This window comes from Sus scrofa, chromosome 18 (genome assembly GCF_000003025.6).
Source record: "Sus scrofa isolate TJ Tabasco breed Duroc chromosome 18, Sscrofa11.1, whole genome shotgun sequence".
Lineage (NCBI taxonomy): Eukaryota > Metazoa > Chordata > Mammalia > Artiodactyla > Suidae > Sus > Sus scrofa.
The window spans coordinates 19678054-19789222 of record NC_010460.4 but is presented as its reverse complement, the minus strand read 5'-3'; the positions used below and the strand labels follow the sequence as shown (position 1 = coordinate 19789222).

Here is a 111169-nt window from a genome sequence, read left to right as displayed (position 1 = left end):
GAACATGAGCCGCTGGGGCCCAAGCTATTTATATCCTGCCTGTCACTATCAGGGCCCCCAGAGCTCCCCCCCGCAACAAGCCACGCACAGCAGGTCCTTTTTCTGTTTCTGGTCCCTTCTCTACCCCTCCCCCCCCCAACTAATGAGGAGGGAAAGAAATCATTCAGGAACCTCTTTTGCCAGAAACACTGCCCCCTACAAAGCTCCCGAATTGCTTCCCGAGAGCTCCAGAACAGGGATTGCCCTCGTCCTGCCCTCAGAGATGCCTACTTCTCTTTTCCTTGTCACCAGGCCTGGTGGGAGAAGAGGAATAAGGTGGAAGGATTCACCAGACACCTCCCAAATTTCCGTTATCACACAACTTGAGTCGGGGCCCAAACTTATGGGACCAGAAGGATGGGAAAGAGGAGAAAGTCTGACCTAAAGGGGACACCAGGAGGTGTGGGACACACACATCCTACAGAATTGCAGGATACGTATTCTCTTTACACAAGTATGTCCTTCTGCTTTTCCAACTCACCCCAGGCCAGCTGCTCTCTTTAAGTGTCTCCGTTGCCCTGCTGTCACCACTCCCTAGGCCTCCAGCTGCCTTGGTTTACCCCGAGCCCAGTCCTGCCCAGGCCTCCTGGCAGGCTCCCTGGGGCTCTCCCTGCCCACCAGCCCCAAAGTGTCTCCCCTTGGCTGCTCTAGGCCGGGCTCTCCTGTCTCTGTCTGGCTAACCTGCCCTTTGACTTGAAGGATCTGCCCTGTGGCCCAAATGGGCACACTGCCCAGGGGGCTTCCGGGTACTACTGTACCGAGGCCCTCCCTCCCCTCTCATCACCTTGGTTGAGTCAGAACTGGGGGTGGGGGGGCACCGTGTGACTCACTGGGTACCCTTCTCCTGAGCTCAGCTTCATTCTGAGAGGATGAGGACAAACAGGCTGGTGACAGGGACACTGAGTCAGGGGTAGCCGCCGTCTTTCCCCTGGGACCCTGGGTTTGGGCTTCAGGTGAGACTTTTTACCCATCAAGGGGAGCACCCCTACTCTAAGGCTTCTCGGGTTGGGCAGCGTCTGTCTATCTGCACACAAGCACACACACTTCCCTTCCCTGTCCGCAGGTGGACAATACCCTGGGCTAGACGCCAGGACTCCCAGGCCCTGTCAACAGCCCTGCCACCAACCAATCCAGAAAGTTCTGTCAACACCCGATCAGCGTGTTTTGCCCTAACCACTGGACTTAGTTTCCCCAGGAGCCTCTCATCTCGCCGGTGGCGGGGTATATGCCCGACCGGCGATGTTCAGCTTTGGGGTGTTGGCGGCCCTCACCCCTCACTTTCCAGCTCTGCTCTCCACCTTTCCCGCGCGGCGGCGGCGGCGGCGCCCGGCCCCGAGCCTCCCCGGGGCCGCGCCCCGGGCCGGGGGCGGTAGACCCCCTCCCGCGGGCGGCCGGGTGGGGGAGGGGGAGGGAGGCGGGGCCGGCGGGCTCGGCGCGGCCCCCACCCGCGGGCCGGGCGGCATTCCTGGGAGGCCGGCGCTCTGACGTGGACCCGGGGGCCGCGGGCGCGGCGGGGGGGACGCGGCCCGGGGGCTTCTTAAACCCCCCGCCCCAGCCCAGCCCGCACTTCCCGAGCACCGCTCCGCCCCCGGAGGGAGAGAGACCGAGAGAGCGCCCGCGGCCGAGGAGCCGAGGAGGCCCGCCGAGTCCCGCCAGCCAGAGGCGCGAGAGAAGTTGAGAGCAGCGCACCGCGCAGCGCAGAGCCGCGAGTCCCGCGATCGCGCCCCGACAGCGCCTCCAGCCCGAGCCCAGCCCGCCGCCCCCAGCCAGACCCCAGCCGGCAGCGCAGCCCCCGCCCCAGCCGGCGCCGGAATGATGAACAACAGCGGTTACTCCGAGGCCGCGGGCCTCGGCCTGGGCGACGAGGTGGACGACATGCCCTCTACAGAGAAGGACCTGGCCGAGGACGCGCCGTGGAAGAAGATCCAGCAGAACACGTTCACTCGCTGGTGCAATGAGCACCTCAAGTGCGTGGGCAAGCGCCTGACCGACCTGCAGCGAGACCTCAGCGACGGGCTGCGCCTCATCGCGCTGCTCGAGGTGCTCAGCCAGAAGCGCATGTACCGCAAGTTTCACCCGCGCCCCAACTTCCGCCAGATGAAGCTGGAGAACGTGTCCGTGGCCCTCGAGTTCCTCGAGCGCGAGCATATCAAGCTCGTGTCCATCGGTCAGTGCGGGCAGGGAGGGGGACATACCCCGAGGAGGGGCTGGCCGGTGGGGCCAGGGGACGCAGGTGCCGGGTGGGCGCGCGGAGAGCCGAGACAGGGCGGGGAGCGCCCCGGCTCCGGGAGGGGACCCTGGCTCGGCTCTCCCGCCCGCCGACACAGGCGCGCCGGGCCCGGCCCTCACATCCCTCTCTGGACGGCTGGCATCCCGAGGGGGCCCAGGGGAGTCCAGACCCGACTGTTCTGAGTCCTCCAGCTTCAGCCTCCCTCGCACGCTCCCAGCGACCCGCCTCCACTCATCGTCCCCTTTCCTGCCCTCCGCAACCCAGGCCAGGCTTGAGAGGACAGGGCCAGGGACCAACACGGATTCCCGGGGGCACCTCCCCCCAAACAAAGCAAATGGCTTCTCAGTCTCCTAGCACCTCCACCGCGGAGGAGCGGCTGAAGACAGGTCCCGAGCGCTGCCCGATCTCAGCGCTCAGAGGGAGAGCTGGGGGCCGGGCGGGCGCGGGGCCCGGGCCCCCCGCAGGCATGTGCTCGGCAGCTGGGTTCGGGCGCAGGGGCCTGGGCGGGCAGGGCCCAGCCTCGGAAACCTAAAAAGGCTCTGAGCGACCGCGGGGATCCTTAACCCCTGCCTGTCCTCCACCGGCTCCAACCAGCCGGGGAAGGGGCTCCCTCCCGTCCACGCCCGGCCCCAACCCACCCCCTAGCCCCTGATTGGCTGCGGCTAATAGTCTGGGCTGAGGGGTGGGAGGGAAGGCCTGGAGAAGGGAGGAAGTCTTTGAGTGTAACCAGATTTGGAAGGTGTGTCACTGCTGGGTGGGGGTGGGGAGGCACTCCAGCGTTGGGAGTGGGGAGCCAAGGGTGGGCTCTGAGAAGAGAGGGGCAGGCCCTGCAGTCATCCTCGCAAGCTGGGGGCCTAGCGAACCCCCTCCTCCTGTGGTGAGCTCTCCAGAGCCTTGCCTTGATTTGCAGGAAAGGGCCCCTTGGCGGGGTGCACCCCCAGGCACCAGGAAGGGAGATTCACAGGGGGTCTGATACCCCCCAGGCTACCCCAGAGACTTATTTAGATAATTGAAGGTCTGTCCACACCCCAGCCCCCTCAGGGCATCTCTGGGCCGCCTGAATTAGCAGCTGAGGTCAGTCTGGGGCCCTTTGCCCTGTCCGGCCCCCTCTCTAGGCCTTACCCCCTCCTGCCCCAATTCTGCCCCCCCACCCCACCCTCACTGGCCTGGAAATAGCCCTGCCTCCGTGACACAGCAGATGTCTCTGAGCTTTCCAGAAGGACAAGCCTGAGGACAGGGGGTGGGGGAGGGGGTCCTGGTATATGTATTAGAGCTGAGGGCTGCTTGAGAGCTTCTGTGGTGGGGGGGGCAGGGGTCAGAGAGGAGTCAGGCCAGGGGGCGGCCATCCCCCAGCAGCTGGAATTTGACCGACTGGACTGATTGTCCCAGGTGGGGTCTCAGGGGGACAGCCTGGGGCCTCACCAGGACTTTATAGGAAATGGCTCAGCCTTGCCCTCCCCTCACCGCTGTGGGGGCGCTCGGCCCCTCTCCAGGCCTCATCCTTCCTGAGCACACCTCGCCCCTCCCCCACGGCGGTGCCTGGCTCCGGCCCCCTTGGCTCAACTGTGTGTGGAGAGGCCGGCTCAGAATAGAGGGGGAAGAAGCAAAAGTTGGTTTGGGGGGCGGGAGGGAACCCTCCATTCCCCTTCCTGCAGAGGGGTAGGGGAACCGGCCCCATTTGGGCCAAGTGGCTCATTCCCTCCGCCACCGATGAGATAAGCTGTCAGCAATTCAGCTGCTAGACCTGAGGCTGAGGCTGGAGGGGAAGGGGCACAGCCGGCAGGGGCTGCCCAACCCCGGGGAGATGTAGCGGGTTCCCCACCAGGCAGGCATCCTGCTTCCTCTAGTTCCTTCTGGCCTGGGGGTGGGAAGGGGTTGGCGTGGGGCCTCCTGGGCATCATGTCAGGACTGAAATTGGCTATCTGGGCACCTGGGAGGAGGTCAAAAAGATCCCCCACTTCCTTTTCTAGGCGCAGGGTGGGAGCGGGTAGCTGAGCAGCGCCCCTGAAGGAGGTAGGGGTACTCAGCCTGGGTTGAAGGAGCCGAGTGCCCTTCTTACCCCCGCCACCCCCTCGGCCCCTCCGAACAAAGAGGCCTGTGAGGCGGCTCTGTCCCGCAGCTGTTCCCCAGTTGCTATTCCTTCTCCGTGAGCCAAGCAAGCGCCAAGGGAGGGGCTGGAGGGGGCAGCAGCTGTCCCGGCACCTCCCTCCCTGGGCCCTCTCTCCTCCCCCTCCACTCAAAGCCTGGGGTGGCCTCAGGGACTGGCTCCTCCCACCCCTTTGGTGGTATCCCCAGTGGGGTCCGAAGGAGGAAGCCTGGCTTGTACAGAGCGCTCCCCCTCCGCCTGGCCTCCGAGGGGGCGGAGAGAGAGGAAGGTCACTGCTCCCAGAGGGGGACGCTAGACCCACCCCTCTCCTGCCGACCTGGACCACTTGCTGTCTGGCCCAGGGCCCGTTGCTGGGGAGAAGCTTCTCCCTGATGCAAATATGAATGAGTCCCCCCACCCCAAACAACACCCCACCACCACCCATTCCCCAACCCCAGCAGCCTCAAGGCCTCCCTTCCAGGGATCTGGCTTCAGTTTGCAAAAAGCACTTCTGGGTGTACAAGCACCAGCTTTGGAGGCTGGGTTGTGAGAGGCTGTGAGGCTCTGGGTGTCAAGACTGTGAAAGTGTCCTAGGCCTCTGTGTGTGTGTGTGTGTGTGTGTGTGTGTGTGTGTGTGTGTGTGTTTGAGAGAGAAAGTGCTAAAGCACCAGGAGGCTGGGAGTGAGTGTGTCATGGAATCTGCACGCTGCCAAACCATTGTGCTGCAGTGGAGCCAGGGGGAGAGGGGCGGGCCTGGGGAGCTGCTGGGGAAGGAAAGATGAATCAGTGAAAGGGTGGGGGAGCCAAGGGGACCAGAGCCCCGGGCCAGAGAGGCTGAGATAACGTCCTGGGGGCAGGTGGGGGGGGGCAGTGCTGGGGTTCCCCAGGCCTTCACCCTCCTAAGGTCATCCTCCAAGCTCTAGAGGAGGAGGTCAGGAAAAGATGTGTAAGGGCTACCTCCAGCCCCACCCTTTCCCATCTCCCCGGCAACGCTAGTAAACAAGGCTTGTCTTCTGCCCCCTCCCAACCTCATTAGCTCAGGGAAGCTAATGGCTTTCAGGCCTGTACAGTCCTTGACAAGTAAGCTGGTTCCCAAGCCTCTACACTCCAGGCCACCCTCGGCCCCTGGATGTTTCTCTCTGGCTCTTAAAGGGAACTAGGCCCCCCCAGTCTTGGGGTTCAAATTCTGGTCCATAGTATTCCTTAAAGGAGGGGATGGGTCGAGAATGTCAGCTCCTGAGACTTGAGTCCACATGGGTAACATTCCCCGGGCTCTTGCGAAATCTCACTGTCCCCTATCACTTAAGAACACGGACTTTTTAGCCTTAACGGAATGTGCCCGGCACCCTCTTCCTCCACCCAGACCTTCGTGCCAAAAGCCTTTTTATAGCATTCAGAGTAGAATTTGGCTGGAACCAAGTTGGTGCTGCTCCTCTCCAACTTCAGGTTTTAAAAAATTCATTCATTCAACCAGTATTTAGTGAGATTCTACTGCGTCCTAAGCTCCGGGTATAGAGAGATAAATTACAGTGAAGGAAAGAAGCCAGACCAATTAAAAGAAGACTGTATGATTCTATTCATATGAAACTCTAGAAAATGCAGACTAATCTATAGTGACCAAGAGCAGATCCGCTGATGCCCGGGAAGGGCGGCCGGGGAAGGGCAGGACTGACGGATCACGAAGGAAAGGAAAGTTTGCGGAAGGGTGGCTGTGTTGACTTGTCTTGATCTGTGGTGTTGGCTTTGTCAGTATAAACATACCGTGAAAAGTTATCCAGTAATACTTTCTCCTATATCCAGATCGTTGTACATCAGGCATCCCTCAGTGAAACTGTTTAAAAAAGAAAGGAAACAGTGAAAAGTGTCTGTCCCCGAGTGGCCCACCATCTTGCACAACTGCACCCATGTCTGTAGCACATAGGGGGCCCCCCAAGCACCGTGGTAGAGGTGAAAGTAGCCGCCACCGCTGCTGCTGCCGCCGCTGCCGTAGGGACACTTTGGGAAGCAGCTTCATTCTTTTTTTTTTCTTTTTAGGGCCGCACTCTCGGCATATGGAGGTTCCCAGGCTGGGGGTCCAAGCGGAGCTATAGCTGCCGGCCTACACCACAGCCACAGCAACGCCGGATCCTTAACCCACTGAGCAAGGCCCGGGTTCGAACCCTCAACCTCATGGTTCTTAGTCGGATTCGTTTCCACTGCACCATGATGGGAACTCCTGGGAAGGAGCCTCATCCTAAAGGGAGAGGAAGAATCATCAACCCGGGCCTCTGGGGCTGAGCCTCGCAGGAGGGAGGGATTTTGGTTGGCAGAGAAGGGGTAAGTTCCAGAAGGAGGAGGCCTGACCCCAGCGCTGGAGCAGCAGCCTCTGGAGCTGGGCAGGGGAGGGAGGGCGCTGTGCCCGAAGAAAGTCTGGGCGGCAGAGGGTGGGGCCCTTCTGAGCCCAGCTTGTCCCCTCGCTCTGCAGACAGCAAGGCCATCGTGGATGGGAACCTGAAGCTGATCCTGGGCCTGATCTGGACCCTGATCCTGCACTACTCCATCTCCATGCCCATGTGGGAGGATGAGGACGACGAGGATGCTCGCAAGCAGACGCCCAAGCAGAGGCTGCTCGGCTGGATCCAGAACAAGGTGCCCCAGCTGCCCATCACCAACTTCAACCGTGACTGGCAGGACGGCAAAGCTCTGGGCGCCCTGGTGGACAACTGCGCCCCTGGTGAGTGGGCCCGCGGCACACGGCGGACCCCTGAGCCCAGAAGGAGGGCTGGGATAAGCTGGTGACGCCCAGGCTTCCATCTGTCAGAATGAAGGTCTCAGGGCTGGGGGATCAGGAGCCCTGCTCCAGCTGAGAAGCACGGCTGGAGTGAGGTCCTTCCGGATGCGTTGCCAGATCCCGCAGTGGCGGGATTAGGTATTACAGACAAGGACACTGAGGGCCAGAGAAGGCCAGTGGCTTGTCCAGGATCACACAGCTTATCTGTGGCAGGACCGAACCAGAGCCCAGGACCTTGACTCCCTGCACCATGAACTTCCCACTTTGCTGCATGGGTGCCACGTCCCCTCAGCCGGGAGAAAGCTAATGTGATGGCACTTACAGAAGGAAGGCCAGGACTTAGACCCAGGACGGAGACCCTGGGACAGTTTTGAGAAAGGGTTGAAGCCCAGGATGATGTGGGCTGAGGCTGGTGTGATACCGCTCTGTGGCAGGCGATCGAGCCCTGCCCTCGCTCCATGTAGGCCCTGGCCTGGTCAGGTGGGGGCAGCTCAGGGCCCAGGCATCACAGGCTAGAGCCGTGTCCCGGGCACAGCTCCCTTTCTGTCCTCTGGAAAGATAGGTGTGGGTGACGCCTCCTGAAAAGATAAGTCTCCTCGTCTAGGCTGGCCTCTGGGGAGCCATGTCCCCTAGGGGTCAGCCGGGGAGCAGGGGGTGGGAGGCGGGGGCACCGGCCGCCTGGGAAGCATTCCCAGCTGCTGAGCCATTGCCCTCAGCTGGTGGGGCTGCCAGCAGTGAGCTCAGCTGTTCTGGCCAGTCATGGATTCCGGCCTGTGAGCTGGCCCCCTCCCCGCCAGCGAGCATCGCCCTCCTCCTGCAGCTCTGGCTTGGACCAGGCACCCCCTCACCCCTTGCACCCCTTCCCAAGGGTGACTTGCGGCTGCCTCAGCATTCCTGGGTAACCAGGGAGAAGAACCTATCCTCTCTCAACAGGCCCTTCATTGCCTCTGTTTCCCCAAGTGGGTAATTAGGCAGGAGAGAGGCTAATGCTCTAAAGCTGCTGGGGGAGGTGCTTGGGGATCTAGGGCTTCAGGGCAGCGGTGAGACTTTCAAGGAGCGGGGTCAGCGGGTGTGTGGGGCAGGGACTGCCCGCCCGAGGTGGGAGAGGCCTGTGAGGGGTGCCCCCACTGGAGTTTGGAGTTCGGCGCTGGGGGTCTGTGCCGGGGCCTGGCCAGGCAGGAGGCCGGCTGGCAGGGCTGGTGCCAGGCCGCGTCAGCCGCGGCAGAAAGGCCTCATTGTTGGTGCTAGGGAGGGCTGCTGGGCCTCTAAGCAGCAATGGGCATCCCAGCTGAGGGGCTGTAACGTCGGGGGTCAGAGGAACCTGGCCGGTCAGCGGCCTAGAGCTGCGTGGGACGGAGGGGGAGCCCACAGCTGGCGAGGGAGTTGGATGAGCAGGTGCTCTGCATCCTGGCTGACTGCTTCCCCCTAATCATCACCTCCCTCCGCCATCCCACCAGGCCTCTGCCCCGACTGGGAGGCCTGGGACCCCAACCAGCCTGTGGAGAACGCCCGGGAGGCCATGCAGCAGGCAGACGACTGGCTCGGGGTGCCCCAGGTACACTGGCAGGCGGACAGGGTGGCGGGAGCGTCCAGGTGCCAGCGGGCCAAGCGTGGAGTTGGGTCTCCGAGGATACCTGGTCAGGATGTGGGCGAGAACCGGGCTTGCAGGGGAAGGTGGGCCCCCTGGAACTCCGTTTGTCTCTGCGCAGGTGATCGCGCCCGAGGAGATTGTGGACCCCAATGTGGATGAGCACTCTGTCATGACCTACCTGTCCCAGTTCCCCAAGGCCAAACTCAAACCCGGTGCCCCTGTTCGCTCCAAGCAGCTGAACCCCAAGAAGGCCATCGCCTACGGGCCTGGTATGTGCTGAGCCCTGCCAGCCCTCCCCGGGCAGCGGGCACAGGCCAGGCTGGACCTCCCTAAGCGCTCTGCCTCTGCCCCGCAGGCATCGAGCCCCAGGGCAACACCGTGCTACAGCCGGCGCACTTCACCGTGCAGACCGTGGATGCCGGCGTGGGCGAGGTGCTGGTCTACATCGAGGATCCCGAGGGCCACACCGAGGAGGTTTGGAGAGGCCACTGGGCACAGGAGGGATTCGCAGGGGGTGAGACAGAGGCCATAGGCCCGCAGCTGGAATGGCCTGGAGATGGCTGCCAGAGCCACCCACTGTGCCCGAGACGGGGGAGGCCCCCCGAAGCAGGAGCTGTGGGTCAGGAGAGGCCGCAGCCACTGTTGAGTGCCAGTCCTTTCCCTTCCCAATAGGCCAAGGTGGTTCCCAACAACGACAAGGACCGCACCTACGCTGTCTCCTACGTGCCCAAGGTCGCGGGCTTGCACAAGGTATCTCTCTCCAGGACCCCACCCCCGCTCCGCCCCACCCTCTTGGTTCTGCTCACATCCTTGGCTCTGGTGGAGCAGACCCCTCTCTCAGCTTGCACCGCACCCATCTCCCACCCTCCTTGGCTCTGCCCTGCCCCTCCACCCCCTCTCGCCGCCGCTCTCCTCTAGAAGCTAACCTTTGGCCCTTGACCCCCAGGTGACCGTGCTCTTTGCTGGCCAGAACATCGAACGCAGCCCCTTTGAGGTGAACGTGGGCATGGCGCTGGGGGATGCCAACAAGGTGTCAGCCCGTGGTCCTGGCCTAGAGCCTGTGGGCAACGTGGCCAACAAACCCACCTACTTTGACATCTACACTGCGGGTGAGAACAAGCCCCTGACACCCCCCCGACCTCGCCCCCAACTGTGCCTGGGTGTTCTGCAGAGGGGGCTGGGGCAGGGTCCCCGCTGGAGGCAGTGGTCTTGGGGGGAGGGAGCCCTGAGCAGCTGCGCGTGTCCTGAATGGGGGCTGATGGCGGTTGTCATGACAGGGGCCGGCACTGGTGATGTTGCCGTGGTGATCGTGGACCCGCAGGGCCGGCGGGACACAGTGGAGGTGGCCCTGGAGGACAAGGGCGACAGCACGTTCCGTTGCACATACAGGCCTGTGATGGAGGGGCCCCACACAGTGCATGTGGCCTTCGCTGGCGCCCCCATCACCCGCAGCCCTTTCCCCGTCCACGTGGCAGAAGGTAAAGACCCTTCCCCCATTCCCATGATCCCCCGGGCCAAGGCCAGGACACAGCATTGCCACCAAATTCCAAGGCTGAGGATTTATGTGGGAAATGAGGCACTAAATCCAGGGGTGGGTAGGGAGCCCTCTTAGGGCTTAAAATGCGCAGAAGGAAGAGCCAAGGGCTGGGGCTCTCGAGGTCGGCTCTCCATCCTCTGCCCCCAAGGAGGGTCAGGAGGCTACCGTGAAGGATACCAGACAGTGCCACCGTGGAAGGGCTGGGGGGGAGGTGACAGAGCCTCATGGGGGGGGCTGTGTATAGGAAGCGCCTGTACCCCAGGCCCTCAGGTGGTGACTCTCCACTCGATTCTCTCTCTGCCACTCAGAGCCCTTGCCGCCGCTCGCCCCCTCCGTGCCCATCGTCCACCAGGCCAAGAGAGTGGTGCCACGTTAGTACACTCCAGCGGAGGCGGGGCCGGGCATGGCCATAGCTGACTGGCCTCACCTGTGCTGTGTGGCATGGCCCAAGCGGTGTGGAATCGCCCCCTTCCGTGGCATTCTGTGACAGGCCCCAGGTTCCATGCCTTTGCCTATGTTCTGTGGCACATCTAGTTTATTTGCCACTTGCCTGATGGAGTCTGTGACAAAGATCTCGGTTCTGTGCCATCGCCTGTGTTCCGTGGCAGGCTCCGGGTTCCGTGTCATTGCCTGTTCTGTGGCAGTACCCAGGTTCTGTGCCATCGCCTGTGTTCCATGGCAGTACCCAGGTTCCGTGCCATTGTCTGTGTTCTGTGGCAGGCCTGGATTATATGCTGCTGCCTGTTTGGTGGCACCTTGTGGGCTCTATGCCATTTTATGTGTTCCGTGGCAGCCTGAGATCACTGTTTTTGGCCTGTGTTCAGTAGCAAAGTCTGGGTTCCTTGCCACTGGCAGTGTTCTGTGGCAGGCTGACGTCCATGCATTGCCTGTGATCTGCAGCAGGCTTCTTGTTCTATGAATATCTCTTGTTCCACAGTGTTGCGGCGTGTTTTGTGGCATGATTTAGTTCCTAAAGCTGCTCCGGCGGCTCTGAGAGGGCTCAGATGGCTCTAGGTGGAAGGCCTTGGCGGACAGTGAAGCGCTCTTCCTTGTCTCTTTGCTCCACTCTCCGTCCAGGCTCCGCCCTGCCTTTGTCCCAGACGAGGAGCCCATTGGGAAGGGTTTCTTGTAACCAGCCTGATGAGGGGGGCCGGGGGCGCTGAGGCAGGCTGCCTGCCCAGCCTGGCTCCCGACAGCCCTCGTTGTGTCAGAGACACCAGGGAGCACGGGGAAGGCTTGCATGAGTCCATGGCCTGTGCCTGCGGGGGGTCAGGAGGATTGTGCAATGACACGGGGGATGAGGACGGAGGGGCCGAGGCTCTGTCTAGGGCCCCTCAGCACCCCCAACCTCCCCCCTCTTCTCTCCCTCCCAGCCTGTAACCCCAATGCCTGCCGCGCCTCTGGGCGGGGCTTGCAGCCCAAGGGCGTGCGCGTCAAAGAGGTGGCTGACTTCAAGGTGTTCACCAAGGGTGCTGGCAGCGGAGAGCTCAAGGTCACCGTCAAGGGACCGAGTGAGTGCCAGGGCCTAGGGCTGGTGCTGGGGGGGTAGGGGTGCAGGGAGGAAATATGGCCAGTGGTTCTGACGCTCTGAGGGCAGGGACTGCCCGCACCATGCTCTCCGGTGGGGGCTCCGAAGAGATGCTGGGACTTCAGCCACCTTGTGTTATTTCTGCCTCTTCTCCCCGTCTGCACGCGGGGAACGGTCCTCTCCCGGTGAATGCCACCGGGCTGCTGTGCACAAGGAGGACACAGGGTCCCCGCCTGGAGTTTCCACACTGCCTGACAGCACTGCCCGCGGGCTGGGCCTGGGTCTCAAGCCTCCTCATGGGGATTGAGTTGCTGGCACTCTCAGACCAGTGATCCCTCCACTTTCCGCATCTCCTCAGAGGGCACAGAGGAGCCGGTGAAGGTGCGCGACGCTGGGGATGGTGTGTTCGAGTGTGAGTACTACCCCGTGGTGCCTGGCAAGTACGTGGTGACCATCACGTGGGGCGGCTATGCCATCCCCCGCAGGTAAGCCCCAGGCAACCCCCGTGCCTTCCTATCTGGGCCCTCATAGGGCAGGAGGAGGGGGTGGGCTGCCTGGCACTCGAGGGAAGTGGAGAGGGGTACCTCTGGTGGGGGCACCTTGTGGCATTGACACTAGCTCCCTGTCTGCCCAGCCCCTTTGAGGTACAGGTGAGCCCCGAGGCAGGAATGCAGAAGGTGCGGGCCTGGGGTCCCGGTTTGGAAACCGGGCAGGTGGGCAAGTCGGCCGACTTCGTGGTGGAGGCCATTGGCACGGAGGTGGGGACCCTGGGTAAGTGGCTGGCTGGCAGCAGGTGGGAATGCTGGGGCGTGGTGTGATAGAGGGACCCTGTGGAGTGACTGGGGGACGACAGGAGGCAGGAATGCTGGTGAGCGTTGAGGTGAGCCAGGGAGATGGGACCTGGGGATGACCAGGCTGGCGATGCTGGGACAGTGATGGGGAGCATGCCTGGGGGTTCGAGTTGCCATCCGACCCTCCCCATCTTGCACCTAGGCTTCTCCATTGAGGGGCCTTCCCAGGCCAAGATCGAGTGTGACGACAAGGGCGATGGCTCCTGTGATGTGCGGTACTGGCCCACAGAGCCCGGAGAGTACGCCGTGCACGTCATCTGCGATGACGAGGACATCCGCGACTCGCCCTTCATTGCCCACATCCAGCCAGCGCCACCCGACTGCTTCCCGGACAAGGTGGGGTCCCAGCTCCAGCACACGGGCCTGGGATGGGGTGAATGCAGCCTCCTCCAGCCCCCAACCCAGCGCTCTGCTCTTGCCCCTGCACAGGTGAAGGCCTTTGGGCCCGGCCTGGAGCCCACTGGCTGCATCGTGGACAAGCCTGCCGAGTTCACCATTGATGCCCGTGCAGCTGGCAAGGGAGACCTGAAGCTTTATGCCCAGGTGGGATGTTGCTTGATCTCGCTGCCCCTCACTGCTGGGGCCCTAGGAAGGTGGGGCGGGTTAGGAAAGGGGCCTCCGGGCATCACAGGACTGAGTCTTGTGGACCCTTAAGAACTATGGAAAATTGAAAGTTTGGCTTTCTCTTATGAATGATAATCTTAAAAACATATTTTACCAAAAATAATTTTTTGTATTGGTAATTTGCCATTAAAAGATGATTTCAGTAAGACCTTAGCTTCTCAAGTGAGTTTCTCAAAATAGTGTCCACTGACTCCTAGAGCTTAATGAATATATTCTTGGGTCCAAGAGAATGAGTCTTCTTTACCAGGTTCATGGTTCAATTTGAGGAACATTGATTTAGCTGAGCTTCTCCCCTGACAACATATTTCAGAGACCTAGGCTGGGTGATCAGGCCACACAGGTAGCCTAGAACTTGGTCTCCTGGACACCCGTGTGGCCCTTGGCTCTGGCCTGGCAGGGGCCGGGCCTGTGTGTGTGCCGGGGGCTGGGTGAGCAGGAGGGCCCACAGCCAGCAGAGGGCGCGGGTGGGCAGAGGAGGGGGGAGCACTCTAAAACGTGCTTTGGTTGATGCCCATAGGACGCTGACGGCTGCCCCATCGACATCAAGGTCATCCCCAACGGCGACGGCACCTTCCGCTGCTCCTACGTGCCCACCAAGCCCATTAAGCACACCATCATCATCTCCTGGGGAGGCGTCAATGTGCCTAAGAGCCCCTTCCGGGTGCGTCTTCTGTGCCCTCCCCCGTGCCCACTGCCAAGGGCCCCAGAGGGAGGGCGAAGCCCCACATGGGAGATGTTGGCTGTCCCAGGGCCTGGGCATCACTGCCCACCCCGAGGACCCCGGGAAGAGGCCTAAGACTGGTCCTGTGAGGGCTGGGACCCAGTTGTGCTGGGGAAGGGGGTGGGCTTAGCGGGAGGGGCGCTGGGCTGAGCATGGATTCCCCCCCACAGGTGAACGTGGGAGAGGGCAGTCATCCCGAGCGGGTGAAGGTGTACGGTCCAGGCGTGGAGAAGACGGGCCTCAAGGCTAATGAACCCACCTACTTCACGGTGGACTGCAGCGAGGCGGGGCAAGGTGCACAGGGAGGGGCTGGGCAGGAGGGCTCCCTCCGCCTGCTTCCTGGCTGAGCTGAAGCGGGGGCTGGTCCCTGCAGGAGGCTGTTGAGCCTCCCACTCAGGGCCTCCTGCCTGCCTCTCCCCAGGCGACGTGAGCATTGGTATCAAGTGCGCCCCTGGCGTAGTGGGCCCCGCAGAGGCTGATATCGACTTTGACATCATCAAGAATGACAATGACACCTTCACAGTCAAGTACACACCCCCAGGGGCTGGCCGCTACACCATCATGGTGCTGTTTGCCAACCAGGTACTCTATGCTTGGCTTTGGGTTGTCACGGGCGGCTGCACCTTCGCCAAGTCTCAGCCGGCAGCTTGCAAGGCTGTCGTTTGGGGACAATTCCGCAGCCACTGAGTATCTCCTGTGTGCAGGCGGCATGTCTCAGAGGAAACAAAGGGGACTCTTTCGGAGACTGCCCATGTCCTCCCTGACCAAGGCTTTTCTTCCTCCAGGAGATCCCGGCCAGCCCCTTCCATATCAAGGTGGACCCATCCCATGATGCCAGCAAGGTCAAGGCTGAGGGTCCTGGGCTGAACCGCACAGGTCGGTGTCTGGGCAGGGATGGGGCTGGGTTGGGGGTGGGGCTGGGTGGCCGCCAGTCCCTCACCACCGACTCGGCCTGGGCTCCGCAGGTGTGGAGGTTGGAAAGCCCACTCACTTCACGGTGCTGACCAAGGGAGCCGGCAAGGCCAAGCTGGACGTGCACTTTGCTGGGGCCGCCAAGGGCGAAGCTGTGCGAGACTTTGAGATCATCGACAACCATGACTACTCCTACACCGTCAAGTACACGGCCGTGCAGCAGGTGTGCCCGCCCCTCCCATGTCCCGCCTGCCCTGGCTGCCCAAGGTCCTGGGTCTCCTCCAGTCTCACAGGGCCACTTCCGGATCTTGGCCCCTTTCCCGCATCCCATCCTTTCTTGCCGTGGATCCCTGAGCCTCTGGTCCACGTCGACCATGGGCATGCTGCCAGGCCATGTCTAAGCCACCAGGTCCAACCTCCCGTTGTACCCCACAGGGCAACATGGCAGTGACAGTGACCTATGGTGGAGACCCTGTCCCCAAGAGCCCCTTTGTGGTGAATGTGGCCCCCCCGCTGGACCTCAGCAAAGTCAAAGTTCAAGGGCTCAACAGCAGTAAGTAGGGCGAGAGCTGCCCTGGGATGGAGAGGAGGTGAGGGGGACAGTGGGCTGGAGTCTCTGCTCACGGGGTCCCTTGCCTTCTCCGCAGAGGTGGCCGTGGGGCAAGAACAGGCGTTCTCCGTGAACACACGAGGGGCTGGTGGTCAGGGCCAGCTGGACGTGCGGATGACCTCTCCCTCCCGACGACCCATCCCCTGCAAGCTGGAACCCGGGGGTGGCGCTGACGCGCAGGCTGTGCGCTACATGCCCCCCGAGGAGGGGCCCTACAAGGTGGACATCACCTACGACGGCCACCCGGTACCTGGCAGTCCCTTTGCCGTGGAGGGTGTCCTGCCTCCCGACCCCTCCAAGGTGAGGAAGTGGGGGCTGCTGGGGGCTTGTGGGGAAGACGGGTAAGTCGTAGGTGCAGAGGCCAGAGGGATTTAGGTCGTGGACTGAGCACAGCCGAGGACCTGGGCCAAGGCTGTCCCCAGCCTCAGGACCTGCCTTCCAAACAGCTTAGTGATTAAGAGCCTGTCCTTGGATGGGACCTGGGTTTCAATCCCAGCTCCATCAACTGGGCCAAATTCGTCTCTCTGCCTGCGTTTCCTCACGTGGGGTTGATAGAAGGACTCGGTCTGTGGCAGCTGCTACACTTGCAAGTGCTTAGCTGATTCGGGAGCCATGAAGGCGGGCGTGGGCGTGGCCAGGTGCAGTCACTTCACACACCTGCTCCTTCCTCTAGGTTTGCGCTTACGGCCCTGGCCTTAAGGGCGGGCTGGTAGGCACGCCAGCGCCCTTCTCCATCGACACCAAGGGGGCGGGCACAGGAGGCCTGGGGCTGACTGTGGAGGGCCCCTGCGAGGCCAAGATCGAGTGCCAGGACAACGGTGATGGCTCGTGTGCTGTCAGCTACCTGCCCACGGAGCCGGGCGAGTACACCATCAACATCCTGTTCGCCGAAGCCCATATCCCCGGCTCTCCCTTCAAGGCTACCATCCGGCCTGTGTTCGACCCGAGCAAGGTGCGGGCCAGCGGGCCGGGCCTGGAGCGAGGCAAGGCTGGCGAGGCAGCCACCTTCACTGTGGACTGCTCAGAGGCGGGCGAGGCTGAGCTGACCATCGAGATCCTGTCGGACGCCGGGGTCAAGGCCGAGGTGCTGATCCACAACAATGCCGACGGCACCTACCACATCACCTACAGCCCCGCCTTCCCTGGCACCTACACCATCACCATCAAGTACGGCGGGCACCCCGTACCCAAGTTTCCCACCCGTGTCCATGTGCAGCCTGCTGTCGACACCAGCGGCGTCAAGGTCTCGGGGCCCGGGGTGGAGCCGCATGGTGAGTGAGAGAGAGGAGCCTGGAGCCGTTCTTGTCGCTAATCAGGGAGGGAGGAGAGCAGGCCTGAGGGCTCGGCGGGCCAGCATGGGGGAAGGGAGGGCTTTGGGGCAGCCCTGGCGTCTTTAGGGCCCCGGTACCCCAGAGAAGGCATCAAAGCCAAGGACAGGACATGGAGCTTTGCCTCTGGTCTTGTGGCAAAATTGCATCTGCCCCCGGGCATTTTTCTGGGAAGATCCTCAACATGCATCAACTTAAGGGGTCCCTGATCTGAAAGGCTCAGGAGCTTGCTCTCGGTAGTAGAGAGGGAAAGCTTTGAACTTGAGCTTTCCTCAAAAGGAGACGGTTTAGGGAGTTCCCGTCGTGGCTCAGTGGTTAATGAATCCGATCAGAAACCATGAGGTTGAGGGTTCGATCCCTGGCCTCGCTTAGTGGGTTAAGGATCCAGCATTGCCGTGAGTTGTGGTGTGGATCGCACATGAGGCTCAGATCCTGTGTTGCTGTGGCTCTGGCGTAGGCCGGCGGCTACAGCTCCAATTAGACCCCTAGCCTGGGAACCTCCATATGCCGTGGGAATGGCCCTAGAAAAGAGAAAAAAAAAGAAGAAAAAAAAAAAAGAGAGATGGTTTGCAGAGGTCTGTGAGCACCAGTTACCATCTGCTGGGTGCCAGACCCTGAGCGGGGCATGGGGGTGGGGGTGCAGAGGGAGGTAAGACCCAGGCCTGCCCTCCAGGGGCCCGCAGCCGGCTGAGGAGTCGCTGAATGATGAAGGGCGTGAGGCGGGCAGGGCCTGGAGCTCGCAGGGCTGAGGAGGTGCTGAGGGGTGGTGGGGCGGGGGGGGGGGTGGGAGGAGGAGCGGCCTCGGAGCTGAGGAGGGAGGGCAAGGGCGGGCAGCTGGGTGAAGGCCGCCCCCTGCCCATGCTGAGCGCTCATCTCCTGGGCCCAGGTGTCCTGCGTGAGGTGACCACCGAGTTCACTGTGGACGCAAGATCCCTAACAGCCACGGGTGGCAACCACGTGACGGCGCGCGTGCTCAACCCCTCAGGCGCTAAGACAGACACCTACGTGACTGACAACGGGGACGGCACCTACCGGGTGCAGTACACAGCCTACGAAGAGGGTGAGGGGCTGGGCTGAGTGGGGCTGGCGGGGCTCTGATCCCGGCATTTCCCGGGGTGGTGGGCTGGTGGGGGCCGTGCACACCCTGACTTGCACCGCGGGGCTGCCTTCCAGGCGTGCATTTGGTGGAGGTGCTCTACGATGACGTAGCTGTGCCCAAGAGCCCCTTCCGAGTGGGTGTGACGGAGGGCTGTGACCCCACCCGCGTCCGGGCCTTTGGGCCAGGCCTGGAGGGTGGCTTGGTTAACAAGGCCAACCGCTTCACTGTGGAAACCAGGTAACCCCCCTTTCCTCATCTTGATTGACTCTGATGCTGTCGGCCCCCTTCATCCTTCTGTGTGTGCCTGAGCTCCATCCCGTCCCGTCCAGGGAGCAGACCTCCCCTCGTGTTCCAGCCCCTGTAGCTGGTCCCTTCTCAGCTGGGCCCCCAGCCCCATTCAGCGGCTCCCCCACCCCCAACTTGCTGTGTTCTGGTGTAGCTGCTAAAGGGTGTCATCTTGCAGGGGAGCTGGAACCGGGGGCCTAGGTCTGGCCATTGAGGGCCCCTCAGAAGCCAAGATGTCCTGCAAGGACAACAAGGACGGAAGCTGCACGGTGGAGTACATCCCCTTCACCCCTGGAGACTACGACGTCAACATCACCTTCGGGGGCCGGCCCATCCCAGGTGTGCACGGAGGGGCTGGGGCTGGGGCTGGGGAGGCAGCGGGAGGCCTGCCCAGTGAGACGGAGACTGGAAGGAAGTCGGATGTGAGACTTGTCCCTAGAGCAGGATGGCCACGAGCCCCGCCAGCAGGCAGGGAGCAGAGCTGGCAGGCACGGGTGCTGTGGTCATGGTCAAGGGGCAGGGTGGTGGGTACCGTTTATTCCCAGAGGCCCAGTGTTGGCATCCTGGCCCTTTGAGTTCTATCACTCAGACACAGTCCAAGCCACTGTGGCTGGCTTGGCAAGGACAACCTCTCACACCCTCTCACTCTCAGTGTCAGCAGAACAAGGGCCCCACCCTGCCCTCTTGCAGGGCCAAGCAGCTCGGGCAGGGCGGGAGCCAGGGGGGTCATGCCTAACTAATATTACATAACTCAGGACTGCTGAAATTGAACTCCCCCCCATCTAATTTCATGCTGCCAAAAACGCATTTTCTTTTATAATATATTCCATTTTTAATATTTTATTAATTTAGGAAGGCCTTCTTTCCAGCCTCTGTCCTAAATAAGTGGGTTTGCCAAGGCCTTGGTCCGCAGTCAGTTTATTTCTCCTTGTTTGTGATTTCTTACCAATTTCCTGAGCACTTGAACATTTGGCCTGGCCTCCCTGGGGCATTGCAAACACAGGGAAGGCCTCCTTCTCTTGGCTCCTCGGTGTCAGGGAGACCCTCCCGGGCAGGCAGATAGATGTCCTTCTCCTCGCAGGAAGCCCCTTCCGGGTGCCGGTGAAGGATGTGGTGGACCCTGGGAAGGTGAAGTGCTCGGGCCCAGGGCTGGGAGCTGGTGTCAGAGCCCGGGTACCCCAGACCTTCACAGTGGACTGCAGCCAGGCCGGCCGGGCCCCCCTGCAGGTGGCCGTGCTCAGCCCCACAGGTATGGACTGTCTGGGGCAGGGTGGAGGGAGGCGGGACAGGGTGCCAGGAGGCTCTGCTGACCCTGCTCCCCTTGTCCAGGAGTGGCTGAGCCTGTGGAGGTGCGTGACAATGGAGATGGCACCCACACTGTCCACTACACCCCGGCCACTGATGGGCCCTACACGGTAGCTGTCAAGTATGCCGACCAGGAGGTGCCACGCAGGTGAGGCCCGGCTTTCGGCTCCTGTGTTGTGCTGCGCTCTGGGGGCACCCCTCCCACTTGAATTGACCTCATCCGATCTCTGCTGCCCCCTCCCACTCTTCCTCTGCAGGGGGGGGGCCCTGCCTGTCTTCACCACCCTGGAGGCAGCACGGCCCCAGGGGCTCTCCTCCGCCTGGGCTGTGCCCCCAGGTAGCCATTAAATTAGCAATTTAGGAAGAGGCATCAGAGAGCTACAAAGAGGTGGGAATGGGACTTACACCCTCCCCTTGAAACAAACCATAGCATCTTCCCAGCTAATGGAGGAGGAATGCTCAGGCCTTGTCAGGGGCACACCCGAGTGGCCCTCCCCTGAGACTCTGGCTGTGACCTGGTCCCTCCTCCCTCCTCCGCTCAGGAAGTGGGGAGGACTCCAGGCCCCAAATGAGATGGGACTCCACCCTCCCCCTGACCTTCAACCAACTGTCCGTCTCTTCCGCCCTTCCAGCCCCTTCAAGATCAAGGTACTTCCGGCCCATGATGCCAGCAAGGTGCGGGCCAGTGGCCCCGGCCTCAATGCCTCCGGCATCCCTGCCAGCCTGCCTGTGGAGTTCACCATTGATGCCCGGGACGCTGGCGAGGGCTTGCTCACTGTCCAGATCCTGGTGAGTCCACGCACTGCCCAGGTCCCCCAGGTCAGGGGCGGGGCACAGGCAGGCCTTGACCTCCGCTTCTCCCCCAGGATCCTGAGGGTAAGCCCAAGAAGGCCAACATCCGAGACAACGGGGATGGCACCTACACCGTGTCCTACCTGCCAGACATGAGCGGCCGGTACACCATCACCATCAAGTACGGCGGCGATGAGATCCCCTACTCGCCCTTCCGCATCCACGCCCTGCCCACGGGGGACGCCAGCAAGTGCCTCGTCACAGGTGGGCTCTCCCCCCACCTCCCCCTGCCCTCCCCCAGCACCCTCCCCACCCCCCGCCCGAGAGCAGATGGCCTCACACTCTTCTTTCTTCGCAGTGTCTATTGGTGGCCACGGCCTGGGTGAGTGGCCTTCCTCTTCCCTCTGGGCGGTGGGCTGAGGTGGCGGGGGCAGTGGGTACCTGAGGGGGGCTGGGCACAGACCCGACGGCCTCCTGACCAGGCGCGTCTGTGCTGCGGCAGGTGCCTGCCTGGGCCCCCGCATCCAGATTGGGGAAGAGACGGTGATCACAGTGGACGCCAAGGCAGCCGGCAAGGGGAAGGTGACGTGCACGGTGTCCACACCCGACGGGGCCGAGCTTGACGTGGACGTGGTCGAGAACCACGACGGGACCTTTGACATTTACTACACGGCGCCCGAGCCGGGCAAATACGTCATCACCATCCGCTTCGGAGGCGAGCACATCCCCAACAGCCCCTTCCACGTGCTGGTAAGCTCCGCGGCGGGACGGGGGTGGCGGGAAGGTGGGCCCGGCCCTTTCAGCCACAGGAAGAAACCCCCGAACCTGTGCCCAGGTCTGATGGATTCCGGGCCCAGAGGGCTCGGGAACCGAGCAGCCGCCCAGGCTGGGAGCGAGCACCTCCCTGCCTCCGGCCCCTCTGGTGGTTGGTCAGCTCTCTCTGGGGGAACATGCCATGTCCCTCTCTGACCCTCAGGCTCGCTGTCCCCATACACCTCCCCAAGGTGGCCCTGCAGGATGGTGAAGCCCCCCGCGGGCAAGCAGAGATTCCTGGTCCCTGGGCCATGTGGAGTCAGCTCCCGGTCCCTCGGGCTGGCGTGTGCTGGCCTGCCACATCCCATGCTCTCCCGTGCCTTGCCCCCCAGGCGTGTGACCCCATGCCCCACGTGGAAGAGCCCTCTGAAGTGCTGCAGCTGCACCGGCCCAGCGCCTACCCCACACACTGGGTACTGCCACCTCCCACCTGGGCCAGGCCTCGCTCTCTTCCTCCTCTTCCTTCGTTTCTTCCTTCTGTTCTTTAGTAGCCAGGGCTGGGGCACGGTTTGGGGGCCATCTCGGGGAGCAGGCGGGAGTCAGGCTGGGCAGACAGACCCCCCAGGTTGGGCATGGCACCTCTTCTCTTGCAGCTGACGCGCCTCTCCTGCCCTCTGATGTCACCATTAACCATCTTGTTCATTCCTCACTTTCTCTGATGTCAATCATGGCTCAGGCCAAGCTCCACAGCCAAGGACTGTTCTCTCTCCCCTGCTGCAGGCCACAGAGGAGCCAGTGGTACCTGTGGAGTCGATGGAGTCCATGCTGAGACCCTTCAACCTGGTCATTCCCTTCACTGTGCAGAAAGGGGAGCTCACAGGTACCGTCCTGGGGCCCTGAGGCTTGAGGGCTCAGAGGGAGCCCACCTGAGTCCAGGCTTAGCTCCCCTAGAGAGGGGCCAGAGAGGGGAAGTGAGCTACGCAAGGTCACGCAGCACGTTGAGCAGAGCTGGAATTCAGCCCTTTGCGTCCCAGCTCAGGGTTCATCCTGATGCTCCAGGTTGTCTCCTGGTGCCTGGCCTCTGAGGTGGAGGCAGAACCACATAGGAGGGGGGGCCCAGGACAGTGAGGGGATTGAGGTAGGAGTAATGAGTCTCCCACGTAACTGTGTCTGCCTGGCAGGGGAGGTACGGATGCCCTCTGGGAAGACCGCCCGGCCTAACATCACTGACAACAAAGACGGCACGATCACGGTGAGGTACGCGCCCACCGAGAAAGGCCTGCACCAGATGGGGATCAAGTATGACGGCAACCACATCCCTGGTGAGTCAGGGGCCCGGCTGGCCTGGGTTGGGCTGGGAGGAGCCCACTGTGGCTTCCTCTTTGCCTGCCTTCTTTCAACAACTATTTATTGAGCACCTGCTCTATACAGATACCATCTGAGGTCCTGGGAAGGCTGGAATCCTGCTGGGAGGCCCCTCTGGCCATGGGAAGGTGCAGGGGGTGCCGAGATAAGCTCAGGCAGCCGCTGTCCCAAGCTCACTGCTGACCCAACCCCTTTCCCCCCCCCCCACACAGGGAGCCCCCTGCAGTTCTACGTGGATGCCATCAACAGCCGCCATGTCAGTGCCTACGGGCCAGGCCTGAGCCATGGCATGGTCAACAAGCCAGCCACCTTCACCATCGTCACCAAGGATGCTGGGGAAGGTGAGGGGAGCTACAGGCAAGGGCTGGGAAGGTGGTCAGCCAGTGCAGGGGTGGGGGCAGGACCTCTGATCTCAGCCCCATCTCCACCCCCAGGGGGGCTGTCCCTGGCCGTGGAAGGCCCATCCAAGGCGGAGATCACCTGCAAGGACAACAAGGATGGCACCTGCACTGTGTCCTACCTCCCCACCGCACCTGGTGACTACAGCATCATTGTGCGCTTTGACGACAAGCACATCCCAGGGAGCCCCTTCACGGCCAAGATCACAGGTGGGTGGACGTGTGGGCACACACAGCCAGCAACAGCCTCCCCAGCACACAACAGATGGGCAAGCCTGGCATGGTCAAGTCACCAGAGCCTTAGGGTAGGGCCCCCTAGAGGTGGAAGAGGTCATTTTTGGATAAATGACCTCTTCTCTACAGCACGTGAGAAACATCCAGCCATGTGCGCCTCCTTGCTTTGAAATACATCATCTTGTTCAGTTTCTTAAATCAGGATATTGATAATCCCTTTTGATAGATAAGGAAACCAATAGGCGAGAGGGGCTAAGCTGCTTGATCAGAGCCACACAGTGAATAAGGGGTCAGGGTCTAGTTTGCTGGTTCCTCAGAATCATGCAAGTCAGGATTAAAGCTTGTGTGAACCAGGAGTTTAACCCGTTCAGGCCTGGGGCATCTAGCGGATGCCAGGAGTCACACTGCCTGACACTTCAATTCTCCCAGGTGATGACTCAATGAGGACATCACAGCTGAATGTGGGCACGTCCACGGATGTGTCGCTGAAGATCACTGAGAGTGACCTGAGCCAGCTGACCGCCAGCATCCGTGCCCCCTCGGGCAACGAGGAGCCCTGCCTGCTGAAGCGCCTGCCCAACCGGCACATTGGTGAGTGTGGGGCCACGGGAGGGGCCTGGGGAGAGGAGGGGGGCTGGAAAGGGTCGCTGCCAGCCCCAGGGCTCCATTCATGTCTGATCCCCCTGCCTCCCCCCCAGGTATCTCCTTCACCCCCAAGGAGGTTGGGGAGCACGTGGTGAGCGTGCGCAAGAGCGGCAAGCACGTCACCAACAGCCCCTTCAAGATCCTGGTGGGGCCGTCTGAGATTGGGGACGCTAGCAAGGTCCGGGTCTGGGGCAAGGGTCTGTCCGAGGGACAGACGTTCCAGGTGGCGGAGTTCATCGTGGACACTCGGAACGCAGGTGCGTTTAAGAGACAGCTCAGCTGTCCCCGAGTTTCTGTCTCCCCCTTGCTCCCTGGACCCAAGAGGCCTGCCTCAGGGACTCTTCCAGACTCGCTACCCCTGACCCTCTGGGTCATGCCTGGCTCACCCTCTCCTCCTGCTGAGCCATTTGTGTCAGTGGTTATGACACAGTTTGGGTGCCTGTGGTGGAGGGAGCCTGCAGTTTGAGGAGAGGAAAGCCGAACAGCCGTGGGGCTGAAGGCGCTGTGTCCCCATTTCCCGCTAGGCTACGGGGGCCTGGGGCTGAGCATTGAAGGCCCAAGCAAGGTGGACATCAACTGTGAGGATATGGAGGATGGCACCTGCAAAGTCACCTACTGCCCCACCGAACCCGGCACCTACATCATCAACATCAAGTTTGCCGACAAGCACGTACCTGGTAAGGCTCTGGGCCGTGGCTGGGATGGGCCGGAGGCCGGAGACGAGCCATCTGAGATGCCTGGCCCTCTCCCCCCGACAGGAAGCCCCTTCACGGTGAAGGTGACGGGCGAGGGCCGCATGAAGGAGAGCATCACGCGGCGCAGGCAGGCGCCTTCCATCGCCACCATCGGCAGCACCTGCGACCTCAACCTCAAGATCCCAGGTGGGCGCCCACAAGGGCCTGGAGGTGGCGGGGAGCCTGCCCCTCGGTGTCTGTCCTGCAGGCTCCTTTCTCACTTCCTTTCCCTCCTCCCACTCCCTGTGCCCCGCAGGGAACTGGTTCCAGATGGTGTCTGCCCAGGAGCGCCTGACACGTACCTTCACCCGCAGCAGCCACACGTACACCCGTACGGAGCGCACGGAGATCAGCAAGACGCGGGGTGGGGAGACCAAGCGCGAGGTGCGGGTGGAGGAGTCCACTCAGGTTGGCGGAGACCCCTTCCCCGCCGTCTTCGGGGACTTCCTGGGCCGGGAACGTCTGGGCTCTTTCGGCAGCATCACTCGGCAGCAAGAGGGTGAGCAGGGCCCGGCCGGGGTCCTCACAGGGAGGTCGGGTGTTCTGTCCCTTGGGACGGGGAGGGGGAGGCTGTTGGTCTGAGGGGAAGAGGGGTTTATGCGGAGGGAGGGGAGGGAAGGGCCAGGTCAGGAGCAGCCCCCGTCATCCCCCGTCACTCCCCACCTCCTGCAGGTGAGGCCAGCTCTCAGGACATGACCGCACAGGTGACCAGCCCCTCAGGCAAGACGGAGGCCGCGGAGATCGTGGAGGGGGAGGACAGCGCGTACAGCGTGCGCTTCGTGCCCCAGGAGATGGGGCCCCACACGGTCACCGTCAAGTACCGCGGCCAGCACGTGCCAGGCAGCCCCTTTCAGTTCACCGTGGGGCCACTGGGTGAAGGTGGTGCCCACAAGGTGCGGGCTGGAGGCACAGGGCTAGAGCGAGGGGTGGCCGGTGTGCCAGGTAAGGGCCAGGACAGGGGATGCGGGCAAGGTAGCCGGCAGGCTGGGCGAGGGTGCTGAAGAGCCGCCCCTGTCCCGCTTCCCTTTCTCCAGCCGAGTTCAGCATCTGGACCCGAGAAGCTGGTGCCGGGGGCCTGTCTATTGCTGTGGAGGGCCCCAGCAAGGCAGAGATTGCATTTGAGGACCGCAAAGATGGCTCCTGCGGGGTCTCCTATGTCGTCCAGGAACCAGGTGGGTGTCCACACTGGGTCTGGGCCTGCCTCGCCTTCCAGACTGGGTTTCTGTTCACCCAGGCAGGAGGCGGGGCTACCGCATTAATTCGTCACCTGGGTCCCTGCTTTCTCTGCTCTGTCTCCCTTCACCCCACCCCTCTGGGAACGTGCCTCTCTCTCCAGAGCTGAGCACTGACCCAGGGGCCTCTGCTGGGAGGAGGCGGTTCTGCCCTGCCATCTCATCCTGGGGGCTTGCTGACGGGCCTTCCCTCCCCAGGTGACTATGAGGTCTCCATCAAGTTCAATGATGAGCACATCCCGGACAGCCCCTTTGTGGTGCCCGTGGCCTCCCTCTCGGATGATGCTCGCCGTCTTACTGTCACCAGCCTCCAGGTGAGTGCCTGGGGATGGGGCCCCTCTGCCACCCTGAGAGATGGGCAGGAGAGGGGGGTGGACCCGTGTGGCCAGGGACTTAGCAGTGACCTTGCAAGGTCCAGACAGACAGATGTCCTCTCTCCCAGTGTTCGTGCAGCAGGGGCTCCATGCCCCCTTCCAGCTGCCCCTCAGGGTAATCTTAGCTTCAGGAGCCCCAGTGCCATTCCTCCTCCACTGCTACTGCTGCTCTAGAACTGGGCTCTGTGCCCCCCACCCCCGGCTTGTCCTCACTCCCCCAGGAGCCTCCCTCCCCATCGGTCCACCTCCCCCATCGAGCGCTTCCAGGCCAGTCCAGGCCACGCTCCCCTTTCCTCACCGGAGCTGGGTGCTCGCAGGCCACACAGCACTGTCCTAGCACTGGCTTCTCTGCCATCGGGCTGGCTTTACGTATGGTGTCTGGGTCTCACCTCTTCAGCCAGGACAGGGCACATCATCTCATCTCCACCATGTCCAGCGCAGCCAGGTGGCCTCATCTCTTAGCGGTCTTGTTGAGGACCTTCCTGAGCTGGGCCTGGCAGCAGCAGGGACCAGGCTGGGGTGGGAGGAGGGAGCCTCTGGGCTGGACGTGCAGTGAGAGCAGTGCGGGGCTGCAGGGAGGAGCCCTCGAGACCCTCCCAGGAGTCTGAGCACCCTCTATGGCCTCTGCAGGAGACAGGGCTCAAGGTGAACCAGCCGGCGTCCTTTGCGGTGCAGCTGAACGGTGCTCGGGGTGTGATCGATGCCCGGGTGCACACGCCCTCGGGTGCCGTGGAGGAGTGCTACGTGTCCGAGCTGGACAGTGGTGAGGTGGCCCTGTCCCTGCCACGCTAGGACCTTCTGGGAAGGGGAGGGGGAAGGACAGAGGCTCACCCGCAACCTCTGCCCCCAGACAAGCACACCATCCGCTTCATCCCTCATGAGAACGGCGTCCACTCCATCGATGTCAAGTTCAACGGTGCCCACATCCCCGGCAGTCCCTTCAAGATCCGCGTCGGGGAGCAGAGCCAGGCTGGGGACCCAGGCTTGGTGTCAGCGTATGGTCCTGGGCTCGAGGGAGGCACTACAGGTGAGGGCCTGGGGCCGGAGAGGAGAGACGAGGCCTGGGCCCAGGCCCATCCCAGCTGAGCACCCCAAGCCCTGCCCGCCCACACTTTTGCTACCTTTGGTCCCCAGGAGTGTCATCCGAGTTCATCGTCAACACCTTGAATGCGGGCTCAGGGGCCTTATCTGTCACCATCGACGGCCCCTCCAAGGTGCAGCTAGACTGTCGGGAGTGTCCTGAGGGGCACGTGGTTACCTATACTCCCATGGCTCCTGGCAACTACCTCATTGCCATCAAGTATGGTGGCCCCCAGCACATTGTGGGCAGCCCCTTCAAGGCCAAAGTCACAGGTGAGTGTCCTGGGTGGGAGGCGGTCCCTCCAGCCCAGCCCATCCTGGCTGGCTCCAGTGGCCATTCCCATCCGGGTCCCAGTCTGCCCCAAACAGCAGACTCGGGGTACCGAGAACGAAGCAGGCCTGACTTTACACAGGGCGCTGTTCTCTACACTCTGCATAAGGACTCATGGAGCTCACTTAAAAAAAAAAATCAAATCCTGGAGTTTTCCTTGGGGCTCCGTGGGTCACGAACCTGACTAGTATCCATGAGGACGCGGGTCTGATCCCAGGCACCGCTTGGTGGGTTAAGGGTCCAGCGTTGCTGTGAGCTGTGGTGTGGGTCGCAGACATGGCTCGGATCCCACGTTGCTGTGGCTCCAATTCGACCCCTAGTGTGGGAACTTTCGTATGCCGCAGTTGTGGCCCTAAAAAGCATACCCCCAAGAAAAAAAAAAAATCAAATCTTTCCTCTTTGTCACTGTCCATCACTAGGGTGACTCTCCCCTATGGCGGCTGCCCAAGATTTTTCTTAACGGCCCTCCTTCCCACACTTCTGGGTTCCAGAAAGACAGATAATCAGTAAACATTTAACCAGTTCTCCTTTGGAAGCTGCATTAAGGACTAGTTGGATGTGTTTCTTTTTAAGAGAAGACTCTACCCTGGGACCTGGGTTCCCAGACAAAGCCTGAGGGTGGGGGGCGGAGGCATCAGAGGCCCCAGACCTGGGGATCAGCTGGCCCTGGAGCCCGCAGGCCGGGCTCGGCTGGAACGGGCTGCTGTAGCCGAGGCGGCAACCGTGAGGCTGTCGGTGCCGGCACAGGGCCCACCGTCCAGGGAAGGGCGGGCTTCTGACCCGGCTCGTGGCCACGCCACCCTGCCCTCAGGTCCCCGGCTGTCAGGAGGCCACAGCCTTCACGAGACCTCCACGGTTCTGGTGGAGACTGTGACCAAGTCGTCCTCAAGCCGGGGCTCCAGCTACAGCTCCATCCCCAAGTTCTCCTCGGATGCCAGCAAGGTGGTGACGCGGGGCCCCGGGCTGTCCCAGGCCTTTGTGGGCCAGAAGAACTCCTTCACCGTGGACTGCAGCAAAGCAGGTAGGCTGCGGGGAGAGGGGGCGGTCTCCCCCGGGGGGCGAGGGCGCGGGAACAAGGGGCCGGTGGCCGCGCGCAGCGTGAGCCCGACCCTTGCCACCTCCCTTCCAGGCACCAACATGATGATGGTGGGCGTGCACGGGCCCAAGACCCCCTGTGAGGAGGTGTACGTGAAGCACGTGGGGAACCGGGTCTACAACGTCACCTACACCGTCAAGGAGAAAGGGGACTACATCCTCATTGTCAAGTGGGGCGACGAAAGTGTCCCCGGAAGCCCCTTCAAAGTCAACGTGCCCTGAATCCCAGACGTGCCTCCCCCAGCCTCGGCCCCCACCTCCAGCCAAACACACTCACTCACCCACACACACACACACACAAATGGGCCACACCCAGATGCACACGCGCAGAATCAGACACCACAACCACCTGCCCTGGGGCGAGGAAGGTGTGGCCCTGTCCCCCTTCCTGCCAGGTCCCTGGCTTGACGGGCCTCGTCTGTCTCAGGGCAGTGTCCCTTGCCTCAAAGGTGACATGAGGATGGACTGGGGGTTGGGGGGCCAGGGAAGCCCTGAGTTTTCTGGTGGGGCTGAGGCCAGTGGGGGAGCACATGTTTGGGGGTATCTGCGTGTGTGACACCCTCAAACTGCACTGCCGGCCCGGCCTCCTTGCCACTGAGGACTGCGCCCAGTCCCTCTGGTGGCACAAGCCCAGAGTGGTAAGGACTTGGAAAAGAAAGCACAGTCGGAGGGGAAAATGGACCCGGGGGTGGCGGCAGCAGCAGCCTTGGCACCGGGCCTGGCCCTAGGTGACTGCGATCCCAGCCAGGCTTCCTGGGGGACTGATCTCTCTCTCTCCTTTTTTTTTTTTTTTATGATTGCACAGCTCTGCCCCACGGGGGGGCCTTTTTTACACACTGCGAGGCCCAGCTTTCTGGGGGGACTTTTGCACATGTCATGCGGCTCAGCTGGGAGCCGCTTAGGTGGAAAGCTCCAAATAAAGTGCGGCCTGTCGCAGAGGCTTGGCTGTGTCTTGTGTGTGTGCTCCCTATGGCTGGCCACCTCTGGCCACTGACACTGCACCTGGCCCTGGGAGGCAGAGGCCAGCTGCCTGTCCCCTGGAGGACTGACTCAGGCCAAAGGGAAGGCCACCCCTCTGGGACATCTATTTGAGAAGGTCTAGATAGAATCTTGGCAGGGCTTGCTCCTCAGATTCCTGGAAAGCTGATGGGTGGGAGAGAGGGGTGGACGCGAGGTTCTAGAAGACGGCCCTAGGACCACCGGGACGCCAATTTCTGTTCAGCCTCATCTCAAGGATGTTCTCAAAATTAGGACCTTAAAACGGCACTGACTCAAGCAGGCAGGGCCTCACCCCGCAGGCAGGCGGAACCACATGCACACCCAGGACCCTTTCGCTCCAGCCAGGGCCTGGGTCAGAACTGGGCCGGCTCCCTCTCCACCTCCAGCCCTGACCTCACTTAAGGCCTCCTTCCTGCCCTGCACCTTCCTGACCCACCAGCCAGCTTCCTCTGACCTGCCCTCCGCACTGCAGTGGGGGGTCACATTAAAGGGACCATGGCTCCCTTCTGCTCCTGGCTGGTCTACGCATCTTAACAAGGTCTCTAGGTTCAGCCCCCCTACCCACTCATTCCAGAAGCCTCCGAGTCGGGCAGTGTGTCCATTCCCCACCGCACCCTCCACCTCGGACCCTCTTCATAACCTAGTTTCCCAGGCACCTGTGCTGCGGTTTGGGCCCCTGCCCAGGAACACCCTTGCCTCTCCACCCCATCCTCCTGGCCAACAGGAAGCTTTCCCGAAGCCCTCCCTGTCCTCCCAGGTCAGCCCCGCAGCTCTCATCCTGCCCTGGGGCACGCCTGGCTGCATATCCCACCCTCAGCTGGGACCAAGTGTCTGAGGCTCGGCCGCCCCGCCAGAACCCTGGGAGGTCTAACACCGATAGGCATGAGGAATGAATAAATGACGCGCCAGTAGCCTGAGCAGGGCAAGGCAGCATTTCACGCATCCCCCAACTCTAGACTCACGGCCGATGTTTCAGCACGTGGTGCTGCGTCGCCGGAGAAAACCCGCACCCATGGCCTGGCTCCGATTCTCAGCCCTACCCCCACGCACCTCTTCACTCAGTAGCTGTCTGCCTCCTGGCTCCTCTAAGTTTCCTTCCCTTCCCCCTCCTGAATCCTGCCCTCAAGACCCCTCCAGGGCCTCTCTTTCTGTATGTCTACCTCCTCCCCCGTGATATTTTTCACTCTCCCCCTCAATCCCAAGGGAGCTCCTTGAGGACAGAAGTCATATTTTATCAGTCTGTGTCCTAAACCTCTTCTTGGCCCCCTCTGATAAATGCTGGTTGAATGAAATCACGAGTGATATATGTGGCACTGTCCCAGCTCCCTACTTGACCTGAAAGACCCTTTGAAGCAGGATCCATTGTCAAGTATTCAACTACTTATGGTCATTAAGGGCCGGCTCTGTCCAGGCTTCTACACCCACCCTCCCTCCCTGCCTTCCCGCCCACTTCTCCCCCAGATGTGAGCGTTTTCCTGCAAGGTTAGCTGGCTCCTGCCTCAGCTTCAGCTGCCCTCCCCGGACTGCAGGATGGCCTCAGGTGCCGAGCATTTAGGGACTTCATCTCACTTAATTCTAACCGCCCTATGAGGCAGTTATCAGTTAACCGCCCTATGAGGCGGTTATCTGAAAAGACCAAGGTCCCGAACATTTCAGGGATGAGTCCCAAATCACAGCTCTGAGCAGCAGGGCTGAGATTCAAACCAGGTGTGCCCAAATCCCCAGCCTACCACACAGTGAACCCCTATCTGCATGTCTCAAGTGCTCTAAACTTGCAAATCACATGCCAGACGCCAGGATGCCTGCTCTTTAAAAGGGCGGGGGAGCAAGCGGACCTTTCTTCAACATGTTCACCGCATAGCGTTCAGGAATGTTACTCCTGACCACCCCAGCCGCATAGGCCAGAAACCTGGAAGCACCCTATCACTCCCCAAACTAGTTCCGTCCATGCTGTCTCTAAACCCCTCTTGACTCCACCTGCTTCTCCACATTCGCCATCACCACCACTACATGGGTTCTGGCCACCACTCTCTCTCCACAATGGTTTCTCCTCTTTTAGTCTGGCCTCGGCACACGGCATGGTCTCCATGCTATCTCTAAAACTTGAACCTGGCCGTTTCATTCTCTTCAACTAAATCCTTCAGGGGTTTCAGCGTAACTTCAGTCGTCCTCAGGGTAACTTCCAGATTCTTTAGCTTTTCTTGAAGGCACTGATGCTCTCTAGCCCTAAGTCTTTGCACGTGCTGTTCCTCTTCCCCAGAACACCCTCTTGCCCTCATTTTTTTTTTCTTTCCTTACAGCTGCACCTGTGGCTTATGGAAGTTCCCAAGCTAGGGGTCAAATCAGAGCCGCAGCTGCCAGCCTACATCACAGCTACACCGGATCCGACCTGCACCTGCGACCTACGCCGCAGTTTGCGGCAACGCCTGATCCTTAACCCTGAGTGAGGTCAGGGATGGAACCCCTATCCTCCCAGAGATTAGTCAGGTTCTTACCCGCTAAGCCACGATGGGTACTCCTTCGTCCTCATTTCTATCCCCTTCATCCTGCTAGCGACCTTCTCTGTGCGCTCCCTCTCCCACAGATTAGTTACACCTGATGTGGGCTTCCACATACTTCTCACGTTTCAGCAAATAACACACTGCTTTGTGAATCCTCTATCGCACTAGAGAGTATCATCAACTTATCCATCCTCTTATTAACTGAATATGTACTAGTTGTTAACCGTCTGCCATAGTTACATAAACAGTCGGTACAAGACTCGGACCTTACCCTCGAGAACGGGAACTGTCTTGTCGGCGTCTCGGCATCTTAACACAGCAAAAGGCTCGACACGTTTGTAGAAGAAGGATCGAACTTGCCTGCGAAACCCGGGGAGGCCGCTCGGACTTCTGGGAACCGTAGGCCTGGGGAACGGCCCTCCCTTTATAGCGCAGGCGTATGCAGATTCGGGCGCCTTTGCTGTTGTTGCGCATGTCCCAGGAGGCGGAGTGGTGGAACTGCGCATGTCTAAAGAGCCGGGGGTGGGGCCGAAGAGGCGGGGCACTGCGAACCCGGAGCTCGGTGACACCCGGCGGTCGCGGCTGGCTGTCTGACTCTGAGGATGGCGGGGAGGGGGAAGCTAATTGCGGTGATCGGAGACGAAGACACGGTGACTGGCTTCCTGCTGGGCGGCATAGGGGAGCTTAACAAAAACCGCCACCCTAATTTCCTGGTGGTGGAGAAGGATACAACCATCAATGAGATCGAAGACACTTTCCGGTACGGTTGCCCGCAAGGCCTGAACGCGACCTTCTGGGGTCTGGTGGGAGTGCGGGGAGAAGGCGGGGGTGTCGCTGGGCGTCCAGACGTTGGCCGAAGTGTCAGATCCCGTCCTCGACGGTCTGGAAAGTCGGTCCACCCACCTATCCGGAGCGAAGGCCTACGCGCCCCAAGTTCCCTTTAGGGGCTTGGTGGGGCCGAGGCTATGTCGGGTCCACAAACTCCCTTCTCACATGACCGTGTGTCAGGAAAGAAGGGGAACAGAGCTCGTGACGGGCGGGCACCACCCTTTGGCCCAACCTGGCCCGCGAGAGCTGGGCGTCCAGTGCACCCAAGCCCCACAAAGGGTCAGTCTCAGATCCTCTGCAGGGGTTCCCCCAGTTCACCCGTAGAGCAGGCTCCGGTCACTGCAAGCAGTCGACTCTTTTGCGAGTTGGCTTCTAAAGGAACCACACATTCAGTGAGTGGACTCGAGCTTTTCTTTGTGTTTTCATCTCCCTTAGAGGCTCTCACAATCGTGATGTAAGGCCATGGTTATTCCCACGTATAAGCGAGAAGACTGAAGCTCAGAGAGGTCAAGGCACATTCTAAAGTCATACGATTCACAAGAGACCTAGTGGGGATTTGAACCCTGTCCCTCCCTTTCTGCCTTTCTTAAGCCAGGTCTACTCTCTGCTTGTGCAGCTCTCCTTGGTCTGCTTTGGAATTTCCCATTGTCCTGAGCCCAGCGGACAGAATATCAGGACTTCTGCTAAGACCTTACACTTCAAATCTTCGTTTCCTGGCCTGGCTTAAGAGCAGTAGCTTTAAAATGTGGGTGCAGGCATGTCCCTTAATCCAGGAGGCATCCTGGTGACTAGAGTGGAGGATGCTTGCCCCCTGTTCTTTCCCACACCCTTTCTTCTAGGGCCCCGGTGCCAAGTCTCTCAGGAACAAACCACTCTTGCCTGTTTCCCCCTAAACAGCCCAGCCCTGAGCCGCTGGCTGAGACTGGTTCCTGTTGCCTGGGGTATGTTAGGCCCTGCGCAGAGAAGCTCATCTCTGCTGATCAGTCCAGTAAAGTGATCCAAGTTGTCATGAGAGAAGGGCAAATTTTACTTCAAGAACTTTCCAACCAAAGGGACTTCAGAAAATCATCAGGTCTATGGAGTTCCTGTCATGGCTCAGCAGAAACGAATCTGATTACATCCATGAGGATGCAGGTTCGATCCCTGGCCTTGCTCAGTGGCTTGAGGATCTGGTGTTGCGTGACCTGTGGTGTGGCTCGCAGACGTGGCTTGGATCTGGCGTGGCTGTGGCTGTGGCTTAGGCCAGTGCTGCAGCTCCAGATTAACACATAAGTAAATTAATGAATGAGTAGATGATCACAAGAAAGAGCCCAGTGCCTGGTTCTCTCTGTGAGGAAAGTGCGATTCCTTCGTTTACTGATTTTTCCTCTCCCTGTTGTGTTCTTGGCTCAGGCCAGACCTCCCCTCTGAACCACCTCCTGCCCTCATCAGGGTAGACCTTGAGTTGTCTCAACAATGCCTCCCCCTTTAAAAACGTATCCTATCAGTGTCGCCATGAGCTGTGGTGCAGACGCGGCTCGGATCCCACGTTGCTGTGGCTCTGGCGTAGGCCAGCAGCTACAGCTCGGATTCCACCCCTAGCCTGGGAACCTCCATATGCCCCGGAAGTGGCCCTAGAAAAGGCAAAAGAAAAGAAAACAAAAAAAAGTATCCTATTTCCTTTTGAAATGTTAATGTGTTCATAGGGTTTACAAATTAATGTTTAAGGGGTATACACACTGAGAAGTCACCCCTGACCTCTTTGCTGTATTACCACCTTCCTGAATTCCCTAGATAACCACATCGGTTCTTCCTTATCTTTCCGCCCTTTAAAATTCGGATACAAAGGGACAGATCTCTTTAATCTTATCCTCTCGCTTTCTTTCCCAAAGGCAGCCTATAGAATACACCAGCACGCACCCTTATCTTCATTAGCAGTTGAGTTAGGAGCCCTCCTAGCAGGGGAAGTAGAAGCCGCGGCCCTTAGCTTTGGAATGAAATTGATGCTGAATAGAATGGAGAATTTAGCTAGAGCGACCTTTTCCTTTGTCCATCGCGCTCTGCGCACCCAGCCCGCTCCCCTCTGCAGCCCAGCCCACCACCTCAGCGTGGGTCACCCTGGCCTCCCGGCTCATCTCTCCCTACAGGCAGTTCCTCAACCGGGAGGACATCGGCATCATCCTCATCAACCAGTACATCGCAGAGATGGTGCGGCACGCGCTCGACGCCCACCAGCGCTCCATCCCAGCCGTCCTGGAGATCCCGTCCAAGGAGCACCCCTATGATGCTGCCAAGGACTCCATCCTGCGCAGGGCCAAGGGCATGTTCACGGCTGAAGACCTACGCTAGGGGGACTCCCCGCAGCCCTGCAGCCTCTCCCCAGGCTTGCGACCAGCCCTTCTCTGAGATTTGAGCCTCCGAGTTCCAATTCCCCTGCCCCTTCCCACTCCACTGAGAGGCTAGGTGAGGTGTTTCCAGGTTGCTGGGGCTCTGCCATTAAATCAAGGCCGGTTAGGGAACAGGAAGCCTGAGTCTTCACTCCACTACCTCTTCCCTGTGCTGTTACAGTGTCATTGTCGATGTTAAATTAAAATAATGTTCTTGGAGTTCCTGTCGTGGCTCAGTGGTTAACAAATCTGACTAGGAACCATGAGGTTGCCGGTTCGAACCCTAGCCTTGCTCAGTGGGTTAAGGGTCCGGCGTTGCTGTGAGCTGTGGTGTAGGTCTCAGACGTGGCTCAGATCCCACATTGCTGTGGCTCTGGCATAGGCTGGCAGCTACAGCTCTGATTAGACCCCTAGCCTGGAAACCTCCATATGCCGCGGGAGAAGCCCAAGAAATGGCAAAAAGACCAAAAAAAAAAAATAATAATAATAATAATTAAAACAATGTTCTTGCTTCTCTCTGATCCAAAGCCAGGTGCTAGGAAGGACTCGATGAGGCTACGGGGGGGATTAGGCTGGCAGGCCTGGAAAGGGTTCTGCCAGAGACCCCGGCACAGAAGCGTTCGACCAGGAAGATGTGCCGGGAGGCCATAACTCAAGGACCAGCCCTCTGAATGAAAGATGACCAGCTCTGGCAGGGAGGGATGGAAAGAGGCTTGTGTCCAGACCCCCGAGGCCCCCACTCGAGTCTCTATTAGCTGGGAGGGGACCTGACCTCAAGGAATGGAAGCAGAAATCACAGAAAACCTGGAAGCCGGTGGTACCAGCCTGGGTCCTACAGAAGGTTTGGGAATCAAGGCTCTTACCTCGTGGACCCTGGCCTGAGGCCACCTCAGCAAGCAAGGCACGTGAGGTGTGCCAAGGGCATGGCCCTGTGTGATGTGGGGCTTGGTTGCCGAGTGACTGTCCCTGGGCAGCCACCTGCTGTCAGAGGACTCTGCTTGCTCTGCTCACCCCTCAGCTGCAGTCACCCTGGTCCCGCTTCTTCCGTTGCCACCATGTCACGGCACCTCAACATGGACACGGTGCTGCAGAACTTCTGGAAGGAGGAATATCTGAGGGAGAAGATGTTGGGCTGCGAATGGCACCGCAAGTACGGGTCGATGGTGAAGGCCAAGCAGAAGGCTAAGGCTGCAGCCCACCTACCCCTCAAGCTGCCCACACTGCCCCACAAAGCCCCGCCGTCCCCCCCGCCTGTCCTCAAAGCCCTTCCTTCCAGAGCCCCCAGCCCTGCCCCGGAAGCTCCTATCCAGTCAGACATGCGCCCAGCACCGCCTGCCACCCGGGCCCTGCTGTATGAAGGCATCTCCCACGACTTCCAGGGCCGCTACCGCTACCTCAACACCCGCAAACTGGACATGCCAGAGACGCGCTACCACTTCCCCATCACCAGCAACTTCACGTATGGCTGGCAGCTGGGTGAGCCCCAACCTCCCGGAACTTACCTCACAAACACAGGGCACCTGCCGCAAGCCAGGCAGTGATCTTGCCACTAGGCATACGTGGACGCTATTCTGGGGCGGGGGGCATTCCAGTGGGGGATCTGAGCCGTGAACATAAGAGCAAAAGAGCCAAGTCCCATGATGAAAGTAGGCGCGATGGGGTGGGGCGTGTGCTGCTTTAGGCGGCATCGTCAGGAAAGGCCTCTCTGGGGACCTAAAGGCAGAGTGAGCTCAATGAGGAGTTGGGGTTTTATTCTAAGTGAGAGGGGAAGCCACAGAGAGTCTTAAACAGGTGAATGATACTGATTTACTTTAAAAAACAAAAAATCACCCGGAGTTCCTGTCGTGGTACAGCGAAAACAAATCCAACTAAGAGGCATGAGGTCTCGGGTTCAATCCCTGCCTTCGTTCAGTGGATTAAGGATCCGGCATTGCCTTGAGCTGTGGTGTGGGTCACAGATGCAGCTTGGATTTTGCATTGCTGTGGCTGTGGCGTAAGCTGGCAGCTGTAGCTCTGATTCAACCACTAGGCTGGGAACCTCTATATGCCGTGGGTGCAGCCCTAAAAAGCAAAAAAAAAAAAATCACCCTGACTACTCTGTAGTTAATGGCCTTTTCAGGGACAGGTGTTACCCTAGCAAGAGATGATGACGGCTTGGGCTAGGGTGATGAGCAGTAGACCTGAAATAGCTTCCAGCTATGTTTTGGAGAAAGAATCAATGAAATTTATTGATATGGGAAAAGGAATGAGAGTGCAGTGGCTTTGCCCATGGGTTTGGCTTGGTCTCCCAGGGGTGACTGGGAAGGGAGCAGGACTGGGGGCGGGGTAGTGTGAAGTCAGGTCAGGGCTGGCCGAGTCCGATGTGCATGGGGGTTGCCCTCTGTAGTGAGGTCTGAGCTGAAGATGTACATTTGGGGGTCGTCCGGATACAAGCGCTCTTTAAAACCCTGAGACTGGGTGAGCTCACCCAGGGAGCCCTGGAGGCTGGATTAACTAGGAGAAGGCAGGGCACACAGTGAGGAGTAGGGAGGTGGCATTGGCGCGAAGGCTGTCAGCTGGACCAGTGACATTGATCAGCTGGGAGGGAGAGGCGTGGAGGCAATGGTGGTGTTTGAAGAGAAAGTCAAGGTGTGGGAAAAAAGAATATTCCAGGGAGTGCCAGTGAGATTGCTGGGTGATGCAGAGTGTGCCTTTGCTGTCTGTGGTCAGGAATCTCAGGTGAGACTACTCAGTCCTGCATTTTCTCCAGCTCCTGGAGGGCCTGTGCGGAAGACGGTTGGGGATGGTTGGGGATAAACGCAGTTGAAGTTTTGCCTAAAAAAGGGTCCCCACTTTCCCCAGGGCCCTAAAGGGGGAGGAAAGGGAACAATTTCAGAACAAAAGCAGGAAGGGAGCCCCAAAAGGGGAGCAGGAAGTAGAAGGAAGCCCTATCTGCCCCGGAGAAGTCTAGCTCTGCCCGTCCCTGTGACAAGCTGGCACACAGCTGACTGGCATTTGGCCATCACTGCTGATCCCAACAGCCAACCAGCTCCCTGTTTTCGCACAGCCCCCACTCTTCAGAAGCACTTCTTTTTATTTCTTCACACAAAGTGGATACAAGATAAGCAGGTTCCTAGGGTAACGCAGGCAGGGCCGTGGTGCGCTCTGGGTTCCTTTCTCAGAAACCCATTCCTGGCTTCTGACATCTTTTTCCAGGCCCCCCAGTGAAGCAAGAACAGGTCTCCTGCAAGATGTGCCGCATGGAATCTTTCTTCCGCAAGAATGGGGCCTTCGCACTGCTTGACCCCCGGGACCTGGCCCTCTGACCCTGGGCCAGGCAGTGGGCCTAGGGGAGGGCAGAAGAAATCGCACACCTCCAAGTGGGGTGAAGCTGCGGTGTACGTCTGTTTGGCTCTCCCAAGCCGTGACGCTGCGTTCTGGGCCTTTTTGAAACTACCTCTGAACTGCATGCAGGCTGCCGTCTTTATCCTTCAAGAACCCTCATCTCTTTAACCATCCCTGTGAGGATTGGAAGGGGCTGGGAAGGGCGAGCGATGCTGTCCAGACGCAGGCTCCTCAGCGCCAGGGGGCCACAGTAACTGCTGGAAGTTCTGGGTGTTCCTGGGGAGAGTGGCCTGTCATCTCAGGTGCCAGGGTAAAGGGTACCGCTACCACCCCACGAGCCACCCCCCGCCCCACCGCGCCCGCCCCCTCACCTGGCTCCGAGGGCTCGCAGCCACCCGGTTCTCTCCCGGTGCATTTGCTCCAGCTGCTCCCGCAGGGCCCGCCGCCGCCCCGCCGCGTCCTCCTGGCGGGGGAGGGGGGCGCCAAGCGCTGAGCCCCCCGCCTCCCAGCCCCCGGGCTCGCTGCGGCCAGCAGGGGGCAGCACCCGGCAGAGCCGCCTCCCGCTCTCCGCAGGTGTCATCCCAAGCGCGCGGGGCACGCACTTCAGAGGCACCCGGGTTGCGCCCAGCTCCGCCGCCCACCGCCTTCTCCTGGGCCTCTTGCCTGTGGCGGGAGCTGGGCTGGACTCGGTGGGGGTCCCAGGGGGTGCACCCGGCAGTGGCGGTTCCTGGCGAGGCGGAGGCGTTCCAGGACCTGAAGGAGGCCTCTGTCAGCGGCCAACCCGCGGCCGCTCCGTGCCCTGCCCGCTCGCAGGCCCGCCCGGCCCCGCCGCGCACCCGGAGCCGCTGCTGCTCGCGATCCTGCTGCCGCCGGCGCCGGGCCTCCCGGTGCAACTCCAGCAGCTGCTGCAGAGCCGTCTCCTGCTGCGCAGCGCTCACGCCCGCCGACGCCCTGTGCCTGCCCGGGGCCTCGGGCCACGCGGCCTTCGAGGCCTTGGGGGCCTCAGAGCCGCCCCTCCGCTCTCCGAGGGCGCCTGGGAGCCCTGTGGAGCCGCCCACTTCCTGCTTCGCGGGGCTGGGGCTTCTTCCCGGGCCCTGGAGCGCGTGCGGATCGCGCACCAGGGCCAGGTGCCCCGGGAGAGCTTCTAGGCGCTCCGACTGGCCGGAGCCCCTAGTGCGTGGGGCCGCTAGCATCCCGGCTCCCGCGCCTGCGAGCGGAGACCTGGTCGCGGACGGAAGGCGAGCTCGCGCTCCCTCCCCGGCGGGCCCCTGCTCTCCCGCGGCCGGTGTGGTCTCTGCTTTCTGGTCATCGGTCTTAACCGGCATCAGCTGAGCGGTCTTTCCCCCGGGCCGGGGCATCTGTTCTCCCAGAGACCTGCAGAAGTGCCCCCCAATTCTCAGGGAGCCGCCTTCCTCCCCTTCTCCCCCAGCCACCTCCCAGGCTTGGGGGACACGGCCTCGGCCCTCGAAAGACGGAAGGCCCTTGGGAGAATCCTCCTGGGCCTCCTGCAGGGCGTCCTTTCTCCGGCACTTAGCGCGACTTCCGCTTTGACCTTGAGGCGCCTCTGTCCTTGGACCTTCAGGGACCTCTTCCCTCGGGGCCGGAATGGCCTCCCATCTCTGATCCTGGTGTGTCTTCTCTCTCTTCCTCTGAGGAACTTCGTCCTCCCCCTGGAGGGCCTCCCCTCTCTGACCCTGAGGAATCTCAGTCCTTAGCACTTTCTGAAGTTCTGCTCTCTCCGGACTCAGGCTCCAGCCCTGTGCCTCTGGGGAATCCTGGGGTTCCAGCAGGCCCTGGGAGGGGAGGGCTGAAGGCCCTGGGGCTCCCTGAGCAAGCTGTTCCTCCTGTGGGCTTCTGGGTGATGGTGGATGGGGCCTCTGGGGCATGGGCTCTGCCTGCCCCCTCTCTTCCCTCTGGGCCAGGTCCTGGGAAGGAAGAGCACTGTGTACCAGGTTTGCGAGGGAACCCTGTGCCGGGGCCACTTCTCCCAGGGGAGCCCAGAGACCCCAGTGGCTGCCCCAGGGGACGTTACTTCCATTAGGCCCTTGCCTGATTCCTCAATTTGTAAAACCCCTGTTATGTAGTTAAAAGGTGCTTCAGTGAGGGACCCTTCTTCCACCCGGCTGTGGGCTGCTCATCCCAGCAGCTTCCTCCCATGCAGACCCCACCCCTGCTATCTCCTATCTGAGAGGGGTCGTGCCCGGGACCCTTCAGCCTTTCACCTTGAACTCTGCATTTCCTGGTTCCCCAAAGCAACTGCTGGTGGTGAGGTTCAGCTCTTGTAAGCAACCTGAGGAAGAAAGACAGATGTTGCGAGCCTTCCGCTCATGTGTGACCCTCGCACACACATTCCACTGAGCCAGAACCAAGACGCCTAGGGAGTCCCCAGTGCAGCAGGGGCGAGGGGGACCCCCGAGGGCTGGGGCTGGAACTTCAAGGCCATCACAGTTCATCATTCCACCTTTGTTTCCTCAGCCTGCTCTGTGCCTGCCTGTCTGGTTTGCTTGCCAACAGCCAAGCCCATCTTCATCCTCCCGGCCAAGCACCACCTCAGAGGAACCTGCACACCCTCTGCCTCAAAACTGCCAGGGGTGGCCCAGGAGCAGGAAGGGACTGTTTGCCAGGCTCCTCAGTTCCTCATAAGGATTTTCTCACTTTGCTCTTGTGTTCCCATCCAGCTCCATCATAGGCACATAACTTCCCTATTTTTGTTTGTCTTTTTGTCTTTTTAGGGCCGCACCCGTGGCATATGGAGGTTCCCAGGCTAGGGGTCTAATCGGAGCTGTAGCTGCCTGCCTACACCACAGCCACAGCCATACCAGATCCAAGCCGCATCTGCAACCTACACCACAGCTCACGGCAATGCCAGAGCCTCAACCCACTGAGTGAAGCCAGGGATGGAACCCGCAACCTCAAGGTTCCTAGTTGGATTCGTTTCTGCTGAGCCACGACAGGAACTCCTTAACTTTCCTATTATTAAGGATAAAACCTTCTTTAGCTCATTCTTGGTTTCTGACCGCAAAATCAAATGAAACTCAAGAAGTGGAATTTTAGGCCAGAATAGCCTAAAAACTGCAAGTCTTTATAATTAACAAAAGGGATCTAAAAAAGGAGATGAAATGTTGCTGCTCCTTTGCAGCTGTGGAGGATGGAGCATCATTTTACATCCATAAAACTACGTAAAAGAACCTGATTTTCTAAGGTCTTAAATTGAGAGCTCTCACAAGAAATGCTATCTTTATGCAATACGGATGTGTGAATATTCATAACACTTACCAAGTGGGAATGCACTCGGTGAAAACAAATCTGTCTTTTGAAGCGTTTTGAACAAAGGAGTCTGATAAGACCCAAGCCTTTACAAATTACTGCCATGAACTGTTAAAATAACCTCCAACCCCTGTCCCCCTGCAATTCTGATCTGTTGCCTTACCAAATCATTTATTTCACTGGTTATAAAGTTGTAATTGATGTCTTCCATTCGTGCATTCCCAAGAGAGAATATACTTGTAAAAATTTCTCTGTCAATTAGAAAATACTCATTGCCCCTGTCCTCTTCTCTCCTGTGCATGGTGGCACAGACAAAAGCTTATGACTTTTCTAGGCTGATTATTTAACAAATCATTTGAAAGCTCATTTCATTTAGGGCTCACAGCCTCCATCCCATTGAATTCTAGGGCCGTACCCGCAGCATATGGAGCTTCCCAGGGTAGGGGTGGAATCAGACCTACAGCTGCTGGCCTACGCCGCAGCCACAGCAACACCAGATCTGAGCCGTGTCTGTGACCTATGCCACAGCTCATGGCAACGACAGATCCTTAACCCACTGAGCGGGGCCAGGGATGGAACCTGCAACCTCATTGTTACTAAGTGGATTCATTTCCCCTGCGCCACAATGGGAACTCCATCCCACTGAATTGTAGTCACCTATTCACTGTCATACTCTTCACTAGGCTGTGATGTCCTCGGAGATGAGGATAAGTGATGGGCCCAGTCTTTCTTGTGCTTGGTATCTTCCCAGCACCTGGCATGAGGGTGGCAACTAGGCAGCTTGGAGCTGCCACGCCACTCCCTCCTCCCTGGGCAACCACAGACAGTCATTCCCAGAACCCTCTCCTCTGAGCCCCGCCTTAGCTTCAGAATCTTCCTGGACCACGGTACCTGAGCCCTCTGGCTCCAATCAGGTGGAACCGCCATATAAAGGAAAACCTGCTGGCTGTCCCCTGCATCCCCAAAGAAGGTATGAGATGAAGAGTAGGTGAGGATGGACTGGAATCCTGGGACTTGGGGTGAGGGGTCCCCCACTCCTCCCAGTCTCTGCTGGCCCCTCCAGCCCAGGGTCTCCTGTTCTGCCAACCCCGCTGGTCAACGTACCTGGTGTGGGCTCTTCTGCAGGCATGCTGGGGCTCTCAGGCCTTGCATCCGTATCACTCCTGGCTTCACCCAGATCCAGGGCTGATGATGGGGCCACTACTTTCCCCCTGCAGGGGTACAAAGACCGCCTCAGATGCACCCCTTGCATCTGGGCTGGGGATGCGGATGGGGGCACAGCTGGTGTGCCAGCCTCTCTGCCCCCAGCAGGCTGCTCAGCGTTCCCACTCTGTCACCCAACCCAACTCAGTACAGGGCAGCCTTCCCCACCCCTGTACCCACCACTGGCTCCCAGGAGCTGGAACACACAGTTACCCTTTCCAGGGGCTCCAGGGGAACACATGGGTACAACTGAGAGGCCCAGGAGGAGCTGGGGGCACTAGGAGGGGTCACTGGGCAGGGCTGTGGAGGGAGACAGGGCCAAGGGTCCAGTGTTGGGTGGCTTTCAGTGGCAACAGGGAGTGGATAAAATTCCCTGGGATACTTACCCCCCCAGGAGCTGATGGCTCTGGCTCAGGGAGTCCTCAGCCTGGGATGATGGGCACTGCCTGGAATTCTGGAAGGGTTGGGGGGTTGCCCAGGTCCATAGGGCACTATCCCCAAGATGAGAGGCAGCTTCTAAGAGCCCCCAGTGACTCCTCCTCCCATCATCTGTGCCCTGTGCGACCACCTCCTCCTCTCCCCCAAGTGAAGGAGCCTACACATGGATCCCTCCTGTCACTCGAGCCTTCAGATGAGACTGCGTCCCCTGCCAAAAGTGCTGGCTGGGCACCTCCTTAGCGATCATCACTAACACTCCTCCCTCTACAGCCGCTAACCTGCCCAAAGGGCCTCAGGCAGTGGGTGGCTGAGCCAGGACTGGGAGACACATCCCAGCGGCCACGGCATCCTCCTTCCTAAAGGGGTGGGCCCAGCCACCAGCCCTGGGCGCCAGAGCCTCTGCCCTCTGGGCCCCGCCAGGCCTGCTTTCCCTCCTTGCTGCAGCCATATCTGACTCTACGTGTCGCTGTGCGGTTGATTTGACCACGAGTTCATTATGGGATGGTAACGGGCCTGAACTGTCCTGCGTGCCAGGTGCCGTGCTAAACCCTTTACGCACAGATGAGTTCAAATCCACCCTGCAGCCCTCTGAGAAAGAGCCATTATCTTCCCCGTTTTGTAGCTGAGGAAACAGGCTTGCAGTCCACAGGGGGTATCGGAGCAGAGATTCGAACTCAGATCCACCTGTCTCCAAAGCCCATACTCCTACTTCTGGACTCCGTGTGTCACTGGGCCCCCGCCCTCAGCCACGCTCCAGCTCACCTCTCTCATCAGCCGCTCAGCGCTTTCCATCCTCCCGCAGAGCTTGCTGCGCTGGCTCCCTGCACCCTGGGCCTGGCCTCTCAGACCGCAGAACTGGGCCCAGGGGGGCCAGAAGAGGCCCAGCCCCGCCCCAGTCAGCAGCTCCAAGTCCCACAGGAGCTGTAGGAAGATAGGGTGCCAGGGTGTCAAGGGTCACCCACGCTACCCTTGCCACCACCACCCCGGCCCCTACCTGCTCCTGGGCCCGCCGCCTCCGCTCCATCTGCAGCAGGGCAGTGGGTAGTTCCAAGCCTGAGCAGCAGGCCTGGCCCTCTTGTACCTGGGGAGGCAAAGTAGAGTCAGACCCCACGGAGACCCTGCCCCTCAGAGACGGAGCCCTGCTGCTCTCACCTGCTGCAGGGCAACCTGGAGCTGGCCCAGGTCTGCGGGGCACCTGAAGAGGTGCTGGTACAGCACCAAGGCCTGCTGGGGGCTGCAAGGGAGCCCTAGGCCCCCGGGTGTAGCTGCCTGCTCCATGGGGTAGGGGGCCAGGGCTGACGTTTCCCCTCCTCTCCTGCTGCTCCTGGAGAGAAAAGGAGGGCCAGGAGCTGGGAACAGAGCAAGGAGGAGCCAGAGGCTCCTGAGATCAATAATGTAGGGCGTCCATAATGCAATAATGACATCTGAGCCAGGGCCTGGGCTTCAGCCAAGTGTCACAGAGACGCTGGCCGACTCTGATGCAGGTGTCTTGGCCACATGGGCGGCAGTGTCAGGTGAAGGCCCTGACAGGGAGAGAGGGGTGTGCCTGTGCTCGCTGGCAGTTCCCAGTGAGCCTTGGCAGTTTTGTTTGTCTTTTTGAGGCTGCACCCGAAGCACATGGAAGTTCCCAGGCTAGGGGTCGAATTGGAGCTCCAGCTGGCAGCCTACACCACAGCCACAGCGATGTGGGATCCAACCATAGCTCAGGCAACACCAGATCCTTAACCCACTTAGCAAAGCCAGGGATCGAATCTGTGTCCTTATGGATACTAGTCAGGCTCTTAATCCAATGAGCCACAATGGGAACTCCCAAGCATATGTTTTATATACACAGGTGAACCTTAAAAAATTCGGGGGTTGGGGGCCCCACCCCAATCAAAAATCCACATGTAGGAGTGGTGCGGCAGAAACGAATCCGACTAGGAACCATGAGGTTGAGGGTTCAATCCCAGGCCTCACTCAGTGGGTTAAGGATCTGGCGTTGCCATGAGCTGTGGTGTAGGTCAAAGACACAGCTCAGATCTGGCGTTGCTGTGGCTGTGGCTGTGGTGTAGAGCAGCAGCTGTAGCTCCGATTCGACCCCTACCCTGGGAACCTCCATATGCCATGGGTGCGGCCCTAAAAAGCAAAAAAAAAAAAAAAAAAAAAAAAAAAATCCGCATACAGCTTATAGTTGGTCCTCCATATCTGAGATTCACCCTACCTCAGATGGTGTTGTACTGCAGTGCTTACTATGAGAAAAGTCCGGGTATAAGCAGACCCGTGCAGTTCAAACCCGTGTTGCTCAAATGTCGACTGTTCCTAAGACGCCCGCTGCTGCGTTGTATCGATGTGCACTACGCCCGATGCAGACAGCAGCTCCCAACAGCTCACGCCCTGCCAGGTCACGAAAGGCTGCATACACCTAATCCTTCCTTGAAGCAACTCTATGAAGTAGGCGGTATCATTTTTGTCCCCATGTTATAGATAAGAAAACTGGGCCCCAAAGACTGCGTTGCCCTAAATAACACGCGCCACCGTCACTCTCACCCAGAGACAGAGAGCCGCGAGCTCCCCCAGCACCGGCTCCAAGCTGTCCATCAGTCACTGCGTGTATTCCCTGCAACACGTGAGACACAACAGAAGAGGGCGCAGTTGGAACGTGTTACGACAAGGGGACGGGCTGGGTATGTGAAGTGTCTGTGATCTTCACATTCCCTGCTGTCATGAGCAGCCTGGCCCGCCTGCCACTTTGTAACCGCTCCATGAAAGGGGCCCCAGCCGAAGCAGGCTGAGCATGCAGGCAGGGGTCTCGGTTCAGCCCACTGCCCTCTCTTCATTCCCTGTTGGAATACCAGGGTCCCCTCCAAAAGACTCAAGTCCCCTGAACCCTCATCTTTTAGTTAAGCTCCCTGAAATACCAAGGTCACATAGCCTTGAAAAGAGATTTTTCTTGGCAAAGAAATAGATGGTTTTTCTATTTCAAAACCCACGTGCTTCCCACTCTAAGGATATCTTCGAGGAAGTTCCCACTGTGGTGCAGTGGGTTACAAACCCGACTAGTATCCATGAGGTTGAGGTTCCATCCCTGGCCTCGCTCAGTGGGTTAAGGATCCAGCATTGCCGTGAGCTGTGTGTGGTGTAGGTCACAGACGCGGCTCGGTTCCCGCATTGCTGTGGCTGTGGCGTAGGCCAGCAGCTATAGCTCCGATTCCACCCCTAGCCTGGGAACCTCCATGTGCCACGGGTGCAGCCCTAAAAAAGACCAAAAAAGAGAGTTCCTGTTGTGGCGCAGGGAAACGAATCCAACTAGTGTCCATGAGGATGGGGGTTCAATCCCTGGCCTTGCTCAGTGGGTTAAGGATCTGGCATTGCTGTGACCTGTGGTGTAGGTCACAGATGTGGCTCGGATCCCATGTTGCTGTGGCTGTGGCTGTGGCTGGCAGCCATAGCTCCAATTCAACCCCTAGCCTGGGAACCTCCATATGCCACAGGTGCAGCCCTAAAAAAGGAAAAGAAAAAAGAAAAAAAAGAGCATGTCTTTGAAAGCTGCATGTGTGTCCCCTGCCCACATGTCCACCAAGGGAGCTGCAAAACACAACCGGCACATGCATGTGTTTATCTGGGTTTATGAACGTGTGTGTGTGTGTGTGTGTGTGTGTGTGTTTCATCACATGTGTCTATATTTCACCATAGACACACTGTCTCTCCCGTTTCCCATCCCAGGTGTGGGGTCTCTGTGTCTCCAGCTCTTAAAGTGGCCCAGGAGGTGCCGGAGCACCCAGCAGCCCCCAGACCAAGAGGAAAGGGGAGGGTATGTGGGGACAGAGCCCCTTCCCCACACAGCTCAGCCCTTGCATGGTTCCCCCTGGATCCACAGAGGGCCCCACAACCCTCTACGTATAAACGCAGGGCTGGGACCAGGACACTGGGTCCTCCTGCTGCTCACTGCAGGACTTCCCAGGCAGCCCTGGGATACAGGTGCGGAAAGTGAGTGAGGTCCAGTCTGAGCCACCACCCTGCCACCATCCTGCCTCTGGGGACACTCACCTCTGGACCCCATGTTCCAAGCAGCCCCCACCCCCACCCAAACCCCCACACCGGGAGGAAACACACAAACACACAAGGAAATCTCAGGGCAGGCCCTCATTTACTGCTTCTGACTCAACATGGCCAGGGTCTCTGTGGGACCCCTCCCCAGTGCCCAGGCAGGGTGACAGCTGCTCTTGGAGGTAAGACTTCTGGCCTGATGCGTCCTGGTCAGTGTTGTCTTGGCTCAGGGTGGCCCCTGGGGCTCCCGGCTGGGGCTGGGTAGAGTGCTGGGTAGCTGGTCCCCAGTGAGGAGGACTTGGGGGCAGGCCTCCGGTGGGATGCAGTGGGCCTCGTGCTCCACCAGGCCCGCAGGGCACTGGCAGCCAGGCACGCAGGGCCTCACGCAGTGTGCCGCCAGCTCCCCCAGGGGCACGTGCTGGTTGAAGCAGGTGCGGGGACAAGGCGGGCCACACTCATCGAACATGAAGCCACGGTCCAGGGGGCAGCCCACCACTGCAGGCGGAGGGCAAGGCATGGTCACTGTTCCAGTCCCCAGGCTCACCCCATGTGACCCTCCCTGTACCTACCCTGGGCCATCCCTTCCCCAACTTGCACTGGGCATATCCCCTCACCACAGAGCGTGGGGCCCCGCCAGGCAGGCGTCACCCCTGCTTGGCGACAGTGGCTGGCATACGCTTCCAGGACATCACAGAGGCAGGTGTCAGCCGCGGAGCCAAGGCCACAGGCACAGAGGTCATACACGCAGGCGGCGAAGAAGGGCTCCGGTGGCACCACAGCGTGGCAGCGACTGAACGTGGAGGACTTGAGCACCCCACACCGGGCATTGGCCTCCCGCCTGGCACGGTACCCTGCTGCCCGGCACGGATCCACTTCTCGGCCCTTGGAACAGGGCCGACCAGGTCCGGGCCCCTCTGGGACCTAAGTGGAGAGAGCAACCCTGACATAACAGCACCCGCTGGCAGCTGACCTTTGTGTGCTGTGCCTTCAAAGCAGTTTTCACAAAATGCATTTGTTTTAGCCTCAAAAACCTCTCACAAGAATGACAAAGGAAGCATCAGCACCTTTTCCTTTGTGCCCATTTTACAGATGGACAATGTAAGGCCCAGAGCAGCAAAGTGACTTGTCCAAGATCAGACAGCCAGTGAGTGGCAAAGCAGGGTTGGGGATTCAGATGATGAGATCCCTTTCAACAGGCCATCCTGCCTCCTCCAGCACCATGACAGGTGAGAAGCCCCCAAACCTCCCTGAAAGGCCCCAAGCCCATCTTGTGTCCAACCCTTCTTTCCATAGCAGAGAGAGGGCAGTTCTGAGACTCATACTCAACTGAGCCTCCCCAGCCCCCCAACTCCTGTGCCACTCACCTGCCAGCTATTCCCGAAGGCAGCCTCAGTGGACAGGAGCATCCCCTCAGGGCCGCGCAGATCATCCTGGGCAAAGCCATTGAAGTTGCCACAGAGCCCACAAACCTGGCCCCGGTAGGAGCCGGGCACTCTCACCTCCACCTGGGACTGCCCATCCCACAGCACCTGCACAGAGAGGCTGGGAGTGGCGAGTGGGGAAATGCAGGGCCCGCTCGAAGCCCAGGGCCACGATGAGATCCTGCTGTACTGCGCTGGGGACTAGGTCTAGTCACTTGTGATGGGACATGATGGAGAAGGATGTGAGAAAATGTGTGTATATGTGTATATATATCTATATGACTGGGTCACTTTGCTGTACAGCAGAAATTGACAGAACATTGTAAATCAACTATAATAGAAAAAATAAAAATCTAAAAAAAAAAAACCAAAACAAAAGCCCAGGGCCTATCCTGCCTGGCTGTAGGCACTGAGTCAGCGCGCCCCCTGCTGTAGGGGAGGAGAATGGACAGATGGAGGCACTTTCTGGAAGGGAGGCTGTGCAGGCCAAGGTCAGGCAAGGCACCTGCTGTGTCAGTCCTGGGCAAACATAGAAGATGCCAAGAGCTACCCACAGCTCTCTCAGGAGGGGACCTTCTCCCGTCACCATTCCTGAACTGTGCCCCCAAAGCCTAATTAGTCTGTATCATAAGTTTTGTATCATAAGTTTTTGTGTACGTGTGTGCATGTTTAGGGCCGCATCTACACAATATGGAAGTTCCCAGGCTAGGCGTCAAATCGGAGCTGCAAATGCCAGCCTAAGCCATAGCCACAGCAATGCAGGATCCAAGCCAAGTCTGCAACCTACACCACAGCTCACAGCAATGCTGGATCCTTAACCCACTAAGGCCAGGGATTGAACCCAAATTCTCATGGATACTAGTCATATTCACTTCCACTGAGCCACAAGGGGACCTCCTGGAGTCTGTGTCATAAGTTTAGACAAGTCTTATTTTATAAATTTACAAATGTGCTTGTTGCTGGAGGCAGGGGAGTGAATTACTCTTCGACATGCGAACTGGAAGGAATCCCTGAAACCACCTAAGAGACCTTAGTTGACACCTTCCCTCAACTAACCCTTTCCCCATTTGACAGACAGGAAAGCTGAGGCCCAGAGAGGACTGGCCTAAGGTAATGGCTTAAGAACCCTGGTGTGGAATTCCCATCGCGGCTCAGTGGTTAACGAATCTGACTAGCATCCATGAGAATGCAGGTTCAAACCCGGCCTCGCTCTGTGGGGTACAGGATCTGGCATTGCCGTGAGCTGCCACAGATGAGGCTCAGATCCTGCATTGCTATGGCTATGGCTATGGTGTAGGCCAGCAGCTACAGCTCCAATTTGACCCCTATCCTGGGAACTTATATATGCCACTGGTGTGCCCCCCCCCCAAAAAAAAAGAGAAAGAGAGAGAGAGTACCCTGGTGTTTTGTGACTGAGTCAAGATTAGAAACCAGGCTCAGAACTCCTTTCATTGCACCTGGAGGTGTCTAACCCTGATTGCTCCCCTCCCCTCCGAATCCAGCAGAACGAAATCACCTCCTTGGCCTCATACGGCCTGGAAGGTAGCTGGTATCCCCACTCCCTCTACAGATGACAGACGCTTGAACAGGCCTGAGGCTCCCCTGCCCTCCGCTCGACCGGGTGGCACCTGGAGCCCTGACTGGGCATGCAGGATCACCGTGCGTCCCCGCAGCTCCGCGTACAGAAGAGGCTCCCGCAGGGAGGGCAAGGCCACTGGGCGTCCATCCACCTGGAGGAGAAGCAACGTCAGCAGGCACGAGTCAACAGCCCGACCGACCTTCCCTGGGTCCTCAGCTCTGCTCACCGTGACCACCCTGCCCTGCAGTAGCTGCACGGTCACGTCACCCAGCAACACCGCCACCTCCTGGGTCCAGGACACGCCACTCCGGCCCCTGTCATCGTTGGTCACGTGCACGCTGCGGTGTGGAAGGCCCGGGCGCAGTGGTCAGCCGGGACAGGAGTAGCGGGATCAGGGAGAAGGCAGAGGGAGTTGCGCACCTGAAGTTCCCTCCACGGCAGTCCTTGGCCAGCACATAGCTGCAGCTGCCCTGGAAGTGCAGCAGGCGGCCGTCGAAGGTGCGGTAATGAGGATCTCCGAAGGCCATGCAGGAAGCGGGCCGGGGCAGACAGTGCGGGCAGCAGCTGCCGGGATTCAGGGCCGGGGCCTCGTCCTGGCCTCCGCCCCAGTCACTGTCAGACAAACAAGCCGCCTTCCCGGCGGCCCCCAAAGCAGAGCCTCCCGGAGGGGAGAGGATCGCCCAGGAATCACCAGGGCTCCCGGGCTCCCTGCTGGCGGGGTCAGGACGCCACCTCGTGGCCACATCGGGAACTGCAGGACCTGGACAAGCCCAGCCTCCTCTCTTGCAGCTGACCGAGAGGGCGATGCCTCCCTGCTTCCTCCCCTCAGATCCTACCAGGTCCAGACCTCGGCACTCACCGGATTGCAGAAGAGCAGAGGGCAGCGCTGGCTGTGGCAGCGCACGGTGCCCGCCACGCAGGAACAGCTGGTGCAGGCATCCACGGCCCAGTGCTCCCCAGAGGCCACCTGCTGGCCCTGGTGCAAGCAGGACTGGGCGGGGGCTGAGGGGACAGGAAGGGGTGGCCGTCTTCTTCTCGTCCCTCACCATGGGTCTTGCCTCCACTTCCCCCCATCTCCCTGGCCCGCACCTTGGCATCTCTCACAGCACCTGCCAGCCTCCCGTACCTTCGCCCAGCCATGGGGGCAGGAGAGGGCCTGGCACTCCTCGAGGTGGCAATCCACGTGGCCCCGCTGAAGACAGATGTCATTGCTCTAGGGATTTTCAGCAGGGTCTGGAGTCTCTGGCCTCACACTTCTGGGGATCTTCTGGATCAGGGGCTAGGGCAGCAGCCCCTTCTCTTTCTGCCCCTGCCCCAGGAGAGCACCCACTTCAAGTTCAAGTGGGGATGCCTCTGCCCCCTTGCCCAGAGGGGGCGCCTTTTTCTAATTACTTTGGAGACCCCATATTATCTTGTCCTGAGACTCCTCCCTTTATCCACCTCTCTGTCTTCCACCTCCCACCCTCCCACCCGCAGCTCACACGGCAGGTGCAAGTGATACAGGCGTTGCTGGGGTCCTGCCAGCTTTCTCCATCCGCCACTCTCCGGCCATCAACGTCCACCACACATTCTGAGGAGGAAGAAATGGGGGTAGGGGAGCACCGTTATTCCAGCTGCGTGAGCTCACCCTCAATGCCCAGGGCGGGGCCCACCCCATCCAGTTAGCACCCCGAGGCTGTGGATTTCTTCAACCAGCACCATGGGCCCTCCTGGATGGCAGACCCTGCACCAGTGCTCAGGATGCCCAGGGTGTCCCGTAAGCCAGGAGAGCCAGAGGCTGGAACCTTCTCTGGGCTGGCTGCCAGCTCAGCAGTATAATGTCTTAGAGTGGACCTGGGGCCTCTGAGCCCCCTGACAAGGCGCAGGCCAGGCCTTGAGCATCCAGGCTTCATTCCCTGCCTCCCTCGACCTCACAGGTCCCTCCTCCACCCCCATTGCCTAGCGCTCCATTTCTGCAGAGGAGGGAACCTGCGCCTGGAGCCTGCACTGCATGTGGCCCACTAGGCCCAAGGACACCACCCTTCCCATCTCCCCTGAGCTCCAGCTCTGAGCGTGTAGCACAAAATTGGGCACAAACCTTGGCACACAGGGCAGCAGCTCCCAGAGGGGGTGTGACGCTCCAACAGGGGACAGCTGAGCTCAGGACAAGCCCGCTGAATGCAGAGCCAAGTCAGGTCCTGTGGAAGGACACAGGAATGCCACAGGTAGGGAACAGGAGGGAGGGATCAGGACCTAAGTAGGGCCATTCTGGACAAGTGGGCAAACGTTGTCCAGGGCAAGTGGGAAGCCCGGAGCTGCTGCGGGAGAGGAGTCGCAACCACAGCCCACAGAGGAGGAAGGAGAAGGGGCTTGGGGAGTCCCCAAGGCAGGAGCCTCACCTGGCACTGGCAGGTGTAGCAGGGGCCTGGTAGGGCCAGCTCAGACCCCAGCAGACCCTCTGTGCAGTGACTCAGCGCCTCTGTGAAGATAAGAAGGCAATGTGGGAGATGCGGGGGTGGGGGTGCAGGGAAAAAAGCCCAGTTGACCCCCCCTCCCACTGTGTCCCCAGAATCCTCGGCCCAGGGCATACCCATGCCCCTAACACCTTGACTCCAGGAAAAATACATCTTTTTTCTTTTCTTTCAGCAAAGAAAGTTCAGATGTTTGAAAGGGAACTTTGCTAGGCTGCTAGGATGGGGAGCCTGGAAGCACACCAAATGTGGCTTCCTTAGCCCCAGGTCACTAAGGACCATCAGGCCGCCCAGCTTACTCCCCTTCCCACGTGCTTTCATATTGTCTGGAAGGAGGCACAATGAGCCAGGTACCTGGCTCCAGCACTCCCACGCCTGTGCCATTTTAGGCAAATTAGTCAACCTCTCTGAACCTCAATTTCTTCAACTGTAAAGAGGGAATAATACGTACTCCACTGGGTACTGTAGGAATTAAATGAGATCCTGTTTATTAAAGGTGTCAGCTACAGTGCATGGCATGTAGCAGGTGCTTAGTAAATACTATTCTTTTTCTCTTTCCCTGTAGCACATCCTAACAAGTGTTAAGAATAGTTCTCCTGGGAGTTCCCATCATGGCTCGCTGGAAAACAATCTGACTAGTATCCATGAGGATGCAGGTTCAATCCCTGGTCTCGCTCAGTGGGTTAAGGATCTGGCATTGCCGTGAACTGTGGTGTAGGTTGCAGACGCAGCTCAGATCTGGCATTGCTGTGGCTGTGGCGAAGGCCAGCAGCTACAGCTCCAATTTGACCTCTGGTGTGGAAATCTCCATGTGCCTCGGATGCGGCCCTAAAACAACTGGGGAAAAAAAAAAAAGAAGAAGAAGAAGGAGAAGAATAGCTTTCCCCACATCTGCATCTGGGCCACTCACTGCCCCTCTGGTCTTAACATCACTGCCCTCAAGAAGCCAGCAGCCAGGGAACCCCCCTCCACTGTTGGTAGGAAAGTAAATTGGCACAACTACTATGGCAAACATTGTGGAGGTTTCTCAGAAAACCAAACATAAAACTACCCTATGATCCAGCAATCCCACTCCTGGGCATATAGCCAGACAAAACGACGATTCCCAAAGATACATGCACCACTATGTTCGCTGCAGCACTATTCCCACAATAGCCAAGTCATCAGCAGACGAAGGGATTAAGAAGATGTGTACATATCTGCAATGGAATACTACTCGGCCATAAAAAGAATGAAATAAGGCCTCTGTAGCAATATGGATGCAGCTAGAGATTATCATACTAAATTGAGGAAGTCAGAAAGAGATAGACGAATATCATATATCACATATATGTGGAATCTAAAATATGGTACAAATGAACCCATCTACAGAACAGAAACAGACTCACAGACACAGAGAACAGATTTGTGGTTGCCAAGAGGGAGAGGGGAGGGATTAGGATGGACTGGGAGTTTAGGGTTAGTATGTACAATCAATTACGCTTAGAATGGATAAGCAATGAGGCGCTACTCTATGGCACAGGGAACTATATCCAGTCTCCTGGGAGAGATCATGATGGAAAATAATATTAAAAAAAAAAAAAAGAATTTAGGAGTTCCCGTATTGGCTCAGCGTTTAATGAACCCGACTAGCATTCATGAGGACGTGGGTTTGATCCCTGGCCTCGCTCAGTGGGTTAAGGATCCAGTGTTGCTGTGAGCTGAGGTGTAGGTCGCAGACGCGGCTCGGATCGCGCGTTGCTGTGGCTGTGGTGTAGGCCGGTGGCTACAGCTCTGATTGGACCCCTAGCCTGGGAACCTCCATATGCCATGGTGTGGCCCTAAAAAGGTAAATAAATAAATAATTTTTACATATGTATGGCTGAGTCACTTTGCTTTACAGCAGAAATTAGCACAGCATTGTAAATTAACTATACTAAAAAAAAAAAAAAAAAAAAAAAAAAGCCAGCAGCCAGCCCTATTGCCATTCTAGTAGCGCCACCTGCTGGAAAGGATGTATCAGACGTCAGAGTCAAGAGATGCTGCTAGCTTCCCATCTCATCCTCCGGGGTATGGACTCCCAGAACAATCTATGGGACACAGGAAAGGGTTGGGACTGTGGAGGAGAGCTAACTAGCTCTTCCAGTGTCACTCTGGGGGTGGAAGCCCTGCCCTCTTTAACTACCCCCCAGTCTGGAGACTCACGGGCACAGGTGGGGCAGCAGTGCTGGGGCCCAGGGGGCAGGAGCTGGCTGGCGGGGCAGCCCACCAGGCTGGGACATTGCCGCCGGTGACAGCGAACGCTGGGAGGCCCTTCAGGCTGCAGCTGAATGAGTGAGCAGAGGGTGGGTCCCAGGCAATGGAAGCCAAGAGCCACCCTTCCAACCCCAGACCCCGCGCTCCTCCATCTGCCTTGGGCAGGCCAGACTCTAGTGGGCAGAGACTCAGTGTCTTCCTTAGACTTGCTCCTCACCCCATGTCCCAACCCCCAGCGATGACAGTGCCTGCTCACTTGGGCCTCAATCTTCATGTGACTTTTTACCCTTCTTTACTCTCATGCCACCCTCCTCCCTAATCCCACTAATCTCCTGATCTGGGATTTCATTTGCCTGCTGAAAACCCTTCCTCTGGCTCTTACCTTCTTTTTTTCCTTTCCTTTTTGCTTTTTAGGGCCGCACTCAAGGCATATGGAAGATCCCAGGCTAGGGGTCTAATCAGAGCTGTAGCTGCCGGTCTACACCACAGCCACAGCAACATGGGATCCAAGCTGCGTCTGAAGCCTACACCACATCTCCCGGCAACACCTGATCCTTAACCCACCGAGCGATGTCAGGGACTGAACCCACATCCTCATGGATGCTAGTCAGATTCATTAACCACTGAACCACGACAGGAACTCCTGGCTGTTACTTTTCAAATATAATTTCCCCAATTGGGCCCCCAAGCACTTCCCAGGCATCTCCTCCCAAACTTCTACCTACACTCCAGCCAGGAAGGCCTGCCCACTGCCTGCCCCACACTCGGCCCCTGTGGCCCGGGTCCAGCTCCAGACTTCCTGGCCCTGCTGGCTCTTCGCCCAAGCCCCTGCCTCACCCCCTGGCCACAGAGACACACCCTCCCGCAATGTCCAGGCTGCCCCTCCTCAGTGGCCCGCCCCCAGCCTGGCCCTCACCTACCTCACAGATGCACACTTCACAGGGGTCGGCCCCAGGCTGGAAGCTCTCCCCAGGCTCATACTTCCGACCCTTGTGTTCACAGTCTTGGGGGGCGGGGTAAGAGCAGAACAGACCGGGGAGCTTTCAGGCCAGGTTAATGCCAGGGGTGGGGTTCTCTGCCCCTCAGGTCCCTAGCCTCAGAGACTGGGATATGTACAGTGGGGGCCACTTCTCCTGAAACAGCCACCTCTGCCACCCAGCCCAGGACAGTGGCAGGGAGAGGCTGACCAGCCGCTGCCTCCCTGCAGCTCCCTCTCCCCTCCCCCAGGCTCCCAGTACCAGAGCATCGAGGGCAGCAGTCACTGGGCCCCTGGCGGGGCTGGGCACAGGAGGTGACGCACTGGATGCGGGCGCAGGTGATGACTCCCTCGTGACACATGCAGGAGGAGCAGGGGCTGTCGGGGGGCTCCCAGCTACTGCCTTCAGGGTGCTCCTCCCCGCGAACCAAGCAGCCTGCGGCCCAGGTGGAGGGATGAGCTCTGAGTGGGTTCTGCGCATCTGCCCCAACCCCCACCCCGGGAGGTCAGCAGGACACGTGGGTGCCAGAGCGGGTTCTGCAGGCGGAGAGGTGGCCTGGGGCAGAACTCCTGTCTGTGGTGGAGGGGAAAGACACTGGGTTGAGGGGTCTAATCTCGTCCTTTGTCTGCTTGCTTGCTGGACCCAGTGCCTGTGCCAGACCCTGGCATGCAGTGGCCGTGTAATGGATGCCCGTGGGATGAATGAAAGGCTCCCTCATGAACCATGTGCCCAAGGAAACTCAGTCTCTCTGAGCCTCAGTCTTCCTCTTCTGTTAAATAGGGATTTTACACCTGTCCTGCCTACCTCCCAGGGCAAGGAGAGGCTGAAGGTTCTTATACCATGCTGGGCAGTGTATGCAGCAAGGGCCCACAGAGGTTAAGAAAGTTCCCTATTCTAGGATTTCCCAGCGTGGCTCGGCGGTTAGTGAACCCAACTAGTACCCATGAGGATGCAGGTTCGATCCCTGGCTTTGCTCAGTGGGCTAAGGATCTGGCGTTGCCATGAGTTGTGGTGTAGGTTGCAGACCCCGCTTAGGTCCCATGTTGCTGTGGCTGTGGCGTGGGCTGGCAGATGTAGCTCTGATTGGAACCCTAGCCTGGGAACCTCCATATGCCACGGGTGAGGCCCTAAAAAGACAAAAAAAAAAAAAAAAAAAAAAAAGAGAGAGAGATAGAGAGAAGAAAGACCTCTATTCTGAAAGCAAATGGCCTAGATGCAAATCTTGACTCCGCCACCTGCTGGCTAAGTGATTATAGGTAAGTTATGTTATCTCTCTGTACCTTGTTCTCTTATCTGTAAAATGGGAATAAGAACAGTGCCAATCTGATGAGATCACTGTGTGGATTAAATGACATATGATGTCACTTATATGTGGCACAAATGGAGTTCCCACTGTGGCTCAACAGTTAGCGAACCCTGACTGGCATCTATGAAGACACAGGTTCGATCCCTGGCCTTGCTCAGTGGGTTCCAGATCCAGCCATGAACTGTGGTAGAGCTCACAGAAGCAGCTCAGATCCTGTGTTGCTGTGGCTGTGGTGTAGGATGGTGGCTACAGCTCCGATTGGACCCCTAGCCTGGAAACCTCCATATGCCATGGGTGCAGCCCTAAAAAGACGAAAAAGATAAAATACGGCACATACGAACCTATCTATAGAACAGAAACAAATTCATAGACATGGAGAACAGACTTGTGGTGGCCAAGGGGGAGCGGGAGGGAGTGGGACGGACTGGGAGTTGGGGCTTAGTAGAGGCAAACTATTGCATTTGGAGTGGATAAGCCGTGAGATCCTGCTGTTACACACAGGGAGCTCTGTCTATCACTTGTGATGGAACTCGATGGACGATCTTAGGAGAAGAAGAATGTACGTGTATGTGTAACTGGGTCACTTTGCTATACAGCAGAAATTGTCAGAACATTGTAAAGCAACTATAGTAAAAATGACGTATGTGTAAGGTGCCTAGCGGGGTCTGGCACAGACGCTACATGCTCAATAAAAGTTAGTTATCGGCATTACCGTTATGAATGGGGTTTGGTTAGGAACAGGGCAGCTTTGAGGCGATTCCAAGAAGCATCTAGAAGGGGAGATGGTGTGGGCAGGTGGGGGGCAGGGACAGGTAGGAAGAGCTGAAGGTGGGCAGAGGCGGGAGCCCGAGGGCGAGGGGTGGGAGGGCCCGAGGGGTGGACAGGGAGGTGGGAAGGCTGGAAGAGGGCTGAGGGGGGGGAGGTGGCGCAGATGCAGGGATGTGGGGCCCGGCACCCCACAGGCCAGGGGCCAGGCGTACCTCTGCAGCGGGGACAGCAGCTCCCTTGCTCTGTCACCTGGAGCGGGCAGGGCAGGGGCGGGCATGGCAGCCGTGCACAGCTGACCTGGCCGGCCTGCAGGGGACTCGGGGTCAGCCACTTGCTCCCTAGGCCGGGAGTCCCCGCCCTCGCTCCGCCCCTGGGCCGCCTCCCTCCCGCACCTGACAGCGACACCGCTCACAGCTGCCTGGGGGCCCCTCAAACGTCTCCCCGTCCTGGTGCTCCCGGCCGTGAGAGAGGCAGCCTGTGGACACAAGTGTCCTGGGTGGGGGGCTGTGCCACCTTGCCCAGTCCAACCTCAGGCCTGGCAGAAAGGGAGGGCGGAGGGGCGGGAAAGCGCATGGGGGCCGGGCGGGCGGGCTCACTGTGGCAAACGGGGCAGAAGCAGGGGCCTGGAGAGGGATGCGGGCAGAGAGCTGGGGGACACGGCTTCTTCCGGCAGCTCATGGAACCTTCCTGGGGGAGAGAAGAGGCCATGCTGCCACTTCCCAGCCCCCATGTCATCACACCCTTAAGCCAGGTTAGACTCGGCCCCATCATGAGGTGTCCCTGCCGAGCCTGCTGCTGGGGGCAGGGGGCAAACCCCCTCCCTTAGCCCAGAAGAGCCGAACCCAAGCCTGTCCTCACGGATGGCCCAGGCAGCACGTGCCCACGAGAACCGCCTGGAGGCAACAACCTCTTTCTGGCCAGAGAGGAAGATCAAACGCTGAAGGGTTCCCAAGCTCCCACAGGGCCGCCTCACCTGGCAGGTGCAGAGGGAGCAGGTGGGGTCAAGTGGGTCAGGAAGGGTCTCTCCGGGGGCAGCAGTGACCCCATGATAGAGGCATCCTGGCGGAGCAGGGAGTGCAATGGCAGAGCTGCCGTCAGTGGGGCCTCCCCTGCCCCCCTACACACACACACACACACACACACACACACACACACACACACACACACAGCCGAGCCTGGGGTCCTTTACTGAGGCTTACCTAAGGAGTCAGAAAGGGAGCGTGAGTGGCTGGGAAGGTGAGGGACGGGCCGAAAGACTTCAGCCAGATGGGGGGTGATGAGATTTGTGTGCATGAAGCGGGGGAGGGTGGGGGAGGGATCACAGACGGAGGACGATGAGAGGGATGGGCACGCTGGGCACGAGGGTGAGACAGGGCTGGGCTGGGGAGGGTGGGCTCAGGAAGCCTCTCCTCGTGGGGGCGGACTCAAGGGCAGTGGAAGCCACTGAACAGTGCTGAGTCTGCTGATGTGACATTCGAGGAAGGCAGGGAGGCAGCTGAAAAGCAGGAAGGTCTGGCAGCACAGGGGCGGCCACTGGGCGAGAACAGCACGAGGGGACAGCAGGGACAGAGAGGAGGGCATGGGTAGGGGGCGGGGGATGAGGACGCCGAGGGAAACACAGGGTGGGGGTGGCTGTCTCAGGGGAAAGGTGATGGTGGCCAGGCCACATGGCTCTGGGTGCAGGGGAGACTGGGGAGTTGGGAGGTGCCGTGGGAGGGCAGGTCTACCCTGGCAGGTTGGGCAACAGTGCCCAGGCAGGGTGAGTGGATGGCTGCAGCCCAGAGGCTCACAGGGCCGGCGGCCACAGGTCACGAAGCCCCCAAGGCAGGTGCACCGACTGCAGGACTCTCGGGGATCTGGGAACTCCTGGCTGCTCAGGTAGGACTCTCCCAGGTACTCACAGCCTTTGAGAGAGACAGGGCGGGCAGGGCAGACAGGAGAGGGGAGAGATCAGTCCTTGTCCCCGAGCTTGTGCCTGGCCTGAGTGCGAGACTTCAAAACCCTGGAAGAGGGGAGAGCTCCACCCGGGGGGCTGGTGGGCAAAGGAGTCTGGGGGAGGGGAGGTTGGATTGGCTGAAGGACAAACATTCTCCCCTTGGGCCTGCAAAGAAGCTCCCTGCCCAGTCTACAGGGAAAACCCGCGCGGCGTCTGTCCCTAGAGTTAAACACGCAGCAGGCCACTGTCCTGCCAGGAGGCCCCAATGCTCCCAACCCGAGAAAAGCTGGGAATCACTCTAGATGACACTGGTGGCGAGGACCCAAGGTACCCCCCTTTCCAAAGCTCTTTCAAGGCCTCTGATCAATCAAGGAGGGAGAGGTCCCAGGAGGGAGGCAGCCTGCCCCTGGTAGCTCTCTGACACTAGCTGACCTTCATTTTTTTTTTTTTAATGATGATAATGACGTATCAATGTAGGTTCATCACTTGAAACCAAAGCACCCCTCTGATGCGGGCGTTGATAATGGAAGGCTCTGTATGTGCGGAGGCAGTGGGTCTATGAGAAATCTCTGTATCCGCCTCTCAATTTTGCTGTGAAACTAAAACTGCTCTTTAAAAAGTCTTTTTTTTTTTTTTTTCCCTTGGCCGCTCCCACAGCATATGGAGGCTCCCAGGCTAGGGGTCTAATCGGAGGTGTGGCTAATGGGAACTCCTAAAAATATATATTTATATTATATACTTTTTTAATTGAAAAAACATTCAGCCCAGAGAGGTTTTAGAACTTGTCCAATGTCACACAGGCAAATAGCATCAGAGGCAGGAGAAAACCCAGGCTTTGGTCCATGGCTTTTTCTTACAGTAATAAATATGCTGGACCTACGCCAGGGCAGCGAAGGTGACACTAACCAGCCTCCCCCCCGCCCCCCCAACATCCCTGCCCCTCACCATCACAGGTAGGACAGCAGTCACCCCTAGCAGGGAAGGGGCACTGTGCAGGGGCACAGACCCTGGGCTCGCAGCGGACACTACCCTCCCAGCAGAGACAGACGTGGCACCTGGCAGTGGGCGAAGGGAAGCGCTCCCCGCTGGTGAACTCCTTCCCCTGGTACTGGCAGCCTAAAGGGCAGGGGAGAGGCTGGGGGGCCCTGGAGGCTGTGCACCAGGCACACAACCTCCCAGGCCCTGCAGACTGGGTGGGCACCCCCACTTTCTTAGTGAGAACCCCAACATGGGAGGGGCAGGCCAGGAGGAAGGGGGTGGCACTCCACCTGGGGCTAGAGAAAGGCGGACTCAGAGTAAGAGGCAGACCCAGAAGGTGAGGCTCTGGGGCGGAGGTGGAGGTAGTGGTGGCGGAGATGGAGAAGGTACAGCCAAGACAGGGAAGGGCGTTACCATCGCAGGAGGGGCAGCAGGGCCCTTGGCGTGGGTGGGTGCAGGGCACAGGTGGGCAGGGCAGCCGCTGGCAGGACACAGAGCCATCCAGGCAGAGGCAGAGGTGGCAGGGGTCGTCGGGTGGGGAGAAGTGCTCCTGGTGGTGGGCAGGGACCTTGCTCCCGGGCCGAGGGCAGCTGGAAGGGGTGGCTGAAGCCAGAGAGCATTCATCAGGGTCAGCGGGGTGGGGGAGAGGCTGCAGAGGGGTCCCCTGGAGGAGTGATGGGGGGTGCAGCTCCTACCCGGGCACTGTGGGCAGCACTTTCCTGGCAGCATGGCTGGCTCTGGACACAGCAAGGGCGGGCAGCGGCGGGCCAGGCACTGCACATTGCCACTCTGCAGACAGACCGATGGACCAGGCCAGGCCACCCCTTCCCACCCATGCCTCGGTGGACCTCTCCCGGTCTCCCAAAGTCCCACCCCTCCGCCCCTGGACTCTTCCTCCCATCCAGGTGGCAGACTCACCAGACAGCGACACAGGCGGCAGGGGTCAGAGGGGTGGGGGAAGTCTGCTCCATTGGGGTACTCCTTCCCACCAAAGGCACAGCCTGGGGGAGGGGGCAGCTATCGGCTGGGGAGAGGCCCTCCCCTGCCCCCTTCCCCAGGGCATGCCACCCTCCCAGCCCTAGTGCCTAGGGATAGGGCCAAGCCATCCCGAGGATCCCCCACCCTCCCATTCACCTCACCATTGCAGTTGTGCTGGCAACAGGGACCAGGCAGAGGGTGGGCACAGGAGGCCGTGGGGCAGACCCGAGGTTGACAGTGGGCCTGGCCTTCCTGACACTGGCATTCCTGGCAGGGGTCTCGGGGGTGGGAGAAGCGCTCCCCATCCACAAACACTTGTTTCTCCAGGACACAGTCTGGGCAGTGGGGGTGGGTGGTTGGGGCAAAGACCAAGAGTGCAAGGAGCAGGCTGACAGCCCCTTTGCCCTTGAGTCCAGAGCCACTGCAGAAGTGCCACTTGGAAGCTGTCTCCATGGAGGGAGACGAGCATATGTATCTCTCTGAGCATACCCGTGTGTGTGTGTGCGTGCACGCGTGAGCATTTGGTCCCTTTACCCTCAGGCAGATGTGTGTGCCCCTGCGGTTGAAGAGCTAAAGGGCTCATGCATGTGTGTGCCCGTGTTTGTGCGACTTGCCCTGCCCACTCTCGGTGCAGGGCCCCCAGCATCCCGGCTCCCCGTCTCTCCAGTAGAAAACCTGAACATTGGTTGCGAGCACCAGTGGCACACAGGTAGGTAGAGGCGGTGGAGGCGGTGGGAGAGGAAGTGTCGGAGGCGGGGAGGGTGTTGCAGCAACAGGAAGGGACACACTGACCTCTACCCTCTCCCACCCACACCCTGCCAGTTCCGGAGAGTGCCAAGCTGGGTCACATTGAAAGCAACTCAGAAGGCCGTTGCTTTCTAAGGTATGCACTGGGCCCATGGGGCCATGGAATGGCAGGATCTAGCCACCACCCCCCACTCCCGCCACCAGACAGGTGCAGCAAGCACATACCTGGGCACCTGGGGCAGCACTGGCCGGGTCCTCTCTGGGGCCTGGCACAGGTTGTGGGAGGGCAGTTGACCAAGGAGCACGTGACGGTCCCATCCTGGGAGCGGGTAAAAGGGCAATGGGGGTGGGTCCCGGGAGGAGGGGCTCAGCAGGGCAGCGGCAAGCCCCGGGGTGGTACCTCGCAGCGGCACGCGTGGCAAGGACTATCTGCATCTGTGAAGTTCTGCCCATTGGCATATACTTGGCCATGGTAGGTGCAGCTCTCACAGCTGGGGCAGCAGGCGCCTGGGTGGGGCAAGTGGATCAGAGCCCAGCCAGTCAGGGTGGGCTGGGCAGAGCAGGGGAAGAAAGCTAGATCAGGACGGGGTACTCACCAAGGGGCCGGGTAGGGTGCTGGCAGGGGGCTGGGGAGCAGAGCAAAGCCCTGCACATGGGCACCCCAGCCTGACAGGAGCAGGCCATGCAGGGCTGACCATCAGGCTCCCACTGGACCCCCTCGGCAAACTCCTCGCCATCAAGCACGCAGGCTACGCAAGGAGAGGCTGTCACCATGGCAACCCAGACACGTCCACCCATCCCTGTCCTTCGCACACCACAGCACCCTTCCCAGGCCCCTCCCTGGCTTTGCCACCCCCATGGCAGCCTCTGAACACACTCGGGAATGGCCGGTGGACTCCCCAGCAGCCCCCTGCCCCCGCTGTGAAGGAGAACTCCTCCATCTCTAGCCCCCGGACACAGCACCCTTTCCTGATGGCCCCCCCTCCAACACACACACCTGGGCAGAGCTGAGGGCCAGAGTCAGGCAGGGCACAGGGGGCCACTGGGCACTCCCGCTCCTCACAGGAGACCTCGCCGGCCTAGGAGGGAGGCTGGGTGAGAGGCCCTCCAGGGACGAGACAGGTCTGGGCCATGAGACGGTGAGTCTGCCTACCTGACAGGTGCAGTGGACACATCGGCCACTCTCTTGGAGTCTGAAGGTCTCCTGGCTCTGATACTGGTGTCCCTGGTACTCACAGCCTGGACAGGATGACAGAGGGACTGGGGGACAGGGCTGGAGGCCGACGGGGAAGCCTCATGGCACCCGAGGCATCCACCCCCAACCCCGACAAAGGACAGTCACCGTGTGTGTCTTCCACTCGGCCGGCCTCCCCGACCCCCCGGAGCAAGGGCTGGCCACAGTGCCCTGTGTGCCATGAGGCAAGGTGAGGACCCATCCCTCACCCTCACCTGGGGTGACCGTGCGGAGGTTTAGAAATAGTTTCCCCGGTACTTTAGTTCAAGGGGGCTTCCTGGAGGAACAGTGGAAGCAACTCCCTCCCCGCAGACCTGGAACCTCTCTTGGGCCAGTGTCTGCCCCTCCTCCCTGGTGATGCGAGCCCCTGACTCACCATCACAGACTGGGCAGCACTTCCCAGGGATCCTGCCTGGGTATCTGCAGGGCGTGGCTGGGCAGGGCAGAGGCTCACACTGGACACTCCCGTTCTGCCAACAGGACCTGGTCAGCACAGGAGAGGCAGGCCCAGAAGCCGGGCCCTCCCTGCCAGGCAGGCAGCCACACTCACGGCACAACGGCAGTGCGAGCAGGGGTCCCCAGAGCCCACGGGCTCCCCGCTGCGGTACTCCTGCCCGTTTAGGAAGCAGCCTGTTGGGAAGAGGGTGCTTTAACCCCTCTTCAGGGCCCCCTACCACCCCATGTGCTGGCCTTCGTGGGAGGCTTTCCGAGCCCCTCCAGGCCCCACCCCCTGACTCACCATCACACACGGGGCAGCAGGTGCCCGGGAGGGGCCGGGCAGGGTACGGGCATAGGCTGGCACATTCGTGCTGGCGGCACCGGATGTGGCCTTCCTGGTAGGGGGCAGAGTGGGTGGGGGGAGGGATGGCCGTCAGAGCTCAGCAAGTGGCAGAAACAGCATTTGAGTCCCATCGAATAAGTCCCATACACTTATTAGATGTGATGGGTTGTGTCCCCGTTCAAATCCTTATGCTGAAGTGCTGACCCGCAGTACCTCAGGGCGTGACCTTTAAATAGGCTCATAGCAGATGAGGTCAGGCTTAATGCAATGACTGGTGTCCTTGTGAAAAGAGGAAATTTGGACATGGACACACACACTCACAAAGGGAGAGCAACAGGCGAAGATGTTGGCAGAGGCCAAAGGATGCCAAGGATGGCCAGGCACCCACCAGAGCTCCTGGAACAGATGCTCCCTGACAGCCCTCAGGAGGGACCAGCCCTGCTGACCTCTCACTCTTGGACTTCTTCCTCCAGAACTATGAGATAATTCATTTCTGTTGTTTAAGCCACTCTGTTTGGGGTAATTTTTTTTTTTTTTACAGCAGCCCTAGAAACTAATAAACATGTATAACTTAGCATGTCACTTAATGTCCCTAGGCCTCAATTTACTCATTAAAAAAAGAGAGAGAGAGAGAGAGACAGGAGTTCCCACTGTGGCTCAGTGGCTTAAGAACCCGACTAGTATCCATGAGGATGCGGGTTCAATTCCTGGCCTCGCTCAGTGGGTTAAGGATCTGGTGTTGCCGTGAGCGGTGGTATAGGTTACAGATGAGGCTCAGATCTGGCGTTACTGTGGCTGTGGCATAGACCAGCAACTGTAGCTCTGATTCAACCCCTAGCCTGGGAACTTCCACATGCTGCAGGTGTGGCCCTAAAATATTTTTTAATTAAAAAAAAAAAAGAGAGAGCAAGGAGATCCTGCTGAATAGCATTGAGAACTTTGTCTAGATACTCATGTTGCAATAGAAGAAAGGGTGGGGGAAAAAAATGTAACTGTAATGTATACACGTAAGGATAACCTGACCCAATTGCTGTACAGTGGGAAAATTTAAAAAAAAATAAAAATAAAAAATAAAAAAATAAAAAAATAAAAAAGAGAGAGAGACAATAATAGTCCTGTCCTCATAGCCTTGTTATGGGGATAAGTACATGCTTGGCCGCCACCTCTGAAAGCTAGCAGCTGACGAATGGTAGCTGCTGCTCCTTCCCATGGTCCTTCCCAGACAGACCCATCCCTGGAGTTCATACCTACACCTGAGCTCAATACCTCCAGCCCCTAAGTGTCTGGGCAGCCAGTGACTCTGCTCACAGGTGGGGGGTGCGGGGGTGTCAAGATGAATGGGGGAGGGGAAGCACATGGCTGCCAAGGCACTGGCTGCCCCATGGCCTTCACCATGGAGTCCTTAGTCCTTGGCAAGGCGTCAGGAAGCTCTGTGGCTCTGGCTTCAGCTCCCGTGAACCACTGCCCTCCTGGACATGCACCCTGCCTGGACCCTGGGCCTCCATGTCCCTACCTTTCTCCTCCAGGCTTTGCCTTGACTCCTCCCTACACCTGGGGTCTCAGCCCATTCAGGCTACTGCAATAACATCCCATAGACCGGGTGGCTTATAAACAACAAAAATTTAGTTCTCACAGTTCTGAAGGCTGGGAAGTCCAAGATCACGGTGCAAGGTGTCTCACGGTCTGGTGAAAGTCCCAATCCTGGTTCATTAATGGCTTGTGTCCCCACATGGTGGAAGGGGGCAAGAGAGCTCTCTGGGGCCTCCTTTATCAGGGCACTAATCCCACTCAGGAGGGCTCCACCCTCATGACCTAATCACCCCAAAGGCCCCCACTTCCTAATACCTTCACTTTGGGGGTTAGGATTTCAACATTTGCATTTGGGGGACACACAGACACTCAGTCTATAGTATCTACAGTGTCCTTCTCCATCTCTCCCTCCTCAATCCTACTTGCCCCTTAAGACCTAAGTACACACCACCTCCACCCCATGAAGATTTTCTAGATCTGTGCTGCCTGTGAGAAACATAGCACGAGCCACATCTGTCATTTTAACTTCTCTAGTAGTCAAATTCCAAAACCTAAAAAACAGATGGAACTAAATTTTAATATTATGTTCCACTCAAACCAATATACCCAAAATGTTATTTCAACATGTAGTCAACATGAAGTGTTAATGAGATAGTTTGCATTCCTTTCTTTCCTGCTAAGTCTGAAATCTAGTGTATGTTCTACACTTAGACCCCATCTCAAACAAGCCACAAACAAGCCACATTTCTTTTTTTTTTACAGTTGATTTACATTGTTCTGTCAATTTCTACGATACAGCAAAGTGACCCAGTTATACATAAACATACATTCTTTTCTCACATTATCCTCCATCATGTTCCATCACAAGTGATTAGATACAGTTCTCCGTGCTATACAGCAGGATCTCATTGCTTATCCACTCCGAATGATAGAATTTGCAACTACCAACCCCAGATGGCCACATTGCAAGGGCTCAGTGTCCCCATGTAGTGGCTCCTGATCAGACAGCATGGTTCTAAGATGTCTCAAGTCCACTGTTTCTCCCTCTCTGGAGCAGGTGCCCCCTGTCACATCCTGTCCGGCCTCACTCCTCCTACGGCCTGAAGCTGCTTGAGTTTGGTTCACAAACCCCTGTTGCCCACCTACAGGGCTCAGAATGGACACACAGAGGGTAGAAGCCCTTGCCTGGCCTCACGGCGTCCAGGATTAAGTGTCCTCCATCTCTGCCCCACACAGCGCCTTTGGGACGTGTTCAGTGGAATGAAGGAGCAGATATGATGGGTGCGGGGTCGGGGAGGGGTGGGGGCAGCCCGGGAGCAGCATCGGGGCTCACCAGGCACTGGCAGATCCGGCAGGGGTCCCCAGGTGTGGTCCACTCTTGGCCATGCTCCTGGTGAGAACCACCTTCCGTGCAGCCTTGGGCAGGGGGGAGATGGGCGGAGAGGAGGCCTGGAGGGAGCCGATCTGACCCCCTCCTCCTCATGGCTCTCCTCTGACCCTAAACCAGACCAGATCCTGCCTCTGCCTAGGCCCCTCGCCCCTGCCTCCCGGCACCCAAGACAGGATAAGGCCCAAGCACCTTAGCCGGCCCTTCTGGGCTCTGCTGGACTCAGCGTGGCCACGCCCACCCACTCTGGCCCCTCCCACCTCCCACTGAGGGGCAGTCTGCGCTGCCCTCCGTCCCTGGGATCCCTCTGCCGGCTCCGCCCTTCACCTAACTAACTGCTCTTAACCTTGAGGTTCGCTGCAGACGCGCCACCTCCAAGACGCTTTCCCTTCTGTGCCCAGGCTGGCTTGGCTCTCCTTCCACTGAGTTTCCGAGGTACCTGGTGCGTAATCTAATCCTGCCTCTGCAGGATTTGAGTGCTGGGGTGTGACTCGGGGTCACCCTCTAGTGCTCTGCCTCGAGGGCTCACCTTATATCTTCTCCGCACAAAGCAAATAGTCAATATTTACTAAGGTATAGAATACCATCATCCACGTCTTACAAACGGGGAACTGAGGGACGGAGTAACTCCCTCCGAGGCTCACAGCCACGAAGTTAGACAAGGGCAGAATCCCAGCTCAGACTTTCTGGAGCAGGTGTGGCCAGGCATGGCTCCCCCACTGCCAGAGCCAGGTCAGAGGCCAGCAGCGGGGGCTCCAGAAATCACGTCGTGGCCCCGCTTGGAGTGCCACCAGGAAAGGGGCAGGGCTCTCACCTTGGCAGGTGGGACAGCAGTGCCCAGGCCTCAGGACTGGTTCCGGGCAGGGGACGGGCGGGCACTTCATGGGCACACAGCGAACCAGGCTCGTCTGTAACACACCAACAGCTGTACTGCCTTCGGGTCCTGCTCCCAGAGAGTAGGGAAGGGCACAGGGTGGGAGTGTGGCTGAAGGAGTGGCAGGGCTATCGCAGGAGGAGCAGGGCCTAGGCAGAGGTGGGGGTGGGCTCACCAGGCAGGAGCACTGGAGACAAGGGTTGGAGCTGGACGGGAAGTTGGCCCCCTCCTCATACAGCTGCCCCTCATACTCACAGCCTGGGGAGGGTGGCCAGGATGACAGGCTGATCAGCAGAGAGCCGGGTGGGGGGACATCACCCAAGGGAAGGCACGACCCCAAGTAGGTACGGACCCCTCTGGGGCTGAGGAGACGGAGGGCAGGGCAGGGGAGGAGGTCACCTGGCCGGCAGACGGGGCAGCACTCCCCAGGTGGGGTGTAGCTCTCCAGGCAGTTGAGCTCTGAGCATGAGGGCCCCTGGCACCGCACGGTCCCTGCCTGCGGGGCAGACACTGAGCCCGCCCTCCTCCTCCACTGCCCAGGCCGAGCTTCTCTGCTGGCCTAGCAGGCCTAGCAGGCTCCAGGCCTCAGTGCCGGAGGGGCAGCCACAGCCCTGCCCAGCCCCCCAGATTAGACTTGGCACTGACAAGCCTGGGGTATGCCAAGCAGTAGGGACATGGGTAGTGGCTCGGGCAGGCTCCGATTCCCTTACCTGGCAGCTGCAGATGACACAAGGCTCTGGTTGCCAAGTTTCCCCAGCCCTGTGGCCTCCAGGGCAGCCTGCAAAATCAGGGCCAGGCCACCAAGTAAGATACCCAGAAAATGGGCAAAAACACCAGCAAGGGTGAGACATGAAGCCACTATGGGAAAGTAGCATGGAGGTTCCTCAAAAAACTAAAACTAGTTGCTATGTGGTCCAGCAATCCCACTCCTGGGCATATATCCACTCTAAACTATAATTTGAAAGACACATCACCCTATGTTCATAGCAGCACAATTTACAAGAGCTAAGACAAGGAAAAAACCTACATGTCTATGGATAATAATAACGGATAAAGAAGATGTGGTGTGTGTGTGTGTGTGTGTGTGTGTGTGTGTAAAATGAAATACTATTTAGTCGTTGAAAAGAATGAAATAATGCCATCTGTAGCAACATGGATGGATCTAGAGATTATCATACAGAGTAAAGTCAGAAACAGAAAGACAAATACCATATAATATCACTTATACATGGAATCTAAAATCAACATATCTAAGAAACAAAAACAGACTCCACAGAATAGAGAACAGGCTTGTGGCTGCCAATGGTGGAGGGGGGGGCAGGCAGGGAGAGAAGAATTAGGAATTTGGGATTAGCAAAGGCAAACTATTATACATAGGATGGATAAACAACAGGTCCTACTGTATAGCACAGGGCAATACAGTCAACATCCTGTGATAAACCATAATGGAAAAGAATATGAAAAGGAATATATATGCATAACTGAGTCACCTTGCTCTACAGCAGAAATTAACACAATATTGTAAATCAACTTAAATAAAAAAAATTTTTTTCTGGAGTTCCCATTGTGGCTCAGTGATTAACGAATCCGTCTAGGAGCCATAAGGTTGCAGGTTCGATCCCTGTTCTTGCTCAGTGGGTTAAGGATCCAGTGTTGCGGTGAGCTGTGGTGTAGTTCACAGACATGGCTTGGATCCTATGTTGCTGTGGCTGTGGTGTAGGCTGGCGGCTACAGCTCCAATTAGACCCCTAGCCTGGGAACCTCCATATGCTGTTGGGTGTGGCCCTAAAAAAAGACAAAAAGTAAATAAACAAAAATTAAATTAAATTAAAACAAAAATTTTTTAAAGGGTACCATTCAGGCGATGATCAGAGATTTGTATATTTACTACAACCTTCCAACAGGTGGCAGTATAGTGTCTGACTCTAACAATCAGTAGATTTTCATCATTTTACAACATGTGTGAGTGTTCAGGAAAGGGTGCTCTTGTTTGTTTGTTTTTGCTTTTTAGGGCCACACCCACCGCATATGGAAGTTCCTAGACTAGAGGTCGAATCGGAGCTGTAGCTGCTGGCCTACGCCAGAGCCACAGAAACGCCAGACCCAAGCCACATCTGCGACCTGCACCGAAGCTCACGGCAACATCAGATCCTTAACCCCCTAAGCGAGGCCAGGGATCGAACCCACATACTCATGGATACTAGTTGGGTTTGTAACCCACTGAGCCACAACAGGAACTCCTCCGGGTACTTTTTAAAAATTAAAAAAAATTCAGAGTTCCCACTGTGGCGCAACAGGATCCATGGTGTCTTGGGAGCACTGGCACGTAGGTTTGATCCGTGGCCTGGCGCAGTGGGCTGGGGATCCAATGTTGCCATAGCTGCGGCTTAGGTCATGACTGTGGCTTAGATTTGATCCCTGGCCTGGGAACTCCATGTGCCATGTGGTGGCCAAGAATAAATTAAATTAAAAATTCACCAAAGATGTCACATGGGCTAGCAGTGGCCCTGAGGTCCCAGGTGTCCTACAAGCTGTGTGTGTGTGTGTCCCTTTTCTTTGCGCTCCATCAACTCCCAAGATGTCATTCCTCATCTGTGGACAAGACTCTCAAGCTGTACTTCCAGACCTTGAACCCCTGTCTCACCTTTCAAAAGACCAGCTGCCATTGAACCCCTGTCCCACCTTTCAAAAGACCAGCTGCCATTCTTCCTGGGGTAGGGTTGCCAGGTAAAATATCGGATGCCCAGTGAAATGTGAATTTCAGATGAACAATGCATAGTTTTTTAGCATAAGTATGTCCTAAATATTGCATGGGACGTACTTATACTGAAGCATATGTGTTATTTATCTAAAATTCACATTTAACAGAGCAGCCTTTATTTTTATTTGTTAAACCTGGCCACCTTATCTTCCTAACTATGAGCTAGTAACACCCCCGCCCCCCAGCAGAGCCACTGCTTTCACTTCCTCTCAGCTCTGTCCATGTCACTGTACCATGACCTTCCTAAGTTCCCACGCTTGGAGCCCACTGTTCTGTGGGATCCAATCACACTCTCTAGAAACACCCTTCCTTCTGCCTCCCACTCCCCTCCCTGGCTCCATGCCTAGGCAACTGCTATAATAGCCCCCTAACCAGTCCCTCTGCATCTGGCCCATACCAGATGAATATTCCAAAACACCTCTTTGAACCTACCATAGGCTAGCTCTTCAGCCCTCAATGGCTGCCCATTGTCCACCGAAGAACAAACAGCACGGCTTTCAGCAGTCTGTTCCCACTAGTCTTCCCAGACTGATTTCCTGCAACACGCTTCCCCCCACTCTGTTTGCAAGCCCAGAGGGCCCTCGAGGACCCCCTCTCCTCCTGGTGAAACCCCACTCTTCCTTGAGGATCCAGCTTGAGGACCCGTTGTCTGTAGAGCCCTCCTGATGGCCTGTCGGCAGCGGTGGGGGTTCTCTTGCCCTCCTGGCCTCCCCTCTGATCATCGGCCACTCACTCCCTTTTTTACACCTCCTCTTAGTCCGTCCATTGGCTCTTTTGTTTGTTTGTTTGTTTTGTTTTTTTAGGGCCGCACCCGTGCCATATGGAGGTTCCCAGGCTAGGGGTCCAATTGGAGCTGCAGCTGCCAGCCTACACCACAGCTCATGGCAACGCCAGATCCTTAACCCACTGGGCGAGGCCAGGGACGGAACCTGCGTCCTCATGGATACTAGTTGGGTTTGTAACCCACTCAGCCACAATGGGAACTCCCATTGTCTCTCTCTCTCTCTCTCTTTTTTTTTTTTTTTTTTTTGTCTTTTTGCCTTTTCTAGGGCCGCTCCCGTGGCATATGGAGGTTCCCAGGCTAAGGGTCGAATCGGAGCTGTAACTGCCAGCCTACACCAGAGCCACAGCAACGCCAGATCCAAGCCATGTCTGTAACCTACACACAGCTCACGGCAATGCCACTGGATCCTTAGGCCACGGAGCAAGGCCAGGGATCAAACCCACAACCTCATGGTTCCTAGTTGGATTTGTTCACCACTGAGTCATGATGGGAACTCCTCCCATTGTCTCTTAAACCTTGTATTCTATTAGCTACATAAATTTATCTTCTCACTAGATTAGAAGGAGAGGAAAACATATAGAGCCTATGACTCAGTCCCAGGCCAGAGGCAGCATTTGCTGACTTGGGCTCCATTTCTGAACTGGCCTAGCCCCTGCCAGAGCCATTGGGTGGGCACTTCTGGGCACATGGCAGGTGGCAGGCCAGGCTCTGGGGGCCCCAGCACACGCACGCAGGAGATGGGGCTGGGGCTGGCAGGAGGCTGACCTGGCTCACAGTGCGGGCAGCATGCTCCTGGCTCCAGGCAGGGTCCCCTTGGGCATGGCTTCTGGGAGCAGGTTACAGCTCCTTCCTGCAGGAAAGTTGCCATCGGAACCCTGCAAGGGAGGGTCTCCAGAGCCAAGACCTCACCCAGGCTGGGACCCGCCAGAGGAGCAAGAGGCTGAGTTGCTCAGAGTCCATGGGCTGCCCTTGGCCCAAGGGCAGAGAAGAGACACCCCCCCACCCCCATTTTCTCCTGCCAATCTGGCCCCTCAGAAGCCATCTCTCCCAGGTGCCAGCAAATTCCTTAGAGTGGAGAGGTCCTAGGAAGGAAACCAAGGGTCCCTCAGTGGAGGGCGAGGAAGGGAAGGCGGAGAAGGTGGATACAGAGCCAGATGGGGGAGAAGAGGCAGGAAGACGACAGGGACAGATGGATGAGCAGGGACATGGACGGTCCACAGGGGAGGGGCAGGTACAGGGGGACAAGAATTATTGTAGAAAGTAGAACGATTCAGCATCAGCTGAAGGCCACCAGTGGCAGGGCCTGAGGGGATGGGCAGGCAGACGCCTCTGCTTAACTCTCAGCACACCAGGCTGCAGCGACAGGTACCTGAGGTGAGGGGGCTGAGTGTGGGGTATCCAGGGGGTCACGGGAACTCACCAGGCAGCGGCAGGTGGTACAGGCATCTGTGGAGAAGGTCTCCCCATTGCCGTAGGTCTGACCATTGTGGCTGCAGCCTGAGGAGGAGACAGTGCTGCCACTCCAGGCCCTCAGAGCCACCTCCAGGCCCTGAGGTGGTGCCGGTGGGCAGGCTGGGGGCACTCACCATGGCAGCGGGGCAGGCCGGGCTTGGGGTCGCAGCGTGCAGCCCCATCCTGGCAGACACAGGCTGTGCAGGCGTCAGGCTCCCAGCGCGCCCCCTCGGGCCAGGCCCGGCCCAGCCCCCAGCACTGGGGAGAAGCCGGGTGGCATTCACAGGACTCCAGCTGCCTCACCCTCCCCTGCAGGACTTGGTTCTGGGGGAAGAGGCGGGGGTGGAGGGGCTGGTTTGGCTTCCCCCACCACCTCTTGCGTATTCAGGGCAGTGAAAGCCGAGGCAAGATGGGAAGGAAATGACATTTCCAGAGCAGAAGGGGTCCGTCTCCAGGCAGCATCCAGCTCCACCAGTCCAGCTGCAACAGCCTCATGGCCTAGGGTCTGGACAGGCCCCCAGGGGAGCATGGGGCCCTCGGCCCTCTCCTCTGGACAAAAATGGGACCCAGGCCCCATGATCCAACCATTAAAGACCTTTATCTATCCAAAATTTTTCTTTTTTTTTTCTTTTCTTTTTTGGGCCACACCTGTGGCATGTGGAGGTTCCCAGGCTAGGGGTCTAATTTTAGCTGCAGCTGCCGGCCTACACCACAACCTCAGCAACATGGGATCTGAGCCACCCCTGCAACCTATACTGCAGTTGAGACACATCAGCAACTCCCCCAGAATCTTTCTTGATGATTTCTTTCTTTTTTTTTTTTTTTTTTGTCTTTTTATCTTTTTGCCTTTCCTAAGGCTGTTCCCATGGCATATGGAGGTTTCCAGGCTAGGGCTCGAATTGGAGCTGTAGCCAATGGCCTAAGCCACAGCCACAGCAACGCGGGATCTGAGCTGCGTCTACGACCCACACCGCAGCTCACGGCAACGCCAGATCCTCAACCCACTGAGCAAGGCCAGGGATTGAACCTGAAACCTCTTGGTTCCTAGTCGGATTCGTTTCCGCTGCACCACGATGGGAACTCCTCTTGATGATTTCTTATATATAGTAGATGCTCCGTAATATGTGCCCAATGCATGAAAAGATATGAAAATCCGAGTGACAAAACAAATCCCCTGAGGTTCTTCATTTGTATGAAAGAACCGATGTTCAGAACTGTTCAGATAAGAACTTTTCCATGTGCATTTAAAACAAAACTCTATTTCAGGGTCCCTGCCCCAGGCCCACCCACTGCCTCCATGGTACCTGTTCTCTGAGCTGGGTCACCTCAGCCTCCAGCCTTCCCAGCCGCTCCTCCAGGGGGCGCCACAGCTCCTGGGGGGCCCTGGCTGGGGCTGAGGAGTAGGCCAGTGCCTGTGGCTGGTAGTCACGGCTGTCAGCAAGACCTGGGGTCTCCCTGGGGACAACGCTCCCTGAAGGCACAAGAATCCAGGCAAGGCCTATGGGTGAGGGGCTCGGAGGGTTTCCTGGGCTTGTCTTCCCACGGGGCGGGGTGGGGGGCATCCGGTGCCCCACCCTTGTTCACCTGCTACCCACCATCCAGGGAAGGAGAGACGGTCTGTGAGGGGCTGGAGTGAAAGCCAGGGAGGAGGAGGAGGGAGCCTGGGTGGACCAAAGAGACCCCAACCAGCTCTCCCAAGTAGAAAGAACCTCAGGCAGGTACAATCCCCAGAGACCCTGCCTCCCTGGGGGCCCTGGTGTGGAGGGGAGCAGAGGGCCTCCCTGCAGCCTGCCCTGACTCTGTAGGTGTCCCCAGCCATGGGGGATGTGTCAAGGTCATCCACCCTCACTCGGGTCAGAGACTTGGCCAGGGGCAACCTGGGGAGCTGACACCTCACACTGGAAGGACCCACAAGTCATCCCAGGTGGAAATGCAGGAGAGGGAGATAAACAGGTGGAAGCAGGGCTTCTTTCAGGTGCCCGGGGTCTGGTGGGAGCAGACCCTGCCCTCTGTCTGCCCGCCTTCCCCTGTCAGAGGGGCACGGCTTCTGTGTGCAGGGAGGGCAACTCTTCCCTCTGTTCCCACTCCCAAGCCTTGCCGCTGTTCCCAGGCCGGTGGCAGAAGGGCCTGGGGACCCCGCAGTGGACAGGGTGGGCTCCAGGAAGTGGGTCGTGACTGCATGTCTTGAGGGGTTTGGGGAAGGTGCTGGCAGGGCCTCCTCCAGCTTTCCAGGCACCAGCAGAATGAAGTCGGCCTGTCCTGGGTTCTAGCTGACACTGGGTCCTAGGAGGGGTCGGCTTTGAGTTCAAGCCTGGGGCTGGGGATGGCCACGGTCACCTCACTCTGGCCCCTCTGCTGCAGTCAGGACATAGCAGCTGTGGGGGGATAGTCTGACGCTGGGCTTGGTTCCCCCCAGCCGCCATCCCTCCTCCGGGTAGAGGAGGGCAGCAGGGGCTCTGGAGCAGGAGGCGAGAGGAGGGAGGAAGGGGAGGACGGGGAGGGGAGGGTCTTTGCACAGACACAGCTCATTAGCTCATGAGCCAGGCCGGCCTGGGCGGCTAGCAGGGGTTCTTGGGCTCACTAGTCCTCTGAAGCAGGGGAACAATGTCCCTCCCTCCCCCAGCCCCCCACTGCCACCACCAAGGTGGGAGGGAGATTCTAGTCCAAAGCCTAAATTGCCCTCTTTTGTCCAGACCAGCTTTGTCCTGAGTTTGAGTTCCTTGGCTTGGTTAATGTCATCCCCACCTGGCAGAAATCTGGGGCTGGGATGCCCCTTGTGTACCTCTCCCTCCCAAACCCCATCAGTCCCTGGTCTCAGCCTGTCAGCCCCCAACCCATCCCCACCCCCCACCTCTCGCCTCCCCTCTGTCCCCACTCAGGAGGCCAAAGACTCCCCGGCTTTACGTTTTCCTGGCACAGCCTTTTTTTTGCTTTTTTAGGGCCACACCCGGGGCATGTGGAGGTTCCCAGGCTAAGGGTCATATTGGAGCTACAGCACGGCAATACCAGATCCTTAACCCACTGAGCAAGGCCAGGGATCAAACCCGCAACCTCATGGTTCCTAGTCGGATTTATTTCTGCTGTACCACGACAGGAACTGGTACTCCTGGCACAATCTTTCTAATTTTCTTTCTTTCTTTTTTTTTTTTTTTTTTGCCTTTTTTAAGGCCGCTCCTGCAGCATATGGAGGTTCCCAGACTAGGGGTCGAATAGGAGCTGTAGCCGCCAGCCTACGCCAGAGCCACAGCAACGCGGGATCTGAGCCGAGTCTGCAACCTACACCACAGCTCACGGCAACACCAGATCCTTAACCCATGGAGCAAGGCCAGGGATTGAACCTGCAACCTCATGGTTCCTAGTCAGATTCGTTAACCACTGTGCCACGACGGGGACTCCCTGGCACAATCTTTCTAAGTCACACTTATGAAGATTCCCAGTAGCAAGTCCAAGTGCCACTCTGCTAGCCCCTGCATCTGGGGTTCTAAGACCCCAACCCTCATACCTCTTCCGCATGTTCCAACCCCATCCCTCGGGCAGGGTGTTGTCACTTGGAATGGCTCTTGATCTTGGCCTGGCTCCTGCACTAGCTTCCTCCCCAGCCCATGAAGGGCGGCCAAGGAGGGGGTCCCAGCATCTTAAGCTCTCCACTCCAGCTCAACAACACCCCCGCCCAATAATTCCTCCTTTCAGGCCACTCTCTCCAGGCCTGCTTAAGCGGGCACCCCAAGGGGGTCAGGGAGAAGCTGGGGGTCCTCTGGGACCCTCAGGGAAGACAGAGCTGCTCCCTTGTCTGGAGAGCCCTGCAGAAAGAGCTCCAGACTGTTGCACGAAGGCTGATTGCTCCCCGAGGAGCTGTCCTCAGCTCCCCTCCCCCGCCCTTGCCCTCACCCCTCTATTCCTGCCTGTCCTTCTGGATGAAAGCCAGACACAGAGACTCAAAGTCAGCTCCCATGGCCAGCCTTCTTTTTTTCCCCCTTTCTCAAGACAAATAATTAACTTCAGACTCCCAGATTCCAGGGCAGCCTCTCCCCCACTGCTGCCTGCAGGAATTCCTCCCAGGGCCAGAGCCGGAAGCCCCGTGCCGATCTCGGACCCCAAACCCCTGCCCTAGGCTCCCGGCTGCCCCACCACGCTGGCTCCTCCACCAACAGAGAGGACTCAGGCGGCTCTGAGGGGCGCACACACCCAAAGGCAGCCTCGGGGAGGCAACCCCCAGCCCCAGCTGCGCTTGCAGACCTGGCTGAGCCAGAGGTAGGTCCCACCCTGCTGACCCCAAGCCCGAGGCGCCCTGACTTACCTCTGCCCATCCCCGGGGCCAGCGCCAGGCCCATGAGCTGCAGGACGAGGGGCAGCAGAGCGGCCGTGGCCCCGGCCATGCTCTCCCCGCCTCTCTGTCTGTGGTCTCGGTTCAGCAGGCGCTGGGAGAGGCGGGGTGGGGACGCTCCAGGCCGCCTCCCACCCGCTCTTTGTTCAGGGAGGGCTTCTGGTGTCTGTCATCCTGCCCCTTGGCGCCTGCTTCCCTGATGGGCACCTCATCGACCCCAGGGCCTCGGCCCCATCTTGACCCCAGCTCTGGCTCAGAGGGGCAGGAGAGCGCCCCGGGAGAGCAGGAAGCCGGGAGCCCATGGGGGCGACGTCTCTCCTCATGATCCTGAAAGGAGACCCTGAAAAAAACACAAGTTCACCACGCTGGGGCTCTGGGACAGCTGGTCTCCCTGCCCCTTGGGTTCCTCCATCACCGTGAGGATCCCAGTTCAGCTTTTTCCCTTCCTCACCTGTTCACAGGAGAAGCAAACCGAGCTGGGTTCAAATCCCTGCTCAGCCAGTTGCATGTGCCCTTAGGCCTCTAAACATCCCTGTGTCTCAGTTTCCCTGTTTTAAGCCGGGGATCATGAGAGCTGTTTTATGGATTTGCAGTGAGGATTACACGAGACCACGTAGCTAAAGAATTTAGGGTAGGGTAGGGTAGGGGTGGGCACGGGCTAAGCACTCGGTCAAGACCAAGAGCTGCGGCTCCGGGGCTCCTCCTCCTTTCTCCAGAGACGCCTCTACATTTCTTCCCTGGACTCTGCTCACCTCGCCATCCACCCCCAGCACGCCCAGGCTTGGCCCCACATGCCATGCCTCCCTTGGCTGACTGGTCCTAACCCATGTCTCCGATCCTGGGCTCAGAACTGGCCTGGGGGGTGAGTCTGGGCAGGGGGCAGGGCCCTGGGCTCAGCAGGCAGAGGGGCCCCGAAGGGAGGAAGTGAGAGGGGCTGGTCACGTGGGCCGCTGGGCTGGGAAAGTGCTCCGAGTGGCCGGGGAGGTGGGGATGGGCCCCCGAGCTCCCAGGCCAAGGAACATGGAGCTGGAGCCGTGAAGGCCGGCAAATCGGAGCGCCCCCACCCTGCCCAGCCCAGGATGGGACTAAAGGTCCCTCCAGCCCACTTTCCAAGCCCTTGAAGAGAAAGCAGAGTCTCTCCCCAGGCGTGTGGGCCCCTAATAGGCCCTGAAGAGTTGGGGGCGGGGAGGCCGTGAGCCGGTGCTGGGAACTGGCCTCAGCTGGCCTGGAGCATGGCCCGAGGGAGCAGAGGAAAGCCAGGGCCAGCCGGCCTGCAAAGGAACAAGGAAGGGGGAGCTCCATGCCCATCGGGCTTGAGGAAGATGGTGCCTGTTAGGAGGCAGGCCCCCCGGGAGGCTGGGCAGAGGAAAGACCGAGGCAGACTCTGCGGAGTGCTGCCAGGTCCAATCCGGAGCCTGATGCTTTCCTGCTGACTTTCTTCAGGCCAGTCATTTAACTTTCAGGGGCCAGTTTTTCTTAGCTGTGACCTGCGGCTCTAACAGCTCCCCCCCCACACCCGCCAAGGGTTTGTGAGGATTATAAGTACATTAAGGGCTGGAAAGTGCCCCTGGCACAGAGCCTGGCCCGTAGGCGTTAGCTCTCCTTGCTTCTCTTATGGGATGACTAACCACTACCCCAACCCTCAGCTGAGGGTGCCTTAATCCCCATCTTACAGATGAGGCATCTGAGAAGTCAGGTGAGCTGCTCAAAGTTACACTGGGTGTAAACCACAGAGCCTGGATCCAAGGAGAGGTCCTTGGGGTCCCAGGGCCACACTCCTTATCATCACCAGGAGCCCAGCCCCCCAGCCATCCCTAGTCACCTCCCCAGCTGCTGGCTGCTCTGCCCAACCCCCTCGCCCTTGCCCCACCCCCACCCCCACCCCCGCAGCACCGGCTCCAGCCCCTCCGTGCTCCTGAGTGTCACTGAAAAGCAGTCTATCACCTGGCTTACTGGATTCGGATTCGCTTCACATCCATCCACAAACCTCAGCGGACACAGAACACTGTCAGAAATTCTACTAAATTCCCTGGGAAATGCAGTCTCCCAGTCCTTGAAAGGAACACTTCATACCCTCTTCTTGCTTCCTAAAGGTTTCGGTGCCTCTGCCCCTCCCCCCGGTATGACGTCAGCAAGTTATTGAGCCTTTCTAAGCCTCAATATGAAGTGGGAATAATAATAGTGCCTCCATCGTGATTGTTATAAGGACTGTCTTAGCCTGGATTCTCTGAAAGCAGAGCCTGAGACCAAAGGCTTACGTGCAAGTTTATTTTGCAATATGATCCCAGGGAACAGGAATGCGGAGGGGGGAGGGCAAAATAGGGAAGGATGCAAAGCTGACATGACTGCTTTATTGGCAGTTCCCACTGTGGCTCAGTGGTTAATGAATTTCACCAGCATCCATGAGGACGTGGTTTTGATCCCTGGCCTCGCTCAGTGGGTTAAGGATTCCGCATTGCTGTTAGTTGTGGTGTAGGTCGCAGACCCAGCTTGGATCCCGAGTCGCTGTGGCTGTGGCATAAGCCAGTGGCTACAGCTCCGATTTGAACCCTAGCCTGGGAACTTCCATATGCCACAGGTGTGGCCCAAAAGACAAATAAATAAATAAATAAATAAATTAAATAAAACAACATTAAAAGAAAAAAAAAAAAAAAGAAGAAGAAGAAAGTGGCTAGGCCAGAAAGTGGAAGCACTTATTTATGGACGTGGGTGCCCCACAGGGCATTAGCTGCTCCCAGTTAGGCATGAATGAGTGTTCAAGTGAGCTCCCGAGGGTATCCAGAGCTGTACAACAGGGAGACTCCAAAGCACGACGGGCGAGGTTTCTAGCCAAGCCTAAGGCTGGACGCTGCTGGGATGCACCTATGCAGAGCTGCTTGCAGCCAGCGTAGAACTGGAATGAGGTGCAGCTGAGAGAGTCTGATTCTGGGGTGTTCGACAAGTGAGAGCGTGCCTATAAAAAACGTTTACAGTGCCCAGCACATTTTCAGCACCCCGAATATATTATTTTTCTTAACAGAATCATCAACTCCTGTTGAGGCCCAACTCAAAAAGCCAATATTAACATTCTTTATCTGCAACAGAAGGTACAGAAGCTTCTGGAAAACTCACTCTATGAACTAAAAACCCAGGTCCCTGAGGAAAAGGTCTTCTTTGGAGAAGCCTTTGCGTTTCCACCATGACTGACCACTGGGAGCTTCCTTGGTGCCAGGCATCGGGCCAGACACAGGAATATAGCGATGAACCGATCCGGAGCAATGATGGCCAGAAGGCCCCCGGCCAGGCCAAGGGAAGGGGTCTGTGGCTCCTGGCAGGGGGCAGAGCATGAGTGTGGGATCGTAGGTGCCCTCAAATAGGTCAGGCCTGGAATTAAGGGCTCACATTTCTCTGCCGGGCTGGGGACACCAGGTGCCACCGTCCTCACCAAAAGCCAGTACCTTCACTTTTTTTTTGTCTTTTTGCCATTTCTTGGGCAACTTCCACAGCACATGGAGGTTCCCAGGCTAGGGGTCCAATCAGAGCTGCAGCTGCCGGTCTACACCACAGCACAGCAACACCAGATCCGAGCCACGTCTGCAACCTACACCACAGCTCATGGCAACGCCGGATCCTTAACTCACTGAGCAAGGCCAGGGATTGAATCCACAACCTCATTGTTCCTAGTCAGATTCGTTAACCACTGCACCACTACAAGAACTCCAGCCAATACCCTCTTTGGAAGAGGAACATCTGGCTAGAGAAGGATGAATAACTCAGGCCCAAGCTTGGGTCTTTACTTGAGAGGATGTTCCCATGTGTGGAGGGGTGTGTGGGACCCAGCAGGGTGTGTGTTACCATGTTGGGCAGCAGAAAGGCTCCAGGGTTTACAGTCAGTGAGTCCTGAGTTCGAATCTTGCTCCACCACTTACGGTCTGTACGGGTTGATCTCCTTTTCTCCCTCTTGCATTCATTCTCCCTCTCTGCTATGGCATAGGTTCAGTCCCTGGCCTGGGAGCTTCCATGTGCCACGGCCATGGCAAGAAAAAAAAGTGAAAAGACAACCTGCAGAATGGGAGAAAATACTTGCAACTCATACTGAATAAGAGACTTGTGTCTAGGACATACAGAGAACTCAGTAATAAAGAGAACAACCCAGGAGTTCCCGCTGTGGCACAACAGGATTGGTGGTGTCTCTACAGCACCAGGACACAGGTTTGCTCCCTGGCCCAGCACAGTGGGTTAAAGGATCTAGCATTGCCGCAACTGCGGCATAGGTTGCAACTGTGGCTGGGATCTGATCCCTGGCCCAGGAGCTCCAGATGCCACAGGGCAGCCAAAGGAGGAAAAAGAAAAAAGAAAAAAAAAAGGATTTTAGAGCATTTTATCATCCCAGAAGAAAACCCTATACCCGTCAGCCTTCACCCCGTGTTTCCTACCATCATCCGTCCTCCAGCCCTAGGCAGACTCCCTCAGTCTACCTTTCCTGCCTTCTGGCTTCCTTTTGGGTCAGCCAATGAGAAGCACAGGAGGGCCCTGAAGGCAGGAGAAGAGAGTGGCTGGGATATTTCTTCCTGGCCTCAGCCTGCTCACCAGGCTTCCGTGGTAACACGATTCCGTCCCCTAATCGGCTCAGCCCAGTGGTTCCCTGCTACTCTTAGTCCCCAGTCATCAGCATCCTTATTGATTCTCTTAACTGTATCTGCAGATTGTAAAGGGCCTCTTTTAGTTCTCTTCGGCTACACCCTTTCGAGGGGAATCCTCTTTTCTCCTGGGCCCTTGGCCGAGATGCTAACCTTATTACATATTTCCCTAAATTACTCTACCTCCCTAGGCCAAAAATCTTCCATCCATAAAGGAAGCAGTAACTGCGACCGTAGGCTGGGAGAACCCAATGAGGCAAGGAGCCCAGGATGTGTGCCTGACACGTGCGTGGCACCTGGTGCACAGGGGACCCCAGCATAGGTTACTTTTCCTCACTCACTTCCTTCAAGTTGCACGGTTCATGGCAGCAGGTTGGTTTTCTCTCTGGAGCTGGTGGCTGGAAGCAAAGGCTGCTGGGAGCGGGGAGGGAGAGAAGGGCTTAGTCCATGATCACATTTTTCACTTCATTTAATAGCTTTCAAGTCACGCCAGTTGTAACAAATGAATAAGCGACGGGAAGGTATCATGGCGAAGCCATCACTCCACCTGCTCCAGCCCTTACCTTGCCCATCACTCCCTCTCGCTGTGATGGGTGGGAACAAGGTCGGCTCATCCAAACCCTTCACCTGGCCCACATAACCGCATGCAAGCATGTGTGTACCGCGTGACTTCAACTGGACGTGGTATTTGGGAACAGGCTATGCAGGATCCCAGCCCCTTCTCCACCTGCCCCGGCTAGTCACCAACTTGCCCCCGAGGCACCTCTCGCGGAGGCTCCCATCTCCACCTCCTTATTCCCCCAGGACCCTTTCTTCCCACTCACAACATTGTTCACCCCAGGCAAAGGCTGCCCCGGCTGAGCAGCTGATCAGAGGGACGTCTTGTTTATCACAGATCTGAGATTCTAATTCCACAGCTGTATTCCACAGCTGGCTGTCCCCCCCCCAATTCAGAGTTACGAAGCCCCCAGCTCCCTTCCAGGAAGGACCTTCTTTACCCCTTAAAATGCCAGCAGGGTCTGCCTCACTGTGTTCCAGGGACTGTGCCAAGCTGCAGCCTGCCCACTTAAGTCCACACACTTGACCGTCACTGCTTACGAGTGAATGTCACAGTTGGAACTCAATATTTTTGGTTGGATGGAACCTGCTGGGATTTTAAGATGTGCATGTACATTTTGTTTGTTTAGTTTTGTTTTGTTTTTGGCAAAGAGACACCAATGCAATCAGACTGCATGTCTGAACCTCGAAGCAGAGCCAGGGCCTGGAGGGAGATGTTGGCAAAATTTTCCAGGTACCACACAGGGACCTCCAAGCCACAAGGTTCTCCAGCCTGGCGGGGAGCTTGCCACTCTGCCCTGGGCCCATTGGAGAACCTGGGGCTTCCCCAATCTCTTTGCTTTCTTTTTTTTTTTTTTTCTTTTTGGTCTTTTTAGGGCCACACCGCGGCATATGGAGACTCCTGAGGCTAGGGGTCGAATCGGAACTGTAGCCTCTGGCCTACACCTCAACCTCAGCCACGTGGGATCTCAGCCACGTCTGAGACCTACACCACAGCTCACGGCAATGCCAGATCCTTAACCCTCTGAGCGAGGCCATGGAACGAATCTGCATCCTCATGGATGCTAGTCGGGTTCGTTACCTCTGAGCCACAGTGGGAACTCCCTCCTCAATCTCTTTTCTGACTTTCTTTTCCCCAGAGACTGACTCCTAGGAATCCCCTTAGGGCTTGGAGAAGCTAAGAGAGTGGGGCCAAAGGAGAGGCGATATGTGTGGCTTCCTGCCTGCAATTTCCTCTTTTTTCCCACCCATTTCTTCTTCCCATTCCTCACAACCTGCTCTCAAGCCTCCACAAAGCCTCCTCTGGTGGTTCTGGGCAGCACCACCCCTTAGAGCAGCACCGTCTAAGAACTTTCTGCGATGATGGGCATGATCTAGATCTGCCCCGTCCAATACCACAGTCCCACGAGGCCAGCGAGTCCCTGTAATATGGTTCGTGCAACTGAGGATCTGAATTTTTAATTATCTTTAATTCTCATTCATTTTAATAGAAATGACCCTATGTAGCGAGAGGCTACAGTACCCTGCGATGCACAGCCAGACTATAAGGCAATTTTGTGCAAATGAGTGAAAAGCGCAGCTTCTCCAGACAGCATACGTCCTTCCATTGGCTGGGAAAGTTCTGTAGTAGATCCACAAAGGCTATGATGTGAATGAGGCCCCCTAGAGCTGTCCAGCACACAGCCCTAGGTGGCAGCCTCGGCTCCAGGCCCCGCCCCCAAACGGCAGTGACAATCGCTGTGCTGGGAGTACTCCGTGGGAGCCAGCCACAGGCCAGGGGTCACGTGGATTATCAGAATTCATGCTGACAACAGCTCCAGGAGGGAGGTGCTCCGATGGTCCCATCTGCTGAGTAAGGAAATGGGCTCAGGGAGTTTAAGTAGCTCAGCCAACGTCACTCAGCTGGAGAACAGAGGAACTGGCGCTTCACCCCAGCTCTGACTCCTAACCCTGTTCCTTCCCACCGCCCATGGCTTTTTTGCACACTGGGAACTTCTGCTTCTCTGGCCCTTCCCCCCGCAGCGCTGGGTCTTCACTTAGCTGCAAGACGCAGGCGCGCTCTCCCTTTCTCACTGGGCTGGGAACACCCCACGGGCAGGTCAGTTTTGCCAGCTCTGCCCCTCCCCTCCTCTAATCCCATGGTATGGCCATGAGGGTTGCTTGGCAGGTATCACACATGGGCACACTCAGGGGACTCCCCTCCCACCACCTCAATCCCATTGCAAAATCCAAGGATTGGATGGGGGACTGGGTCTCAGAGGAGCCTTTGGCCCCTACCCTTCTGTTGCTGGTTTGGGGCCCAGGGATTCCTACCCTAATAAAGGCAAGGCCTGGCCCAACTCTGTCTGTGGTTCTGAGGGGCTGGATGAGCAGGGGGGCATTGCCTTCCCTTGCCCAGAGCCCCTGCCTTGGGTTAGCCCAGCACCCTTCCGCCATTCTCTTGGCTCCCTTTGCAGTCAGGCTCTGAGCTCATGCATGCCTTTCCAGGAAGGCTGGCCAGAGGGATAATCTGGCAGGAGTCTGGGCCAAGACTTGCCATGGCCACGGCCACTCTGGCCAGGGGCCTCATCTCACCCAGCCCCACAGCCCCACCCCGAAGTTTTGAGATAAACGAGGTCTTAGGGGCTGAGGGAGGAAGAGCAGCAGTTCCTTCCAGGTAATATGAAGAGAGGGGCTCAGATGACAAGGGGTTGGAGGCCAGGGGGCCAAAACCACAACTGGGACTATCTTGAGAGACCAGATGTCCTCTGGTCCCACCCAGCAGGGACCTCAAATTCCTGTTTGTTTGGTGGCGGGGTGGGCAGCAGCTTTATTGAGATATAATTCACGCACCATAAATTCACCAGTTTAAGGTGTGCGACTCAATAGTTTGGTATATTCATAGAGTTGGGCAATCATCACTGCAATCAATTTGGGAACATTTTAAGAGTTTCTGCTGTGGCACAATGGGATCAGAGGCATCTCTGGAGTGCTGGGTCACATGTTTGATCCCCATGGGGCACAGTAGATTAAGGATCTGGCAGGGTTGCAGCTATGGCACAGGTCACAACTGCGGCTCAGATCTTTCCTTGGCCCGGAAACTTCCATGTGCCACAGAGCAACCAAATAATAATAAAAATAATAATTTTAGAACAATTTATCACTCCAAAAGAAACCCTATACCCTTCGGCTTTCACCCTTATTTCCTACCATCATCCATCCTCCAGCCCTAGGCAACATCTCATCTACACTTTTTCCTCTATGAATTTGCCTCTTCTGGACCTCTCCTCTAGGTAGTCCTTTGTGTCTGGCCTTTCGCTTAGCATGTTTTCAAGCTTTATCCATGTTGGACCATGTATCTGTACTTCATTCCTTTCCATTGCCGAGTAATATTCCATTGTATACATGGACCATACTTGTCCGTGATCAGTTGATAGACATTTGGGTTGCTTCCACTTTGTGGCTACTGAGAATAATGCCGCTATGCATATTCGTGTGCAAGTTTTTGTGAGGGCATGTGCTTTAATTTCTCTTGGGTATATAACTGTGAGTGGAATTACTGTATCCCATGGTACCTCTTTTTTTTTTTTTAGCCTTCTGGGGAGCTGCCAAGTTGTCTTCCAAAGTGGCTATACCATTTCACATTCCCACAAGCAATATATGAGGGCTCCAATTTCTCTGCATCTTGGATAACACTACTATTATCTGACTTTCTTTTTCTGGCCACACCCACAACATGTGGAAGTTCCTAGGCTAGGGATCAAACTCGTGCCACAGCAGTGACACAAGCTACAGCAGTGACAACCCCTGATCCTTAACCGCTAGGTTACCAGGGAACTCTGAGTTGGATCCTGTTTTGAAAACTGGGATCTGATGATCTCTGCCTTTGGTTGGATGGTTTAATCCATTCACTTTACTAATATAGTTGTATTTGTTTTGTCATTTTACTTGTTTTCCAAATATATGGGGGAATTCCCATTGTAATCCAGTGGTAATGAACCCAACTAATATCCATGAGGACTCGGGTTCGATCCCTGGCCTTGCCCTGTGGGTTAAGGATCCTGCATTGCTGTGGCTGTGGCATAGGCTGGTGGCTGCAGCTCCGATTGGACCCCTAGCCTGGGAAGCTCCATACGCCGAGGGTGTGGCCGTAAAAAGCAAATTGTGTGTGTGTGTGTGTATGTGTATATATATATATATATATATATATATATATATATATATATATATAAATTGTTTTTGTTTCTCTATTTCTCCTAGACTGCTTTCTTTTGCATTAGTGAGTATTTTTTTTCCTAGTATAACATTTTAAGTGTTCCTTTAATGATTTTTTTTTTACACTATATTTTTGCTTATTTTCTTAGTGGTTACTCTAGGGCTTACCTGTGGACAGTTTACTGTTTTCCTGTCCCATCCAGGTAAGCTGTCCCCAGGAAAAGTCCTGGGCAGAGTGTGTGGGCAGGAAAGCTGTCTGAAGAAGGTGGTCTTGGACGATAGGTGGGGCCACAGGAGGGCAGAATGAGGCATTGAAATGGCCACAGGGTGGCCCCAGTGAGTGACCCAGAGGCTGCACATTTTTGTTTGTTTTGGTCTTTTTTGCTTTTTAGGGCTGAACCCATGGGCATATGGAGGTTCCCAGGCTAGGGGGCAAATGGGAGCTGCAACTGCCTGTCTACACCACAGCCACAGCAACAAGGAATCCGAGCCTTGCCTGCGACCTACACGGAAGCTCACAGCAACGCAGGGTCCTTCACCCCCTGAGTATGGCAAAGCATCAAACCCACATCCTCATGGATACCAGCCAGGTTGGTGACCTGCTGAGCCACAACGGGAACTCCCAAGGCTGCACCTCTGATGGTTGCACTACCCTCGGATCACCTCGGATTTTATGAGTGGGGACAAATGTACAGATTCAGGAAAATACATGTTCTAAGGTCCAGGCTTACTTATGGAGAGCCCTGTGGTCAGGCTCCCCTGGTCACTGCCCCTGCTGATCGTCCTGCACCTTGAACACTTCCCAGTGTAGACCCCTGAGTGGGTCCACGATTCCCCTCATTCCCCAAGGATCAACAGGCTGAGGGGGCAGGGATCAGTGGCTGTCCTCCTTTTTCCCATCAGCTGCCACCAGCCCTTCCTCCCCAGGCACTCTGAGAGTGTGAACAGGTCCAAGGCCAGGCTCTGCTCCTCCCACCAGGAGGCCCGCTCTGGGGAGCTTGGCTGCTGCTCTGCAGATGTGCACATGATATTCATCATGGTGACAGGTCCCTCGGACTCCACCCTGCTGTGCCTCCCCTCCCCTGCAGCACCACCGCCTGACTGAGCCCTGTGAGGCCGGCCTATGACCCTGAGTGGCCCAGGTGGGAAAGGCTGGACCTGGGGAGCAGGGTGGCGCTTGGGGAAGGGAGGCAGCCCCTGAGGAGGTCTCCAGGAAAAGGGGGGAGGAGCAAGGGCTTTCATCCTGCAGATTCCACAGGAGCTGATGGCCAACTCTGCTCCCATCCTGCCGGGCCCAGGGCCTCTGCTTCTCTTGCCAAGGCTCCCATGTAGGACCCCAAAGTGAGGACTTAGGACGTAGTCCTTAAACCTTGGAAAGGTAGGAATTCTGGGAAAAATGATCCACCTTGTTCTTTGTGCCCTAGGGAGGGGCCCATACCCATTCATTCTATTGCTCATCCCGTTTTGAATTTATCATTCATTCATTCATTTAGAAACTCCTACCTGGAACAGCTGGGATGCTTGCTGTTCCTGGCTGAAGCCTATGGTAACCATGGGCCCAAGATGTGCCCTTAATCCACTGAGCGAGGCCAGGGATCAAACCCGCATGGATACTGATTGGGTTCATAACCTGCTGAGCCACAACAGGAACTCCCTGGAATTTTTTTTTTTTTTTTTTTTGGCTCAGGCCCAAGAAGCTCCAGCCACAGTGACAATGCCAGATCCTTATCCCCCTGAGCCACCAGGGAACTCCTAGAATTTGGATCTTCTGAATTGCTTTTAAAATTTTTCTTTATTTTTAACTCACATACATTAAAATTCATTCTTTTTAGTTCACAGTTCTGAGTTTTGGCAAATGCAGAGAGTTGTGTAACTCTCACCACAATCAGAGCAGTTTAGAGAACACTTCCCATCACTTCATGCTGCCTCTTTGTGGTCACCCCCTCCCCACGTTGCTCCATCCACCAACCCAGCTCTGCTTTCTTTTTTTTTTTTTTTTTTTTTGTCTTTTTGCTATTTCTTTGGGCCGCTCCTGCGGCATATGGAGGTTCCCAGGCTAGGGGTCCAATCGGAGCTGTAGCCACCGGCCTACACCAGAGCCACAGCAACTCGGGATCCGAGCCGCGTCTGCAACCTAAACCACAGCTCATGGCTACGCCGGATCGTTAACCCACTGAGCAAGGGCGGGGACCGAACCCGCAACCTCATGGTTCCTAGTCGGATTCGTTAACCACTGCGCCACGACGGGAACTCCCAGCTCTGCTTTCTGATGCTGATTTCTCCTGGGCCTGTGTCTGAGGCTGAGTGAGCAGCCTTTCTCAGGGGCCACCATCATTTGCTGGCACATATACAGGCTGTACTTTCGTTTCTTTTTCTTTTTTGTCTTTTGTCTTTTTAGGGCCACACCCATGGCATATGGAGGTTCCCAGGCTAGGGGTCGAATCGGAGCTGTAGCCGCCGGCTTACGCCACAGCCATAGCAACACCGGATCTGAGCCGTGTCTTCAATCTACACCACAGTTCCCGGCAATGCCAGATCCTTAACCCACTGAGCGTGGCCAGGAATTGAACTCCCAATCTCATGGTTCCTAGTCAGATTCGTTAACCACTAAGCCACGACAGGAAACCCAAGGCCATATTTTCTATACAGACAACACCCCACGGCCCTGCGCTTGACAAAGAAGGTTCCCTACCAGCCAGCTCCATCTCCCCGCCCAGTGCAGGGGAAGAGTGGAGGGCATGACAGCTGGGCAGCCTGAGGTGGGGAGCTAGACCCAGGGAACTCTGGACAGGCAGAGCGTGGGATCTACATGTCTTCCTGGCTCTTTCTGCCCCCGGGACTCAGCGAGGACAGCTGGCCATAGTGAGGCAGCCACCCAGAAACACCAGAACACAGGATGTGCCCTGAGGAGTGGCTACTGCTATATTTAAAGTGTTTTCACTGCTATTGCATGCCAGGCACTGGCCTAGATTGCACTCCGACTGCTGAACAGCAGTTCTTCGCTGCTGACAGTACAGTATCAACCCCTTCTACAAACAAGGACACTGAAACTCAGAGAGGCTGAACGCCTTGCCCAGCATCACACAGCTAGGACTTGAACCCAGGTCTACCTGACCCTAAAGTGATCAAGTATCACTCATGGTCAGATTCAAATTCCAAGTGTTTTCATTTTACTAGTTACTGTGGGGGTTTTTTTGTTTGTTTTTTGTTTTTAGGGCTGCACCCGCGGCATATGGAGGCTCCTAGGCTAGGGGTCCAATTGGAGCTACAGCTGCCAGCTTACACCACAGCCACAGCAACGCCAGATTTGAGCTGCGTCTGCGACCTACACCACAGCTCACAGCAATGCTGGATCCTCAACCCACTGAGCGAGGCCAGGGATCCAACCCGCAACCTCATGGTTCTCAGTCAGATTTGTTTCCACTGCACCACGAGGGGAACTCCCTACCAGTTGCTGTTAAATTGCCTAATCTTTCTGAAATTCAGTGTCTTCACCTATAAAATGAAGATAGGAGCTTCCACTGTGGTGCACTGGTTAAGGATCCAGCATTGCCCCAGCTGGATTGCAGCATAGGTTACAGCGACAGCTTGGATTCAATCCCTGGCCCGGGAATTTCCATATACCGTAGGTGTGGCAGAAAAAGAAAAAAATAATAAATAAAATGAAGATAATACATATCCCTGCCTTGAACACTTGTTGTGAGAACCAAATGAGACCCCAGTGTTTGGTGGAGAGTAGGTTAAATTTTAAATACTCTTACAGCTTGAATTCGTCCCTCTGAAACTCATGTGTTAAATTACTAGCCCCCAGAACCTCTGCATGTGGCCTTATTTCAGAAATAGGGTCTCTGCAGATGTAATTAGTTAAAATGAGGTCATGGGGGTGGGCCCTAATCTAATACGACTGATGTCCTTATTAAAAAAGGGAACTTGTGGAGTTCCCGTCATGGCTCAGTGGTTAACAAATCCTACTAGGAACCATGAGGTTGTGGGTTCGATCCCTGGCCTCGCTCAGTGGGTTAAGAATCTGGGGAGTTCCCGTCGTGGCGCAGTGGTTAACGAATCCGACTAGGAACCATGAGGTTGCGGGTTCGGTCCCTGCCCTTGCTCAGTGGGTTAACGATCCAGCATTGCTGTGAGCTGTGGTGTAGGTCGCAGACGCGGCTCGGATCCCGCGTTGTTGTGGCTCTGGTGTAGGCCGGTGGCTACAGCTCCGATTGGACCCCTAGCTTGGGAACCTCCATATGCCACGGGAGCGGCCCAAGAAATAGCAAAAAGACAAAAAAAAAAAAAAAAAAGAATCTGGCATTGCCGGGAACTGTGGTGTAGGTCGCAGAGAGAGGCTCAGATCCCGCGTTGCTGTGGCTGTGGCGTAGGCCCGCAGCTGCAGCTCTGATTCAACCCCTAGCCTGGGAACCTCCATATGCCGCGGGTGCAGCCCTAGAAAAGACAAAAAAAGACAATAAAAAAGGGAACTTGAACCCAGAGACATGCACACAAGGAAGAACAGCGTGTGAAGATGGAGATCCGGGTGATGCTTCTTCAAGCCAAGGAGCACCAAAGATAATGCTAAGAATACAAATGAGTAAGCTGAGAAACTTGTTCGGGTTCGCAGGGTTACTCAGCTCACGTCTTTGTAAATGTGATACAGACTAATGATACCCACGTCACAGGGGCTGGTTGCGACAGTTAAATGCAGTAATGTATGCAAAGTGTTTAGCAGCGTCCTGCCTGTTTTAGGGACCCATTAGTTGTGCTTGCTCCTCCGGCCAACCCAGCAAGTGGCCTGTCCCCTCCAGAACACCACGACCCTTTCCAATAGGGCCTTAACCAGTCTGGCAATGCAACTCCTGGCTCTTCTCCACAGCTTGGGATGGGCTGTCCCTCTGCCAAGGCCGGCTGCCTATGCTCTTCCCTGACCCCATGGCCCCCAGCTGCAGTGAGAATGCAGGATTGAGCACACTTGCTCTCTAGATGGCTGAGTTCTAGGTGGACCCAGCATCCCTGGGTCACTGCTCTCCTGCCCAGTCCTTTTGGGCACTCGTGTGACCTGCTACTGCAAAGCAAAGCCTTCAGAATGAGTCGAGTGGCGATGAGGAAGCCCCCATAAGCTCTTTCCTACCTGAACAGGTGCCTCCTTCTTCTGCCTCTGCCCCCAGTGAGGGCCTGTGAACCAGCTGTCGGGGCATGTCAGCCTCCCCGCAGCTTTGGAAGCACTGTTCCAGGAGAGAGGGAGGCGGAAAGCTGGAGAACTAGGGGTGACGTGGTCCTCAGACTGGCACAGATCAGTGGAGAAGCCTGGATTCTGCATGCCCACCAGTGTGCTTATGGCCCCAGTCTGCCCGGCACAGGGGACCTGGGTTGGCCTCAGAGCTCCAGCTGGCCCCTGGCTTGGAGAAGTGTGAAACACTGAGATTCTAGGATGCTGGTCTTGTAAGAACGCCCCCAGACTCCCCTCCAGCAGGGCCTGACATCCCCTCTTCCCTAGAGGGCCCAAGAGAGCAGAGTGGTCCTGCTCTAGGAGCCCCCTAACCCGTCGTCCTTCAGCCCTCAGAGACCCCTCTGCTCTCTTGAATTTCTGCCCCAGCATCAGAGGCTACAGAAGCAGCAGCGCAGCCTGGGGCTGCCCCATCGAGGGCTGCCAGGCCTGACCCCTGCAGGGTAGTAGCACTGGCTCGGGGTACCTGGCTGGCAGAAGACTAACACTCATCCCCATAGCTCTATTGGCTACCAGCCCCCGACCTCCTTCCCCTACCTAATACCACACAAATGTGTGAGTGGCACGTGCGCGCGCGCGCACACACACACACACACACACACACACAAAATGCTCAGGCCGCAACCCCCACCCTGCCTGCCTCTAAGGAGGCCAGAGAGGAGCAGCTGGGACACACACCCCCACAAGGTGAAGGGTTGAGAGGCCACGTGGGGTGCATATCATGCCCCCTGCCCCCCTCCACCCCATCCTCATAACTTTACACCTCAGCTACTCCAGGCCAGACAGTGCCTCCTCTGGACTCCCAGACCTGTCCCGAGTCCCCTCCCATCCCAGGTGGCTGTCATCTCTCCACCATCCTGAGGTCCAGATGTGAGCTGAGGAGAGCCCCCCCCCCCCAGCATGTGCCCTTGGGCTGACCCTGACATCCTGGACACAGCTAAGTCCCCTTTCCTTTCCCCCCTTAGAGGATCCTGCCCCAGGGAGTATCTCAAGCCCTGGTTCTAAGCTGCAGGGACTTGAGATGGATCTGGCTGGGAAGCCACAGGGCCCCCTGCATCCCACAGCAATGATGGGTGGGCCTCATGTGTCTGGATGGGACCCCTCTCCCCAGGGGGAACACCCTTGGACTCGGGGCTTCAACCAGGTCCGTCTGTTTGGGACAAGAGAAGATGTTGAAATCCACAGATGGTTCATGTGGGACCAGGGAGGCCTCTATCTTCACAAAACAGGAGCCCCGCCATTCCCACTGCAGGAGCCCCAGACGCCTGTGGTTCCAGGTGGCACTTCCTCCCCTTTCTTTTCCTCCTTGTTAGGTGCCGTGTGCTCTATATAGTGAGTCCTTCAGACAGGCAGGAAGGATGCAGGCCCTGGCCCCTTCCTTGACATGGCCCAGTAGTGGGGAGGGAAGTGGTTTGAGCGAAGCCCTGAGCTAAGCAGATTTTAGGAGCGTCTGAAACGGACCAAGTGCAGCTGCACTTGGGTGTGGGGATGAGGGTCTGGGTGAGGCATCCTGGCATCGAGGTGAAAGGTACAAGTGGGAGAAGACTCAGCAGAGGGACCAATGATGTCAGCACTGAGAGGCAGGGCAGGGGCGAGGCAGTGCAGGGTAGAGGAGGATGCTAAGACGCTGAGCTGAGCTAGGAGCGGAATCTCAGGGCATTTATTTACAGGGGATGGTGAGAAACCCAGGCCATAGGGAAGCCCCAGGATCTGAGAGTTCAAGTGAGAAAGAGACGCAGAGACTGGGGTTTCTGAGGCATGGCCAAGGTTTTAGGGATGCTGAAGGTGTGGGTCCAAGGTCCAGAGCAGAATCCACGGGAAAGGGGTGGGAGCCAGACTGCAGAAGATCAGGGCGAGGAGAGGGGCTGACCACGAAGGGAAAGGGACGTAGAGTCTGTTCTTATCAAGGCCAAGGGGGCAGAGAGCCAGGGCCTGGGAGGGACCAGGGGGACCGCCTAGCTTCCTGGGCCTTGGGTCATTTGTGGAGATCGAAAGAGTGCAGATTAGGGTCGGGGGCGGAATGTGAGCTCTAGAGGTGTCTGGGTGGCAGTGCTGGCCAAGCGAGGGACTTCCAGCTTACAGCCCAGAACGCTCTGAGGAGGCAGCATCTAGTGAGAAAGGGGAAGGAAGAAGCCTCGGCTGTGGCGTCCTGGGCATCGGTAATAAAGCTGCCACTTTCACATGTCAGATGCAGTCTTATACACTTTACAGATAGGAGCCAGAGTGGCTGTATTAAACCCTAAGTTAGATCCTGAGGGGCCTCTGCTCAGCCTGTTGGACGACCCATGAGTTGTACCCCCCCATTTGCTACTGAAGCGTGTACTTTCTACCTCATCCCATAGAATGGAAGCTCCAGGAGGGCAGCTGTGTTCAGAGAAAGTTGACTTTTCTTCCCCTTTTTTATGGCCGCACCCACAGAGTGTGGAAGTTCCCAGGCCAGGGATTGAAACGGAGCCACAGCTAAGACAATGCTAGATCTTTTTTTGGTTTGTTTTGTTTTTTTTGGTCTTTTTGCCTTTTTCTAAGGCCGCTCTCACGGCAAATGGAGGTTCCCAGGCTAGGGGTCCAATCGGAGCTGCAGCCGCTGGCCTACACCACAGCCACAGCAACTCGGGATCTGAGTCGCGTCTGTAACCTACACCACAGCTCAGGGCAACGCCGGATCCTTAACCCACTAAGGGAGGCCAGGGATCGAACCCGCAACCTCATGTTCGTAATCGGATTCATTAACCACAGAGCCATGATGGGAATTCCACTGCGCCGCATGGGGGACGGAACCCACACCTCCGCAGCAACCTGAGCTGCTCCATGGAGGAAACTCCTAGACAAAGCTGACTTTTATTCGACACTTTTTCCTGGCACGTACGGGATGTTCCCTGAGCAGTTGTTGAATTTAGGTCTCTGAGCCCATCTGTGACAGTGATGTCATCACTCTTGTATTACAGGTGGGAAATGGGGGTTCCAAGGGAGTGTGAGGTTTGCTCAAGGTCACGCAATTTCCAAGTGGTACAGCCAGGGTGTGACTCAGCCCTGCTGGATTCCAGAGCCCAGTGTCTCGCCAACATGTCCCCAGAAATCCAGGCATTCGAGGCACAGGCCAGCCTAGGGAACCTCGACAGCCCGGACCGAGGGGATGGGGCTCCTGGAAAGGAGGGTTGGGGACAGAGGCAGCTGTGACCGGCCCAGGCCTGCTTTGAAGGGGCAGAGCCAGAGCTGGGAGGGAGTCTGGTGCAGCTGCTGGATCTCCGTTGTCTCTCCCCGCCACTCACATGGGGCTTCTTTCGGTTCCCTTTGGTGACGTGGCTCCCCCACCCACATGCACACACATACACACGCACCCTGGCTTCTACCGGAATCAGGCCTCTCACCACACCCTCAATCTGATGCCCCAGCCAGGGGAAGTGGGCACCGGTGCTGTCTCACTGTTGGGAACAAGAGGGCTGGCCGCACATCTCAGCTGAGGCTCCTGGGGCCATGGAGATCAAGTCTCCCTGCTCCTTGTGGGCCTCTGCCCCACTGTGGGGAACTGGGAGTGATCACGTGGGGGGCGGATGGAGCCTCATGTCCCCTTTGCTAGGGCTTCGCCCTAAGACAGCATCCAGAAGCAAGGCAATCCTTGAAATCTGGAAAAGCCTGAGTGATGCTCTCTGCCCCCTGCCCCCTCCTCTGTAGGTCATGTCTCTGGCCCAGAGCGATTCTTGGCTCAGGTACCCCTAGTCCAGGGAAGGCAGGACCCAAGCTGAGCCCCTGCACAGCCCCTCTCCCTGGAGCCTCACACCAATGCCCCAATGCTGCAAGCTCAGTGAAGTCGCCCTCCTTTTACCGCAGGGAACAAGATTCACAGGACCTGCCTAAGGTTGCGGAGCTTGAATGCAGCAAAGGTAGATGCAAGTTCAAGGACAGTGCCTCTTCTACACCCCCCCCCCGCCCCCAGCGTGGTTCTTGCCAAAATTCAGAGATGTTAGGGGTAGAAGCCCTCAGCTGAGCGCAGGGGGCAGGGGGCAGAATCCTAGTCTAGAGCTTCCCCACACTGGGTGTGTGTGGGGGGAGGCATTTAACAATAAAAGAAGGCTCTTCTCGACTATTGCTCCAGGTATATTCTCTAGTCCAACACAGAATACTTTCTATTAACCACAACTGACGTCCCGTAAAAGAGATTCATATTTTGAGAGGAACCACTTTCAATGAAATAGCAGTTTCATTTTTAAAGAAAGAAATACAAATCAATCTCCCTATCTTTTCTGCAGTCACACTTGACAACTGAAAAAGATAAAATAGTGAACTATTCAGTAGATACCGATAATAGAATACTTATATGTAATTATATTTCCCTCTTATATTAGGGCTGCAAGAAGAGTGGGGGAGCGGGAGAGAGACGCAAGAGAAGAAAAAAGACAACAGGTGAGTGATGATACGGATCACGGGAAAGACCAGCCTAGGTACTTCTGCGAGGATGGAGAGGGGAGGGGAAGGTCAATGTTCTGATTCATCAACTAACTAACAGGCTGTACTGGTTAAAAATACAGCCTTTAAACTTTAAAGGGCAAATAAGACTCTCTAGAACTTACATGTTTTAGTTTCTACCTACAATTTAATCAATTGACCTGTAAATCTCCTTCATTTAAAAATATTTTTATGGAGTTCCCTTTGTGGCTCAGCGGTCAACGAACCTGACTAAGGTCCATGAGGTTGCAGGTTCGATCCCTGGCCTTGCTCAGTGGATTAAGGATCCGGCGTTGCCATGAGCTGTGGTGTAGGTTGAAGATGCAGCTTGGATCCTGCATTGCTGTGGCTGTGGTATAGGCTGGAAGCTACAGCTCCTATTGGACCCCTAGCCTAGGAACCTCCACATGCCATGGAAGAGGCCTCCCCCCCCCCAAAAAAAGCAAAAATATTTCATTTAAAAATTTACCATGGGGAGTTCCTGTTGTGGCGCAGTGGTTAACGAATCCGACTAGGAACCACGAGGTTGAGGGTTAGATCCCTGCCCTTGCTAAGTGGGTTAAGGATCCGGTGTTGCCCTGAGCTGTGGTGTAGGTTGCAGACGAGGCTCAGATCCCGCATTGCTGTGGCTCTGGCGTAGGCCGGCAGCTACAGCTCTGATTAGACCCCTAGCCTGGGAATCTCCATATGCCGCAGGAACAGCCCAAGAAATAGCAAAAAGACAAAAAGAAAAAAAAAAAATTTCCGTGGAAAACAGAAAATGAAAAGACAGGAATGGCCCATGTGTGACCTGATTCTAGGGGGAATCAGACATTAAAATCCTAAGTGAAAACCAGCAAGGATGGGCTGCAGAGCCCGGAAACCAGACCTAAGAAAGGCAGTCAAGGTGAGCTTTCCGGAGGTGAAGCCGAAACAAAATGTGAAGACAAGTAGGAGTTCCCAAGCAGAGACTGCTTGGGGACAGGGAACAGGATGTGTGAAGGTTGAGGCCAGTGAGCGAGGCCCACTTAGGGAACCGAAAAAAACCTTCAGAACGGCAGATGGATGGTCAAGACAGCCGTAAGTGAAGAGGTGGGACAAGCGACCAAGGCGCTGATCCCGAGAGGCCCCAGAGGCGACCAGAGAGGGGAACTGGGTCAGGCAGGTGCAAAGATTGAGGATTCTAAAGGGACAGGATGCCGGCCTGCAGGCATGTCTAGGAGAGGGTGGTCTGAATGCCAGTGGCTGAGCGCTGGGCCACCCTCCGAAGAGGCGTGGAAGGGAGCGGAGGTAGGGGGAAGCCAGGGCTGAGGACGGTCTGCCAGTTCGCCCACCGAGATCGTACATGACTCGGTTGACGGCCAGTATCTGTCCGGATCTTGAGCTACCAGAGTGACTGACTGGGATGCTCCTGGGCCCCGCAGAGCACTTGTGGCAGGGTCGGGTAAGGAGCTGGGATTGTCGAATGACTATTTTATGGTTCAAGATTGTTGAAGGACCCCAGTGGACGCTCCAGGCCACCGCGCTGCCGGGCGTCTCCCCGGAGGCCCTTGGCTGCAGGGGGGCCAGCTCAGCCCGGTTCCTCGGTCTCTGGGTCTACGCAGGGACCCCAGGGCGGCTCCGCGGGGCAGGGCGGGGCGCTGCCCGCGCGCACGGAGACTCCGCGGCCGCGGCCCAGGGGCGGGGGCGGGTGATGCGGAAGTGCCGGGCGGGTGGTTGGACAAGCGCAGCTCCAGGAGGGCGAAGCTCGGCCCCAGCGCCTGGCCCGTGCTCCCGGGCGCAACCACGCGGGCGTACCGCAGACAGGTATGTCCTGGCCGCCGCACTCTCCTCTCCCCGCCCGCGGGGCACCTGCTGGCGGCAGGTGGGGGACTGGAACCAGGCGGGCTTGCGGGAGGGGTCAGCGTCCAGCTCCACCTGGCGCCCAAGCTCGCGGGGACGCCTAGGGCAGAGCGTGCCCCGTCGTTCTGGCGGCCTCCAAGTTTATCCCTAAATCCTGATCAGTGTGGGGTGCCCCGCACCAGTAGCCTTCGTCCGGGGAGTCGGAGGCACGGGCGGCGGAGTCGGCACCACTGCCAGAGGCGCCAGCTCTGCTGCTTCCCTCCCTTCATCTCGCCATCGCCAAGAATGGGTAGCACCGTGGCGCCCGGCTTCGGCCATGGAGGAACGAGCCCCGATTCCCCCTTTCTGCGCGCTCGGATCCCTCTTCCCCGGGCACCCCTCATCCTTTCGGGTAAGAGAATGAGGTTTAAAAAGGGTTCACCCTCCTAGGATCTTAAGGCCCATGGCAGGAATTCGGGCAGAGAGTGTGTAGGAAGATGGTGTCAGGCAGAGGCAGCGGCCGTCTTTTGACTTGTGACCGAGAAAAGGAGGCGCTGACCCTCCTAGCTGAGAAGAAGAACCACCGGCGCATTACTTCTTAGTTTCTTTACGTCTTTCACTCAAATTTAGAAACGAAAAAATTAAGAGTCTAAAAGTGGAGGGAAAGTGAGACTAGAGTGGCGATGATGTGAGAGAGCTGATGCCGAACACCGCGCCCGCCCCCGGTGCGGTTGTCTCTGGGACCCCAGAGGGGCGGGATCCGGTACCCAGGAGCTGGAGCTGGGGCTGGGGCTGGGGGACTTTCCTGGCCTCGCTGCCACCCTGTGCGTAGCAGAGAGGAGACGAGGGCGGGGGCGCCACCAGCCGGAGGAGCGGTCCAAGAGGCAGACCCTCTGCCAGCGCCCCAGGCGGGTTACGTGGGCTGGCTCTGGAGGCACCCGCAAGCCGCCAGGGGCGGCACCTGCGGGGGCGGTCCGGAGGGCAGGGCCTGGCGTGGGCTCCCGGCTCACCCAGAGCGAGGACGAGTGACCAGCACAAGTGAGGCCGCAGGCGGGGCAGATGTCGAGAGCTAGAGGCCCTCGCGAGGAGCGGCCAGAGCAGAGGGCGCGGGGGCTTCCAGCAGGGCAAGGAAAGCACCCTTTTTACCCAAAGGCCCTATTTTGGGGTTTTCCCCCTTGCACCTTGGTCTTACCTCGCCGTGCCGCCGAGAGGAAGCCGAGAGAAGCGTCTTCCTGCTGCTACCGCCGCCCCAGAGCCTCAGCTAGTTCTCAGGGTGTGGTCAATTCACCTGGCGGGGCGGGGCTTAGGGTCCGGCCCGGCGCAGGGAAGCCCCTGCCTTCTCAGGAGCTTGGTGTGGCGTTTGCAGGGAGATGGCTCAGAGGTGCAAGGGCTTGCTGCTTCGTCCGTGATTGGGGGCTGCAGAGCTTCCTCCCCTAGGGATCCCTGGTGCCCACAGTGCACCAGGCTCCCGGGCTACCCCTTCACTCATGGGCGCTTCTTCAGGTCCTCAGCAGGCCACACTTCCTCGGATGTTTCAGTGGAGTGGAAACTTGTACTGCCGGCTTTCCAAGGCTCAAATCCACAGGGCTAGGTCGGTAGCCAAGACCTGCTCCGTGGTCAAGGAGTCTGGGTAGACCCCCTGACCAGCCTGCCCTCTGATGGAAAATCAGATCCTCCTCCCAGAGGCCGTCAGAGGGTGTAAGATGGACTTTCTGAGGGCTGTGCCTTGGCTTCTGGGATCCCCTGGGAATCTGGGCAACTGCTTCTATCTCAAGAGAAAGGAGTGATGGAGCACAAAGGCACTGAAACTCGGAACTCCTGGCACTGAAAGTCTGAATCAGACCATCTCAGCCCATCCCCAGGCGGGAGGAAGCCTCCTTGGGGCATTGATGCTGAGCCTGGATCTGGGGCATCTGGATGCAGGCAAACGCCCTGCAGCTGAAGACTCTTCTGTGGTGTGCTGGACAGACCCTCTCTTGGCCCTTGCCGGGCTTGCCGTGGGAGGGCCTCTCCAGAGCCTGTCCCTGTGCTGCTTGAAGGGGCTGCACCTGCTGTCAAGAACTCAGAGTTATAATTTCAAAACCTTTGTGTTGAGGAGCAGTGCTGGACCGGGCCAGGCAGTGGACCCACCCAGACTTCCTCCTTGCCCGGGGCGGAGGAGCCAATCTCTCTGGCCTCCCAGCTGTACCACATTTGGCACAGCTGCGGGCCTGACCACGTATTGAGGGGTCACCAGGGAAGCTTGCCTTTCCCTCTGTGTCGCAAGAGCCTTCCTCTGTGTATCTTCTCTTAGGATGACCTGCTACTGGTGACGGTCACCCCTCTATTCTAGGCACCCAGGCCTTTGGGAGGGGAAGGGGGCTACACATACAAACATGGTGGTTGAGGCTCTCCAGGGCTGTGAACCCCACCAGTGGGCTTGGGGTTGGGGGATGGGCTACCGGGTGAGAGATGGCGCATTTGGTCTGGGGACCCAAATGTGATCCCCTCCCTCCCCCAGCTCACAGTGAGTCAGGTTTCTGAGTTGTCCGGTCTGGCCACTTTCATTTCCCCTGGGGCTGGGTGGAGGCTAGTGCAGAAAGGGGAACCGAGCCACCCATCTTCTGAGGCCTGGGGGGCAGGGCTGGGCGCTCCCCCCACAGCCCCCCGCTGCCCCGTCCTGGTCCAGCGCTGGGCACTGGTCTGAGGAGAGGCCTGCTGATGAGACTGCTTCATGGCATGGAGGTGGCACTTAGTCACCGCAACCCAAAAAGGTACTGTGCAGGGAATTTCAGGGGAAACTGAGCCTTGGTGCTCCAGGCCAAAGCAGGCCTGGAAGGAGGAGGCGGGAGGGGGATGTTTATGTGTGTGTTTGTCCAGGCCAGGAAGCCCACCAGGGCTTGTGTACTCCCAGAAGCCGTAGCGCCCAGCAGCAGTCCTGGCTGTGGTTGGGTGGCTTTAACTGTTAGAAAGTTCTTCACCCTGGGTCTAGTCTGTCTCAGCAGTCTGTTTGTCACATGGTGGTACCTCTCACCCCCACCCCACTGAGTGTTAACTTCACCGACACAGATCCCCCATTTCCTTCAGGCATTCCTTCCCTGAAAGGTCTGCCGTCTTGGACCCTCACCTGCGTTACAGCCCCAGCAGCCTTCCTCTTGGGTCTGGTCTCATCCTCTTTGAGTCAGAGGAGGATCCCGGGGAGAGCAGGGCTGGATGGAGGAGGGGAAGGCAGGCAGGGATAAACAGCTGGAGGACAGATGCTTCCAACATCTACCTGGTATTTCTTTCTTTCTTTTTTTTTTTTCTTTTTTTCTTTCTGTCTTTTTAGGGCTGCACCTGAGGCATGTGGAAGTTCCCAGGCTAGGGGTCCAATCAGAGCTACAAGCTGCCGGCCTACACCACAGCCACAGCAACGTCAGATCTGAGCCACATCCGCGACCTACACCACGGCTCATGGCAACGCCAGATCCTTAACCCACTGAGCGGGGCCAGGGATGGAACCCACAACCTCATGGTTCCTAGTCGGATTTGTTTCTGCTGTGCCATGATGGGAGCTCCCCTAGCTGGTATTTCTTAAGTCCTACTTTGGTCCAGCAAATGGCAGGGTGCCCGGGAGGGGACTGAGAAAGAAGGAAGAGCAGGAGGCGTTCCTGCCCTTAAAGAGGTTGCCTGCCCACCTGGAAGGTAAATAAGATGGGAACAGGTGCTACGAGGCAGAGTAAGAGCCCCAAACCATGCATCTCCATGGGAAGAGTTCAGGGCAGCCCATGGTCATACGGAAAGGGGAGTGTGAGGGCTGGGGGGTCCACCTGAGGGCACGTGTTGGTGCCCTTGTTCCAGGAAGCATGGCCTCTGGGAAAGACCCTGGCCCACCCCATCCCTACGCCACCCTCCTGGCCACAACTCCCTCTCTTCATTTGGTAGAGTATCTTCTGCTGGGGACAGAGGTACCAAGGAAGTGGGAGAGAAGCATGGTCCCGGGGCAGTGTGTGTGCTCTTACACAGATGCTTGCATGCCCACCTGCTCACAGGTACTCAGAAACTAGAGCCCCGGGTGAGAGGAAGCCTGATTTCTCATTGTGACTCAGCCCTTTGTTCCTTCCTTGCCAAGACAGAGTCCTCTCTGAGTCTCAGGTTGGGGTATATGACGGCTTGGTCATATCTCTGACCCCACGCCCACAGGTTAAGGCCAAGGGCAGGGGGAGACCACCCAGGAGTAGAGCAGGAAGGAGGAGGCTCAGGACAGTGAGGAGAAATTTCAGTCCTGGGGCCAGAGAGGGGCTGGCAGGTGAAGGGAAGGAGGAGGGGTTCCATGTGGCCCATCGGCCTCAGGGGGATGGCACCGGCTCGGGTGAGGACCCTGCCTCTGCTAAAGATAAGGTGCTTACTAAGTGCGAAATGAATGCAGGGTTTGTGGGAGGACCCAGAGCGTAGGAAATCAATGGCTTTAAAAGGGTGTGTTCTGAGTTTGGTGGCCACTGTCCTTGCCATCGATGTAAGAGGTGGACACAGCTGAGTGATGGGATTTCTCTCAAGATGCCCAGGTCCCGAAAGCTTCATCCCTGAGGGAAGCAAAGGAAGAAGGGAAGTTCTGGGAGCTGGGTGTGGAAACCCTCCCTGACTCATGGGTTCTGCCTTGGTCTTAGCCCGGTTTCCTAGAAGGCCGCCTGCAGAGGGGGTTCTGGGAGGAGCGGTGGGGGGAGCAGCAGGGGCAGGAAGCAAGCTAAGCCAGGATGTGGAATTGGCTGGAGATCAGCTTCAGCCTGAACCCACGAGGAGCCTGGAGCACGCTTTTACTCCACCGCAGGCAAGGGGACTGGCCTTTTGTTCCTGTGTGCCAGTCACCCACTGGTTCAGGGCTGTCCCTCTAGAGTGGGGGGATGGGCCTGGCCCCAGAGGGAGGCAGCTGAGGGCGGTTCTTTGGGTATGGGCAGCTCTGTGCTGTGCAGGGCGTCTGGGTGGGGCTCAGAGCATCCATCACAACTGTACGCCCTCCTTCTTCTCCCCAAACACAAAGCCCAGACAAAGAGCCGCTGCGACAGCAAAGCTGATGGTTGAAGGGGACTGACTTGAGCACCTGGATGGATGAGAGAGGCTTCAGCCACCAGGGCTGGGAGGAAGGGAAAGTCCTGACAGCCCAAGGCTCGGTCCCCTGATTGTCCCCACAGCCCCTGCCACAGGGCGCAGCCAGCTGCATGTCTGCTGATAACCCCCCTCTGCTCTCTCCCACAGCCCCCTTGGCCATGAACCAGCCCGCCCCCGCCGCCCTCCCTCCGCCCCGCCGCGTGCGGCTCAAGCCCTGGCTGGTGGCCCAGGTGAACAGCTGCCAGTACCCAGGGCTTCAGTGGGTCAATGGGGAGAGGAAATTCTTCTACATCCCCTGGCGCCACGCCACGCGACACGGCCCCAGCCAGGACGGAGATAACACCATCTTCAAGGTAAGCCCTGGACAGGGTACCACTGGGATCTGGGAGGCCCACCCTCCCTATGAGAGGGCTCCCTCTATCTCTCAGACTGGCCGCTCTCTAGCTGCCTTGCTGCAGGCCGGGGCTAAGGAGCTGCAGGCATCACCATAGAACACAGACCTTTCTAACCTCCCAGAGCAAGGTGAGGACGGAAGAGCCCCCAGGAGAACTTCCTGTAACTTCTCCTCCTGCTTGTCCTTGTGTCATTCTCATCAGGCAGCACATTTGGTGTACACATGCTAAAAGACCACAGGGGAGTTCCCGCTGTGGCTCAGCAGTAATGAAGCCAACAGGTAACCATGAGGATGCAGGTTCAATCCCTGGCCTCACTCAGTGGGTTATGGATCTGGCGTTGTCATGAGCTGTGGTATAGGTCTCAGACGTGGACTGGATCTGGCATTGCTGTGGCTGTGGTGTAGGCTGGCAGCTGCAGCTCCGATTGGACCCCTGGCCTGGGAACTTCCATATGCCACAGGTGGGGCCCTAAAAAGCTAAAAAAAAGAAGACCGCAGAATTCCCCCATAATCTTAATACTATGAGGTAACTACTATGAATATTTTTTGCTTATATTTTCAGTTTTCTGCATCTGTATGTATATGAAGTGCAAACATGGACTCAAACCAAATATTCCATTGTATAACCTGCATGTCCCACCCAGCCTCAGGACCAGGTTTCCTCTCCAGTAAATGCCACAGCACATTTAGTGACCAGAGTGTTCCGTTGGAGGGGCCAGCATAGTTTAGTCACCCAGTTCCAGGGTTTGGACACCTCGAGTTGCTTTGAGCACATTGGTGTTGAAGACCACATTGCCGTGGACGCCTTCCAAATCCTTACCCTTTGCACGTCTTAAATGATTTCCTTTGGAGTTAGTTCTTACTGTTAAACATTTCTGGGTCAAAGAGAACACTCATTTTTAAAGCTCTGGCTACATGTTTCTTCGTCTTTGGACTTGATATGTACATTTCAAATCTATTTCCTATGCTTGAATGGGTAATGTGGTCACACAATTCAACATGTGTTGAAGGGTGCCCCTTCCCTAAAAAGACAAAAACAAAACAAAACCTGCCCCTTCCCTAAAAAGACAAACAAACAAAAAACCCCAACCCCTTCCCTAAAAAGACAAAAAAACAACAAAAAAATTTTTAAAAGGCTAAAATGCTAAAGAGCAAAAAGCCTTCCTGGTGGGAGACTGTGTCTCCCAGCCACCCGCCCCCATTCTTAGGCAATTAGTATTTTCAGCTTCTTGTTTATCTTTGCATTTCTTGTATTTCTGCACATATACAAGCAAATATGTACCTATTTTCCCTCCACTTTTGATGAAAATGGTAGTTGGTTACATACTCTTCTGCACCTCATATTTCTTGAGGATCATGACATGGCCGTATATCAAAAGATTCCTTTTTTTCCCTTCCTACCCAGTATTCCATTCTTTTGATTGACCATAATTTAACCAGCCCCCATGGATGGCCATTTAGATTATTTGGGTCTTTTTCTTTAATAAACAGTATAAATTTGTATGTGCAAAATTTTGTGTGGGTGTTTCTGTATCTGTAGGATAAATCCCCAGAAGTCCAGTCACTAGGTTAAAGGGTAGAAACGCTTGTAATCCTACTATCAACAAAATTGCCTTCCAAAGTAACAGTACCAACAGCTGAAGTGTGCAGCGCTCATCCTAAGGGCAGACCCAGTTCTGAGAGCTTAGGGGGCATCAGCCCTGAGTCTTCACCACCACACTGTGAGGTAGGCACTGATGGGGAGACCAAACAAAGGGATGCAAAGAGACACGCTCCTGGGGAACTCAGCTGGTGGTGGCAGATTCTGGATTCAAACCCAGTTCTGCTCCAGATTCCATGCTTTTACCTGCCATGTTACCCCATCTCCTTAGAGATTGTACCTCATTTACTGCCTCAGGACCAGTGGATGTGATGCCTTTCTTTCTTTTGCTTTTTTTTTTTTTTTTTGCTTTTTAGGACCACACCCGTGGCATATAGAGGTTCCCAGGTTTAGGGTCTAATCAGAGCTACAGCTGCTGGCCCACCACAGCCAAAGCAATGCCAGATCCAGGCCGTGTCCTCGACCTACACCACAGCTCATGGCAACATCAGATCCTTAACCCACTGAGTGAGGCCAGGGATCCAGCCTGAAACCTCATGGTTCCTAGTCGGAATCATCTCCGTTGCACCATGACGGGAACTCCTCTTTTCTTTCTTTCTTTTTTTTGCCTTGTCTAGGGCGGCTCCCGCGGCATATGGAGGTTCCCAGGCCAGAGGTCGAATCAACATCAGATCCAAGCCGCGTCTGCGACCTACACCACAGCTCACGGCAACACCAGATCCTTAACCCACTGAGCAAGGCCAGGGATCGAACCTGCAACCTCATGGTTCCTAGTCAGATTCGTTAACTACCGCGCCAAGACGGGAACTCCTTCTTTTCTTTCTTTGCTTTTAAGGGCTGCACCTGCAGCATATGGAAGTTCCCAGGTTAGGGGTCCAATCAGAGCTACAGCCACCGGCCTACACAGCAACGCCAGATCCAAGCCATGTCTGCAACCTACACCACAGCTCATGGCAACACCAGGTCCTTTAACCCACTGAGTGGGGCCAGGGATCAAACCCAAGTCCTCATGGATGCTAGTTGGGTTTGTTTCTGCTGAGCCACAACAGGAACACCATGGGAGGCCTTTCAAAACCCCTAGATTTGCTTTAACTTGCTGGAGCCCCAAGGGACTGGCCTCCCACCTCTCACCTTGCAGACACTGAAGGTCTCACTGCGTGGCAGCGACTCACCGGCCAGGAGGGGCTGGGGCCTGGATGAGGGGCAAGGTTCTCTGTGGTCGCCTGTCTTGTCTTCCTGCCCTAGGCCTGGGCCAAGGAGACAGGGAAGTACACTGAGGGGGTGGACGAGGCCGATCCGGCCAAGTGGAAGGCCAATCTGCGCTGTGCCCTCAACAAGAGCCGGGACTTTCGCCTCATCTATGACGGGCCCCGGGACATGCCGCCTCAGCCCTACAAGATCTACGAGGTCTGCTCCAATGGCCCCGCTCCCGCAGGTATCCTGCCTGGCCCTGTGTGGGCCACCTAGGAGGCTGCGCAGTGGTCAGGGTCATGCCTCTCGGTCATAACGCCCAGAGCTCCCAGGACTGGGTCATTGGTGAGGCCGGGAATGGACTTGTCTTTCTCAGCCCATCCCGGTTCTTGGCTCTTGGCTTAGTGAGTGCAGGCCGGGTGGCCCAGGGAGCTGAGTGGTGTGGGGTCACAGGGTCGGGGGAGGGGGGAGACCCTAGTGATTCCTGATGGCTGTCTCCTTTTACTCTGTGTTTGGGCAGCTCTGGGCAGGGGAGAAGCCATAGCAGGAGCTGCCACATGGAGCCCTGACTGCCTTGCTGTCTTTCCTTCCTCTCCCTCGCCCCGCAGAGTCGCAGCCCAGTGAGGATTACTGTCTCGGGCCAGGGGAGGAGGAGGAGGAGGAGGAAGAAGAGGTGAGCCGGCACGGATGCGGTGGGCCTTGCTAGGGTGTTCCCTGCGGCTCTGCTCTGCTGTAGGACCCGGTAGCCTGTTCTTTGGGAGCCCTGCTGCTGATTCAAGAGAGCTGTCTCCCCTTGGGATGCTGAGGCTGGGAACAAAGGCACCACCTTGAATCCCCCTGGCACTTTGTTAGTATAAAACATGCTCACACGTGGTCTGACCCTCACAGCAGTTGAGGCTCAGCAGGTATTACCACCTGCAGAAAGTGGAAACCGGGGCACTGAGAGCTTACCGATGTGCTTGGGATGGCAGAGCTGGGTCTGGAGGCAGGGGCTGGCCTCAGCCAAGCTGAGGACCAGGGAATTATTGCCTTGTAAGTTTCATGTGTTAATTCTTTGGCATCAGGTCAATTTAATAACCTGTCCTCCCTTCTCTCCCTGCCCGCCTCCTCCTTTGCTTTGTCTTCTCTTCAGCTCCAGAGGATGTTACCAAGCCTGAGCCTCACAGGTGGGGCTGGGAGGTGGTGTGGCTGGGGGTCTATTATAAGGAGGAGCTTCGGGTACCAGAGGTACCTGGGAGGAGGCTGAAGGGAGGCCCAGGGCGGGGAGTAGGTGGGGCTGGGAAGCAGCTCCTAGAAGTGGCATTAAAGCTTTGTTGGTTCCCACCTTCTGCAGAAGCAGTGCAGCCCGGCCCCCACATGGCACCCTATTCTTTACCCAAAGAGGATGTCAAGTGGCCACCTACTCTCCAGCCTCCTGTGGTGCTGGGGCCCCCTGCTCCAGACCCCAGCCTCCTGGGCCCTGCCCCTGGCAACCCTCCTGACTTTGGGGAGCTGCTCTCTGAGGTCCTGCCAAACCCGCAGCCTGGGCCCCTGGCTGCCAGTCTGCCCCCTGCAAGCGAGCAACTCCTGCCCGACCTGCTGATCAGCCCCCACATGCTGCCTTGTAAGGACCCACCAGTGGGATGGGCAGGGGGAAGCAGTTTTGGGCAGGTGGAGGATGGTGAGGGGAAGAACAAAAACACCCACGTCGGTCTCTGGATCGGGGAAGGAAGGGGCGGGTGCTGACCACAGCCTGGTCGCTGGCAGATTGGACAGAGAAAGTCGGTGGGCTGCCGAAGGGGGAGACGTGGGGCTCATGGGTGGGGTGGGCCTGCCCCTCTGCCCCACAGTGACCGACCTGGAGATCAAGTTCCAGTACCGTGGGCGGCCACCCCGGGCCCTCACCATCAGCAACCCCCATGGCTGCCGGCTCTTCTACAGCCAGCTGGAGGCCACCCAGGAGCAGGTGGAGCTCTTCGGCCCCGTGAGCCTGGAGCAAGTGCGCTTCCCTAGCCCTGAGGACATCCCCAGCGACAAGCAGCGCTTTTACACCAACCAGTTGCTGGATGTCTTGGACCGTGGGCTCATCCTCCAGCTACAAGGCCAGGATCTGTATGCTATCCGCTTGTGCCAGTGCAAGGTGTTCTGGAGCGGGCCCTGCGCCTCAGCCCATGGCTCGCACCCCAATCCCATCCAGCGGGAGGTCAAGACCAAGCTCTTCAGCCTGGAGCATTTTCTCAACGGTGAGGGCCCCACATCATGTTCCTCTTGGCCTCCTTTCCAAAGGGGCAAGGTGCCAGCCTCTGACTAAAGGTCTTGATCTCCATGCAGAGCTCATCCTGTTCCAGAAGGGCCAGACCAACACCCCACCACCGTTTGAGATCTTCTTCTGCTTTGGGGAGGAGTGGCCTGACTGCAAACCCCGAGAGAAGAAGCTCATCACTGTACAGGTATACCCCATCTCCCACCCCTCAACTCTGCTTTGGTTTGACTCTTGGGCGGAGTGGAGCAGGGCTCTGTGGGTAGAGTGGATGCAGCCCACCTGCCCCCTGGTGGATACCCTCGTGCACAACTGGATTCAACAGTCCTGCCAGGGCTCTCCCTGTCCCGTCTCCTCTGCCCCCCAGGTGGTGCCCGTTGCAGCTCGACTGCTTCTGGAGATGTTCTCAGGGGAGCTTTCTTGGTCAGCTGATAGTATCCGGCTACAGATCTCAAACCCAGACCTCAAAGACCGCATGGTCGAACAGTTCAAGGAGCTCCATCACATCTGGCAGTCCCAGCAGCAGATGCAACCCATGGCCCAAGCCCCTCCTGTGCCAGGCCTCAGCGCTGGCCAGGGGCCCTGGCCCATGCATCCAGTCAGCATGCAGTAATGAGGCTGTAGACTGGCCCAGGCTTCCCGGGTGGCTGTGCAGACTGAGGAGGAGGTGCGACAGCCCCCATGGGCACCTGATGAGCAGCAGGGTCCAATCTCTGGGTCTCCTGAAAGTGGATTTGGGCCATGAAGAGGGAAAGAGGCCCGAGTTCGTTTCTCCTCAGAAGCTGGGAGAAGCGTTTTGCTTTGAGGGCTCTGTCTTCCTGGCTGTGCTGGGCTGGCTGTGGCAGAACTCAGCCATTAGCACCAGTGAGGAGGGAAGAAACTCACCCAGGAACCCTGGGGGGCCTAGCCACACAGAGGGAGCTGCCCCAGAGTGGCCCATTCTTGTGGCTGCCCCCATTTCTTCTGGCAAAAAGAACCAAGTGCTCTGGATCAGGTCTCCCTGGCAGGTCCTTTGCAGGGCACAGGCCTGACTTTGGGGTTCCCTAGTTTAAGCCTCGCTTCATCTTTCTCCCTCCAGAGATAGATATGAGCACTTAGGTATTATACCAGGTACTTAAGGCTAGCAGCTACCTCCTTGAGAGTCCAAGAACCTGGGGCAGAAAGTGGAATTTTATGTATTTTTTGGATTAATAAATGTTAAAAACAGACTCAGCTTTCTTTTCCAATCCCAGTTGCTCCCATGCGGTTCTACCAGACTTATGCCTCATGTCAGCTGGCCCTCTTTCTCCCATCACCTGCCCTCCATCCCTGGAGCCCTTGACACAGGGAGGGCCTGCCTTCCAGGCGGATGAGTCATGGGGCCTTTATAAGCACTCAGCTGTCCGGCTTTGCTTTCCAGGAGGAAGCTAGCTGAAGCAAGGGTGTGGATTTTTAAATGTGTGCAGAGTCTAAAACCCTGCCCAAATCAATTTTCCCATAAGAAATGGTAATAATAATAAAAAAAGGAATGGCTGGATTTCAACTAAGGACCATTATCACCTGTTATCCTTATGTATAGTCATATGCTATTAAATATCCTGGGACAATGCATATAAACTGCTAGCTCACTGTTTGAATCTGGCTTATAGATATAACTTTCTGACCTGAAGAATTCTGCTGTTATCTTATTATGGAAGATATATATTTCAGCATATAGCTCTAAAAGACAAAGATAGCTCCAAAAACTCAAAACTACAATATCCTTACATCTCATTAATTTTTATCAAATATCTGGAGTTTAAAAACTGAAGACATTTAGAGAAGTTTTACCTCCTTACCATTTAATTGTGAAAGAAATTGCATT

At 57.5% G+C, this 111169-nt stretch overlaps 6 protein-coding genes and 1 long non-coding RNA gene across 31 annotated transcripts; 4 read left to right on the top strand and 3 right to left on the bottom strand.

Moving 5' to 3' along the window:
* On the top strand, positions 1607-29489 carry FLNC (filamin C). Of its 6 annotated transcripts, XM_021078950.1 has the most exons (49): positions 1607-2206; positions 6820-7068; positions 8583-8680; positions 8835-8985; positions 9072-9190; positions 9389-9466; positions 9663-9825; positions 9994-10194; positions 10562-10624; positions 11627-11764; positions 12140-12266; positions 12416-12552; positions 12775-12968; positions 13062-13175; positions 13774-13917; positions 14148-14271; positions 14399-14559; positions 14763-14853; positions 14943-15112; positions 15325-15442; positions 15537-15799; positions 16173-16770; positions 17714-17887; positions 18001-18163; positions 18390-18550; positions 19293-19460; positions 19541-19664; positions 20149-20305; positions 20383-20572; positions 20667-20690; positions 20811-21058; positions 21454-21534; positions 21842-21941; positions 22243-22383; positions 22639-22767; positions 22861-23034; positions 23488-23649; positions 23757-23960; positions 24228-24380; positions 24462-24584; positions 24694-24936; positions 25110-25379; positions 25472-25609; positions 25868-25983; positions 26674-26806; positions 26894-27070; positions 27178-27396; positions 28266-28475; positions 28584-29489. In XM_021078950.1, exons 1-49 carry the CDS (start codon positions 1852-1854, stop codon positions 28769-28771), a joined length of 8226 nt encoding a protein of 2741 aa, XP_020934609.1. In that variant the 5' UTR covers positions 1607-1851; the 3' UTR covers positions 28772-29489. The 6 variants fall into 6 exon arrangements, with proteins under 6 accessions (XP_020934609.1, XP_003134747.1, XP_005657826.1 ...); XM_003134699.4 differs by lacking the exon at positions 10562-10624; XM_005657769.3 differs by lacking the exon at positions 21454-21534.
* Positions 24805-26999, bottom strand: LOC110257581. Of its 5 annotated transcripts, none has more exons than XR_002340385.1 (3): positions 26875-26999; positions 26342-26557; positions 24805-25015 (listed from the first exon to the last, which is right to left on the bottom strand). It is a non-coding gene; the product is annotated as an uncharacterized LOC110257581 (long non-coding RNA). The 5 variants fall into 5 exon arrangements; XR_002340384.1 differs by having other exon boundaries at positions 24805-24986; XR_002340387.1 differs by having other exon boundaries at positions 26433-26557.
* Positions 32517-35462, top strand: ATP6V1F (ATPase H+ transporting V1 subunit F). Its single transcript, XM_003134698.3, has 2 exons — positions 32517-32809; positions 35004-35462. The coding sequence occupies exons 1-2, from the start codon at positions 32652-32654 to the stop codon at positions 35203-35205; spliced, it is 360 nt and encodes a 119-aa protein (XP_003134746.1). The 5' UTR covers positions 32517-32651; the 3' UTR covers positions 35206-35462.
* Positions 36135-38568, top strand: LOC100518456. The gene is made up of 2 exons (XM_003134696.4): positions 36135-36719; positions 38439-38568. The coding sequence occupies exons 1-2, from the start codon at positions 36167-36169 to the stop codon at positions 38546-38548; spliced, it is 663 nt and encodes a 220-aa protein (XP_003134744.2). The 5' UTR covers positions 36135-36166; the 3' UTR covers positions 38549-38568.
* Positions 37655-46548, bottom strand: LOC110257580 (collagen alpha-1(I) chain-like). Of its 4 annotated transcripts, none has more exons than XR_002340383.1 (9): positions 46005-46548; positions 44470-44799; positions 44238-44396; positions 43424-43491; positions 42939-43045; positions 40790-40857; positions 39404-40492; positions 38939-39320; positions 37655-38843 (listed from the first exon to the last, which is right to left on the bottom strand). XR_002340383.1 is itself a non-coding variant. In XM_021078955.1 (9 exons), exons 2-9 carry the CDS (start codon positions 44751-44753, stop codon positions 38799-38801), a joined length of 2214 nt encoding a protein of 737 aa, XP_020934614.1. In that variant the 5' UTR covers positions 44754-44799; positions 46005-46085; the 3' UTR covers positions 37655-38798. The 4 variants fall into 4 exon arrangements, 3 of the variants coding, with proteins under 3 accessions (XP_020934614.1, XP_020934613.1, XP_020934615.1); XM_021078955.1 differs by having other exon boundaries at positions 38939-40492; positions 44470-44556; positions 44628-44799; positions 46005-46085; XM_021078954.1 differs by having other exon boundaries at positions 38939-40492.
* Positions 47582-100112, bottom strand: KCP (kielin/chordin-like protein). Of its 6 annotated transcripts, none has more exons than XM_013990798.1 (43): positions 100031-100112; positions 77980-78346; positions 74987-75153; positions 73817-74006; positions 73651-73727; positions 72996-73080; positions 69396-69463; positions 69085-69181; positions 68861-68943; positions 68626-68719; positions 67758-67840; positions 64853-64946; positions 64664-64743; positions 64490-64583; positions 64033-64118; positions 63877-63958; positions 63476-63628; positions 63280-63386; positions 63105-63198; positions 62294-62467; positions 62073-62155; positions 61850-61943; positions 61569-61757; positions 61122-61292; positions 59968-60144; positions 59214-59299; positions 58837-58927; positions 58633-58715; positions 58453-58546; positions 56428-56601; positions 56110-56192; positions 55139-55259; positions 52883-52962; positions 52582-52681; positions 51986-52074; positions 51594-51696; positions 51364-51506; positions 50925-51097; positions 50731-50842; positions 50554-50655; positions 48869-49033; positions 48119-48425; positions 47582-47999 (listed from the first exon to the last, which is right to left on the bottom strand). In XM_013990798.1, the coding sequence occupies exons 2-43, from the start codon at positions 78056-78058 to the stop codon at positions 47731-47733; spliced, it is 5076 nt and encodes a 1691-aa protein (XP_013846252.1). In that variant the 5' UTR covers positions 78059-78346; positions 100031-100112; the 3' UTR covers positions 47582-47730. The 6 variants fall into 6 exon arrangements, with proteins under 6 accessions (XP_013846252.1, XP_013846251.1, XP_013846255.1 ...); XM_013990797.2 differs by lacking the exon at positions 100031-100112 and adding an exon at positions 78458-79504; XM_013990801.2 differs by lacking the exons at positions 61122-61292; positions 100031-100112 and adding an exon at positions 78458-79505.
* IRF5 (interferon regulatory factor 5) lies at positions 98069-110846 on the top strand. Of its 8 annotated transcripts, XM_021078960.1 has the most exons (10): positions 98485-98823; positions 100342-101591; positions 104050-104255; positions 107142-107331; positions 107696-107760; positions 108220-108253; positions 108421-108690; positions 108917-109309; positions 109398-109516; positions 109694-110846. In XM_021078960.1, exons 2-10 carry the CDS (start codon positions 101552-101554, stop codon positions 109937-109939), a joined length of 1563 nt encoding a protein of 520 aa, XP_020934619.1. In that variant the 5' UTR covers positions 98485-98823; positions 100342-101551; the 3' UTR covers positions 109940-110846. The 8 variants fall into 8 exon arrangements, with proteins under 8 accessions (XP_020934622.1, XP_020934621.1, XP_013846259.1 ...); XM_021078963.1 differs by lacking the exons at positions 98485-98823; positions 100342-101591 and adding an exon at positions 98069-98461; XM_021078962.1 differs by lacking the exons at positions 98485-98823; positions 100342-101591 and adding an exon at positions 98085-98461 and having other exon boundaries at positions 109661-110846.

Excerpts from the sequence above, each read along its gene's own strand:
- ATP6V1F (XM_003134698.3), top strand. The coding sequence starts at position 32,652 with ATGGCGGGGAGGGGGAAGCTAATTGCGGTGATCGGAGACGAAGACACG. Across the intron at positions 32,810-35,003 it reads GAGATCGAAGACACTTTCCG|GCAGTTCCTCAACCGGGAGG; the intron begins GTACGGTTGCCC and ends CTCTCCCTACAG.
- LOC110257580 (XM_021078954.1), bottom strand. The coding sequence starts at position 46,055 with ATGGACAGCTTGGAGCCGGTGCTGGGGGAGCTCGCGGCTCTCTGTCTC. Across the intron at positions 44,397-44,469 it reads GGCGGCGGGCCCAGGAGCAG|CTCCTGTGGGACTTGGAGCT; the intron begins GTAGGGGCCGGG and ends ATCTTCCTACAG. Across the intron at positions 40,858-42,938 it reads TGCAGAAGAGCCCACACCAG|GTTGCTTACAAGAGCTGAAC; the intron begins GTACGTTGACCA and ends TTTCTTCCTCAG.
- FLNC (XM_021078949.1), top strand. The coding sequence starts at position 1,852 with ATGATGAACAACAGCGGTTACTCCGAGGCCGCGGGCCTCGGCCTGGGC. Across the intron at positions 15,443-15,536 it reads AGTTCAAGGGCTCAACAGCA|AGGTGGCCGTGGGGCAAGAA; the intron begins GTAAGTAGGGCG and ends CCTTCTCCGCAG. Across the intron at positions 21,942-22,242 it reads GCAGAAAGGGGAGCTCACAG|GGGAGGTACGGATGCCCTCT; the intron begins GTACCGTCCTGG and ends TCTGCCTGGCAG.
- KCP (XM_013990798.1), bottom strand. The coding sequence starts at position 78,058 with ATGGCCGGGGCCACGGCCGCTCTGCTGCCCCTCGTCCTGCAGCTCATG. Across the intron at positions 52,963-55,138 it reads CTGCTGCCCCACCTGTGCCC|AGGCGCTGAGTCACTGCACA; the intron begins GTGAGTCTCCAG and ends TTATCTTCACAG. Across the intron at positions 50,656-50,730 it reads TGCAGGGCAGGGTGGTCACG|GTGGATGGACGCCCAGTGGC; the intron begins GTGAGCAGAGCT and ends CTTCTCCTCCAG.
- IRF5 (XM_021078957.1), top strand. The coding sequence starts at position 99,145 with ATGGGTAGCACCGTGGCGCCCGGCTTCGGCCATGGAGGAACGAGCCCC. Across the intron at positions 107,761-108,219 it reads AGGAGGAGGAGGAAGAAGAG|CTCCAGAGGATGTTACCAAG; the intron begins GTGAGCCGGCAC and ends TCTTCTCTTCAG. Across the intron at positions 109,310-109,397 it reads CCTGGAGCATTTTCTCAACG|AGCTCATCCTGTTCCAGAAG; the intron begins GTGAGGGCCCCA and ends ATCTCCATGCAG.
- LOC100518456 (XM_003134696.4), top strand. The coding sequence starts at position 36,167 with ATGGCCCTGTGTGATGTGGGGCTTGGTTGCCGAGTGACTGTCCCTGGG. Across the intron at positions 36,720-38,438 it reads CACGTATGGCTGGCAGCTGG|GCCCCCCAGTGAAGCAAGAA; the intron begins GTGAGCCCCAAC and ends ATCTTTTTCCAG.